Below are 142,478 nucleotides of genomic sequence, written 5' to 3' on the forward strand. Positions count from 1 at the left end.
TCTGAGCATCTCAAACAGTTCAAGAACATCTTAAGCCTTGAAGCCTCCCAGCATTTTCACATGGAAAACCTAAAGCATATGGAAATCAAGATTTGTCTTTGGATGCAGTTGTTTTGAGTGCAGGATACATCGGTATAGCAATGTCAGTGCCCAGTTACAATGCACTTCACTACACACGGATAAAAAAGGGCACAGAGGGACAGCTAGAAATAATTGCTATCATCAAGTAGGGATCTATGGCAACTTCCCAAATAGGTTGCAAAGGGTCCTGCAACACATCAAAGGTGAAGGTCATCCCACTTCCCCAACTCCATCAAACCAAGGTGTGGCATAGGGAATTCTATCTTTCGAAGATCTCAGAAAGGCAGAAAGACCAAGAAGGATTTGGGGTCATGTAGCATGAGCTGCCTTGCTCTGGGATGGGTAACTGGCAGCAATGCTGCAGCTGTTAATACCTGTGTGTTTTAACAAACAGCTGGAAGTCCTCATCAGCCAAGGTTTGGCTTGCTCATCCAGCCCGTCTCCAGCCCACCTTTTCAATGCCTTACCTAAATGGGAGTTGGTATGGCCAGAGGGTCTGCCTGACTTAGGGCAACAGTACGTAAGTATCCCTCTTGAAACAGTATTTGCATACTCATCTAAGGCAACTGGGTATATGTTAAGCATATCATGAAACTCTGACAGTCTGGGCCTGGAAACAAAGAGTGCAAGACAGCTTCTGCCTAAAGAATTTTCCTTAATTTAGGAATTGCTTTAAGCAAACATTACCTCTGCTTCCTGAGCACACACAAGGCTACTGCCCTGGAAATAATCTGCATTAGCCTTACTGGAGTGACCACGTTGCCATAGTTACTGTTGGTTTCCCTATATCTCAAGCTTGAAGTATTTATTATGATTAAATCCCATCCCATTCTTCATTGAGAAATTCTGCGTTGAAAGTGTCACAAAGTGAATTATAATGTAATCCTTCCTTTTAAACAGCTGGTTTAAGTAGAAATTCCAGGAATAATCTTAGACATTGATATTTATTAAAGATCATTAATTCCTGATTGGATTATTTTTCTTCAGACGTTGCTGCTTCTTTATTCTCAGTGATATCTGAATAGCAGAAAATCCTGATGTTGTTATATGATTTCAGGATTGTTTGGGTCATTTCTTTCACCACTACATTATGGACCATCCTGATGGATGATGTTAACACCCCAGATGCTCCACTTTGACCCCAGAGGCAGCCACACATGTTGGCACCAACCTGGCAAGAGAATCAAAATCTGTCCTATGACACAGCTTGTTCTTAGAAAATGTTGGTACTTCCTCTCCTGACACTTGTGAGGTTACAGGGAGAAGTAACCTCCATGGGGATTCATCTGTTATGAAATGGCCTGTGCTTCTCTTTTTCTGTTCATTTTCCTATTCACAGAGAGTGAGCCCTGAATGGTAAGGTCACAACCACAGTGGTCTTTGGTGAAAAGGAACACAACATCATTATCCCTGTGCTTTACAAGCATGTACTTGTCATGTAAGTTAGGAAGCTCCTTGCTTTGGGAAATTATATACCATAGTTGCACACAACAGTTCTCTTCTTGCTCCAGTGGCACCCTCTGTAGAGACCTGATATTCCTGGAGGATCATTCTCTGACATCTCTCAGTTTTCCTTGTCATCCCTTCTCCAGCCTGGTTCCAACTGTAGCCCTGGGTAGCCTTTCTTCTATGAGGCTAACCCCATGCTTGGGTATCACACAGCATCCCAGCCCCTTCCTGGATTCCCTGGCAGGGAAGGCAGCTGCATTCATTGTTCCCAGAAGGTTTCTGCTCATCCATGTGTAGCACTGGAGCAGCCCTCTGCTGCGTGCGGAGCTTGCAGCAGCATGCGGACCCCAGCAAGCTCAGCAGCTCAGGACTGTCACTTGGCTTGCAGAGTGCTTGCCATTATTCTTTCCCACTGGAGTAGTTCTGCCAAAAGCTGTGTTTCTATGCAGAGCAAGATTTAGTACCAAACTCGTGTTTTGAAGCAGCAGATAAACATCTAGTGTGAACGGTGCAGAGAGCAGCCCGCTAATGGAGAGGATTGTGGGGATTCTCTGAGGCAGACTGAGGTTTATCTCCCAACCCTTTTGTTTGATAGGTGATTAATTATGGCCAGGAAAATGCTCCATTTTCTCCTTTCTTCAGTTACAATGTCCTATTATTTTCTTGTTTTCATGCCTGCATCCGGACACCCAGGAATGAGCTCCCAGCCCTGCTCAGCCCTTTCCTCTCAGTGAAGAATCTTGCCATGTTCCCATTCTATACCAATTTGTGTTGTTTTCTATTTTCCTCTATCACAGCCACCAGCAGTTTAACAGACCTCTGATCTCTCTTCCATTTCCCCATGTCAGCTGTTTTATTCCCCACCTCCAAGAATTCCAAACACAACCTGAGCAAAGTTTTGCAGGTAAGTTAATCTTCCAGCCACCCCTCTGCATGCAGCTTTTTGACTCACTCCTGTCTGCTTTCTGCATCTATTGTACCAACTGATAACACATTGTACTGCCAGCTGGCTCATCTGTCCTGTCCCACCACTCTCAGCGCTGCAGAACTGCTTAGACCAAGCTAAATTGTGTTTCCAAGATATTTTAACACAAACCATTAAGGGTATTGGTGAGTGAAGCAAACAAAACCAGAGAGGCAGGGCCAGTGTGCTCCCAGCACTGCTGGTGGATAGACACATCTCTGGGCACAGATAGGGCACAGCGTCCTGGCTTCTGCCTCACACCTTAAGAGCTTTCTCCCCCTTGCCCCTTTTCTTCATCTCAGCTCAGCAGTTGCTGTTTTCCAGACTTCCCAGTTGTTATCCACTGAGGTGTCAACACTTCTCCGGTGATGCTTCTCTAATGCCACCCCACCTTCCTTGCTGAGACCAGGGAAGCACATCCTGCACTCGGATCCCTCCTCATCCTTTCAGCTCACCCATGGGATTACTCACAACCTCTTTCTTTCTCCGCTTATTTTCTCCTGCCCCTTTTGTGCTGACTGCACCCAACACTCCCCCTGTCAGATCCTTCATTCTTACCCTTTCTCCCCACTTGTCTTCCATTCAAATGTGCCTGGTTTGTATCCTGCACTGCTGCTTTACTGGGTGTGCTGGGGGCTCCCTGTGCCCTTCCCATCCTAGCTCACCCTTCTACTTCTGCAGCTGCTGATTTGGGGTCCCTGGTTGGCCTGTGGGTCTACAGTGGCACAAGGTGAATCCCACAGAGCAGCTTCACCAAATCCCACTTCATGCCTTGACGGTTGCTTGCTCACCTCCCAGAGAGGTTTGCTTCTGCAGACCCAGGCTGTTGGAGCAGTGCATTGCCCTGCATCATCCATGCAGCACAACCAGCTCTAGAGAACATCACTAACTCTGGCTGCTTCTGCCCCACCACAAAAGTTGATCCGTGCTCATAGGCACTGTTCCAGCACCCTTTCTGACCCTGGGGTCCCTGTGACAGCCCTCCTCACACTGTGCCCAGGCTGCTGCCCTCTGGAAAGGGTTTGAGCTCCTCAGCCCCCACAGGCATTGGGAAGGGATGGCTGCTCAGCCCTGCAGCCCCAAGCCCCAGCACTCCGCAGAGGCTGCCGCTTCCCCAGCAGCTCTTTCTTTGTCTCCCTCCTCTCTGGGTCTCTTTCTGGCTGCTGGGAATGCAGAATGCTCTTCTGTCTTGCTTGCTAGGGCTAGGTAAATTATTTGTTTAATAGGCTTGGGTTATTTTTTGTAGGCTGGCAGAATAACTGTGAATCATCAAATCTGCCTGAATTCACTCCACACAAGACACCAACAAAAGGATTCATTGTGCAGCGCAGTAATGGGAGTGTAGCTGGGGCTGGACAGAGGAAGCACACAGTGGGCTTCCCAAGAGGCTGTGCTCACAGGCATCGCCACATGGGCACTCGTATGTGCTGCTTTGAAAACTCACTGCTGACAAAAGTGCATGGATCTTTTCATGACACAGGTTCCTGACTGCTCTTTCTTGCTCAAGCAGAAAACCCCTGGAAAAGAGCCTTAAATAGTATTGCTGCTTCTGATGGAATGAACATTTTCCCTGTTTTTTCCCCTTTTTTTCCTAGTTGTTAACAAAAATGACAAATCTGCTCAAGTGCAGCCCCTCTCTCAAAACAGCTTTTGGATGGAATCAAAGCTCCCTGAACTCCTTAAGGTCAGACCCTTAGTCTGCAAAGTGGGTTTCCCTCTCGCTCCCTGGTCCTCCATGTGTCCCACCCCTATCTTGCAAGGGGCTCTGCACCAAACGTTTCTGTTCTTATTTGCAAAGCTCTGTTTCTGTAGAAATGGTGCTCACACATTTCCCCACATGTACACCCCTACTTTAGCTGCCCTGGATGCCAGCTTTCCCAGCCCAGAGAGAGGAGCGGCTGCTCCCATGGCTGCTGGGACCATCGCACCAGTGCCTGCCTGGTGTGAGGCTCCCATGACCCACCCCTCTTCACTTGGAAATGTGTACCTTTGGGCAGTGCTGTAGTCAGATGCCACTTTGGTTTGCAGTTAATTCTGCCCCCTCCAAACACGATTTTCCCCAAACAAATGTACTTCAGTGATTGACCCAGGGCCAGCATTAGTGCAGACATGGATTACAGAAGGGAGAATGAAGCGCTACCTCCACAAGCCAGCTTACAGAGGCACCACGAGGTGATGCTCTGTGTTACCCAAAGCAGGAGTTTTCCTCCTCAAAATGGCCTTTTATGTGTGTGAGGGGCCTTCTCTTGGGGCTGAAAAACCAAACCCAAACTTGTGTTTGTCACTCTGAACAACAGGGCTTGCTGTGTTTTGGGACCTGGCGCTTTCCCAATGCAATTTCAAAAGACAGCACCAGTCAAAAGATATTCCAGCTTGAGCCAAATGGCCTTTGAGTTTAATGCGTGCCATAAACCTCTCCCTTGCCACAGTACTCATGTTTATTACTGCTTTTGTGTTGATAAACCCATTGTGGCTGGATGTTGGCCTGCAGGTACAACTTAGACGTGTGGTCGTGGGGGCGAGCTGCAAGGTGTGGTGAGCACAGGGGTGCCGTGACAGTGCCCACCGGGTACCTCAGCTGTCAAATCCACCATACGAGTTAAAGGTGTTGTATCTGATACTTGAGCCTTGGAGAGCAGCTTCCAGCCCGGGGTCCTGCCGCAGCAGGGAAACGGACTCGTCTGCAGGCAGTGCGTGCCGCGGCTGCGAGAGGGCAGCTCCGGGAGGGGGGGCTGCAGAACGGGATCCCAAACCTGCCCTTTGGGAAACGGGGCGATGTGGAGGCCGCAGCGGATCCGTGCGGTGCCGGGGTGAGCGCGGCCGGGCCTCGCCACCGCGGGGAGCACCAGTACTGCTGGCGCAGGATCGTGCGCACCGGTTAACGGAGCTGCGGGAACACAGCTGCGGTACGAGCCGGGCCCCGCTGAACCGGGACCGGGATGATGGGGATGGGGATGAAGATGAGGATGGGGATGGGAGCTCCCTCCCTCCCTCCCTCCCTCGACGGAGCCTTGCGCGTCCCCTGTCCCCAGCACCGGCCCCTCCGCGAGGGGCACCGCACCCGCAGCGCTCGGAAGGGGCGCGGGGACGCGCGTCCCGCCCCGCCCCGCCCCTTACGGCGGCCCCGCCTCGCCCAGCGCGCAACCTGAGCGCGGGACCGGCGGCAGGGCCGCGCCTGGGCTGGGCTGGGAGCGGTGCTGGGGCCGTCGGTGCTGCGCTCGGAGCCCGGCACCGCCAATGAGGGCAGCGGCGGAGGGCGGCGGGGCCGCGGCCGGGTGAGCGGCGGTGCGCGGAGCGGCTGTCCCGGCGGAGCCCCCCCCCACGATGTCATCGCAGGGCAGGTTCAAGAAGGACAAAGAGATCATCGCCGACTACGAGGCGCAAGTAAAAGGTGCGGAGCACGGCCGCTGCATTGCGGGGCGGGCGGCGGGGCACGGCTGCGGTGCCCGCCTTTGTGTGCGGGGCGGGGCGGGCGGGGGCCGGCCCCGGCTGCGGGGCCTGCACCGCCCTGCGCTCCCCGGGCCGCTGGCCCCGGTGCCTTCCCTTCCGTGGGCACCTCCAGTGGCTCCCGGCTCCGCGGAGGTACCGGGCGCGGCCGCTGCCGTCGCCCTGCGGGGGGAGCTCGGCGTGCGGAGCGGCCGCTGGTTACTGACCCCCAACCGGAGCCGGTGCCCGTGAATGGGGAAGGAGGTGCGAGGCTGCGGCCGGCACCCACCTGGGCAGCGCCGGGGCTGCGGGGGGCGCGGCGGCTCGGGCCGGGAGGGAACCGCTGGTGCCGGTGTCTGCAGGGTGAGCTCTGCCCGGGCCGCCCGGTAGGAAGCACATTGATCTTGCGGGTCTTACGTAAGGAACTTCGCCGCGCATCGGGCCCAGCGACTTCAAGGGACATAATCATTATTATGCAAGTCCCAGCGTTGTTGCAGGATGAGGACCTTGGGAAGCAGGCTGCCTTGTTAATAAATATTGGAGAAGAACATCATTAGTGGTTATGTCTGCTGAGGCTGCAAGCGTCACCCACCGGGCTCCGGATTAATTCTTATGGCAGTTAGACTCATTATGGAAAAGTTGGTACTCTCTGAAACATCACAAATGTCTGCAGCCTGGTGAAAGGCCAAGTGTGTCAGAGTGTGTGGTCAGACGGGAGCGAATCAGTCTGTGTAGCCATCCGTCTGCTTTGAAAATAGGAGTTTTAGTATCGGTAGCAAACTGTATTAACTGCTATTTTTTGGTAACTTCAGTTTGCAAATCTGTTCCTCATTGCAACAATTCCTCATTCTATTAATTGATGGCAATTACTTTTCCCACTTTCAGCTGAGGGTACTTAACTGCTTACTGAATGCCTTCTCATTGAGTTGCCCCCTTCCAGTCCCTTTGCTATTACGTAAAATTGGCTCCAGTCTCCCCTTGGATGGCTGTTTTATACAGGTACCTGATCACCATTTTGTTATGTTCATGTCTCTGGTTAAGAGAGAGTTAATTAAAAGAATATGCAATAGCTTTCTTGCAAGTTAACCCTTGAGTGTGCAAACAGAGCAGGTTTCCTGCCTTCTCTAGAGGTCACTCTGCATGTTGGATCCTGAGCTTGGCTGAATGATGTCTCTTCATTTTGGAGCTGTTGAAATGCTACAGTGCAATGCCAGATGGAGGGGTTTGGGGAAGGGGCTGTCTGTTGATTTTGTGCCATTGTTTACTTTCGTGCATTTCAGTCTTTTGTAGTTGGCTTTGAAGAGTGAAGTAGCAGTCACAACATGCTCTGCTCAGTGCCAATTACCTTTCTGCTTGTGTGTAATTTGGGCAAATTGATGTTATTGCACCCTGTAGTTAAGCAGATGAAATATTCTTTTAGCCTGTGGTATTGTTCTGTTTTATGGGAGGGGATTTGCATTTATTCATAGAGCCTGCCCCACGTTTCCATCTTCTTGATGATGTGCTGGGCCACGCAGCTCCTGCTTCTTGGATGCTCGAGGCTGCAGAGGGGTAGCTGGAAGCAGGACAGGGTCTGATCTGTGCCAAAAGCTTCACTGCAGACATCGCCAATGTTTTTTCTTGTTGTTGTTTGTAACTGGAATACTCATTTGCCATGATCATTCTTGGCCTGACTTCTGTAGCCTCATGGTTTCCATATGTTAGTTAATGCTGGGGCTATGTAGAAGGGTGTTTTATTGCACCACAGCGATCACGTTTTGGGCAGCTGTAACACAGAGTTTGCTAATGGGCCAGTAATAATTTCCTTTATACTATTCTGTACCTAATTATACCTCCAGAAATGCCCAGTTTCTGGTTTTGGGTACTTGGTCTGTGTTTTCAGGTGAATAAAGGTTAATTCCTATGTGGTTGGGGTTTAACTGTGCCTGAAGCTGGGGCAAGGCAAGCAGTCAGACCCCAGTGTCTGTGCGTGCTGACTGCTCACTACCTTTGAGGTGGTGGCAGCTCCGTCCCTGAGGAGCATCAGCTCCGCCACAGGACCAAGGTGGTCTTGGGGTGACCTTGGTGAGGTGAAGGGGCTCTGGTGCTCGTGGCTGTGTCTTGACAGCTGTCACCCTCACTGTCACCTCCCTGCAGGGATCAGGGCGGCTCTGACCCTCCTGTGTTGCTGAACTGTTGGAGGACAGCTTAGCAACATCTGAGTCCAGAGGAACTGGCACAGAGGTCTCCTGTGCCCTGTGCCTTGTTGCTAAATAGGAGTGGTGAAAGAAAATGTAACTGGGCAGAAATGTTTAGTGGTAAGTGGGTGGTTGGTTGTTCTGTTGGTGGGGACCCCAGTTGGACCGGCTGCCGAGAACACTGCAGAGGGAGGGGGGCTTTTCCTTTGGTTAGTTGTGTATTGCCTGTGCAAATACAACCTGTGTGTCCTTGGTGTCAGCAAAATCCGACATGGGGAGAGTTTGTCATCATCTAGACCTTCTTCTGAGGCTGTGACAGTGACTGTAAACACCCATCTCCACTTTGCTCCCCTTCTGTGAGGCTTGATCTCTCTTGGCTTGACCTAGGGATTTCATGTAGGCCACCTCATTATCCACATACCCCATTTATTTCCTTCAGGGATTTAGTCATTATCCTATTCCTATCTAAACTCCTGCTAACCTGATGGAGGCAGATACCCAAATCTCCAGAGAAAGACTAAAATGGAAAAGAAATAGGGAGAAAGAAAAGGGGGAGCGGTGGCAAGTGGGACTAACAAAGAAACTGTTGGCAAGGAATACCTGAAGTATGAAGATGATAAAGATGAAAATGTGAAGAAGTGGTGTCTTGTTAGAGAGGGTGGGTTTGAAATCTGAATGCAGCACAGGTGTGGTCAAGAAGATAGCAGGGAGGAAGTTGGAAAACCCTGGATGTGAACTCCAGGGAACACATTGGCATGGGTAGAGGAGCAATTGACAGCAGAGGTGTGTTTCAAGTGCATTTAAAAGGTGGATGTTGGAGGTGACTGGTGCTGGCCAGCCTGACCCATGGGGCAGCTGGGGAGGTGTGAGGTGTCTGTGCCTGGGGCTCTCAGAAAGCAATGACCAATGTGCAGTGCCTGCAGTGCATAAACACCCTCAGCTGCCCAGGCATTACTAGAGAGTTACTCACAAACTACTGGGAACAATGTGATGGTGGTGGGGAGGAGAAATAAAAGTGTTGCCGACGCTGGATTTGTGGCAGGTTTTGCTGAGAGCCCTCTTGCCCAGGCTGGTGGGAATAGGGCAAAGGCCCCAAATGCTTCAGGGACAGCCTGTCAATAACTGAGCCCTGCCCCGACCTCCTGTGCTCCAGGCTGCTGCACCCTCAGTTAAAGAATCGATGAGCCCACACTTCATGGGGGGTGCATGACTGGCGTAAGTGGAGTTTAACTGGTGAGTAATCTTTGTGCACAGGGGTGATCTGTCAGCCCTAACGACTCTATCTTATTCCCTCCCTGGAGAACTGTGCCTGCTTTCCTCATGCTGGGAAGGAGTTGTGCTGGAAATGCTTTGAAGAGATAAAGGGTGTGTGCTGCGTGTGCGCAGGGCTGAGTGCTGCCGCTGCACACCCTCTTGCTGGATGGTGCAGAGGGATGGGGGGGCTGATAGCTGGGGCATAGTTACACACTGTTGGTAGTGGTGCAGGGTGCCCGAGGCTTTGGGTCGGTGCTGCTCCCAATCCGTTTCTAGGAGTGGAAATACCAAATCATTGCTGCCCATGGCTGCTGCAGGCTGGCTGTCCTTGCGGCAATCCGCAGTGTTTGCCATCTGCCCATGCACGGAGACCTCTCTCTTTCACCTCTCCTGAACACACGCGTTGCTGACAAGCACCATCCCATGGCGTGGTCTCTCCTGTCAGTTATCACACCGTGGGTCCGTCCTTGCCTTCTGCTTCTCCTCTGCATCCTTCTTCAGCTGCCCCAGAGTTGTCCCCAGGATTGCAAGCAGATGTTGCAGAAAGAAAATACTAAGGACACTTTTAGGAGGCAGGTTTTCTTATTTGTCTGTCTGAGATTTGCAGACAGGAACGGTCGCATTAAAAATAAATGGCCATAAAGATGTGGCTGCCTCTTTAAAGCTACTTGCAGAATTCAGAATACAATAGATCCTTGGATGTACGATTTAAAGTGAATGTTTTCAGACATGCAATTTTAATTGGTTTATCTGGCCAGAGAAATAAACAAACGTCTTTTCCTCATTACAGTCAGGTGCGTGATTTGATGCTTTAATGCACTGAAGCTGAGCAGTGTTAGTTACGTAGATGCAGCCATCCAAGGGTCGAGGTTGTAAATCTTGCAGAAAATTGGGCATCATGTTGGTTGGCTGTTTAATTTCATATTGCTTCCAGAAGCTTTTCTTTAGCTCTGGCAAAAGCTGGGTCATTGTATGATCTGTTTGGTTATTGTTGGCAAGAAGACTGCTGTGAGTCAATGGCATCTTTTGCTGTCAGATGGCTGGCTGGTGAGAAGCATCCCTGGTGATCCTAAAGACAGTAGTGTTTAAATGGTGCACCTGGCTGCATAGTGGTGAAGGGATGATTTCTTGCACTGCGAGGACTCTTAGTTGCTGTGTAAGTTGATAATAGAATTACAGTTTTGATGGATTTAGCATATAAAACCATTAAAAAGGCTTGCAAACCTGGGGCCACAGAAAACTAATGTGTGCTTACATTGATTTGTCATTAGTTTTTGGCTTCACTTTTTCTATTGCAGTAGCTTGATTCCTTCTTTTATGTCTGTTATCAACTCCTACCTATTCCTCTCTTTCCACTTAGCTCAGAAAATCTTGGGGTAATTCCCATAGCAAATTATTTTCCAGGATTATGGCTTGCTCAGGAGGGAAGCATGGCTCCCACTTGGAAGAGGCATCAAGGCTTGAAACTTGACAGCCCATTTAACAAAATGGTTCTGTGCAAAAGAGAAGTTCCACCCGTTGAGGAAACTGCTAAATATTAATCACAAAAATGGATGTAAAATTTCCATTGGCTTAATTGTTTTGTTTAGCAAAATGTGGGGAAGTGTGACCTGAGGGCCAGCTGGCATGTTTGGTGTAGCTGTCAGCATCAGTGGAGTCATTGGCAACAGATAGCAGATCCTGGTGAATCTGATCTAGTTTCTGCTGTGAGACTTCAGAGTAACTGCTCAGCATTGCTCCTTGTCCGCTTGATTCCCATGTTGATTTACTTGTTGTTATCTGTTGTGTTTCCTCAGTGGTGTCTGATAGTGTGGTCCTGGTTTTACATGAGACCTAACGTGCAGGGACAGCCATATGCAGGGAATAGCAGAAAGTATGTATGTGATTCATAATAAAGATGAATTGGTAGTCTCTAATGGAAACAAATTGAATCTGTTAGAGATGTTTCCTGCAGAGCTAACGTCCTGAGTGCTTGGTGGATGCTGGGATGGTTCAACCAGAGTCAGCAGGCTCCTGCATGCAGCCAACCACCAGTGATTCTGTGCAGTTGCCGGTGGGATCGACCCTCCTAAAATGCCTTGGATTTGTGCCTCCTGTGTGTGATCAATGGGAAGGAGGAGTTGCCAGCTTGAGGTGACTGATCAGAGATGTGTGTGCACATGTGCTTGGGTGCTTTGCTGTGGGTCAGACACAGCTGATGTGTGATCTGATGCTCTCAGCATCAGCTCTGTGTGGGTGCAGCACCAGGCACTGCCTCACCAGAGCCAGGCGGTTGGCCTCATGGTGCTGGTGCAGGAGGTTGAACTGGAGAGTGCCAAGGCACTGCGGTTGCTATTGCTTGTCTTTGGACACTATTTGTCAGTCTACCCTTTTCCCTGATAACAGTAAAAACCTCTTACAACACTTACTCATGGCCTGTAGCTAGTCCTGGTTCCAGGTGAAGAATTTTAAGGGCCTTAAGAGTGCAGCACCAAATGTTCTTCAGGTGCTTAACAGATATTTATAAGCCTCTACGAGGTGTAGTGTTTTAAGTTCTGTGTGCACAGTTTCATTGGAAGGATTTACTCTCTCCTCCTACTGGTCCATTGAAGGTGGGGGGAAACCTTCCCCTTGAGCTCTTAAATTTTCTCTTTGCCTGAATTTGGCTTTGTTTCAGTAGCTGTTAAGCCACCACCCATGGCAGCAACAGCAATCACCTCCTGAAATGCATTTACTGACTTTGGAGGCATCTGTACTCCTGACAGGCAGCTGGTGATGGAGCAGTTCATGCACATCATGCTTGGCATCAGGCTCAAGGCAGGAGAGGGGCACAGCCGTGGGTGCAGTTGTGTTCCTCATGCCACTTTCCAGTGATGCTGCCATGAGGTAATCTCCCTTTCTTACAACTTGGGTGGCTGTTTAATCTGGAAAGTTGATTTAATCCCATTAGACCTTTGCTGAGCTGCCAACAAACCTTCCTCTTTGGAAAGATGAGTATTTCTTACTAACAGCTATTGTGTTGTGCCCCACCTCTGTGTTTTATTGGTGTGTATCATAGCAGCAAGGGAGGACCCAGAAACAAGTGAACAGCATGAACCCACGCAGTGACAGTGGTAATAAAGGTTTGTACGTGTCACTGATGACCTCCTTAGGGCTTCCAGTCCTCTCTTGGTGTTCCTGCTTTGTGCCTGCAGTTGTTCCATGTACTTTGGGTTGTTCACATCTCCAGGAACCTGCTTGTAAGGTTTTCTCTGGAAGCCTGGCCTGAGATGACTTATTCTGGTGTCTCTGGAAGACAACTGCAGGGGTTTGGGAAGAGGCAGCTCCTGAACAGCTTATTGCAACATAGAGTTTTTAGGAGAGGAAGTGGAGTATTGACATTGAACAGAGGGAGTTTCTGTAGTTGTTTTCAGCTTCCCTGGGCAGGGGTGGAGTTGGTGTGATAGTGCTGGTGTGTTTCTCACTGCCATGATGCTGTGGGATTGCTTAATGACCGTGAGTGGTCAGCAGCTTAGTCCAGAGGTTATGTGAAAAATGGCACCATCGATAGCACAGCAGCCCTCACATGCCAGGCTGGGAATATACAGCCTTTTATTTATCCCAGTGTTGTCATTACTCATCAATGAGGAGGCAGCTGTTAGGATCCTGTCCATGGCAGGGAGGGAAGAGGTTTTAAATCATCCTCTTTGTTTTAAATCATCCCTTTTGTATTAAATCATTCTCTTGGTTTTAACTCTTCCCCTTTGTTTTACAAACAAAGATATGCACAAAGGTGTGGTGGGCTCATTCCAGAGCGGAAACTGTTCCTTCTGGCCCAACCCTGGCCTCTTCTGGAGGGTGGGTCCCCAGATTTAGCTCTGAGGGGAACAGCAGTGCCTCATGGCTTGCGCTCATGTGCTTGTTCGAACGTGGCCATGGAGTGGTGTGTACTGGTCTGAGTTCCCAGTTTGGGAACCCCTGCCCTGGGAGGGATGGGGGGGATTGGGGAGCTGGAAACTGCGTAAAAGCTGTACCTGTGAGGTTCCCTTGCTTACCCATCTTGTGCTGTTGAGCTGCCTTATACAGTGTGCCTCCCAGAATGACAGAGCTGTCTGCTAGCTTTACTGATGTCCTTTCCTGACCGGGGAAGCCCAGTTGACATTCATGGGGAGGTTCTGCAAGAAGACCTCTGGTGCTGCAGGCTGCTGGTCTGGCAGCGGGAGGGTTTGGGAAAGCTGTGGACCCCTTTGTGTCCCACAGCTCAGAGAAGAACTTGCGTTAGTGTCTATCACTCTTTTCCTTCAGAACTGAAGAATAGCTTTGAAGGGGAAGAAAAAAGGTTTTACTTTCTTTTTACACCGAGGCCTTTGGGAGGAACAGTGTTGTGGCAAGGGATTGCAGTCACTCTGATGCATCTTGCTTCTCAAAGTAGCTCTGTAAAATACTGCTCTGTCTTGTAGCAATAGCAGGTGTGCTCAGTAATCTTCTTTTGGAGTTAAATTGTCTGCAGCTTCTTGCTTGTGTCTCTGTCAGACAGGTGGAGAAAGAGGTTGCTCCTTAGCTGAGCATCCCTGAGTATTTTAGCTCTGTCCCTCCAGGTCTCTGAGCCTCAGTGCCCTGCCTGTGAGATAGAGAAGAGGGGATGCTGCTCTTTGCGCCACTGCTAACCCTGCTGCTCTTGGCAACGCTTGGGGCTATGGCTTTAGGGCAAGGATTTTATCCATATGGCTCTTGCTTTGGTTATTATGCGGATAGCAAAGCTACCTCTGGTGATTAGGTGAGACTCAGTGTGTTTCACTGTCTGCCTTGTATTGTAAGAGTGGATATTTGAAAATGAAAGCTGTAGGATACAAAGCTGTAACTGACCGGGGATCAGGAGACAGAGGTCTGGCACTGGTGATTCCCATTCAGGGAGAAGGGAGCCAGGTTTTTTCCACTGCCTTTCTCCATCTGTTGGACCAAACTCACCTCTGAACCCCAACTCTGTTGAACAGTGTCACGCACTGAAGGCCCACAGCAGAAGTCCCTGTCAGGACTTCATGAAACAGTGGCTTCCGCTTCATCAGGGGAGAGCCTCAAAGATTGTTTTTCTTTTAGATGTTATAGCATCGATTAACTTTGTTTTGTTTGGACTGTTGTCTGTGGTCCTGAAGCTGCTCTGTGGTGTGGGTAGAGCCTGAGGCCATGGTCTGCTACAGGGAACATCTGGTTTAGAGAAGATGACCTCAGGAGCAGGTTTCTTAGCTCAAGATCACCAGTTAGATAATGTTAGGTTCCTGGCCTTGTGTGTATCCAACATTTCTCTCTGTCAGATGCACTGGTTAATCAGTAATTGTTTCATGGGAGTAAAACCCCTTGCTGTGAATGAAAATGCTTCCCCACTGCCCAAGGTGACTAGAATTCCTGCTTACAACACAGTGAAAGGTGACGTACTCAGGCCAACTAAATGCTTTTCAGGAAAGCTTCTGTGTGTGGAGTCTGCAGGGGCTGCGATCTGAATGAACTCCCAGCAGTGAGTTATTCTTTATGTTGATGGTGATGTTCAAAGCTTCTGGGTCAGACAAAGCTCTGCTGTAATAGGTGGGACTTTCTGTCCAGTGTTAGTGATCTAATGGCTATAAGCAAACTAGGTTTTGGGTAGCAGTCTGCATCCCCACACTTTTCTATTTACTTCATGGAAATTAAAGTGATGCTCTAATTTAATCACAGATTACAGAAGAACTCATAAGAGAGTAAGAATTAGACATCAAACTGTATGGCAGCCTAAAGCTTTTGTGTTGGCAAAGGCTCTAGAGACAGTTCAAGGTTTTCTTTGTGTGAAAAAAGGTTAATTGATATTTGGGAAGAGCCTGAATGATGTTTCAATCAAGACCGCTTGTTAGTGTGTGACATCTTAAAGGTGCAGGCTTTGATCTGTCATTTAACAGCACTGGCAGCATGGCAGGATTAAAGCTGCAAGAGAGCTTGAAGATCAGAGTTGCAGCGTTAGGCAGTGGTGATCAGGAGGCAAAGCCTTGTGCAGCCAAGTCCGGTTTGGGAATTCAGCCATGGAGTGGGAACATCGTGTGAAACTGGGGGCTGTGTGTGGCTCAGGACATGATGGAAACAGTGCTGTTGACCTTGTTGCAAACTGCTTTGTGTCCTTAGTGGAAAGTGATACATTAAAGCTGTGTGAGAGTATCAAAAGACACTGTGTTGAGCTGCTCAGTTAGGGAAGGAAGAAATACTGTCAGCAGGATTACCCTGCCATAGGCTTTAGAAAATGTTATTGTAGGTTTTCGCTCCTCTGTTGCATGGGAAGATGTGCTGACTCCCTTGAAAGGACAGCATGCACTAAATGACCATTAAGGAGTGGGAAAGTCCTGCTCTGGCCAAAAGATAGTTTTGCTTGAAAACGAGATTCTGCTGCTGTTGAGCATGGCACTGAGGGAAGGCAGTCTTGAATGGGTGAGATCCTCCATTGACGTTGGTGTGTAGTGCTTCATGCCTCTGAGATGATGTACTGAAGTCCCTGCTTGCATGAGGAATCACACGATCTATGTTGCAAGGTTAGAAAAGAGTCACAGTGAATTCGTCACCTTGCTTTTCATACCACAGTGACTGAAGCCTGTCTGTATTCACCCCTCTGAAACCGGCAGTGGTGGGACATCTGGCAAAGGCACCTCCTTTGGTGTGTCTCTTACTGTGGATAAAAGACCTGTTGGTTGTCAGCAGTAATATAGTGTGCAAGAGGATGCTAACTACTTTGATAGGAAGTTGTTTGCACCTTATTGCTAAGTAGGGTTACACTCTATCAAGTACAGCCTGGGATATCATGATGTGTTTTTGTTTTGCAGTGTTGCCTGATGCTTGTTTCTTGTTGGAGATGGGCACATTTTCAAAAGGGCTGAGTACTTTTACAGTCAATGCTATGTACAGTTAAGCATGCTGAGGTCAGCACAATCGAATATCATGCTTCAGGGTGGAGTGTGATTGCTAGAGAGATCAGAAAACAATTTCTATCCCCATGTAGAGCATTACACAATTGGCTGGGTACATTATAGTTTCCCTTGCAGCATCAAAGCAATGTTCTGAATGCTGGGTTAAGTAACGCTGGCGTTTCTGTAAATACCCATGTAATGGTTCAGAATGTTTGAACTGATTTTGTTTTCCCAGTGTTTCCAGAGGCAGGAGCGTTCTGCCTGGTTGGCTGGCAGGGTGATGCAGAGGCATGGAGACAAGAGGGCAGTAGGTAGGAGTAGGAACAAAAGTCAAGTGCTTGAACTCTGTGTCTCACATGAAGACCAGAAACTGCTTTGGTTGGACATGTCCTCTGCACTGCCACAGCAGTTGGGTAGTGTGTATGCTGTGTGATTCCCCTCTGTCTGTTTGAAGTTTGCTTGTGTTGTGAGGTCTAAAAGGCTGTGTGATCGGCTGATCTGTGGTGATAAGTGTGGTTGAGGTCCCTGGCCACCTCCTGCCTGTTTGCTCAACTCAACTGCCGCTTCCTGTTTTCAAGTGAGGATGTCTGCTCCTCAGGGCAGGATGATGTCTTCCTCTGTCTGTGATGCAGAAATAGGTGGATCTTCACCACCATGGTACAGGTAATGCATGAGTTCACATTTTGAAGGTATGCTGTGGCTCCCAGAGAAAGCAAGATTGCATCCAGCATGGGGAGGAAAATGTGAGTTATGAGATGTTGTACAGAAATACCATAACCTGGGACAGCTGCCCTTGCTCTGTGATGGAAACCAGTTTGTTTCACAACTTAGGGGAACTGAACTGTCATGGGGCTAGGACTGGGTATGTGCATCAGCCAGAGTGAGATGGAGAAGACAAGACTTACTGCATAGGTCATTCTGCAGCAAACTGCCTGTAAGTGCACTGTGAAGGCATGAAGATGTTGAACATGCAGTGTTGCACCCAGAGGAAGCGGAAAGACTGACATCTCAGTTGGAGCTCTCTGAAATGACTGCAGCACATACAGAAACTCTGGAAGGTTAACCTCTTGCTGTGCCAGATTTTCCTTAAACCATTTGTCACTGTAGTTTCCACTAAATGCGCTAAATGGTTTGTAGGGTCCTTTGTGTTGCCATCTTCTTTTTTTACCAAGTGAATGGGACTTTAACTGTTGTAATAAATGAAACTGGAAATCAGAATCTCCACTGTAATTGTATTTTTTGGATAGTTCAAGAAGAACCTGAGGAGATATGGCAACAAACCAAGCAAAAATAAATAGCAGCATTGAACCAGTTTTAACTTGGACTATGTCAAGTGAATTGGGAAGCAAAAGGTTCTTCCAAAGCAATTTTGTTTCTTTTAATATCCTTGCATGATGTTGTACTGAGTGATTCACTTCTTAAAAGCAGTTTTTCCTGCACAGTGCTTCTGTGCTCTTGACCTACTCTTGCTAAAACCGCTAAAGAGATGGTAACTAAACATACTGTAAGTGAAAATGTCATATTATAAACCCTTGAAAATGAAACCATAACAGAAAGAGTACTCCTGTAGTCATTGTTCTTGCGGGATGGCAGTTTGAGATACACTGTTGGAATAACAATGATCTGTTTCATGTAAGAGGTCAGCTCAGAACTAAGGGTGAGTGGGAAGAAGAGGAGAAAAGAAATGCACATTGTTTGCCTCTCCTAATCATACAGCATGTTCTGGTACATCTCATGGATTGTGCTGTTGGTGTGGTTGCCTCCTGCTTTACAAACACTTCTGTTTGAATGTGGTGAGAAGACATCCGTCTCAGATGGGAGAGGAGTGTGTAGCAGATGGTGTACTTCTCCTGAGGCACTGGCTGGAAGGAGATAATTTTGCAGGTCACAAAGCCAGAGAATAACTTCTTCAGAATGAAACTTGCATTGGGGATTAAAATTGAATGTTCAAGAAGATACCTTCAGGAACCTTTCTTGGAAGCTGCTTCACAGAGCTAGATATGAACGTTTGTTTGCTGTTTCCTGTTTCCAGACCCAAACGTGCTCCCAGTCCCCTCAGAAGGTGTAACATCAGGGCTGTGACAGCTTGTGGCAAAGGTTCCTTTTTACTCTATAACCGATGCAGTGTCCAGGTGCCTCTTACTGCATCCAAACACATCGCAGCTCTAGATGCTGTGCACTGTGGAAACATGGGGAGCAGTGGGCTTGCCTGGGGTATCTCCTTGATGTTGGAGGGAGCAGCAGGGACCCAGGTCTGTAGTCCTGACTCCTGCACCAGGCTTGAGAGCGGGTTGGTACTGGGGCTTTGAGTGGTGAGGCTTCTTCATCTGGAGAATGGGGTTAATGTTGTTGTCTCTCAGTGGGTGGCACCTGAGATATTTCATAAGGAGGGATAGTGTTGTGCAGGTTCAAGGCAGTGTATTAAAGATGAGCACACCAGCAGAACTGGTTCTTTGGTCTGAATGTGGTGTAAAGGGCCCTTTGTTTATTAGCTGTAGGATGCTGTCATTGTGGAGGCAATCCAGTTGCTGTGACAGTTTGCGCAGAGCTTCAGTGATAAGCTCCACATGAGAGTGGTGGCTGGTCATGGGAACAGTCACCAGTCTTATCCTCAGGAGTTCTGCAGCTGTGAGTGAGAGGCAGACACAAACCCTGGCTATCCTCTTGGTTTCCAGCGCGTGCAGTCTCATCAGCGTGCCAAGGACTTGGGAATGCTGGTCACATTGTCACTGGTGTTTGCTGCAGTGTCCTTGTCCATCGTGTACCGCACAGTGACAACAAAATAAGACATTTATGGTCACCAGACTAACTACTGAGCTTGCAGGAATTAATGATGGCAATATGCCTTTGAAAGAAAGGAAATCACCAATGACCTCTTCCTTAGGTTTTCTGGGTGGTCTTTACCAGGCTGCATGTGTGCACAACTTGCTGGAAAGAATTCCTTGTCCGCAGTAGCATCTCTGTGTGAAGAGGGTATCAGGAAACCTGAGAGTTACTGTTCTCTGTTTGCCTGCCATCCAGAGGACTTGCCAAGGGGGAAGGACAGCTGATCCTTGCAGGTTCTGAATTGCCAAGGTGTTTGCTGTGGCTCTAGTGGCAGCTCGAATGGGCATCTGGGAGGTGGAAGAGGCACCCTGACAGTGCTGCTGGGTTGTCCCGTTCTCATAGGTGGCATCCTTAGGCCTGTCCAGGGTGAAACTGTTTGTGCAGTGTTGGTAAGACTTCCATTGCTCTCCTCTGCTTTTGCCCCTCTTCTAAAACCCCCTTCAGTGCTACACGCTGTGGGAGCTCTGTGCTCTTTAATTGTTTGTCATTGTGGGAATTACTTGTTCTAAAACCAATTACAACCTGACAAAACTGATCTGCCTTATCCACAAATACATCCATCTGGTTGAGGACTGCCTGGTATGACTGCCAGAATAATATGAAGCCTTTATTGCGGCTGCTGAGTTATTGAGGGGTTCCTGTGCTGGCATTGGCTGGAGCTGCACGGTGGCTTTCTGCATGTGTATTTTGTATACATGTTCTTTGTAGGACAGAGGGAATGAAAGTTCATAATAACAAATACTGAGTAGAACAGAGATAAAACATGTATGTGGTATCAGGCAGGGTGGAGCCTCAGAGCATGGTTGGAGTGTGTGATATGATGGAGGGTGCCAATGCAGTGGCTGCAGAGTGCTGGTTCCAAAGCAAGCTGGTGGGTGAGCTCTGAAGTGCAGGTATAGCTGCTGGTGTTGGGAGCATGCAGGAGGGAGTACAAGAGCGGGGTAGCAGAGAAACCTGAACTGTTTGGAAGGGCCGGAGGTAGATGCCCATCTGATGTATATTCCATGCCATTTGGCTGTTGCAACAGCCCTGGGAACCAGGATTGCTGGCCACCCGGGGAGGGGTCCAGCTGATTCCGAATGTTCCAGAAGATTCTTTGGTAACTGAGGTAGGACCAGATTCCTCCTTGGGAGCTGCAGTCTCCTGGTGGGTTTCATGTAGAAAACAGGCAGGAGAAGTAGGCAGGTGTCTGGGGTGCGAGACTCCTATTTCTGCTGTGTTCCTGGAACTCGATTTGAAGAGGCTCAGAAAAAGGAGGAAAACAGATGAGTGGCATCAGGACACTGGAGCTTAAACCCATCACAACTGGTAACCAGAGCTGCTTCAGACTATTTTAGTTCTTCTGTGAATGTTCAGTTGCAGCTTAAAAAAGATCTGAGACATTATGAATCAGTGCTGATTTCAGCCCCAGGCCAGCAGTTCAAAGCTGAATATAGTGACTTTTAGAAGCATTCACTAAAAGCCTCTCTATTCCTTGTTTACTACGTGTGTTATCCACAAAGGGTAGAAAGCAGAGACATACGTATGGAAACAAATTTAGCATGAAGGAAACAGAGAAGAGTTGTCCCCTACATTAAGCCATTAAAATTAGCATGACTGGGTTTTGACATATAACTGGAGGTGAATTAGTTGTTATGAATATTATAGATGAGAAATTTCAGGCCTGTTTTTGTTTGTGATTTATCTAGGGATGACCTTTAACTTTTATATTCAGAAATAATCACTCAGTTTTTGCTGGCTGGCTGAATAGCTGAAAATGCGTAAATCAGCCTGAACTGGAAGTACAGAATGCTGCAATCTGCATATGAAAACCTGTGTTGATAAGAATTTTAAGGGTTTTATTTTATTTCCCTGTTACCATAGTAACGGAACATTTTTCTGTAATGGTGAATTACTCTTGCAATGTGAGTGTGAGATAGGACACTTCACTTCCAGGGCCTGAGATGGTGGGGCAGATTGTTGGGGTGCCTGGTACCTGCTGGTCCCTTGACATGAGCTGTGACAACAGGGTGTGTGGAGTCAAAGAGGGTGTTTGGTAGCACTGTAGTGAGCTGAACCCAAATCTTCCTCATCAAGGGCTGGTGCCTGGGTTTGTCAGTGGTTAATGTTCCATCCCTGGCAGTGTTCGAGGCCAGGTTGGATGGAGTCTTGAGCAGCACGGTCTAGTGTGAGGTGTTCTTGCCCATGGCAGGGGTTGAACTGGATGATCTTAAGGTCCTTTCCAAACCAAACCATTCCATGATTCTAAAATAATCTCCAGCCAGTTAAAGGTTCATTTGAGTAAATACATCCCTGCCATTGTTTTGTGGCAGAAACGCACTGTAACATGGTCCAGGCCAGGCAGGAACATGTGTGGGATGTGTGGCTTGGCACTTGCAGCCCTGCAGTGCCACTGATTCTTCTCCTGGCATGGTGGTCCTGGTCCACTGCACTTACCAGCTTGCTTTTAAGCAGGGTGAAGTTGCTCCATGGGTCCTTAGCGGCTGTGTATCCAAAATGATGGAGAGCTGCCCCATGCTGTGAGCGTTGTGGTTCTGGCCTGCAGCAGCCTGTGGCTTGAAGTGGCCAGATTGGCAGTTTTGGTGACAGATGTTCCCCAGATGAGTGGAAACTTCTTGTGCCGTGGCAGTGGTTGGAGCAGGATGGGATGGCTGCTGTGCCTGTGCTGTGTTGCTTGCAATCCCGACAGTTGTCTTTGAACCCCTGTTTTAGCTCAGATCTTTAGTATCCCACAGATGCAGGCTTTTGGTGTTGGGCTTTTTAAAACTGGTAACTTCTGTCATCCCAAAAGTAGTGTCTGTGTTATAACCATTGGCTTCCCTGTCATTCTCAAGCAGTGCCTCTTTCCTGCTGCTGGCAGGACTGTTAACAGCTTTTTAATAAGAGTTTTTCTGAAATTCATTGGATACAAATAGAAACCCTTTGATTCTCCCCTCCTTTTCCCTCCTGTTTAACAAGCTGTGGTTTATTGATGAAAAATGCAGATAATGATGCTCCGTGGGGAAATTGTTTTGGACACAATTATTCATGTAAATACAGTTTACAGTTCAGAGTGACGGTTTGCTGGTTAGTCTGTCAGCAGGGGGATGTTCTGCAGTCCCCCAGACTCTCTTGCTCCTTTATAAAGATCAACTGAATAAGGATGTGCCACTGAGTCTAATGGATGGCTAAAAGGAGGAGGAAATGCAGAAGGAAAGCAGAATAGATACAAAAAGGAGCCCACATCATGCCTTGTAACATAAGCTTTCAGTGTGCATCAGGGCTAAGTTCTGGCCATTGCAGCTGTAAATAATGCTGTATTTTCTGTTCCTTCTCTCATATGAAATCACTGTGGCAAAAGCAGCTGTGTTCTAGGGGCAGGGTGGAAAAGGCTGTAAGGTGATGATGGAGATTCTGGCTACTGTCCTGCTTCTCTGTAGCTGATCAGCATGCCTTGGCCTCAGCTGAATCCCTGCAGCCCTGCCAATGAATGTGTCTGCTTGTGCAGCTCCTCTTAAAGCAGGCCAGAAGTGTGGAGATGCTCAAAAGGAGACTGAGATTGTACATGGGTATTGGCATGGGGGGTTGATTTTGTTCGCTAGTTTTAAATCCAAGTAGAAAATCATACTTCCACAATGAAGATATTTTCCTTACAAGATAATTACAGTCTGTATAATGTAGCTGTTCTTTATCCAGTAGTGAATAAAATATCCTAGCTGGAGGCAACTCGATGGATATAATTTATGTGTAAATGGATCTTGTGACATTTTTTGGTGGGAGAGGGGGAGTGGAATTAATCCATTAACATTTACGTTACAGTTGTTAGGATAAACCCCGTGTGTTTAAAAAAAGTTAATTTTATAATAATTATTAATGAAATCTATAGCTAAGTTTGTTTCAGTGTTTGCACATTGCTTAGTTTGGACAATAAACCAGGACTGGACAAGCTTGCTGTCTTGTTTTACTCAATTTCAGTGTTTGTTTGAGTCAAGGGCTCCTAAGCTGAGATTTTTCACTGTCTTCAAGAGTTTGGAATTAATCCCTGCTAAGATACAATCACATAACATACATCCTGACGTTGTTTCAGGGAAATATTAATATGTAACCTTCAATGAAAAGGTGGAAGTGATGGTATTTTTTTATTCATAATTTACATTTTAAAGGCTTCCAATAAAAAATATAAGTCAGTTTGGTCTGAAAATGTCTTTACCAGTGGTGTTAGAAAAATAACATTATCTGCAAGGGTCTCAGATGTTTTCTTTCAGCCCCCTCGTTGGTCTGTCCCTACCCTGCTGCCTTCCAAAGCTCCAGCATATTTTACTTAATTAGTTCCCTAAAGGCCATTATGTGTGAATTTATTTATGGTTTTATCCAAAAAGGCAATGAGCACAAGGTCATCAAAATGATAAAAGGCCCTGAGAGCTCCGGCTGCTGCTTTCTGTGCTCAGATGAATGAGGCACCTCCTGCCCCTCCTTTCAAGGGCAGCACACAACCCCTGGGAGAAGTTTCCTGTTTATTCCACTAACACAGTATGAGCTGTACCCTTTTTGTAGTGAGAACTTTAACTTCATGTGTTGTGTGGGCTGCCAAGTTAGTGGCCATCCTTGTGCTGGGAGCAAGGAGGATACTTGCACTGTCTCCTGTCTTTGTGGAAGAGTCTTTACCCCTCCTCTCTTCAAACTAACATTTTATCCATTGCCTTATTAACCTCTGTATTATTTCCCCCCAAAGTCTCTTCTCTATCTTTGGATTCTCCTGGCAGCATAGACACCTTTGACAGATGCTCATCTAATCTGTTGATAAAAGCCTGCAGTGATGGGAGGTCTGACATCCTCCCTGGTTAGTCTGTTAACTGTTTCTGATTAGACTGCTTTTGTCCCACTATTTAAGCTAAATATTGTGAAGAGAAGCTGACTTGTTTGTGTGTTTCCCTTGGTGCTTATGAAGACCAGTTGATCAGCCACCATCGCACAACTCCTCATGCAGGGGAAGGCTGTTACCATGTCTTCCTCCAGTTCTGTCTTTCCCAGCCTGAGCAACCCTTCCCTCTTGAAAGCAAGCCGTGACACCAGTGCTGAGTTTCCACCATACTTTACTTCTACCGGTTAGGTACATGGTGGATCCAAGCTAAACCTGGTTTAAACATTTCCTCTAAATCAGATTGACATCTGTACTGCCATGTGCTAAACCGAGTAGACATCCTTTGTAAAACTGAATAGTTATATAGGCTGAAGTGTTATTACTTTGCTTAGCAAAGAATTTAGAAGGTGGCATAAATCTCCTTTTATACCCATTACTGCTCTGTGAAAGAGAGAGAAATGTGGATTGCTTTTTCTGGACCTGATGAGTAAGTTTCAGCGTGATGGATGATGGGCGATGCTTTCACAACCCATCACTCATGGAAGTGCACAAATGGAAAAGCAGTGGTGCCTTGGCTCATCAGCATATTCATTTATCATATTGTTTAAGGCAGCCTCATTAGCTGCATTGGCTGTTGTGCTCTATGCTGTGGTGGCTTAGTAATAAGCAATGAGTGTCCTGGCCTCAGCAACTGGAAATTACCTTATAAAGAATAGCTATCATCTCCTAGTCTAAGCCTGAGCTTGAGCAGGAGGGGCAGCATAGGGAGCACCAAGACTCTAAGGAGAATGTTGTTTCAGAGAAATCATAAAACTCTTCTTAGCTTGAGGAAGTTGCTGTGTGTTAGGAAGTGAGAGTGGTTGATAGACCAGGTGGTTGTGCTGCTCTTAGAGGGATCCTGACTGGCTGGAGAGGTGGGCAACAGGAGTCTTGTGAGGTTCAGCAAAGGGAAGCACCAAGTCCTGCGTGTTGGGAGAGACAACCCCAGGCACCAGAACAGGCAGGGACCAACTGGCTGGAAAGCATCTCTGTAGAGAAGCATCTGAGGGTCCTGGTGGACTTGAGGTGGGACATCAGCCAGCAATGCACCCTTGTGACAAAGCAGGCCAAGAGCATCCTGGTTGTGTTAAGGTCTTCTCCATCATGGAGGATGCCTTTTAGTGCAATAAAACCAGAAGCATTAAATCTCTAAGTAAATATGCTTTAAGCTACAAAATTGGTTAAACATGTGTGTAGGAGTATAGGTGGATCTCCCTGTGTAGCAGAATGCTGTTTTTATGCCTGCCACTGATAATCAGTTGTTATTTCCTAAAGAAAATAACTGCAGATTGCAGATATAAACCACACTGAGATTGGTTTCCTGCTTGCAGGTTTAAAGCATGATTGAAATGGTGAGTGCAAATCAGTCTGCTCAGATCCAGGCTCTAACCCACATGCTTGCAGTTTTGTAGCAGAAGGTATGTTTTCGGGAGGGGATTGTGAAGTTGGAGCCCCATAGGTGGGTGGAAGCTCCAGGCAGCTTCTGAGACCTCAGGCTTAGAGAAGGTAAGTGCTGATTCTTAGGTTTTGGGAGTTGTGGGGCGAGGTTTGGGGAAGGGGGAGTGCTTATCTTCATACCTGGGTGGAAAAGAGGGAGCACCATCTAAGAGTGTTTCAACCTCTAATAAGTTTAGTAATTACTGTCTGCTTAAAAAACAACTTGTAGACAAACTTGAATCTTTCTCTATCCTGCTTCTTGCTAATGTGGTGACTGCACCACGTTTATAATTATCTTTGATAGAGATATGCATAGTCACGTCTCAATGCAAGTATGAGAGTTGTGTGTGTGGTTTTGAATTTTGTCTTTCTCCAAAAGATGGGAAAATAGCCCTTTTAGACTCATGATAGTGTGACATGCTAAACTCCTTTAAAAGCACTCCAATAAATTAGGGTGGGCTGGACTCCAACTGGATTTAAAACGTTTCACGTGATTCACTAATGTCATTCCCATTATGATGCCAGAACGTCTGCTGTGACTTTGAGGAAGGAGCAAATGCAACTTGCAGAGAATTCTGAACTATTTATTTTAGACAGGATCTTACTTCTTACTTGTGGAGCTTCCTGCTATTGCTGGGAAGGCACTTAAATGTTCTTGTGTGCCATTTAATCCAATTAGTGTGCTAGAGATGCCTCTAAATAGTGCAGTGTGAAGCTATTCAGTTTAATAAAGTTTAATGGGAATTATAGATGTTAAATGCTTGCTTAGGGGCCGGCTGTGCAGCACGGTGATGGAATGGTGTGCCCTGGAGCACAGCCTGTGGTGCCATGTTTGGTGGCACTGCCCTAGCTGATTCAAGCAGCTCCTGTTCCTGGGCACTTGCCTTGGTCCTTCAGGTACCTGTGCTCACTGTCACCGAGCTCTTTGTGATCATTGGCAAAGCAGGAAAGTTAATGACAAGTATCAGTATGAGTAAAACCTTCAATTTTGTTCCTCTTGCTGTCAATATCTCCTTTTTCTTAGCAGCATCTTTGTATTCCTCCTCTTGGTAGTATCTTCTTCCTCCTTTTGTGCCATCATGTATCTTTAATAATACAGGTTCCTGTAGGATTTTGCTGAGAGAAAATCGGCCATTGTTTGGTAAGATCATGCTTTAGACAAAAAGCAGAAGCTATCCTTCTGTCGTTCCTTGCCATACAGAGTAACTCTTTGCTGTCACAGTAAGGATGCAGCTATTCTCCCTGTTCCTTTGTCAGTGTTCAGTAGGTGTCCTTTTACTGGGGTGGGTGTCATGAGCAAGAACTGTCAGTGCTGGTAAAAGCAAAAAAAAATGTCCTATTTTGCATTTATTAGCATGCACTAATTATTCATAGGAATAATTACCCTTTACCAATTCACATTAATTTAGATCACTTTTGAAAAGCAATCAAGAGGAGCAGGGAATTATCATACATCAAAGTGAATAAAGATATGGCACAAAAGAAATATGGGGCATTTTTATGTAAGAGACCATGTCAAGTCACTGTCATTTTTTTTCCCTTCAAATTGCTGTTATTTGAACTCAGTTTGATGGCTGGTGCTAAAGGCCATCTGTTAAATGTGTCCCGTCTGCTCCCCCAAAAAGTCCAGTCATGCTCTTCTCACTTCTGTACCTCTTTAACATGGAAAAACATCATCTTATGGGGCAGAAGTATGAAAATGGACAAAGAGACATGCTAAGTCATCCTACCATTATGGAGTTGCTTGCCTGTCCCTGAACAGGTTTAAATTCTCAAGTGCTTTATTAGCAGGGTTAGGGTTAGGCGCAGCTTGGTAATACAATACATTCTTGCATACCTTTGGCTGCAGACATGGGCACTGGATTCATCTTCATTGCCATGGCCAATGTGTTTCTTCTATTGTAGGGGTGAAGGTTTTGACAGTGCAGTCAGATCTGGGTGCTGTTAAATGTTACCATCTCTAGATTACCCTTGGTCTTTCCTGACATTGAGCTAGGCAATGAAGGTGAAAATCTGGTGTCACATGAAACACAGCGCCTAAAAATACTTTCTAAGCTTCCTTGCACTGGGGTACAGTGGGTTAGATGCTGCTCTGAAAGCCAAATGTGATGTGATGAAATAAGAGTGCCTTGGTAGACAAAGATACCGAGTGAGTAATGGTTAGAGAAGGGCAAGATTCAGTTTAGGTCAGGGGACAGTGAGCAGTGGAGCATAGGGGGAGGCTTCAGTGGTCATAAGCATATTGGAAGGGAAGAATAATGACCATACACTGGTTTGGGGCTTGCTGTGCTTCAGCAGGTGAAACCTTGTGTTCTCAGTTCAGTGAGAGAAATCTCCTGGTTTTCCAATGAGTTTGAAGCTGCTCCTGTGCATGATTGCTGCCAGTGTTTGATCAGCTGGTGCTGCTCTGCAGGAACAGCCGATAGCTTCATGTGATACTGGTCAATATTGACTGTTGTAGCTAGCACAGATTTTTATTGTGAGTGCCTGAGAAAAGGAATGGTCCTTACACAAAACCCAGTGAGTTGTATTACATACAGTTCCTGGGTTATTTTGCTGACATTGACAAAATCTTGGCGTCTGAGCAGAAATCTCCATTCAGGAGTGTTTGTCAGGGTAATGCTTGCACACTTCGTGTGTGTGTGGGGGGTGTGTGTGTGTCAGTTTGATTAATCTCAGATAATGTGCTGCGTTGGTACAGGCGGAGCTGGGATGCTGCTCAGGCTGGTCTTGTGTATTCTGCTGCACATCATTAATATGCTGTAGCACACTCCGTGTTCATTACTGATGGCTAAGTGAGTGAGTCCCCCTAAGTTTATTTGTTCACTGCTTCATCTTTGTGCTGTCAAATTCCAATAAGAATACTCTGGATCTGTGCACTGTATCAGGGCTTGCTCCCACCACAAGGACTTGCGTTAAAGGAAGAACACAGTTGTATGGTGGTAGGCTTTGTTTATTCCTAGCACTGATGGCAGGATGTAAACTTAGGATCAGGAATTCACATGAGGAATGGTCACAGCAGGTTGTCACATCCATTTGTTTAAAAAAATGATATTTAAAAAAGTCTGTATCCGGCACAAGGATATGAGGGAAATAGTTTTCTACCATCATCACATGCCTAAACCAGGAAGCAAGCTGCGTGCTCCTACAGGCTGCCTGCTCTGCTGGTGTTTGATACACCACAAAGAGAATCCTGGTAGCAATGGGACAGGAGGATGGACAGTGCTTTTGGGAGAGCTTTTGGGTGGGGGCAGGTGGCATGGAACCAGAGCCATAGGAACCTTGGAAACAGTGAAAAGTCACTTTGGATGCTGTGCTGCTGCTGGTGGGTACGTGTGTTGATCCTGAGATATTGGTGTCTCTTTGCATGATGGAGATTGACAGCCTATCTCTGGCTCTCAGTAGTGGCTGGCAGCATTGAAGAGTTGCTCCTGCCTTATTCTTCCTGGTGCTGGGAGGGAATTGCTGCATTGCCAAGGATGCAGCATGGCTCATGTTTCTGGCTCTCTTGCTAGTCAGCTTCTAGTATACTGGTTGGTTGGGAGAAACCTTAGATGCATAGAAACAAGTACAAAGCAAGTGGGTTTAAAAGGGCAGGTGGCTACTGCTGGTATGGAGAAGGACTCCCAGACTTGACGATTTTGGTGTTTGGAACTGATCCTGGAGCCTGTGGTGCCTGCCTTTGCAGTAAAGCTGTAGTACCTTATAGCCAAGGGGTGACATGAAATAAAGAATTTTCTCTTCTGTGTCCTTGAGATCCCATGGCATTCAGGGATAAGAATATGCAGGAGGCATTTTATACAATAGCTATATGTTGAGTGGGGAGATGAGGAGATTTAGGTTTTAGTTTATGTCTAGCTGTTGAGTGAAGAGATGATGTTAAACATATTTCAGAATCTTGTCAGCTTGGGCAAGCTGGTGGATGGGAGAGAATGAGAATAACCTGGAGCAAAGCAAAGAAAGGATGGCCTTAGGAGGAGCCTGAAGGGCGCCCACTTCTTAAGAGAGTTAATCCAGGCGAGTGGTGATTGGTATCTTGGGGGCAGAGGTTAAAGGTTCTGCCGAATGAGCTGATGCATTTACCGTGAGAACAGGGACGATGTCTTTTGTGCTGCTGTTCACCAGGGTAAATGATGACAAAGTGATGCACAAAGGGAACTCTTCTCCAGGACAGAGAAGAGCCGTAAGGTGGAGCCTGATGGCAGTCAGCTGCTTGCTGGCCAGGGAGGAGCGTTCACAAAGAAGCTCTTGTGCTGAATTCTGCAGTTTGAAGATGGGCAAAATTGTGGTTGATGGCTTCAAAACACAGAATGGTTAGAGCAGAAAATACAACATGTGTTTGGAATGCTACCAACATACAACATATTGCGCATGTATTGTAGGCTCAGGGAATTATGTTTAAAATAGAAGAGCCTACAGGCTGCTTGGACAAAGCAAATATCAAGAACATTAAGTTGTCTGTTTTACTAAGCTTGACCTGTGCTTGCTATGAAGGTCATTTCTTTGTGTATTTTGATAACCATCAGGTACTTGTCTAACAACTTTGTACTACTTTTACTTTTAGAAGGACAACAGTTTGCCAGATTTCATCAAGCTGTCAATGAGGGGTTCGTACATGCAGGAGTGATGGATAAACACATTCCCAAGTAATTTTACTTCTCTTTCACTCTTAGGCTGACAAATCAGGAGAAGCAGCTTTTTCCTGTCAGGCAGGTCAAGTAAAGAAAGAGAATGCTGTTCAGAGGACTACAAATGTGCTGCTTTGTTAAAGGAGGCAAGAGCCTCCAATCGGTCCCTGTTGGGAGTGGACAGGGGAGGGTCCGTTCCTTGTGTTTTCAAGGCTGTTCAATGTCAAACCCTGTCCTAAAAATGCACTAGAAATTGACTGAGGATATTGACCCCAAGAGGTAATCTTGGGGCCAAGGGAAGCTCAAGACACTTGTCCACAATGTGTCAAAGCAGGGTTTTGGGAGAGCTTGAGAAAAAAAGATTCCATGTGGAATATAGGCTTATATGTAACAGAAGCACATTAAAAAATAATGGTACATGTAAGGCGTGCTGCTACACCTGTATGGTTTAATGAAGTATTAATACCCATATGTTCTAAATTATGCGTTCCTGGCAGTTTCTGAATGGGAGCTAGTCTGTTAGGCAAAGGTCTTCTCCAAGGTTTGGGAATTGTGCTCCAAAAAAGGAGTGTGGGTGTTTCATCCTGAGCAAGACTTAGTTGTTAAAGATACATATTTTTTATGATAAATACATGTTAAATATAAATATAGAGATGAATTAAAAAGTTGTATCTGTCATTCAGTTCTAATTGTCCAACCTTCGTCTCTCTTTGTAACACAGTTCTAATTGCTTTATTTGGTCTCTTTCCAATTAGCCTAAGTTGGTGTTGGCCATGTTAGCGTAGTGTGATTGGGCATCCTAAGACCAGATGAAGAGATGCGTAGGGGAGAGGGTTAAAAAGAAGCTGTCCATTAGCTCAAAATAGAGAACAGCCGCTCAGTGGCTTTTTGCATCTTTGCTCATAAATGCCCCCTGTGTCAAAGCAGGCATGTTCCGAGCTGTGTGCCCCATGTGATCTCAGCTCCCTTGCCAAACTGGCAGTGTTTCTAACAGATTTAGCAGGGTTCTGTTTCTTTGATCTTCTGAAGTGGGGAGGAGGAAAGAAAGTGCACTGCAAGGAAATACCCAATACACCCCCCTGCCATCTGCACGGAAAGAGGCAAAGGATGTCTCTATCAGTTTTGGAAGGGGAAAACATGGGTCAGAGTCCCATTTAGAGTGATAAATGTGATATTGTCAAAAGCAAATTTAGTTAAATCAGCTTCTAAATAAGCAGGGAACAGTAGTGGATCAGCAGAGAGAGGGGATATAAATACCATAGCTGATGCAGCAGCTGCAGCTGGGATTGCAGTTAGAGGAGAAGTGAGCTGGGAGGATCAGGGATGTGCTGAGAGATCTGCTGGGTATTTTGTTATAGAAGAGGTATAGATAGAACCAGAACTGGTAATTACAAGGTGCTCTCAAGATGTATGATGCAGATTGAAATGGTTGATTTCCTTAGCTCCTCTGTTACACTGATGGAAACACTGAAGTGGTGACTCAGACTGTGTACTTCAGTTGTGCAGGTGGTGGAAGGGAGCTCTAGCAGATTCATGTGGATTTTACGTGCACCAGTGCAGTGATAGTGTTGCTTTTACATCTAAATGTCCAGCATTATGGAGGGAGAGTTCATAGCAGTAAATAAGTCCTTAACTGAACAGTTTTAAACCAGAAAATATACAGTAACTAGCTATAGGTGCTGGTTTTGAGAGATGTGAAGGTTTAGGTCTGAGCATCTTCAGGATGTACTCAGCTGCACCCATGCTCACCCAGACCCTAGCACCTAATGAGTAAGGCAGCAGAGGTCAGGTAACGGGAATTGAAGAGGTGCCCACAGGGCTGTTCCCTGCTCCAAGCATAACCTGAGTAAATAAAATGGCATATGGAATCTTTTCATTATTCCTGAGAAACAGATGAGGGTAAGCGGGAGAGATGTCAGAGAGGACTGTGCTGGGTTCCAGCGAGTGTTTGTTCAACAGGATGCATGCCAGGGCAGCAGTGCTTGCAGCAGGTATTGGGAAATGGAGGAGGATGCAGGAGGGATTGCCAAACAGGGATGCAGAGGAGAGAGTGGGAAAGGCTGAACTCTGTTCTCAGAGGAAGGAAGGATGGGTTAAAGGCTTGATTCCTCAGTGCTGCCAGAGAGCAGTGACAAGGCTGCCTATGTGAATGAAGGTGGCAGGATTGAGAATGGGTTATCTGTATCATTGCTGCAAGGTTCCTATGGAAAACTGTGTTTTGGCCTTGCCTGTGGTCCCCAGTGTGTCACCTGTGTGATGGGCTGTAGCTGGGGCAGCAGTGATGGGAAACATGCATGGAAATCAAGAAGCAGCTTTAAAAAATAGGAGTAAGTACTCAAGAGATTGAGGGCAATCTTCCCAGTAAAACACAGCAAATGAGGAAGTGCACAGAACATGAGATAAATGGGAATATTTTTGTCTAATCCTTGGAATTTGTGTTTGCAGCAGCAGGGAGCAGGGGGAAAGGAAGGGAACTGTCTGGTCTCCTGGAAAAATTGACTTAAAACCAGTAATTCACAAGTTCCAAACAGCAGTAGGCTTCCTAATGCTTGCCAGGATTAGGGCAGCAGTAGGCTTCATGTTGTTTTTCCAGGGAGATCTGTGCTGGGGGAAGCCAGTGGTGTGAGGAGAGCAGTGACCACAGAGGCAGGTAGTGTTTTTCTCCCTAGTGTACTGACTGCTTTAATTTCTAAGAGCTTGCCTGAAGGAGACATTTGCCTCTCTGTTACCCTTGTTTTGCTGTAGGGCTTTTCTTCATGGGGAAGCCATCTGCACTGCTTATTCTTTTGTTGTTGTTTTTTCACCAACTAAAAGTTAAGAGTTGACAATAAATATGCTTGTCCTTGTGTATGTGTAGGCAGAGAGAGAATTCACCTGGCACTGACACAGGGCAAGGTGAGCATTGCTGGCCTGTAAGTAAGGCATGACAGTGTTCTGCTGTGGTATGGTCCTTTTGCTGTACGGATGCCCAAGCTTAGCATGAGTATTGTCAGCTTTCCCATGCATGTTAGATGGTATGTCCACCTGTGTGCCAAATCATGCGTGCATCGCGTGTATTTGCCATGACTGTGCAGTAATGAGGTTATTTAAGCATGGGACTTGGTTTACATGTGCAGTCACTCTGTATTCACTGATATACAGCACCATGCATGCTTTTTGTGTAGCAGATGTTTTGGAAATAAAAGGCCTACAGGCTTCACAGGTGAGTTTTCCCTACCTTGATGTGACAGTGAGTCTGGGGTCTGTGGGAGCATCACTGGGTTTGAATGTGAGACATTTTGATTCCCTGCAGGGCGGTGAGTAGAGGAATTGGTGGTGTTGTTGTGTTTGAAAGCAGAGTCAAAGCAGTGATGGCTGGCAGGTGTCTTGGAGCGCAGTGCTAAATGGTGGGGTGCGTTGACATTGTCACAGTCACAGTGCACAAAGATTAAAGAGAAAATACTGTTTTGATGTGCTTTTGCTATTGAAGATTTTCTGGTGATAAAGTCATGAACTGTGTTACAGGAGATGTTTATTTGCAGGGAGATTTGTTTATGTAATTGCTTCCTTTTGCTCCTTGGAGCTGACATCTGCAGCCCCATTTGTTCTTGTTTTATTCTTTAATGAATGGCAGTAACCAGGGACTGACAGGTTTGGTGCACCCCCTCTCCCCCCTCTGTTGCGAGGTTATGCCCATCAAGCCACTTCCCAGTGCTTTCCCTGCTTTTGCTTGAGTGAGGCACTGGTGTGGTTTCTTTCACTTCCTGTTAGTCTTTCAGTGCTTGGTTTAGGTAGAAATACATTGCTTTATGGGGAAGGGCCCTGGTGTGCCTCCTCCTCACTCTGTCCCCCCCATATGGAGTTCCTCCCTTTCCTCTGTGTTGTGTTGTGGGGTCCCTGATGTTTCTCTGAAGAGAAACACATCTTGAGGCCGAGGGGTGTCTGCATGGGGTGGCAGTGCATAAGGGGGTGCTAGCGGCTGGCTTCATGCCTGCCTTCTCTGAAGCTTGGGTTTCAGGTGGGCGGCAGTTCATTAGTCTGTGCAGATTGCAGCCTAAGCTTATTTTAGAAGAGCAGAAATCAGGAGCAATCTGCTCCAGAAGGAAGCTATTAAAAAAGCAGACACCAGCTCTGTCGCATGCAGAGGGCTCGGGCTCTTCACTAACTTCCAGCCAGCATATCCCCATGGCAGCGTATGGGGCTGCGTGGACATCAGTGCGGCATTTATGTGCCTGCATCTCTGCTGACAGCCAGCAGTTGAAATAAAGCAATTGCAGATGATTAATGTGGGAGCTCCTGTGCTTGGCTTTTGTTTTCTGATGTATTTTAGATGTAGGGTGCAGTCCCACAGGCTCAGCAGTGCTGTACAGGACACACAGATGTGTTTGTAGCCTGAGGTTCAAGCAAGGCTGCAAAACCCCATGAGGGGAAGAGGCTGCTCGAAGATGTCCCTCAGTGCTGCTTTACTCATGCTACTGGTGAAAGCCAAGGTGAGAATGTGGAACGTTCCAGTTCACCCTGTGTGGGAGCTTTGCACAAAGGTCAGATTCTGCTGCTGGGCAGGCAGGCAAAGAAGCAAACAAATGCAAACCTTTATTTGCTTTGGCCTGCTAGGATGATATGTTACTTCTGTGAGTGAATGCCATATCTCATTGGTACCCCAGTCAACCTGCAAACCCCACATTTTTGCCATGTGTGAAGGCATATGAAGTCAAAGAACTGATGAGTTCTGCACATATGAATGTGAGCAGAAAAGAAGGCAGGTGTTTTGTTTAATTGATGCCTTAACAGAAGGCATGCTTACATCCAGATCTTCCTTGCATGCGTGATAAAAGGCAAGTGTGACAGGAGAGCACTGCAGATATTCTGGCTATGTGCATGCCAAGGGAATAAAGGGAAGTATTTGAGGGGCTATTTTCTAGCAGTGACAGACACCTGCAGGGACAGCTGATTTTAGCCAGAGCTGTAGCTGCAGGGAGCACTTTCTGTTCAGATGGTGCTTCAGGAAAGGGATGTACATTGGCACACACTGATTGTGTTTGCCTGCTGACTTGCTTCCTCTTGTGAGCTGCCCCAGTACCTTTGTAGCGCTAATGCCCTTTCTTGTATTCTGGGTGGGAATTTCATACTCATGTACTGCAACAGGATATTCTTGTGTTTTCATTTGTATTGTTTATTTATAACCATCTGGTTCTGTGCCCACTAATAAATAAAGCCTGGGATGCTGGGGAAGATAATGAGAGGAGACAATATGCTTTATGCTGATTTCCCTTCTTTTAGAAGGGAGTAATGTGATCACTTCATACCAGAGGATGTGATGACTCTCACAGAAATGAAGCAAATGAGGGTGATTATCTCTACTTTGTGGGTGGCAGCTGCACAATCCAGTGATCCCAACGCGATGTGTATTATTAGCCTCAAGTTGAGCTGTCGGCAGCCTGAAACATGCTCCAGGCCTGAGTAGATGATGAACTCCTGATGAGGTTGTGAAGAATTTGGCTGGATCCTGTCTGGTATGGAAAGCCCTTTGGAGACTGTCTCCCCACAGCTGTTGGTTCCTCTATCGTATGTTCTTTACCTTCTGAATATCCACGCGGTCCTTCTGCAGTGCAATAGTAAGATACAGCAGGTCTGTTTTCACCCTAAAACTGAGTTCAATTAAAAATAGCATTTGGGAATGAGCACCCAAACCTGGCCCAATTTTGAGAGCAAAGCAGTCTCATAGAATATGAAACCACTCCAGAGTGCATTGCTGCAGCCCGTGCTGAATGCCCATTCTGGAGGGAATTCTTCCCTCTGTTTAAAGGGTCTGCTGGCTTGGATGAAGAAAACTCATCAGTCACCTCCTAACTGCATCTCTGTGGCAAAGACTGTGATCAGCAGGCTGTATTTGATGTGTGAGATGTCCTTTGGCTGCCCCTCACCTGAATGGCTGCCCAGAGCTGCAGGCAGGATGTGAGGGGTCTGCTTTTACATGGCAGCCAAGAGGCTTGTCCCGGATCCGGCAGGGAGAGTGCACTGCTGTCCTCTGTGCATGTGAACGTGTGATGTCCATACTGCTGGGATGAGGACTGGATGAGGTTGGGGCCCCAATCAAACCTGTATTTCATTTAGGTTTTAGAGACCCAAAACAGGTCTCTTCAATTCCTCTCTTCCCTGTGCCAGAGCTGTCTGTGGGTGTCCTGTCTGAAACTGGCTTTGCAGCCACCCGGCAGAGTTATTCTGGTTCTTGCCTCTCTGAAGCACTGAACAGTGAAATTCCTCCTTATCTTTATGCTTCCTCTCTGCAGTTCCCAAGCTGGCTGGATCCAAGCACAGACAATGTGCTTCCGTTGGTCATGGCATAGTTTTCCTTTGCTGTTCCAACGTTATGCCTTTCCAGGAAAGGAGGAGTGGAGTGTCAGCCTTGGGCTGATGTTAGGCTGGTTTCTTCTGAGGCAGAGGCTCTGGAGCAAGCAGCACCATTGATTCCCTGGCAGCAGCTGGGGCTTTCCCATCATGTGCTGGTGCGGGCAGCAGGCAGAGCACACTGTGTGTGCCCTCAGCCTGTCTCTTCCTTGCTGGAGTTGCAAATGCACAGTGGGGATAATGAATGAAGGGGACATGGAAGAGCAGTGTTTGTAGGCAATCAGGATATGCTTCCAGTGAAGCACAACCAGCCCCTGCAAATGCACAGGATCCTTTTGTCTCAAACATGGTGCTTGGTACCAGCCCATCACTGGCTCTCCCCTGGGCTCAGCAGTTACACTTCCAGGTGATTTGGTTTAGCCCTTTTCCTGACAGATACACCATTACCTTCCTTTTTAATGAGGACATGTTACAAATCCACTGATTCAGGTGTTTCACTGGGAAGTTTTACATTTTAATTGGGATTCCTGCATAGCAGAGGCTGAGTGAGATAACCACAGCCATCTCCTTTAGCTGAGGGAGCAGAGCATTGCTTTGTATTCAGTTACTGCTCTTAGCACTACTGCTCCTGCAGCCTTCAAGCACACAGGGTTGTGGCTGGAGAGCCTTGGGGAGGTCTGGGATGAGCATTGCTCCTTTTGGTGTCTCCTCCTTGATGCAGAGGGGATCCCATGCTCCAGAAGGCTCAGGACATGAACTCAGCTGATCCTGCTTGTGGCCTTCAGCCCTTCATGGGTCATGGGATGTTGAAACTTTAGATGTGGAAATGCTTTTGGTGCCCTAAGGAAAAGTTGTAATAACCTTTCTGGATCAGGATGAGCTGTGAGCTAATGCACGAGGCATCCATGCTGCCACAGACTGGAAAACAATTGGTCTCTTGTGCATCTTGGCTAGTATTTCTAAACAGCGTGTATGTGGAGTGTCCCTGTGTACTCTCATTCATTCTTTCACTTGCAATGGGAAGTTTTGGGCTGCCTTGAATATATGTGGTGTTCCACCCACTGGGAGTGAGGGATTGTATGGAGAGACGAGTACATGGCATACATAAGTTACCTTCCCACAGATTTCTTGTACCAGGAATCTGGAGTGCCCTGTTGCTCGGTTACAGTCTGACACCTTTCTCCTGGGCAGCCCTTCTCAGTCTTCTTATGCTTCAGAATTCCTTGAACCTCCCCTCTAACACTGTTTGTATGCTGACTTTCCCTGTATTTCATCTCCCTGTTTTGCAGCGCACTGTACTTCACTCAGCTTCCTGAGTGAAGTACAATGGGATCGTCGTATCCAGGCAGAGCAGCAGGACCAGGGGCTGCGTTTTGTCTGTTACGCTGCAGTGAGCTCTCCTCCTCATGCACAGATTTGAGGCTATTGTCTGTGATTGTTTTTCTTTAGAACTAATAAGCCTCTGCCCTAGAGAGCAGAAGCAGCTGATGCTGAAATGGCCCCTGAACAAATGGTGCGTGAGCTGCTGGGTGTTGTGGGGATGCCTGCAGAGAAGATGGTGTGTGCTTGCCCCAGTCAACTCTGCTGCCCTTCCTGGGGTGTAGGTGTACTCTGCAGCTGGAGGAGCTGTGCTGACTTGTGAGCTGAGCATCCTACGGATGCAGGCCAGCCCGCTGACTGCAGTGGGTATTAGCTGGGATGCGCTCACCTTGAGCACTTCCACCCTTGGGCATGAGCTCATGGCACCTCACAAGCCTTTCCTAGCTAGGATTGTCCTCTTCTTGGCTAACTTTCTCTGGGACAAGCTGGCCTTGCTTTGGTGGGGGCATTGGAAGAGGCAGGGTGGGCAGTTGTCAGAGATTGTCTGGGACGGAGGTCTCCCTCCGTGGCCATTGAAAGGAATGTGACACTCACCTCACTGCCATTGCGCTGGCAGTGCTGGTGTTGCTGGGGAGAACTGGGCACATCCATGCTGGGTGCAGTCTTCAGGGAGACTGTTGCCCATGATATTTTTAGGAATGTTAAGCAATACAAGAAATTAGGCAACTGCTGTTGTCAGACATGCTGAAATCTGCACTATCCAAAATGTGAGGCTACTCTTCTGCAGTTTGTTTTTCCTTGTCATTTTTTGTGTCCTTCTCAGATTGTGAGCAGTTTGGAAGTTCAGGCTTGGTTCTACTACAGAATGGCATGGTGGGGGACAGAACAGTGGCAGAGAAGCCTGAGGAAAGACTTTCTTTAACCTATCTGTAGAATTAGTATAGTAATCCTTCCTTCTCTTAGAGAATTTGAGGCTTAAATGATTACAGTTTAGAGGATGCTTTGAGTTGTTAGATGAAAAGTCCTTTAAGGATTTATGTGTTTGTAATGCATGTAGAGGTGTAAAGCATCAGCCTGGAAGAGAATTGGTTCAGTGGATCCATGAATGCACACATTTTTCAGGCCAGAAGGCGCTGCTTGATAATTTGATCCGACTTCTGTGTATAGTATGTTATCCTGTTACTGCTGTATAAGAGGTTGGGTAGCTCATGGGGATACCCAAGGCTAACTCATGTAACTAACTGTAAAGCTCTGCTCTCTTAATGATCTGTGAAATCTTTCCTTGTCTGGATTAAGGAATGTGAGGTGCTGGAGTGAACTGTTTAATGATCTGCTCCTTTATTCCATTTCAGTGGCTCAGGGCGTGATTCACATTCTTGTACAGCTCGCTCTTTCTCTTGAGCTTGAATACATTCTCCTTTGCATCTTAATAGCCCCAAAACACAGTGCCTCAGTTACCCTTACGTCATTTAGGGGCATTCAGCGTATCAAGATTTTCTCCATTGATCCCAGAGACACAATGCCTGGCACTGAATGCGCAGTGATTTGCTGGACACAGTGGGCAGATGAAGGCTCTTGGAGCTCATGCAGGCTGCGGTGGGAGGGCAGCCAGGAGATCTGTTTTCTTTGGGGTAAAAAAACACCATCTGTTTTTGTGAAGCTTCCTTTTGCTGCTCTTAAATCTTGAACAAGCACAACAATGGATTGGTTTGGCTCTTTCTTCTTCATGCTTTAACCACTTCTTACGGATTTCTTGCATCTTCCTTGTTTCCCTCACAAGAAAAAGGAGAGGAGGAACAAACCCAGCTAAGCCAGCTGTTTCACTTTCCCTCTTGTCCTGTTCCTGCTTAGGGAGCAGTTGGAGACAGAAGTCACTTGCTTAGAATTCTTGGCTCAGGTGCACAAAGTGGAGGCAGGGATCCCCCAAAAGACACGAACAGCAGAGGATTGAAGGAGTGTTTGGATGTTGGAGGCTTGGAATAGACCTGCTCAACGTTTGGCTTCTTTAAAATCAACGCAAAACATGGGGAAAAAAGCCCAAACCCAAACCCTTGAGCCCCAAATTCTTGTGTGGCTGTGTTTCCTCGAGCTCACTCCACCTTCAGTCATGTAAATTATCCCTCCCAGTGTTTCAGCGTAATCAATACAGGGCCATGTAGCCTGGACAACAGCCTGTATCAGGGAGTCAATGAGATTTACTGCCTTGGTGTTGCTCAGTCAGACAGAAGTGGAGACAGATGCAGCCAATTCAGCCTGTGCACAACTTAGCTGTAATTCACAGAGGATACTTGGGCTGCTGATAGATGAATACACTCTGGGCATCTGTGGGTTTTAGTGCAGAATATCCCTTGGTGTGTCAGAGAATGCTTGTTCTCTGTGAAGTAGAAAGAGCAATGTGTTTTGCTGTGGTCTGCACAGATTTCTCCTTAACGCTGGGTGCCTAAACATCACAAAATCTAGGAACAGGAGGATTAAAGGAAAGCAAATATGGAGAAATTGGGCAATTGATTTATTAAATATGGATTTATTGTGATGAATTGATTTATTAAATAAAGGAAAATCATATACGTCCCTATGTCAAGCAGGAATATCAAGAAAGGGTGTGATTGGAATGGGTCATTCTTGGTCTGGCTGATGACAGCAGGAGGGGGTTTGGTTACTGTTCTGGCTGTGTTCAAAATTTAACTGACTTGCTGTGATAAGCCATATTCTTGTCAGTTGGACTTGGTCTTTGTTGCCTGTGCTTACAGGTTACCTTATGCTGCAGCTCTGCTGACCTTGGGAGCTATGCAGGGGGGTGCCCTGTCCTTCCCTGTACCTGTGTAGGACTGTGTGGTTCCCGGTCAGATTAGTGGGACTTCTCTGCTTGTCCCCATGGACTCATGGGCCAGGAAGCTGTGGCTAGGGGCAGACACTGCATGCTGACAGGTTTGAAGACTGCAGAGTTAGGATCAGCGTCTTCTGCTGCATTGGGGTGAGAGGCTGCTCTTCATTGAGAAGGAAGTGCTGCAGTACATGGGCTTTGGCTTGATGCTTTGTCTTGAGAGCAGCTGACTTTTCTTCCTCTCGGGTGACTCTCACTGAACAATACATTCTATGCAATTGCACAATTTATCCTTCCTTTTTGCAGTAACTGTCAGTTGCAAAAGCTGGTGGCATCAGGGTTTGGTGAAGTGTATGACCCTTCTTGGGCTGCTGGAGATTGCTGCTTCTCCAAAGAGCTTCCTTGGTTTGGGTAGAGATATGGGTTGGGGTTGGAAATGGAAAAAGTAAGTCAAGGGGGTTTTATGTTTATTTCCATGCTACACCATTGTGAGAATCTCTCTTCTTTTGGGTGTTGTGGCCAGTGATGCTGTTGGAGCTGCAAAAACTCAAACCACCAAAAATCTGAACGTCCTGTTCTGAGTTCCCACCTTCATCTCTTCAATTTGGTATCAGGGGTCGAGGTCCTTGTGTTAATTTTACATAATACAATAAACTGTGAATCTGTGGCTGTGGATTTTGATCATAGAATCATAGAGTCATAGAATAGTTAGGGTTGGAAAGGACCTTAAGACCATCAAGTTCCAACCCCCCTGCCACGGGCAGAGACACCTCACACTAAACCATATCACCCAAGGCTCTGTCCAACCTGGCCTTGAACACTGCCAGGGATGGAGCATTCACAACCTCCCTGGGCAGCCCATTCCAGTGCCTCAATTTTGATGATTGTGAGCCTGTGTTTTGAGCCTGGTTTTTCAAGCCTGATTTTTCATTTAATTGCTTTCTGATTCTGCTGCTGCAGTTGAGATGGGAAAAATAAGCTTTTGGGGTTTACTGACAGTGACTCTTTAGAAATCAAATATATAGAAGAATAGAAAAATATAGTTTTATCTTTATGAAACATGTAAAAATATAGTACTGAGTGGAGACACCAATGAAATGTGGCAGGCTGACAAGCTTTTCATATCCCATTTGTTTTTCCAAAGGGCTGCAGCCTGTCTAGGGTTCTGCATCCAATTTTGGGCCTGGTTGGGAATCTGGGAGGTTCTGTGCCTGGTGGCCATGTGAAACAGAGCAGGATGCATTGGAAGCTTCCACATTTACTCCTCCTCTGGCATGCCTGACCCTGCTGGCTTTCCCATTTACCTACTTGGTTTTCATCTTCTGCTGTCTTAAAAGATCCTATGAAAGAGTCCGTAAAGAGAAAATTAAGTCTTTCTAATTGTAATGGGAAGACTTAATCTACTTAACTGCAACTGTAAATAACTTCAACAAGATTGATGCTAGAATTTCAGATTAATGATGCTAACTTTTCTTTCATTTTTAATCAGATGTCTACGTACTGTTAGTGTAGAAGAAACAGCAGTGAAGGTTTTGATGTTTGATAGCAGCTTTTCATACAGAGTGGAGTGGCTGAAGGGGAAGTCAGCAGCAAACACAATGTGGTTACGTTTTCTGTGCCCGTTCCCCCATTACAGTGCTTCTGGCGATGCCCATATGTTTTACTTTGATCCATTGTCCATAGGCTCTGGAATAGTTTCTTTAGCTCCCTTACTCATTTATTGTGGCTTTTCACGGCTGTCGTGTTTAGCTGTATCCATGCTGCCTGGCTGCAGGCAGTGCTGTCGTGGGGAGGATGTGGAGGGCATCCGTGATATTCCCATGAGGCACCTCAAATGTGGCTGTATCCCAGGGGTTATTCTATGCATCCTCTTTTGTATAGAGCTTGGAGACAGAAGAGACTGTGGCAGGCATGTGGGGTTCATGTTGTGTGGCTCTAACCTGACTGAGGGCTGTGCTGCTCCTTCTCTGCTCCCAGGCAGCAGCATTGATGTACAGCTCATCCCTAGTGGGGCTCTGCAGACACTGCTATGAATTACAAGTGGTCATGTCTCTGTTCACCAGCACACAAGAGCGTGCTGAAGGCTGGGGGGAAGAGGAGCACGAGGATGCCTTGTTCCCCTTCCTTGCACAGCCGCTCTTGCTTGGGTGGATGTTGATGTCCCTGTGTTACATGGGGCTCAAGAGGAGGAAAGTCTTGAGGCTATCGGAGGTGGGATGTGCAAGGACCAGTCTGATATGAGCTTTCCTTCAGCTGAAGCAGGCAATGGGTGAATGAAGCAAAGTGCTGGAGCAGCCATTGAGCTGCCAGAGCTCCCAGGAGGTGGACTATGGATGAGAAGACTTAATGTGCCTGTGCTTGCTGTGCTTTCCATTGCCCTGCTCTTTGCAGGCAGGCGCTTTTATTGCAGCCATGGGAGAGATCTGGGCTGAGGCTCACGAGGGCACCGCAAGTGGAACAGTGTCTGGTCATAACCTGCTTTGCTGCTGCTCTCCCAGGAATGCTAATCCTGCTTCTGGCTGGCCTTAAAAGCAGGAGAGAACAGGAAAACATGCATTTCTGCTGCCTAAATTTAGTCCCCAAAGCTTGTTTGGTCCCAGCGGCAACTCATGTGGTGAGCCACAGGTTGAAAGTGAGGGTCAGCCACATCTCCAATGTATCTCCAGCAAGGATGGGGGCAAATACTTGCTGCACAGACTCTGGCTGTGCGCATACTCCTCTCCCTGGAAAGAGGAAAAGGGAAGGGAAAAGAACCAGTTTGTGTTGATTTGTTTAGTTTCTGTTGTACAGAGTGAAATAAAACAGGCCCTGTGCTGAGTGCCAGGCAGCTCCAGGAGTTCCTCCAGGTTCTATCTGGGAAAGCTGCTCAGATAGTGCTGATAAAGAGCCTGAAGAGTGCAAAGCTCTGCTGAAAACCTGCTCTGTGCAAGCAGGTTCTGCTCTGTGGCTGCAGAGGTTTTGCTTGGCCAGAGCAGGCTCCATGGACCTGGTCCCCCTGCCCTCAAACCGGGGCTGGCCGGGTGCCTGCTGGACACACAGCGTCTGAGCTGGCCAGGGCATGGTTCCCAGCAGAGCTGCCATCCGCACAGAGCCCATGGGTTTGCTCAGCTTTAGCATGCCAGGGCTGTTTCTACTTCTCATTCGGTTCCTCCTCGCCTTTGTCCATTTCCTTTTAACCCATCACATCTCTGCTAATGTATGTGCCATGCTGCTTAGAGGCAACTGAAAAAATACGTGTATGAAGAGACTGCTTAAATGTGTTCTTGCTGCAGTTCCTTTGGGCTGGATTCTACCTTCAGTAGCACTCGGAGTAATCCTGGTGGTGGTTTTAGGTGGACAGTATCACATTTTTCCTGGCTCTAAATGTTAGAGCCTTTCTAGTTGAAGTGATTGGTAAGGGACTTGGGGAACTGAATTGCTTACATTGTGATTTTTACCTTGATTTCTGTTTTTAATGCTTTCTACCAAGTCTATCGGGTTTGTTACCTGGGTCCTGTGTTTTTTTTGCTTCAACTGTGTATCTCTGGGTTCTTCATCCACCATCATTGCCACTGTCCCTTGCACTGCTGTGAAACCAAAGGACATCTGTCATCCCCTGGAGGGGGGGTTCCAGGGCAGCGGTCCCTGCCTTGTGGACATCCTGAACCGTGTTCCGTGTGCCCTGCAGCATGCTCATGGCAGGCTGTCAGGTATGGCTGTTCTGCAGCATTGCTCACACTGGCCTTCCCTGTTATAGTGGATACACTTCACTGACAGATCTGCCAATCCACTGCCTGTGCTGATGCTGCAGATCTGGTCTCTGTGCTCTATACGAGTCCCATGTTCTGCCTTCTTATCCCATCCCTGGGAGAAAGGACTCACGCTCATGTTCTCTTCTGGTGTCCTCAACATAAAAAGGACATGGAACTGTTGGAACAAGTCCAGAGGAGGCCACGAGGATGATCAGGGACTGGAGCAGCTCCTGTATGGAGACAGGCTGAGAAAGTTGGGGCTGTTCAGCCTGGAGAAGAGAAGGCTGCATGGAGACCTCAGAGCAGCTTCCAGTATCTGAAGGGGGCCTACAGGGATGCTGGGGAGGGACTATTCATTAGGGACTATAGTGATAGGACAAGGGGTAATGGGTTCAAACTTAAACAGCAGAGGTTTAGATTGGATACAAGGAAGAAATTCTTTCCTGTGAGGGTGCTGAGGCACTGGAATGGGTTGCCCAGGGAGGTTGTGAATGCTCCATCCCTGGCAGTGTTCAAGGCCAGGTTGGATGAAGCCTTGGGTGATATGGTTTAGTGTGAGGTGTCCCTGCCCATGGCAGGGGGGTTGGAACTGGATGATCTTAAGGTCCTTTCCAACCCCAACCATTCTATGATTCTATGTTCACACTCATACATACACACACACTGATTCTCCTCTACTTCCAGTGTTACAGTCTGGTTTTGAGAGGTAGTTTCTGTGCTAGAATTTTGTTGTAAAATGCTGAGTAATTTCTGGCTGACATAGCGATTTTTGTTAAGGAAAAAGGAAAATCACTCTCCAAAAAGAATTCACTCTGAAAACCAGGATTTTTTTCTACCTGTATAATTCATGTCAGTGTTCTGACCATTTCTTTTAGGTATCACATGCTTGGCTTTTCCCTACTGTTCACAGAATCTTTGGCCAAAGCTTATTAGAAACTGAGGAGGAGCCCTTATGGTGACATTAAACTCATGTTACTATACAGATTTCAACAGCTCAGCTGCTGGAAATTGCTCTTTGAAGACTGGACCAGGAAGCAGAAGTTGTGTCCACCAGTGTTACTGACAGGTGGAAGCTGAATGTGGTGGTATTGGGATGTTGGTTTGTGGACTGCTTCCCGAGCTGGAAGTTCACATAGATATAACCTGCTCTTTCTTTGAGGGACTAGTAGAAACTCAGGATCCTGGCTTAGAACAAATCTAACTCCCAAACATTCCCAATGGGAAATTGGGATTCAGACATGTGGATTTGGCCATTCTTCCCAGCAGTCCTTCCTGAGTCATCATCCTGCCTCTGATGGAAGTGTCTGTAGTTATCTCAGTGCAGCAGGGATGTTTCTTCAGTTATTGGAAGATAGGGTATTAAATGTCCAAATTCTGCTTCATTTTTACTCTTCTCCGATAATGCTGAGCATCTTGCCAAGTGCTTTAGAAACAGTGCAGTCATCAGCACGTTGAATTCATTAGGGGTTGGCATTTGGACACTGTGTGAGAGCAGCTGATGCCCCAGGGAAAAAATTGCAATACATTTGCTTGAGGACCAGTTTTGTTTATGGATTTATCTGGGTCGTTTTTTGCCCACACTTGAATTTGTTTCTCGTGTTAGGAAAAGATATTTTGGCTCTGGAGTTCAGCTGTTTAATTTGTTTTTTAAAGAAATAATTCCCCTCTGCTAAGTTTTATAGTGAGCAGGCAATACATAAAGAGTGTTTTGTCTGTGATAATGCACAGCAGTCAGGTACTGTGAGCTATACTGCTCCTGGCACCCCTCCTGCTTTCCAGCCTGCTTCCATGGCATGGTGCCCTTTCCTCCTCTGAGTGGGGCTTTCTTCTGGAAGCAGGTTTGCCTTCTTGGCCTTGGAAAGGAAGGACCATGTCATCCTTCCACAACACCTTGTTTCACGCAGTGAGCACCACGGGAGGTGGCCACTCTCTGCTGTGGTTGGTGTTGCCAAAGAGCAGGGAAGGTGTGGCTGATGCCATAAATGCCTGTTGGTGTCTGGTCCAGGCTCTCTTGGACACCAGGCTTAAGCTTTCCATCTGGTGCGTGCATGGTTTGAAGGTCTATTTCTGTTTGTAAACTTAACATAGTCACAACACATCATTGTATTTGTTGTCAGTCAGTCTTTATTCGTGGAGAGTTTTGGGAAGTTTTGGTTGTGAGTTAAGAATAAACACTGTTTGGGTTTTCTGTTTGCTTCCCTTTCCTGTCCAAGGAGCACAGGCTGTTCTAGTAGGGCAGAGTTGTCTGAGTGTGGTGATGCTGAGTGCACATAGAAGAAAACTGGGTGCTTTGCTTCACCCAAAGCAGGTATTGTTCCCTGCTGCTGGCAGTGTCTCTTCATGAGCCAGGCTGGCCATTTCCATCTGCATCCAGCATCAGTTTTTAACAGGGAATACACTGACAGTTACTCCTGTAGCTTTGGATTGCAAAAGCTTATGACAAATGCCACCACCTCACCAGCTGAAACAGCCACCATCATGTGGATGGGTTGGAAGGAGAGGGATAGGGAGCGCATGAGGAGCAATGTGAGATCCACTGTCGCGGTGGCTCTTGGCAGCAGGGCTTTGGCACCTTGTTCTTGAGTGCTTGCCCAGCTTATTTGTAATCATTTCAAAGCTTCACTGCTGACACCTCAGCTTTGATCTTTGTTCTCAGACACCAGGAAGCTGCCCTCATCTTCCCTTGCTCTCTGTGTAAGATGGGCTGCTCAGGGGCTCCTCTGAGGAGGATCCCCCCAGGTAAACGTGGACTGAGCACCTCCAGCGCATTTCATATGGGCCTGAAAAGGTGCATCAGTCTTGCTGCTGCTGGTGGAGTGCTGTTGTGATTGGGAAATAAGTCTTGAGCCAAATGTAGTGGTTTTGTAAGCATGGTGTCTGCTCAAACTGGGACTAACTTGATTTAAGACGTTTCTCAGGGCAGAGGTTGGTGCCATGAAATTTCAGTTGGAGCAAAGTTGTCATTGCATCCATGTCATGGTTTTACTTCCTTTTGTTCACGGCACCACCAACTGATTCAAAAACCACTGATGATTACAGGTCCTGCACCGCAGCAGATGAGTGGGTAAGGCAAACCTTGTGCATGCAGAGTCTCCTGCCGTGGGAGCCTGTGCTGTCTTAGCAGTTGCATTTTGCCTTTAATCATTTTGTGGTATTAAGTTTGTTTGTCATCTAGGAAGATGACTTGATGGTGTAGAAAGATAAGTGAAATGTGGTGTATCACTTCTGGTGGGATGGAATTCCCCTCTCTGAAGTGCTGATGAATAGCAAAATGGAAATCAATGCGTTAGCTCTAACCAGAGTATCAGATGATCAGGTTTGTTCTGCAGCTGCTTTTCTCATGGCCTTGTTAACGGATGTTCTGCAAGTTTAAAAGCAAAAAAAAAAGAGATTTGGTTGCTTTATTTTTGAGATTTTATTTCTCTTTCATTTGCATTTTGAATACCAATGGGAAGGATCTGGGGGGTGGGGGAAGGGGAAATTACCAGTATTTCATTAAATGTGGCCAAACCTGTTGCCCTTGATGCAGTGGCTGCCTGAGAAGTGCTGGATGCTATAAGGTGACTGCTTCATTCAAAAGAAGAAAGGGATGAGGGAGTAGAGTTTCTCTTGTGTTTGGTGTGGAGCTGGGAGGGGCTGCTTCAGAGCAAAGCAACCATACTGGTGCTACGAGCTGGGAGAGCCACTTTGAAATGAGCCATTACTCTAAGTCTCAGGATCAGGCAGCCTGACCCACTGAGGTTCAACACAACTCCATGGAAGGTTTCTTCTCTGTTAAGTCCCATTTATGTGCTGTGTTGAGGCCTGGAGTAGCTATACGTTGTGTTACATGGCTTGAGTCATTCCTGCAGAGGGGTTATACGTTGTGCTGGTGGAGAAGAGGAGGTGGGACAAAGTCTTCTGCTCTGGCATCCACCTCCCTGTCTCCCCTCTAACCATATGGCTGCTTTTACCAGGAGTCCTAATGGCCTGGAGAGGAGGAGTAGGGAGTGAGGTGACCGTAAGCACTGCCTCGTGCTTCCTCCAGCTGGTGTTTCCCAGAGCACTGTGCTGGTATCTGCTCTGCTCTCCACAGTTTCTTGGTCTGACTCCTGCAGACTCTTGGGGAAGAGTGATGGAAGAAGAGGATGACTTGCCTGGCAGGTCTTTTTCCATGGGTGACATTTCTTGGGGTGCCACAATGCTGGACCCTTCAGCTTGTGTTGTTTTGTGGAAAGCTGCTGTGTGTTGTCCCTGTACAAAGGCACTGGCTTCTTTGTCAGGGAAGGCAGGAGCACCTTGCTGAAGCCTTCTGACCGTTGGTTACTTATGGAGCTGTAAAGCTTGTTCATACTGGGTTGAGGTGGGCTGATGCCAACCTCATGAAGCTTAACCACGACAAGTACAAGATCCTACACCTGGGTCAGAGCAATCCCAGGCACAGCTGCAGGTTGGGCAAAAAAGAAATTCAGGGCAGCCCAAGGAGAAGGACTTGGGGGTGTTGGTCAATGAGAAAATGAGCATGAGCCAGCTGCAGTGTGTGCTCAAAGCCCAGAAAGCAACCGTATCCTGGGCTGCATCAGAAGGAGTGTGACCAGCAGGTCAAAGGAGGTGATCCTGCCCCTCTGCTCTGCTCTCGTGAGACCTCACCTGCAGCATTGTGTGCAGGTCTGGTGTCCTCAACATAAAAAGGACATGGAAGTGTTGGAACAAGTCCAGAGGAGGCCACGAGGATGATCAGGGACTGGAGCAGCTCCTGTATGGAGACAGGCTGAGAAAGTTGTGGCTGTTCAGCCTGGAGAAGAGAAGCTGCGTGGAGACCTCAGAGCAGCCTTCCAGTATCTGAAGGGGGCCTACAGGGATGCTGGGGAGGGACTCTTCATTAAGGACTGTAGTGATAGAACAAGGGGTAATGGGTTGAAACTTAAACAGGGGAAGTTTAGACTGGATATAAGGAAGAAATTCTTTCCTGTGAGGGTGCTGAGGCACTGGAATGGGTTGCCCAGGGAGGTTGTGAATGCTCCATCCCTGGCAGTGTTCAAGGCCAGGTTGGATGAAGCCTTGGGTGATGTGGTTTAGTGTGAGGTGTCCCTGCTCATGACAGGGGGGTTGGAACTGGATGATCTTGAGGTCCTTTCCAACCCTAACTATTCTATGATTCTATGTGGGAGCCAGCAGATTCTGTGAAGAGAGTACCGCTTAGAATCACAGAATCAAAGCATCAACTAGGTTGGGAAAGACCTTTAAGTTCATCATGTCCAACCAATTTGCTGCCCTTGCCTCAGATTTTGTGTGTTTGGCTGAGTTTCCAGGGGTCAGGAGGCTCCTGGTACCAGGACACCAGGACACTGTTTCAGGAATGCAGTGCAGTAGATGGGATTTGCACTCCCTGAAAATGGCTGGAAAGCCATTATATAAACCCGTTTTTACCCACACTCCACTTTGTGTCTCAAAAGGGATGAAAGCAGACATCATTCTTGTAGCCAGTGCTATGATGGGCTGACCACAGTATTAAAAAGTTAATGGAAGAAGCCTAATGAACTAGACAGTGCACCCAGATGCACTTGTTCACCCTATGGTCTGTGTGTGCCTGTCTTGACCAGGGCTGCTGTGCCCAGGGAACAGGGCCAGCAGAAAGCAGCTGAACCCAGTTAGTTACTTGCTCACTCTTCTGTGGGTTTCAGGGGATTCCTGTTAGAAACCCAATCTGTTGGAGGGAGCAGGAGAGAAGAATGGGCTGTGAGCAGTAGTTAGCGTGTTCCTGTTGCGTTGCTGCCAAAGTCAGCAGGAGAAGGCTGTGACCTCCTGCCTGGCTGCTGTGCTGCTGGGAGGAGATGCTGCCAGGGTTTCTCTTGTCTTCGCCATGTGGCAGTGGCATGGCTACTCAGGAAGCTGTTGGGATGGGATGGGAGGTGTTCAGGGGCTAGAACACGGCACCAATGTGACTTTGGGCACCCACCCTCTGGTATATCCGTGCCCTGCTCTGGGTACCAGCACAGTCGGTTCATTTCTATCATGCTTTGGTTGGAGTTAATTTGAAGGAAAGGATGGCTTGTGTAAAACTGCTTATGCAAATGTCCCTATAGAAGGGGAATTTTCTTCATGGCTTGGCCACTCTCTTCGTGCAGGTTGGCAGGGAGCCCCTTGTGCACCAGGGTGTTTGGTCCAAGCTTGCAGGAAACCCAGGACCTGGCTGTGCCCCTTGCCAGGAGTGACAGTGAGCAAGGAGGAGCTTGGGCAGGTCCAGAAACCAGCTTGATTCACAGCAAAACAGAGGGGGTGATCTCCCTGCGGTGGTACTTGGGGCTTCCATAATCCCATGTCCTTGTGTCTCCTCCTGGGGGATGCTGCTCCCAAGCCCATTGTTCTCCCTCCAGAGAAGGGGCTTTCCTGGGAGGGAGAAGATCTGTTTTCTGATGCTTTCACTTCCTGTTGTAGTGGTTATGAAACCAGAGGTTATCTTACAGCCCAGTGAGTCATGGTATGGGGGCACAAAGGCAGAACCAGAGCTGTTGGGTGGAAATGCCTCTGGTTTGGTGCTGTGTCCGGGAGCTGGCTGGGTCCTGATGCAGTCCCTGCGACTGGGGATTAAAGACACACGTGAAAAAAACTGTATGGAAAATGTGAATGCCACATGGATTGTTTTCAGGCTTGGGAAGTGTTTTCTTCCCTTCTAAATCCGAAACTTCTAGTTTTGGATAAAAGACTTGTCTCACTCTGTTGTACTGAGAGCCAAATCTCTTGTCTTTTCCTAGGCAGGGTTGTTAACAGTGACATGTAAGAGATGGGGGAGGCTTGCTTTGAGCTGTTTTCTTGCTTTGTCTCCTGTGCTGTTTGCTCTGTGCCTTCCCTGAAGCTTTATGTATTCACCACGAGAGCACTGTCAGGCTGGCAGGTTGGAGCTCTGTGTGGCAGGGAGAAGCGTGACTGGCAGCTTGTGTTCCAGGTCCTTGTCCCTCCTTGGCTGCTTAAGCTGAGCAGTGTCACCATTGGGACCTGCTGTGAAGCCTTGCCCTGGATTCAGCCATCACAAGGTGGATGTTCCTCTGGCAGCACTATCCCTTGGATCCCTCTGCTGCTGAACCACACTGGTGGAGCTGGTCATGGAGTGAGGTGAGACAGGTGGATGAGAAGGATGGTGCTGGGGAACAGGAGTGTGTCTTCAAACACACACAGCAGTCCATGGAGTTTGACTGCAGGTTCCCAAGCACCACACCATGGGGTGTTCTGGGCACTCTCTGGGCCTGGAACAAGTGGTTTTGGTTGGTGCAAGAGCCTGCTTGGTGTTTTAATCATGAATCCAGGCTAGTGGTGCATTAGGAGTGTGTTTCTCCCAAGGGAAATAGTGCGTACTGTTGAAAAACAGGATGACATAACACTAGAAAATACATAAGAGGTAATTCTGGGGTGAAGAGGGCTCGGCTTTTAGTGAAGACAGCACATGAATAGGCTGAAGCAGGGAGTAATAGAAATTGGATCTCAAATGGCCTTAGTGCATTCCATATTTGTAGAAGAATTGGATTCTCCTCCGAGTCCAACTTACCATGCTATATTTGCAATAAACTATTGGGTCTAATCCCAGTTGTGAGAAAAATAATGGCTTTTGTTGCCAAGCATATTTTCTCACTTGTCACAAATCAGTGGGGTGAAACATATGTTGGAGCAGCGGCTGTCCCAGGCTGCCCGTGTGGAGGATCAGCCAGCAGCACTGTTCTGGACAGATAATTCAGCATCACCAGGCAGGGCTGGTGGCTGGGCCTGAGCTGACAGCAGGGCTTGGTCCTGCTCTCCCGGCTCATGGGAGCATGCAGTGCTGCTGGAGGAGGTCTCTGGAAGCTTTCATCCCAGCCAGCCTGTTGCTAGAGAAACCTCTGCTTTTGTCTGTCCGTGTCTGGGCAGCCAGAGCCTGGCCCTGGGGGCTGTGAGGGGGGCAGCGTGCCAAAACCAGCATCTCCTTGAGGAGGAGGGTGCTGGCTGCAGGGGGCTGGCTGTGGGATGCAGCTGGTGGGGCTGGGGTGTGCGGGGCTCCCAGCTGCTGGCTCTGCCGGCTGGAGCATCTCTGCATCCCCACGGCTTCAGGCTTTCCTGCATGCTGGAGCGCACTTGGCTTCTATAGGCTTTTGCATTTCAGTTCAGGCTGTGCACCTCTTAACTAACTGTGTTTTTCCACTGCGTGTTTCTCATTGTTTTTTGCCCATGTAGAATTTGGTATATTTAATAAGGCCATCCTGATTTTCCCATGTGTTGCCCGTATGTGAACTTTATAAGTCCAGGGGCTGGTCCTGGCTCCCATGGAGAGTCTTGCCTCTTCTGACAATGGGCTCTGCTGAGACCCAACTTTAGTTTCTGGTACTGGAGTAACTGTGTGAGTTGTTAAAAGGCCATGGTGTTGGGCTGTGAGCATTGTGTTGAAGGTGCAGCAGCAAAAAGTGCCACTGTTCATCTCATGTGGCACTTTGACCTAAGATGGGACAAGCACAAGTAAATGTAACTGTAAACCATTGTACCTTCTGCTTGCTTTACTGTTTGTGAAGAAAGTAATTTCTAGGGTAGCAGTACACCAAGGATCAGCCAATGTACTTCTGTGTTGGTGTTGGTTTCCACTGTGGTTGATGCCAGTGAAGGAGCATGGCCCCTATCAGCACTGAATTAAGAAGTATTGGAGCCAGAGGTTACTGGAAGAAGGGGAGGCTTGCAACATAACTGCCGGAGAACAAGATTGTCTCACTTGTTCCATTTGCTTCCAAAGGATGAAATCCTCGCTCCGTTGAAACTGGTGGGAGTTTTGCCACAGTCTCAGCTGGGGCTAGGATTTCAACATGGTATTTGTTGAAACTCGGAGCTTCTGCTGCCCAGGAGAATGTGAACTGTGTGAAAACACAAGGAATAAGTGAATAATGATACTGAAAAGCACTCGTTAGAGGTAGCATTGATCTAATGTCATTCAGCTAGAGTTTGTTATATGTAAGAAATGAGACCATATGGAAAATATCCTTCAGCAAAGCTGAGGGTGGGACCAGCTGAAGCAGTGGCATGTTACTAATGAACTGGAGCTGAGTGTGTTGTCTTCATCTTGACCTCTTCACATAAGCATGGTAATTCTAATGTGAGCACTCAAATTGGCCACAGTTTGTCCCAAATAATTTTGTTCTTTGTAAAACACTGCATCACCAGTGTTGTCAGAGGTATGCTATTTGGATGTGTGTAATTGTTCTCGGGCTCTGTGCGTGCCTGCCAACAGTGTCCTCCCTCGAGAACGGATGGAGTGAACAGCCTAGGAAAGTTAAAAATGAGACTTTACCCTGACCTGCTGGCCAAGATGTTAACATCGACCCAAACACCACTTCTGAAGTCTTGAAGAGGTTTGGGGGTTTGCCTTTGCTTTGCTCTTTCACCAGCACACTGATGAGTATCAGTTTCCAACCCAAATGCAGAGCTCCCTCAAGGTGCAAGAGTTGCTCTTGCTATGTGATGGTGATCATATGAACTCCAGCATTTCTGAAGGTCTGTGTTTCCTGAGGTTCAACGTAAGTGCCCCTGGGAATCAGCTCATCTCAGGACCCTGTGTGAGCTGCTGTTGGTGATGCACTGTGTGCTGTAAGCCTGGGGTGCTCATTGTTCAACACCCCTGAGCCCTGAGGAACAGAGCTCAGTGCAGCCGGTGGGCACGTGGGGCTGGGCACAGCATTGCTGTCTTCCACTGGTGCAGAGAGCTGCGGATGTCTGGGGCTGGAGAAGAGTCTTACATTAAGAAAGCAACAAAGACACACCTCTCCATGGAGACGTTTCTGGTGCTTTGTGCAACAGCCTACTCTGTTGACATCAAACATTGCCTTCATGTGCTGATGCCGCAGGGGCTGATGCCTGATAGAAAATGATACCTGGGTAAGTCTTGTATTGAAGGAGGAGCAGCCTGACATTACAAAACCCACGTGGAAAGGATTGCTTCCTCTGTGTAGCTGTTTGCTGCAGAAGCACATTGTGCTGCTGCAAACTACACACACAGAATCTCATGCAGGCTCAGTGTTGTAGTTGGGTTGTAGTGACCATAATGTCAAAACATGCCACCCCTAAGCCCCTTGCCCACCACAGGCTAGCAGAGCCATCGGGGACTGGCTGCCCAGCCATCCCACCCAGCCGCTGGCCATAAGCATCACTGTGTTATGTTCAGGGTGTTGGCCTGAGCTGGCTTTTGAATAGCTCTGTCAAGTTTCTGGGTGGGGTTTTGTGTTGTGCATTTTGTTAATGTTGCCATTCATTTACAGTCCTGCCCAAGGCTGGATGTGAGATGTTTTTCTTGTCTCTATGCTTGTCCCTAACACTCCTGTACCACTTGGCTGCTGACAGTGGGGCTGGTTGCAGTGGGTTGAGCATTCTTGGGGCACTTTGACTGATGAGGGACTTGTGCCTCCTCTGGGATCCTGGCAGTCTGTGTTGATGGTGGGGCTCAGTGCTGGGCCATGTTAAACATGGTCCTGGAGGCAGTGGTGGCTGGCATCCTGCCCTGCTGGGCCTCGGGGCTGGAACAAGTCTGATTGCTGCTGACATCCCACATGGTTTAATGAACAGCCATTGGCTGTGATACGGTCCAGTTGACTTGAAAATACTTGCGAAAGCCAAATCCCCAGATTTTCTGATTCCGGATGCTCCCTCTCCCGCTGGATCAGTGGTCCCACAGCCTGTCTTGAGCATTGCTGCTGGCCTTGGTTTGCCAAGGAATTTTGTTTTCTCCAACATCCCTGCTGTTGTGTTCCAGAAGAGCAGAGGAAATCATATTTCTTACATTTGCAACCTCTGATTCTGCATTTCAAACAACAGGACTGCTCACACTGGAAACTCCTTTCTCATAATGAGAACCAAACAAACTGGGAGGAAGACAGCAGCAAATCTTGGAAGCCAGCTGGCCAGCAGAGCTCAAGGGGACTCAGAGGTTTTAGCATCCTTGTTTGCAGAATGGCTGCCTCTCTTCTCCCTTGGTGCTGTTTGTGGTTTCCTATATTGTGATGTAAATCGTGGGAGCACTTTGGACAAACTACTGTTGGAAACGTGACCAGCGATGCAATTATATTTAATGTTCTGCTTTCTGGCAAATCCTTTCAGTTCTTCCTAAAGCAGTTTGGGAGTTTTCTGTTTATTGGTTTCTGCTAAAAGTTCCTATAAATTCCAAGTTGGGAAATGCAGATTACAAGGTGGCTGTTTTCTGTTCACATCCTAATGGTGCTGTGCGGAAACCAGAGCTGGAGAGTTTTCCTGGTGAGGTTTGCTCTTCATGGAAAGAAGCTTAAGTTGAATCTAGCAAGGACAGCTCTGAACATGGGATATTAAAAACCCCCACATGTGCTAGTTGAACCAAGAAAGGGGCTGAGCCAGTTTGGGTCATTCTTTGAGAAGCCTTTAGCTTTCACAGAATAACTTGTTAGTGATGCTCTCTGAGGTATCCTGTTTCCTTTCAGTTTGCCTGTTTGTTTTTATTCATTGTAAATAAGGACCCACCACCATTATGTGAATTCCAGTTCTGTACATGTTTCTTCAGCTGTGAGTAGGAGCAGTTCTATTGCTGCAATTTCATAGGAACCATTCTGTAGGAGCGTGCAACTGGGAAGGTGAGGCTGACCACAGATTCCTGCAGCTGAAGAGCAGGAATGAAGGGGTTAATCCCCTAGTAATGGTGGGCACCCCTCAGAGTTTTAACACTTAAGCTCTTTCCTTGTAGATGTTACTGTGGCCCAAAGGAACATGAACTTTCCTGTGCCCAACTGCCTGTGCTCTGGGCTTGTCTCATCCGCTCACTTGTAAAGGCCAGTTTCCATGATGTACATCAGTTGAGTGCCTGGAGGCAATTCTCCTCGCTCTGGTTCCAGGAGCATCTCTTCCCATGAGCATCCTCTGCTTTCTAGCTCTGACTTCCAGAGTTTTAAGGTGTTGGGGTCAGACACTGAAAAGTTCCTTGTCTAACATGGAAAACATAATTGGCCCTCAGTTGAAGGTTATTATTAAAGCCTGTTAATCCCCCCCTAATGGACAGGGCTGATGCAGCTCACGATGCTGCTGGCCAGAAAACTGCTTGCAAACAGCACTGGTAAAGCCGGTGTGGGTTTTGGTTGGGACTGTTGGCTGGCACCCATCAGGGTATCTGTCACCTTGGATGTCAGTAAGAGGCCCAAGGGGTTTGGGTTTGCTGGGGATCCGCTTTCCCTGTCCCCGCTGTGTGAGCGGGAGGCCAGGTTAGAGGGGAGGGATGGAGGGTGTCAGGATCAAACAGCAAGTGATGGCTGCTCTGTCGGTGGGGCTGCTCCCCAGCTCTGTGCAGGCAGGAGAAAATGCATGTCCCCTGCGTGCTCCTGCCCGTTCCCTAGGCAGCAGGCGTGAAGGGTGGAAAAAGGCTTTTCTGTCTGCCTGCTTTTCCTTCTTCATGATTATCTGAAAAGGCCACTTAGGAGCAAGTTCATTTTAATTGAATGGAGGGCGCCTCTTAAATGCAGCAGCAAAGTAATGGTGGAAGCAGGGGAGCGACAATGCAGGCACTGTCGGGGGCCGTGTTTGTGAGTGGCTGACTCAGAGACCTCCAGAGCACTGAAGAATGTTGTTTTCTGTGTTAGTGCTTCTGTCTTTGCATTACTGGTGCCAGCAGCCCTCACTTTTGTTTTCTACTTCAAACCTGTTCCATTTAACATGCAGCAAGAGCTCCTGGGGTCGGTGGCTGCCTCCTTGTGTTTGTGAGACTGCTCATAACTCAGTGGCTTTGGGGTCATGGGTAGCAGGTTCTCCATGTCTGGAGAGACTGCCCTTTGCATTCTTAGATGGTGCTGGCCTGGCAGAACTTCTGCAGGGAAACTTGAAAGTGTGAAAGCAACACATTGCAGGAGTGCACAAGACAAAGGAGCTCTGTTGACTAAGGTCAAAACGTGCTTTGCTGATGCTGGGATGCCCAAAAGCATCCTTGCCTGCTGGTGGGACTGGTGTGTCACTGTTGAGTCCTTGGTGCCAGGACTCTGGGGTGAGCCGGTGCACATGGGATGATGAAGGAGAGGGAGCTGAGTCCTGCCTGCTCACTGGTGTGGTGATCCTCACTGAGCCTGTGGGTCTGATGGGCACAAACTGCACGTTCCTGTTATTCGGAGCAGGGGGTGGTGAAAGCTACAAGAGCCTCAGTGAGTCTCTGTATGTGTTGCTGCTGTCTGAATTGCCTTGAATGACCCTGTAAGAGTCAAGGAGAAATCTTCGTGCAGATACAAAGATCAGATAAGCAGCAGTTGCTCAGATTCAGGAAAAAAATGGGAGTAGATAGGAAATGGAAAAGATTGGATAAGCATTACAGATAATTCCTTGTATTTCTGTGCATTGTCAGGGTTATTAAGAGCTGTTGTGGAGACCACTTCAGGTTGTAATCCACTATGAAAAGAGTGAGCTAAAGATGAAATCTCTGTGGCTTTAAATAAAAATGTATATTGAACTTGCTCAGGAAAGCAGAGTTCCATAAAGCAAGTCCTGTGTTGGCACCAGCAGGAGTAGGAATGTAAAATCCATATGGGATGTAATGAAATTTCCACTGACCTTGTGTGGGAAGGAAACTTGTTGGCAGGGGAATGTGAACATTTCAAAAAGGTTTTGTTATGAAACCGGTACCTTTGTATCCTGTAGGAACACAGCAGTGGGTTTCTAAGGCTCAATTCAAAGGCGGTTTCTCTTTTCTACCCTCAGCCCTGGTGAGCCCCATCGCTGACTGCAGCAGCTGTGTAAGGGGAATGTGCCTTCAGAAGGGGTGCATGTGGAACAGCGCTGTAACGTGGCATGCATGCTGTATCCCGGGAGCCGAGCTCAGCACCAGCTGCTCCCGCACCCGGGCTCTGCTCGGGTGGAAAGTGAAGGAGCTGTCACAAGCCGTGGCTGTGTAGGTGGCCGTCTCCTGTTGATCTCATAAGGCATCGCTGCTCCCATACACACAGTGCCTCAAGAGCAATCTTCCCTCATGGAACTGAAGCTGCAGTGCTGTGTATGTGTGATCTCTCTGTAAAGCCATAGCTGGACTGGACCAGCTTTCAGGTGTGGTGATTGAGGACTGCTTTCTGGAAGTTCACTCAGCTCCTCCTGGCATTCCTGTAGCATCTCTGTAGCAAACCCAGGCTAAATGGTGCTGTGTGGCATTAAAGCATCCTTCCTCTCTCTCGCTAGAGAAAGTGCCATAGCAAGGGGAGTGGATCTATTTTCTGCGTATGGGCACAAATGTGAACAACGGGATGGAGAAGCAGCATTGTCTGTGGGTGTGAGGTGTGCAGCTCTGTTTTGGCATGGTGCTGGATATCACAGGGATAGGATACCGCTTATTTTGATGCAAGAGTAAAGACCAAGACACTCTGACACCAGTCATCACTGCAGGGATGGTCACACAGTTCTTCAGGCATATTAAGGAATGGAAAATGGCTTTGCTAGTGGCTCAGTGCAATGTGTCGAGTCTCTTGCCAAGACTGTCTATGAGCCTCAGATGCATCTTTATGAACAGTTGTGCTATCCTCTCATAAAGTATCAAGAACATAAAGGAAGTGCTGTAAAAGCAGTGCCCATGGAGGATCCCACATAAAGTGACTGATTAACTTAGAAGATTTCAGCATTTGTTATTTCCAAGGAGCTTTTGTTTTTTAGGTGACCTTCACGCAGCCTGCAGCCTCCGGTCCCATTACTGCCATTGTTAAATTACCCAGTAATGAGATTGCTGCAGGTCCCTTTGAACTCTTTGGAGTTCACTTTTCAGGCTGCGAGTGGCTCAGTCTCACATGCAAGTTGTTATATGAAGAAATGTTGGAAAATACCAGACTTGCACGTTCCTATAATGACAATTTTAACGTCCTCCACGTGGGATCTCACAAATTTAGAGAGCTTGGAATTGCCCATAAATCTTCTGTGATTTCAGTCAGTGCTTTGCATCTTCATTACTTAATAATTTATTAATTCAGCATCCAATATAGAGAAACGACTCTGGACAGGAGCTCACAAAGTTGTGGGACAGCTTGATGCTGGCAGGGAACTGGTAGGGCTAGTCTGCCTTGTGTGCATAATACATTTGTATATGTATGCTGAAGATTATGTCAGTGACTGGAATGACACCACTATATTGTCTTGGTTAGGTCATTCAGCTTCCCAGTTACAGTGCAGTGATTTCAGGCGCATGTGCTCAGGCAGTACAGATACTTCTAGTTTGCTGTGGCTCTTGTGGGTAAGTTACTGTTTGTCATCTCACTATGCTGAGTTTGCAGAAGGAGCCAAGGGTGAGGTGTAGTCCTCTAGCAACTTTAGGACTTTCTTCTTGGTACAGGCTGAGTCCTGCTGCCACACAGACCATGACAGTTCATGTTTGCAGTCCGCTCCTGGTAATCCTTGTGGGTGGCCAAGCACCCCTCACAATGTGGGAGGCAGGTGAGGGCTCTGCTGCTCTTGCAGGACATGCCCATGGTCCGACAGTGCCCAGCATTCCAGGAACCTGGAGCCTGCTATTCTATACGGTCAAACCCTGGGCTGTATGGAGAAGCCTTTGAGCTGAACAGGCACAAACAAATGCCTGGCATCCTCCTTCCTCTTGTTGTGTCCTTGCTCTCCTTGGCTGGTCATCAAGCCTGAGATATACTGGGAAAGAGAACTTGGGGCTGCCCAGTTCAGTGAGCCCTGACGTGCAGCTTCTCCACAGGCTGTGTTACTCCTGTGTGCATGGTGGTGTGCTTGTGCTTCATCTTATTTGGTGATGCACTGAGGTTGGAGTTAACTGTTAGTGTGTTGTAAGCTCATAAGATGATAGAGGGACAGCTGGGGTTTGGGTACTGTCTGAGCTGGGGGTGATGCTAATTGAAATACTAAGCTTTGGTGCCACCAAAATAGTGTTCTTTCCCGTCTTGTTTCTGCTTTTGTCCTCTGTTGGCATTTACAGTGCCAGCTTCCTTCAGGTCATTGTCAGCTGTTTGGTAGGTATTCAAGTGTTCATGTATCAAGGAAAGATGTATTTATCTGTAACAAATACAGGACTTCAGGTAGTACTAGATAAATTGAAGTATCATTTTCTAGTTTCGAAGAGGCAATTGAAAAGCTCTGAGGGTTGGTCTCTGTGTACTTACACAGCACTTTATTTTAACAAAGAACAAGGTTTGAATACAAGACTGGTGAATGACACTCTTCAGCTCTCGCTTGGAAAGAAATCTGTTGGCTTTATCAAGCCTTGACTTAAACCCGAGGCTTGCAGAGCGTGTGCGATCGCTCTGAGACAGGAAATACAATCCCCTTGGCCAGTGCTTGTTGCTGACGTTGCATTTTGTCCCCCTCCTCTCTTGTGTCCTACAGAAATCCGAACTCAGCTGGTGGAGCAGTTCAAATGCCTGGAGCAGCAGTCAGAGTCGCGCCTGCAGCTGCTGCAGGACCTGCAGGAGTTCTTCCGCAGGAAGGCTGAGATCGAGCTGGAGTACTCCAGGAGCCTGGAGAAGCTGGCCGAGCGCTTCTCCTCCAAGATACGCAGCTCCAGAGAGCACCAGTTCAAGTAAGCAGGTGGTGCCGGGGGCACAGTGGGACTGGGACTGCCTCGAGCGCTAGATGGATGCTTGCTTGCAGCTGCACAGTCTGAAGGAGCAGTAAGATAAATACCATTGGTGACCTTGTCTGTCTTCACTGTGCAGGGGTCACAAAAGGAACTAGAAATGCCTTTTCCCAAGACTTTCAGCACAGCATTGCTGACCTGTGCTGCCTGAATAGACCTACTGTGCACTTCTTTGGGTATAATACAATAAATACAATGCAATAAAAACAGAAATGAAGGACTAGGAAGGAGTCAAGCCCCATGATATTTTTTTAAAGAGCATTGAATTCAGTCACTGATTTGATGGTGCAAATAATGGTAGGCCCATTTTATAAACCCTGGTTTCTCTACGTAGTCTAATCCTTAGAGTGCTTCACATTGCACAGACCTGTTCACAGGCTCAGACTTGGAAGCAGTTTCTGGAAATCTGATTTATTTCAGTGTGTAAAAATGAAGTACGTATGTTTTCTGTGCACACACCCGTACAGTGTTGAAGCGAGGCACATCCACAGTGGATATGTTTTGAAACAAAGCTTTGAAATAGGAAGCATGAACTGGATGCTGGAATTGTGTGAAACTCGAACTGATGATGAGAATGTGTGAATATGTGCAAGTGTTCAAAAGCGGCATCTTTTCAGTTTAACCACACACTCGAGAATGGCAGGAACAAAAAAGATCCAAAAAACCAACCCCAAACTGAAGGCAGGATTGAAGTCTGGAGATGGCTGTGCTGTGTGGTGTGGGTACGTACATAGCATGTGCTGCTAGGTGGGATGGCTGGTGGCTTGACCTCAAGGCTCCTGTGAATGCTGCTGTCCTGTTGCTGGCACTTGAGCTGGTCCATGCATGTCAGCTCAAGCTCCCCACCTTTACCTCTTTGTCTCGGTCATCTTCTGACAGCAGTGTGAATGAAATAGTCTCTCAACTGGGGTTATACCCTTCGCTCAAGATGAAACTAGTGTCATTCAATTCAATGCCAAAGACTACAGCCACTGTTCAGCTCCTTTCTCAGAATATGGAGGGGTTTGCTGGTCTGATGCACTTAGCCTTGATAGCCACTGGCTCTTCACAGTCTTTTCCTTCTCTAACCCCTTGTGGGTTTGTTTTTTCCTGGTTCTGCTGCAAGAGCAGCAATTTCTGCTGTTACGTTACTAAATCCTATTTATTCCATATTGCTAAATCCCATTTAATCTGTTTACTTGGTCTCTCTAGTGAGCAAAGCTTTACTGTTGTCTTACGGAGAGTGCTGAAAAGGAATTGCCATTCCAATGCTATCTATTATTTTTGCATCTGACTGTTGCCTGTCAGTTGTGTGGTGCCAGGCTGGTGCTGCTGTACCATGGCATCAGGGATAACTGTCCTGGGGGAGGAATTGCCCAGTATGGGTTGTTCAGAGGCAGAGCCCATGGATGATCAGGCTGTGTATGTGTGTGCCTCTCCCATCAGCTGAGAGCACTACTACGGCCCTGACATTGCTTATTGTACGTACAATACTGGGAGGATGCAGTTGTGCTGTACCTACAGGTGATCTTTACCTGGGCACAAGCGCTCGTGGTTTGTGATGGTATTGATGGTGCTAATAGAGTCAGCTTGATTTCAATGCTCACTTCTGCAGCGTCCTCACAGTCTCACTCTGTGTTGACTCCCTTAATATGTTTTCCTTCTGGATGGCTTTCTACCTGCCCCTTGTCAGGTTCATCTGCACTGCTTCCCCAGCTTGCTCATGAATGTCATTATTCTGATGAGGCTTTTGGTGCTCTTAAGAAATACAGTACCTTCAGCTCTTCCTTTGTCCCTGTGTAGCCATGTGCATCAGGCTGTGGCCTAGCCTTTAATAGCAGTAATTGCTGCAGTGCTCCTGCTGGGCTGTTCGTAGGGGTTCCAGAAGGTTGGCAGACTCATTCATGCTTTATATGTGGTTGTTTTGTCTGTACGAGCACACAGAGATTTGCTGGAGTTCCTCTCCACTCTTCAGCAGTGAAGTGGTCTGCACCAGCCCCAGTACCATGGGTGAGAACATCCTGGTTGAGGAGGAGTATGTGTGTGAAGGCTTTGGCTGCCCATTGTAGCTGTAGCAAGCATGGGCTGGCTTTCTGGTTGCAGGACTTCTTGGGAAGGACACTCTTGTTTGAACACAGGGGGTCTGAGGCCCATCTCCATCATGGCCACGTTGCCAGTGCTGTTGATGCACACAGACTGCTGAACCTGGGTGTGCAACAGACCTGTGTCCCAGTGGGAGATGTAGTGGGTTCTCCCAGAGAGCTTGCATGTGTTGTTAGGTGCTGGGGAGGGAGAAGCCTCTGAGGCTGGAATACATACATTGGGTATGGCTGTTGGCACGTAGGGATGGTGGCACGGGAGATCTCTGCCAGAAGGGGCCAAATCTCTGGAACCAGCACATCTTGTAGGGAGTGTTGGTTTAACCAGAGAAAATGGTGTAGGTGAAACATTTGGAACATATCACTTGGCTGCCTCATTTAGAGGATTTATCTCAAAGTTTCTCATCTGGATGATGTGAAATGTTCTGTTTCAGTTGTATCATTTATGGAGATTTTGATTAGCTTGCCTTCAGTACTAAACACAGCGCATGGGGAGCAGTGCAGGTTTCTCAGTGTTGAGATGGAAAGCGTCAGAATGAGTTAATATCTAATCAAGTGTGAAATGTTTACTGAAATTTCCTTCAAGAGAGGTTTTCTGATGCCTGCTAGCTTCCAGATGAGTTAGGGTCTGGGGATGCCCCTCTTCAGGGTCTCATCCAGCAGAGCTGAGTGCAGATGATCTTGCTCTGAGGATGTTGCCTGGCTCCTGGGGGCTCTCTGGGTTGCCTGCCCTGATGCCTACTCCATCTCACAGCAGTCTCTGCTGTCTGCAACATGACTTGGATTAAGAGCATCGTAAATATTCAGCAACCATGAATGTATTCATGTTGTGCACAGACACTTCATGGTAATGTTGAATGCAAAACATTTTCCCCAGCACTGTTTAGTGGACTAAATGCAGTACAACAGATTATGTGGCAAGCGAGCCTCTCCTGAAAAGGAAGTGACAGCTGTATTAATAGTGCAAAGTGGAAAAAAGAAGCATTCCCTTGGAAAGCATTGAAGATCTTAAAGGTCTTTTCCAACCTAGTTGATTCTATTCTATTCTGTTCTATGAAGGAGTTGCCAGGGGTGTTTCCTCTTCTGTACCATCTTCCAGCACTCAGTTTGGAAAGGGTTTAGTTGGGATCAGATTTGTGCTCAAGTGCCACCAGACTTCCCTGTAGGAAACACAGAAAGGAGCTCTGGGAGAGGCTCCTGGAAACTGGAGCAGGACCACAGATGGGATCCCTGCCCAGTGGGGCAGGGGACCAGCTCTCCTGTTGTCTCCGGCTGATGTGTTCAGGTCCCTCAAAGCTGTAGCCTGGGATATCTGCACTATATTTCTGTAATATTGCTGACTGACCTTTTTAAAGCGTAGGCATGGAGCAGCAGACCAGAGAGTGCACTGAGTGCTTCCAAAAGTTGAGTTAGGGCAGGCAAAACAAGCTGTAGGGCAGATTATATATGAAGATCCATATATACCCCATCCCTAGCAGTGTTCAAGGCCAGGCTGGATGGGGCTTTGAGCAGCCTGGTCTAGTGGAAGGTGTCCCTGCCCATAGCAGCAGGGTTAGAACTGGATGAGGTTTAAGGTTCCTTCCAACACAAACCAGTCTGTGATTTTGTTATATATGTGTGTTGAGTGAAACAAAGGGCTGTGCATGGGACAGCATTAGAGCTTCCATCTCCCCTGCACAGAAAGCCTCTGTCATACCACCACCAGCTGTGGGAGGCTGGTAAATAAGGATGAAGGTGTGGGAGAGAACATCCTGGCGCAATGAATGGGAAGTCCTTGGCCTCACTGAAACCCTCGTATGTAATATTTAGCCTGGGAGCTTCTGTGTTGGCAGAGAGATATTTAAGCACCTTGGTTGCATTGAAGAGGAGGTACCACTGTGTCAGCTGGTGGGCAGGCAGCCGTGTGTCTGAGCATGGGCTGTCTGCCCAGTCACATTCCTGGCTGGGCAGCAGCTCTGGTCCGGCACCCAGACCTGTTCCAATGACCCTGCGGTGTGTGCCACAAGGGCATGGCTCTGTGCTGGTAGAGAGCCCATAGTGTATGGTTTGTGGGATGGGAGGCAGCCCAGAGGAGCTCACACACGTTTCTTTGGGGACACAACGGGTTCTAGGGGATGTGGGTTTTGAAGGAAGGCAATGTTAGTTTGTTGTCAGCATTCATTTGAAGATTGTGCTTTTTTGACTCATTCACTTGGCCTTTTTGATTTGTTTTTTTCCCCAATTCCCTAGGAAAGATCAGCACCTCCTTTCCCCTGTGAACTGCTGGTACCTGGTTCTGACACAGACCCGGCGGGAGAGCAGAGATCACGCCACCCTCAATGACATCTTCATGAACAATGTCATCGTTCGGCTGTCACAGATCAGTGAGGATGTCATCAGGCTCTTTAAAAAGGTAACCAAAGCAGTGATGGAGACTTAGAATAGAATCATAGAACAGTTTGGGTTGGAAAGGACCTCAAGATCATCCAGTTCCAACCCCCCTGGCATGGGCAGGGACACCTCACACTAAACCATGGCACCCAAGGCTTTGTCCAACCTGGCCTTGAGTTCTGCTCAGTGAGGATCCATCCTTGCATTTTGGTCAAAAATAGAAGCTTATTGTGGAATTCTACACACCTGTGCCCTCCCAAAAGTCTAAAGAGGTACAAAAAGGCCAAGATTAAAAAGCAGAGAAAAGTAATAGGTCTTTCTACGAAGCACATGCAACATCTTAATGAGAAAACTGGAGAGGAGTTTGGCAGTGAAAATGTAAAACCATATTAAGGCAGGCCAAGTAAAATTCTGAGAGACAATTCACTAAAGACACAGAGCTAACAAAAATTCCTCCAGATCACAAGAAAGAAGCCTGCTGCAGGATGTGAAGAGGAATACATGGTGAGATGAAAAAACACTCTGTGGTAACAGCCAAAGGCCAACTGGCTTCTTTTCATTTGGTACTAGTTATGGAAAAGCTTAGACTAGAGATTTTCTGGGGAAGTGCTGCTGTTAACCAACCTCAGGAGCCTTATCCAACTGAATTGTCAGTAGATGTTGCAGAGCAAATCTATAAAAGGAGCTATTGCTTATAAGTCTTTCCAGGTAATATTTATCCAAGTGTATTAAATGAACTGAGATATAAAACTGTCTAGTGGCTAGTAGTGAAGTGTGACCTGATTCTTAAACTGGTGTCAGTGTCAGAGACCAGATCAGCAACGTGAATTTAAGAACAGACTTGTTGAGTGAAGCTTTAGTGAAGAGCAGAATGACAGGCTTGTGGGCAGATAGAGAGGAGTCAGCATGGCTTTCAGAGGAGTCACCCCTCAGAAATCTGGTGGAGGTATTTCTAGGAGCCAGTGATCTGCTGGCACAGTCCCTTCAGTGTCTTACAGGCTCCAGGAAAGGTCTCTTGGTGAAGTTCTTGGAGAAAAGAAGTTGTTGAAGAATACGGAGTGGTGGTTTCCTGCATTAATGACTGGTTAAAAGAGAGCAAAAGGAAGGAGGATTTCAGTGGAGTTCCTAATAAGTTATTTGGAAAAAGAGATGAATGGGAAGATGACAAAGTCTGCTGATGATACAGAATTATTAATGATAAGCAAATTAAGAATGAGCATCAGACTTGCAGGAATCACAGTCAGGTGGAGCAGAACTCTTCAGCTGAAAATGAGGGCAGAGTGTGTAATGTGGTAAGAGTGTGAAGACTCACAGCAGTTTGTAGTGAGTAGGAATGAGAACTTTGTTGTGCCTGCTTCCATAAGCCAAGGGAGGTCAGCAGGCACCAGGCAGAAAGAGAAGGTAAAAAGGAAAGGCTTTTTAACATCATTAGTACTATATATGGTTTATTATACTTACAATAGGAGGGCAGTGGTACGTGTTTGTGTAACCTGTGTCCTCAGGTAGTCGGACAGATGTGGAGGGGTGTTCCCCAGCAGCAACTGCTGGCAGAGCTTTGGGATTGGGAATCATGGCCCTGCAGCTCATCACATGGTGAATGTACTTGGTGGCATCACTGGACCTTTTCTTCCGCTTCTGGGCATTTGTGGATGGCCATCCTTAGGGATGCTGTGCTGGGTAGACACAGCTTTTGCCTGGCTCTATGGCTTTTATGTTTTTCCTCAATTTTTATTGCTTGTTTTCAACAGGGGTAGCTGCAGAACTGTGGTTAGTGAGCAGGGTGAGTGCGCTGGGCTGTCTGCCTCTCCAAACAGCAGAGGGGCTCTCAAATCACTGCTTATCTTGACAGTTTAGCCTGGCCAGGGAGTAAATTTAATGTAATGTTTTTATGACCAGTTTCCTTCAGTTTATAGAGGTAACCTAGAAGTTAAACCACAAGGTCAGGTTTGGATTTGCTGATCTAATGCGGAATATCACCCCTTTTCCTGTTCTTCTGGCCTTCAGAAATGGGACGGGTTTGGGATATATTGGTTAGGTCAGTTCTAAATCTGTCTCAAAATGTACTTCCAGTTTGCACTTTACTCTGAACCCGTTTTTTGAGATGTAAATGAAGACTGTGCTTTTTATTTGTCCTGCTTTTGAGTATGATTGTGTGGCTGCCCCATCCCTGGCAGTGCTCGAGGCCAGGTTGGATGGGGCTTGGAGCCACTTGGTCTAGTGGAAGGTGTCCCTGCCCATGGTAGGAGGTTGGAACCAGATGAGCTTTCAGGCCCCTTCCAACCCAAGGCGTTCTGTGATTCTATGATGAGTAAAGTGCTTGTGGCATTCCTCCTGGGGAGATGGTACTATAGAGGACCACTGGGCAAATAATCCAACTCCAGAAGGGTCAAAGGCATCTGCAGTTGTGGTTCAGCTGCTTGGTTTTGTTGTAGATTGCTCTTTGATGGTAAATTAGGGTAACGTTTTTTTCCCAGAGATGTCAGTTTTAATTTCTCCTATCTAGAATTCATTAATGGGTTGTGACATGCTGGGGGCACATGGAGGAACTGGAAGGCTTTATGTTTTGTGTGTTAATTATGTCAATGTAAACAGTCTCAGCAAAAAAGCAGGGACATAATATCAGGGGTACGAGGATGTGTATAAATAAGAAGCAATCGATCAGTGTGGTGGGAAGATGCTGGGTGCTGAGCTGCTTCTCCCCTCAGTTTCCCAGCAGTGAGGTTGTTCATCAGTAAATTGGAGTGCTGTGTTTTGTTCATCTCCACTGAAGTGTTTTGTCCTCCCTCTGACCGGCAGTGTATAGTCCCTGGTGTTCAGATGTGCATCACTCAGGAGTGCCAGGGCTTACCCAAACCAAAGAGGGGGAAAGTAGGAACCAGTGGGGACTGAGATGGCAGTGTTTGAGTTGGAGACATTTAACTCCAGGTCTGACCTCATCTCACCTAGAGTCAGGGTGGCTTGCACTGGACTTACCAGCAGGGCTTACAAGAAGTAGAAGTTGATTATTAGAGATGAAGGAGAAACTAGATTACATTTGTTGAATCATTGGCCAGTCTGGTTTTGTAGACTGGGGTTCTGGCTGTGGCTGTGTTCAGGACAGCTTTGCAGGGTGCTGGTGAGCTGCAGGATACCTTGAGGCTTGTGGTTATGCTCCCAGGGAAGCTACAGTCTTGGCATCGCTGGTGTTCAAGTCCAGTGATTGATGTCAGCTGAGCAATCCACAGCCCTCTTGTTGGCCTTTCAGATACTTCTGAACTGCGTCCAAAGGAATACCAATTGTAGCTGTAAAAACTTGCCTCCTTCTTGAAGACCTGCAGAAAAAAGGTACTGAACTGTAGGGTTCATGCAAAGGTGGTCTCAAGGCAGAGTGTAGAGATGCTTGTAGTTGATGTTTGTTAAGGCAGGAACCATTTGCAAAATGTGAGTCCAGTCTGGATTTAGACTGATAGCTCTTTTGTCACAAAATATGTGGTTGCTCCTGTCCAGTGTTTTTTCTTTCTTCCCGTTCCTCTTTTCCCCTTCCCAGATGTGGAATATAGGAATTCCTGTCTCTGGTGACCTGGCTTCCTGAGGGTGTGATTTGGCTTGCCCTCTGAACTCGGTTTGTTCAGCTGAAGCCCTTCACACTGAAGCTGTGTAATTTTACACAGTCAGAATCCAACTCTCCACTTACATTTTTACCCCAGCAGTTGAACAAACTGTGCAATCCTGGCAATGCTTCAGAATGCACTATTTAACTTACTGCTATAATGGAGATCTTTAGCTGCATCCTATCAGTGTGGGTGATGAGGGCAGGAATAGCAGTGTAGACTGGGGGTTCTCCTGACACCTGGCCCTGTTTCTGTGACCCTCTAATCTGAAGCTGTGATAGATATAGACAGATATAGATGGTAGTTTCCATAGTGAGTGTTTGCTGGAGCCTAGAGACCCAAGACCAACATCTTTCCTTGGCGCTAGTGAGACTGAAGGCTCTGCTCCTGATGTCTGTCACAGTGAAGGAGGAGCCCATGGGGATATTAGACATGTCCTAACATTTTTGTTAAAAGGCCCACTAATGATACCATTTACTTGTTGCACTGACTGGTTATGGTGGCAGTGATGAAGGACACTTGTTCTCTAGTGGGTATGGCTTCTTGTTGCATGATAGTTGGTGCCTGAGATGTTTTACATCAGAAAAGCATCCTTGAGTGCTGGGACTGGCAGACCAAGCCAGAGGAGGCTTTCTGAGCTCGGACTGCTGTGGAGAGCCCAAGGGCTGAATGCAGATCAGAGCAGCTCTGGGTGGTTTTGTTTTGGTGGTGGCTCAGCCCGCAGCTTCTCCTTGCAGTCTCTTCTGGTGTCATGGCTGCAGTGGGGACCTCAAGATGGGTCAGGCGGTGTAGAGGACAAGCATCCTGTGTCTCAGCATCCCTGGCCTGAAGCTTAGCCAGTGCAGTTGGAATGAACAGGCAGCCTTCCAGCCTGCTCCAGCACACAGGCAAGCCCTGCTAATGAGGAAAATAGAAGAAAACTCAATTGGGCAGATTTCCCTGGAGTTTCCAGCATGAATCACGTTCCTGGTGCAGGAGGAGGTTATCAAGGCAAGTGTGTCAATGTTGCTGATAGGCAGGCAATAAATGGAGATGCTAAGACATATCAGTGCAGAGATCTGTCTTGATCTATTGTTGGAGAGAGTCTCCATCACCATGAAATCCCACAGCACACCCTCCTGGCAAAGGCAAACCCTGGGTGAGGGTCGCACTGCTGGTGTTTTCTGCCTTTTCCTCTCCTGCCAAGGCTGCAGGAACAAAGTTTGCTGCTTCTTCTAAGTATGGATTACAGGAAATTATACATTTGAGACAGAGCATTGCTATGTCCGAAATAACCAGGCTGCATTATTCCCCAGTGTGAGATTTAATGATGTTCCGTGACAGTGAATTTAATTATGCTCTATACTGCAGTGTCCTGGATGGAGATTTAATGAAGAAGTGGTGTCTGTCTGGGAGGGTGTTGTTTTCTTTGTCTAAAATAGGCATTCTTCCTTGCCAGTAGTCTGGGTTGCTGCTTCCCCTTACTTCGTCTGCAGCTGCAGGCATCTTAATAAACCACCTAACTGAAGCCATTGCTACCCCAGCAAGCAACACTGGTTTTCGGTAGGAATGGAAGGCATAAAGCAAGTGTCTAAATTGGAGCTGAGTATTGCAGATGGTACCAGGGAACTGGAATGACGTTTTGGCGTAGTCTTCCATAAACACACAAATGTAATTTCTCTGTTGTAAAAGGGGAGGCAGAAAGCTCAGAGGAGAGGCGAGTCCTTCAGCTTCATTCCTGCCTGTGTCTGGAAGAGGCTTCAGCATCCCGAGGCTGGACACCACCCGCTTGGATGCTGGGAGGCTTGTGATGATGCCAGAGACCGCTTTGGTCTTCAGGAACAGAATGCAGGATGTAAGCAAATGGGTGTTTAAATGTAGTAGCCACGTGTGGTCCCCCCTCAGATGGAATGGCACACTGCTGACTACTGAGCCAGTTTTTGGTGCTCTATTTAGGAGTCTAAAATTAGGTTTGAAAATTACAGCTTTGTGGACTTCCCCTTTACCACAGAGGAAGTCTGGGGCAGAGGAAAGAACTGCATCTGACCTGGGGACAGTGCTCCTACCGCAAGTCTCTCCTCCTCCCTTTGCTTTGGGAATGCTTTGACTCCTACAGCAGGGTCAGCCAGAAGGGTTATGTGTGATGCTGGACTCCTGCAGGCTTGGGGCCTATGGGTTCCAGAACCCCTGTTTGTAGACCCTGACTTTAGTATCTGGGAGGAGTCCATGCTTTTAATAGCTCTGGTGCTTCTTAGCTAGCCACAGTGAGATTTCTGGGAGCAGCCAGTGGCTGCTGGTGTTGGCAGGGAGAGAAGAGGCACTGGGGTTTCCAGCAGAAGAGTTTTCCACAGAGTATTTATCACCCCCATGGTACCTTATGCATATAAGGAAGCACACTGACATGGTGCACATGTAAGTGTGCATCAGTTGTGCTTCTGAGGATGAGACTTCTAATATCGTGATGTTAATTCACAGAAAAGACTACAATTATTGGATATTCCCTGAATGCAGAGGGCTTTTACTCTATGTATTCCTCACTTCCCTCTCTGTATTCAATTCTAACTTTTAATCACCTAAGGTTAAACTTCTCAAGTCTGTAGGATGTCCAGTCAGCTTTAGTTAGACCTCTCTGTGCCATGGGATTCTTTAGCCACCCAGCCAAGAAGCTGACGGGATGTTGTTTTCCCTGACAGCATGCACAAAAATGGAGTTATTTGAGGAAATCTGAAAGAAACTGCCTGTTGTTTTGATTCATTTTTTGTCTGGGGGAAGGAGGGTGTCTATACTTAGTTTAAATACATCTCCAAGCTATAATAAATGTTTCCTAGCCAAAAAGATTCCACAGAGAGATCTGGGGTGTAATTACAGGGCGGGCAGGGAAGCAGTGCATGAGCATCTCCAGGAGCATCCAACCGCTGGCTTTCTGAGTAGGAGTTGACTTGATCTGCAGCCAAGCAGTTCTGCGGCTCCCCAGGTTGTGCCCTCTCGTGTGAAATGCTGTGTTGATGCTGCAGGAGATCCGTGACTGGATCTGCTTCATCCTGCTTGGCGAGAGCAGTGAAAATACAAACTGATAATAGGATTTCAGCAGATGAAGGTGGAGGGAGGAAGATGTTGGGAGTTCTTATACTCTGTGAGCTTTGTCCTGAGCTTGCTGAACTCCAGTTGTGAAATTGGGAGCTTTATTATGTAACTGTGGTGTAGCTATTTCATAATAATATGTCCTTTTTGAGAGATATTTTGGTTCACTCGGGTCAGAATAGTGAAAATGAGCCACTGAAGACAAATGGGGAGGGTGGTCAAAGTAAAATCTGAAATGCCTGGGCTAGGAAGCCGTGATAATCTCCATTATGAAGTTCTGCCTGATTAGAAATTGCAAGTCCAGCAGCAGGTGTCATTAATGAATCTATCAAATCAATGTCAAAGATTGACAGATAATACTGTATGACTGGAGAATGTGTATCTAAGCGATTTGTGTACCCACAAATGCTTATTGTGTAATTTAAGTTACACAGGGGAGTTAATGTAGCCCTAACACAGCTCAGTGCGGAGAACGCAACAGCCACTTACCCACACCCAGTAATGCAGGTTTGGTTGAAGAACAGGCAAAGTCAAGCTGTAAGACACTTCTGCCGCACAGCTTTTGTGCCCTCTGCCAGTCTTAATGTGAAACAAGTGCACAAAATGAGGGAGGGTGTTATGTGTTATATCCATGCAGTGATTTGACTGTGGGCTGGAGGCAGATGCTGCCAGTGGAAGGACAAAGCGATATGGTCTGTAGTTCCAGATTCACCCTGTTTATTCATCCTGTTTGTTTGCAGGATAAATAAATTGTGTGATGGTCTCTGAAACCCTGGTTGAATGATCCATGGGCAAGCATCATCCTCAAATGGGAATGCAGCAATTCTGAAATAGCACGAGGGTTTGCTGTACTGTGTGTTCATGTTTACAGTCACACATTTCATTTTGTTAAAGATTTGTAGAAAATGTAAAGAAATTGAAATACCAGTTTACTTTTAAACCCACTGCTGCAGGTCAATTGGAAGAGGAGGTCATCTGTATTCGGGCTTTAATGTTCAGAAATGGAAAAAAACCCAAGCCCAGATGTGGATTGGCAGCCCTGTTGATGATGTCCTCTCATCTCCTGGAGCAAGAAGGATGTTAGACAGGGTTTCTGAAGTGGTGTGAATACAGCCCCTGGTGCATTTCTCATGCTGCCAGGGCTGGTTTGTTTTCTAAAACAGTATCTAGACTTAAAAGGTGCATGGCTTTAACTCCACTAGAGCACAAAACACATCAAGTCTTGTGTTTGGTGGGGCAGAGGGCAGATCTCCAGGGGAGCAGAAGGTATTTAAGATAAGAGCATCACCAGAAGCCAGTTGTGCTGCCAAGGTCCACCTGCCCCATTGTCAGCTGAGAGGAGGACATTAAAACCCTACAGGCACGAGAGGGGTTTCTGTAGTGTTGTTGTCTGTGGGATGGGTGTGAAGGCCTTTGCTGGGGACCCAATAGGGTCTGCTTGGACACAGGGGTGGAAGGGCTGTGAAGAAGTACTGCCTTCATCAGGAATCAGGTTGGTCACTTGCTTTACAAAAAGAGGAGAACAATTCACTGCATCCCTGTCCTACTAGCTCAGCAGCATCCCAGACATTGTTGTTCCTGCTGGTGCCATGGTGTCCTGTATTGATACTCCAGCAGCGCTGGAGACCCTCAGTGTACCTTTGATCAGATAGGAAAAAAACCGTCACCTCATTTCCTCTTCCTGAGTTTGAACTGGGCATTTGTAGGGATCCCATTCCCCCTTCCCATGCCTCCTCTCTGTCTCTGGAGTGTGACATGGAACTGTGGTGTGCTGGAGCGTTCAGAGCGAGGGCTGAGTGTCTGTTTGCTGCTCTTGACACTTAACCTGTGCAGGGCCTTAAGGGCAATGCGCTTCTGCTGCTGACCATAGCTGAGGATGTGCCACAGTACTGTCCACAGCATGGGCAGACAGCTCCGGTGAATGCAGCTTGCGGGTAGGATGAAGATGCATACACACAGAGTATTTGGAAGTCATACAATTTTACTCTTCCCTCCAAAATGAATTTTCCTTTCAGAAATGCATATTGTGAGCATAACAGTGTCAACTCTTCTTTCTGTCTTCTAGAGTAAAGAGATTGGCTTACAGATGCATGAAGAACTCCTGAAAGTCACCAACGAGCTCTACACGGTGAGTAATGAGCTGCCCCTACCCATGCCTACCCTGTGCTGCAAGGGGAGCACAGGCAATGTGATTTGTTAGAGCAGAATGTCTGCTCAGTGTTTCAGTGGCTTGAGGAGCCACCCCCCTGCCGTACAGCCCATCAGTTCCTCTTGCCGTTGTTAGGAGTGTTTCACTCCTCACTGGTTTTGATGGCTGCAGAGGAGGATTTCCCACCGGTCCTCCCGTGAAGTGCTTCTGCAGGTGCATCAGGCAGCGGATCATGCCATCTAACTGCTTCACTTAAGCATAAATGGAGATGTTGTAGGCAAGATCCAGTGTGGTCCCTGGTGTCTGTACTGCTATCACCTGCCAGGACTTCTACACCGTGTTGTTGCCTTTAGGCCCCTTTCAGGTTTCACTGGGTTGGTGGTTTCTGCTAGGTACTAATGGCTCAGCAGTTGCCAGTGCTGGCTTGTGGCTGAGAGCTGCCCTACTCATCCAGGTCTCATGGCCTGTGGATGATGCCTGATCATGGCCTTCTGCTGAGAACACTTCAGACTTGTGTGTGTTCAGCTGCATCTCCCAGCTGCCAGCAGCACTTAGGTTGTGGAACTGTCCCTGTGCCTCCAGGTGGAATTGTACGTTGTTATTCAGGACATTGCTCTTCAAGCAGGTTTTCATAATAGGGCAGTGGAAATCTTTGTGTTGCTTCTGTCTCTTGCCCTGTGGCAGTTGGTTTTGTTTGTTTTATTTATTTTATTTGTGGTTTAGGATCAACAAAGCAATATTAAGTCTGTCTTGTGTTGGAAAATTGAGATGATGTATTTGCTTTCTTTGGTTGTATCTGTTACTGGTACATAAATAACACTGCAGTAGGTTTATTCCCAAACAATCATTTTATTCCATCTTTTTGAAAAATAGGCCTAAACAACAGAGCACAAATGGCATTATTTGAAATTTCTGCCATAAATCTTCTCTAAACAGGTTTGTTTCTGCATTGGTGGTTGTAGGATTCAGTTTTTCTGAGACCTGCAGTGTGGGTGGACAGCCAGATTGGATCCAAAAGCCTGTGTGAGATTTGGGAGTGCGTTGTTGACGGTTGAATGTCACAAGCTGTGGTGGTGATCAATTAAGATTAATTACAAGTGCAGCGTGACTGTTGTAATTAAACAGATGCAAAACAAGGAAAGGCTAAGGTTGGGCTGACCTGAATACCTGTGGACCAGCGTACTCAGAACCCAAACATGGGATAGAGCATCACCTGAGGGACACGGTTAGGTCAGCTTCAGGTCAGGAGTGCACTGAGGTCCAGAGTGTGTGCAGTTGTTTAAGGAAGAGCATAGAGAATAGTTGTGCTCCCACTGAATCTGTGGCAAATTTCATCTTTGCTGGAGCTGAGATTTCTGCACCCCCCCCCTTCACTGCTTTACTCCCACATGCTGAGCATGAATGGTGAAACAGGCTGGAACAGCTGGAAGAGCTTTGTGTTTTCTTTGACCTGACCTTGCTGCTGAGATAACAAACGGATTGTGTCATCTGGCTGGGAAGGAGCAGGGCAGAGACACGCTTATTTCAGAAACTATGATGAAACGTGAAGAAAAAGCAGGCTGTGTTGGGCAAGATCATGTTAAACCTGCTCAATGCAGAGCAGCTCCCCTCCAGTCAGTAGTTTCCTGTCCTTGAGATATCAGGTGAAACAGGCTTGGTCTGCAGGTTGGTCCGGCATGCTGGGGGTGTTCTTCAGGACTGGCATGATGGTGATGTGTTCATTGCAACACACTGGCTACCCAAGAGCAGCATGCTCAGGAGCAGTGGCTGCTGACGAAATCAGGTCCAGAATAAGGGTCCCTGGCTTAAAGGACACAAAGCTGCTGCTTGTAAAATGTCATTTGTCTGCTGTCAATGCAAGGAAGTCATTCGTCTTGCCTGTGGCCAAGCCTTGTGGCCCTAGTACATCTGTGCTCTGGCTAGGCTGCTTTTTAAGCCTTTCAGAGGGAAATTCTGTGCACTGTATGGAAATGATACATTTTTACAGCCTTCTCAGGCATTTGCTGTCTCAAACCAAAATAACTAAATTGACTTTAATCCAGCCTTGTCGCTGTTCTGATGCAAGTCACCCTGTGGACTCTGGGTGGAAAAAACTAGACCCAAAAGCCATGCTGATTTTAATTAAAAAGGAAGTAGATGACTTTCATTCTGAAGTGGGAGTTGCTTGTGAACAGCTTTACACAGAAATAATTCAGCTGTGAGCTAAAGCCAGCCTCATTCTTTTGATTCCTGCTTACTGACTCCAGCAGACAGATATCAAGTTGAAGTCCATAGAGGCTGAAGGTTCTTTGTTCCTCTGCTCACGTGTCCCTTTTCTTATTGTAGGCATTCCTACCTAAAGAAGTCAGGCCAGAACTAGGGTAAGGTAAACAGTAACCCCAGAGCAGTGTTCTGGTAGTATTTTCTGTAGGCTCAGGGGATGATGTACCATTTGGGCTATGGCACTAGCCATGGGTTACTTGATGTACGGGCTTTGTTTGCTATAATGCAGGGACATGGCTATAGCTGAAGGCAGAAGCATGCTGAAGTCCTTAGAAGTACTGTCACGTGAACCGGTGTGATTCTTTGTCACAAGGTGTTATGGAAGAGGAGTAATAACTGTGAAATGAATTGTATTAATTAGAATAAGATCTACAGATACATTGCCCACATTAAAAGTAATAAATAAGAGTCATCATTCCCTGTGTAGGTGGTCATGACTTGGAAGCTTTCCCTTTCCATTGGGAATGCAACGATGGGGAAGGCAATACCTTCATGGCTTACTGATGTTTTCTGTCAGTGTCATGCTGTAGAAATCATTGGCTGTATGGCATGGTGGAAATGTGCTCTGTGTCACACCATAGAAATCCTATAAAAGGGACATGTTTGCTCCCATTTTTCCTAGGGAGAGGGAGGTCAGTGTGCATTGGTCTGATGGATTTCTCCATTTCTTAGACCTTATGCCCTAAATGTCCCTGAGGTTGTGCCATAGGCTCCCATCCGAAGAAGGGGCTTGGGTCTTTGGCAGGCTTCCACCTATGGCCGTGCTCATCTCTGCTTCACCCTATGTGCTGAGTTTGTGTTTTGGTTTCCTTGACTGCAGGAAGGCCTGAGCCTGGGTTTACACAGATCACCCTGTTTCAGATCTGGCTCCTCTGCTGGGTCAGAACCTTAATCACCAGCTCTGTAGAAATACAAAGCACTGAAGACAGCAAACAGTGCCATTTGTGGCTGGCATTTTGGCAATGGCCTTTACCCAGAACATGTTATTAATGTTGGAAAACACAACTTATGTTGTTAAATAACCAATGAGCATTGGAACATATTTTTCTCCCTCCACTGCAGCTAATTAACTTATTTGCAGAGAAGATCCCAGGGACGCAGCTGTGGCAGTTCTTCTCTATGGCACAATAGTGTAAGACACGGACAGAGTAACTTGATTGCAAGTGATGAGAAGGCACGAGGGAATTGCGGATCAAAGGGCTGATTGCTGCAGTACAGGTACTCCCCATTGGAAATTAAGGCAGATATTAAAACAGGAGTATCCCTCAAATTTCTAAGTGTGAGCTGGATGGCCTAACAGTTGATGAGAATGGTTGGCACAGTGAGCTGTTTAAGGCATCTGTTTTCAGCCACATGGATGCTGAAGTCTGGGGGAAGTACTTTAATGGCTATTAGGTTCTTTTGCACTTTGTTAAAGAGACTTCTGCAGGACTTTTAAACCTGGGTCTTGTGTTACCTTTCCAGGTTTAAGCAGGGAGAAAACATGGAGAAGGAGAAAAAGGACCTTTGTTAAGGAAGGTTTCTCCGGTCATTAGCAAATAGATCAATCAGAACCTGTGCAAAGGTACCAGATAGCAGTGGGGCTCGAATCCCCCTTGCACAATGGAGTCCTGCCTTGCACCCCGGCTTCCAACATTCCTCTTGCACTCCCAAGAGCCACTGAAGTCCATGGGAAGAGAGGTTACAGCAGTGTGTCCTGAGGTCTGCAGCAGTGGTGTAGCCCTGGGAGAGCAGAGACCACTGGTGACTTGTGCTCAAGTTTTTCAGGTTAGGTTTCAGTCTCATACCCTTTAGATTTCACAAACCCTATGCAATCTGGACCACTAATTGTGCTTTCTGTTGCATTGCTTTGGGCATCTCTGGCTGCTGGAGAAACCTCTTTCATGACTGCCCAGCTGTGCTGAAGGGCAGGACTTTTCTTTCTCCCCTTCTTCCGAGTTTTTCACAGAAGGATGGAGGCAGCAAAGATGGGGATGGCTCAGTGAAGCCTTCTAGCCTTCTCCTTAGGAAGCCCCCAGAAACCATCTGGTTTGTGTGTGTCCTGTGACATTCACTGCGGAGACTGCAGTTTGGGTCTGGAATTTGAAGGATTTTGGAATAAAGCAGCTCAGAAACAGGGGGCACACCTTGGCTTACGATTCCTTGCAGTTGCCTAAAATTATAACTGCCAGTGATGGCACATTTGTGCAGGCTTCGATGCGGCATTTGGAGCTCATTTGCAGCTGACGTTTGTGCTTGGCAAGAGGAGACATCATATGTTTCAGTGCAGCCTCATCCAAGTTAAACACTGCTGGTTCCTGCTGACAACCGCAGCTGAGGAAAACTCTGTATTTTCTTCATTAAGGCTTGTGCAAAGATACTCTGCTTTTGTGGGTTCCTGCTCCTTTTTGCTTCATGGACCTCGGCCAGCCTGTCCCAGTGCCACTGCCAGTGGTGCCCAGGCCCTGTGTGAGGCTCATCTTCAGCAGGAAGTCAGGCATCTCAAGCCTTGTCAAGGCAATGTGAAATAAAACATCCAAATCCTGAGGGGAGATGATAAAAGGGGACAACGTGACTAAAGGCATAAAGAGAGAAGAGCAGATGTGTTCCTCTTGCCAGCTCCATTAATATGATCTCAATGTGGCCTTTGGGCTTTTGTATCTGAAAGAAAAGGCTGTGGTAGCAGTTTTGCCTGCAGGAGTTTTCTTGGCAGTAGATCAGCGTGTCTATCCAGAGACACTGATGGTGATCTTGAATTTAAAGGACTAGGTGTTGCTGCAGTCCACACTGGCACTAACTCTGCTTCCTGGAGAGTTAAGTGGTGATAAGAGACAAACTCCATTTCTGCTTGGAAACTGTAGCTTCAAGATGGGACCTGCTGTTAGGATGGTAGAGCAGGGGTTATGTCGATGGATTGGCTTAGCAAGTTCAAGTGGAGGAACAGAGGGGTTGGGTCGAAAGTGACTTCAGGTTGACTTTGGTCTCCTTACAGTCTCTTGTCATGGAGACCCTTTATCTCAGCTACAAAGCACTGGATGTCATTTCTAATTTCCCTGTAGGTAGATGCACATTACTCTTTGAATTCTGGTATGTGCAAGAGGCACATCTCAGCCTGGTCCTGCAATGGTGACTGAGCAGGGATAGTGGTTCTTACACCAGCCCTCTGCCATTTTGAAATAAGGCTAGTTATGGGGTTCATTTTGTGTGTTTCCTTCCCACCTTATTGTTTCTTAATGCCACAGTGGCCACAGACAGCCCAGGGCTGTTCCCTGCTGCCCATGGCTGTCATCCTCTCTTGCACTGATGCTTCGGGTGCCTGTTGGGCAGGTGACTCTCAGACTTCTGTTTCCTCAGGTGATGAAGACCTACCACATGTATCATGCAGAAAGCATCAGCGCTGAGAGCAAGCTGAAGGAGGCAGAGAAGCAGGAGGAGAAGCAGTTCAACAAGTCCGGGGACATCAGCGTGAACCTGCTGCGGCACGAGGACCGGCCCCAGCGCCGGAGCTCCGTCAAGAAGATTGAGAAGATGAAGGAGAAGGTGGGTGAGAGGCAAGGGTGGGGGAGCCAGGCTGGGGCAGGGCTCCTGGTAGGCAGGGGGCTTGGCTCCAGCCCTATCCGTTTCCATGCACCCATTCCAGTGTCTGTATGAAGGGTTAGGGGGAATGTCGACCATGTGTCAAAGGTTAAGGTGTTTGTGCATGGCTGGTACCCAGGGGGCTGTGTGGAAGACTAAGGACAGCAGCACACTGGTGTGTCTGGTTGGGCACAGTGATGCTTTCAGAGCTGGACACAGCACCCTGCAATGAGGGGCTATGGTTTGTTCATGACTTGCTTTGTAAAAGAAGCACTTTTAACAGTGGACAACAGCTGTCCCAGGGTTCCTGCAGTCAGAGACTTGTGGCAGGCAGAAAAAGGGTCAGATATAGAGAATATCAGGGTTTCTTCCTCTGCAGACTGTCTGGGAGTTTAAGTGCAATATTCAGTTGGCTGCGCTAGTCAAAACACTGAACTCCATTCTGGCTTCAGCAAATCCCCCCAGGTCTCGGGATCTCCAAAACTGAAATTTTTCTACCAGTTTTGGAGGAAAAAGCAGTACCTTCTCCGTTTAGGATGAGTTTGCTCACACTGACCCCACACTGAGACATTGTCTAGCAGCGCTTCTTTGAAAGGTTGATCTTTTGTTCTAAACCTTCCAACGAGCGATGTGCCTGAGTGAATGCCCCGCTCTGGAGCACATCTGCTGTCCTACAGTGCTGAATTCTGGGTCCTGTTCTAAATTCTGTAGCTTGGGCCTCTGGGCCAGATTCCGCTTTGATACAGCTGCATGAATGGAGCAAGTCCAGATGTATGTCAGTGTTTCTGGGAGGGAGATTTGGCCCTCTGATTTTGATTGATGCCAAAACCTCCATAAATGCACAGCTGAAGGAGGAGCAGCTGTGCTCAGGATGCGCTGGGTGCAGCTGGGCAGAAAGCACTCGTTGTGCATTGGCTGACGGTACTGGGGATGTTCAGATGTGATCTCCTCCATCCTGGAAAGGGTGCCTGTTTTCATAGCTGATAACAAATTAACACATCACACCCAGGCTGCAGGGTGCTCTGGGGCCCTGCAGCAAGAGAAGCTGTGAAAGTAGCATCCTATTTGTGCTCTGACAGTGCATTTTGCTTTTCCAGAGACAAGCCAAATACTCTGAAAACAAGCTGAAGTGTACTAAAGCCAGGAACGACTACCTGCTGAACCTGGCAGCCACCAACGCTGCTGTCAGTAAATACTACATCCACGATGTCTCTGACCTCATTGATGTAAGTGCTTCCTCCCCCTGCAATGCATCCTGCCCTTTTTCTACTGATAAATGCACAGCTGAATCTTTGGGTCCTTAAATGAGCTCTCATGTGGGGTAATGAAGAGGGTGATTGTTAGGGCTTTAAAATGTGCTTAACTGGGGCCTGAAAATGTGCTTTAAAGTTGGATTTCTTTTGTTTTTCTCTGTGATGGTGTGTTTTCCTCCCTGCTGAACACAGACATTCTACTTTCCCCTCCGTTGATGTAGGCACATATGAGCAGAGCCAGAATTGCCATGAAATGGGAGTCCCAGAATCATAGATGGATTTGGGTTGGAAGGGACCTTAAAGCTCATCCCATTCCAACCCCTGCCAGGGCAGGGACCCCTTCCACTGGAGCAGCTGCTCCAAGCCCCTGTGTCCAACCTGGCCTTGAGCACTGCCAGGGATGGGGCAGCCACAGCTGCTCTGGGCACCACTCATAGTCAGCCTCCTCTGAACTTTATGGCCACATGATCACGCAGCAGAGTAATTGATTCATATTCATGCTACACACAACTGCTTTCATCAATGACTGGAAAAAAGGTGGAGGTTCTCAGTGTAACTGCAGGGTATTGAACAAGCCTGAGCCAAACACTTTGCTGAGTGCATAGGCAGGGAAGTCTGGATTGAGCTTCGTGGTTCAGGCAACCTCCTTTACAAACCTGATATTGCGTGCGTATTTTCTGCACCTTCCATGTTGTATTATGAGCATGTTGAGGTCCTATTACCGGTATATTTGGTTCTGCTCTCAGAACCGTGCAGACATGGAGGGACCACGTTAATTCCTTCATCTGCTGGTTCCCACAGAGCAGGGTGTCCTGCAGCTGGAGCTTCTCAAAGTCCAGAGCCTTGAAGGAGAGTTTGCCTTGGGGCAAGCCAGGTGGGCCTGAGGTTTCCTCCTGGCCCATCAATTAGTCTGCATTTGAAACAGATAAACTGTTATGAAGATCAGATACATCCTTGGTTTTGTTGTTGAAACAGAATGTCTTCTCTCTACCACATGCATCTGCAGTTTCCATGAGGACGAGCGGGCACGTAGCTCTCCTCAACTTTGGTGGCATCAGGCACACGCAGGCAGTTAAACACATGTGGAGATGCTTTTCTAGCTAGGGAGGAGCTTGTATCTGAAGTGCTCTTTGCACAAAATAGCCTCAAGGCAGGAGCTGCTGAAAGCAGGTTTCTAGTGGCGGTAGGAATTGTTTCTGTATCAGTGACTCCTATGAGCTGCTCTTAAATGACTTGAGAGAAGGGGTTTCCATTTCTTCCTTTAATAGGCATCTTCATAGTGGCATAGAGTGCGTGATGCAGTTTCTTCCTGCTAGAGTCGCTTCAATGAGCACATAAATAACTGATCTGTAAGTACTGAGTCTGCTGGTTTCACTGTTACCCAAATGTATAATTTAAAATGTGCTGGAGTGTTTATCTCATTCCCTAACTCAGTTACATTATTCTTCTAAGCATTAATTAAAGTAAATCTGATACAAAACCCCTGATGACTTCAACATTTTGAGATAAAATATTCTTAGCATATTCTTTGTTCTCTTTAAGGTGTATTTAGCCATATAAAAAAACTACTGACTTGATCATAGGGATGTTTGAACAGCAAGGTATGCTAATACCTTGATCAGTCTGTGGAGCTTCTGCTTTTATGTTCTCTTTCTCATTTATTTTTTAAGCTAGAATGACTTTTATTAATGGAGTTTTGGGGACTTGGACTTGTTGGAGAGCTGCCGAGTTCCATTTTAGTCCTGGCTGTTTGTATTACTCCTCCCAACTTGATTTCCTTGCTGACACTTCCACTGGAGTCAGCAGATGGCTCTTCTTCCGCACTCCAGGAATCCCTTCAGGGGACTTTAACTATAGCATCTTCAACTCTGTGCAGTTAAATTCCCCATGTTATATACATTCTGTTCACCAAAGAAAACAAAATCTTGGCTGTGGGAGCTGCTCACAGGTGTCCTAATTTCAGATCCTCAAAGGAAGAGCAGATTATTTGAGCAGACTTTTGTACAGATTCAATGTATTGTGCACGTGCATGGCAGGGAGGGTTTCGGCACAGATTCTGTTCCCTGTATCCCACTAGTACTGAAAGTGGTTGAAAGAAAAGGCAGCCATCAGATCCAGCAGCATTGGGCTTCCTATAGGTTTGTAATCCACATAAAGGAAAATAAAGGAAAGAGATTGTTTTGAAATGAAGAAAACAAATATTTTTAGATGTAGTTTTAGAGTTAGAATTTTAATCTTAGTATGTTTAACCATGATACGAAGATGGTGCCATTTGCAAGCACCAGGTCTGTACCATGGTGATATGCAGGATACAGGTCCCCTGCCCCTTGGGGCAGCCCTGCTGTTTAATAGCTCACAGCAGAGGGGCTCTGAGCACAGAAGGTGAATTTTGCCATTGATCAAGAGCCAGCAGAGCCCTTGGCTGCAGCAGTGTGAGCAGAGTGAGCAATGCAGGGCCCTCTGTGTGTGTGCAGGGGGAGTGTGTCTGCAGGACATGAGTGTGGATGGGCTCCATGGTAGGAACAGAGTTCTGGTTTAGCTCAGAACCTGGCTGACTGTGCTTTGATGGGATCCTGCCAGTGCCCGTGTGCTGCAGTTATGGAAGTGCTGTGTCACCAAGCGGGATGACTAATGATGTAGCAGGCAGTCTGTCCAGGACACAGGAGGGGTGATGGTGCTCTCACACACCCTTCATATCAAGCACAAATTGCCATGTGCAAGTTTTGATTTGTAGGCAAATCTGAACCGTCAGGATGCTGGAGCAGCCAATTTAGCACCATTTCCTCCAAATCCCACCTGGCTCAGTGTCACCCATTAGGCACAGCCTTGACATATCTTGTGCCCTCGGCATCACTGCAGCACAGTGACTTCTATAACAAAGCCATTCTGCTAACCTCCTGCTCTGTGGAGAAAGGAGGTCCCAGCTGCTCCGGGAAAGGGTGGAGAGTCCTCCTGGGGCTGTGGTTTTAATGAGAAATGTAAAACTGGCTCAGAGGAGCCGTGAAGTGGCACAGAGCGTGTCTGCCCTCCCTCCGTCTCCAGTGGCCTTTGTTTTGTCCTTCAGAGAGGAAGAGAAGAATGCAGAGACAGATCCAATTAGACTTGGACCCAAAGAGCTGTGCCTCTTCCCTTGAAAGAAGCCTGTGTTTATATTAAAACGCCTGGGTTCATCTCTCATTTCTGTCATTAGCTATGTGACCAAGTTAATCTCTTTGGCCCCATGTGTGAAGTGGAGATAAAGCTGCTTATCCATCCCACTGGAGTTCTCTGTGAAATGGCTGTGAAATATTTTGAACTGGTCACATGAAAGATGTCACTAGATTTAGTGGAGTAAAACGTAAGGGTCGGTGTCAATGCGTCCTGAGCCACCAGAACTTGTTCAGCCTCCTGTAAATCCTTTTAAACCAGCAGCTTGCTTCTCTATGGATTAGTGTGTTTGGCATATCTGAGGCAAACAAGCAAGTAAAAGGGGGGAACTGTGAGCAATTTAATATTGTTACTGCCAAACGGCTCAGTCCCTAGGAAACTGAGCTGATGGCATTGTCGTTTTTCACATGGTCAAGTGATGCTTATTGAAGTTATGAAACAGAAATGGCAGTCAAAGTTGTTCTGCCAGAAATCTTCAGTTGGCTTTACTTACTGCACAGTAAACTCTGGGTTTTGCAGCAGTGTCAAGAGAGCAGAGGCCAGGAAATATATGTATAAGTGTATAATATATCTTTAAAGAAGGACTAAATTAAAAAGGAGGAAGAAAGGGAACAGAGCAGAGCAAATAAGAGCTATTTGTTTCCAGCTAGCACTGGGTACTGTGCAGGACTAGGAGTTAAGCTGCTGTTACCTGGTAAGTAGGGTGATCGATGGCAGACTAGCTGGGATGCTCAGGTTTTAATCTGGGACTTGCCACTTGCACCAGTGAGGCACAGGGTCCAGCTCTGTGCCAACAGCCTTGGCAGTGGGACTGGCTGAGCTGGGCTGTCAGACACCACGGCTGTATTCCACGTGTGGGGCTCAGCCTGCCAGATAAGAGGGAGACTCAAAGGTGCAGAAGCCACACACCACTTTATTAGGATCTATTTTTAGGCTTCTCCTGCAGCTCATGTCAGGGTTGTTTCTATCAGTGGCTAATGCCTGGGCCTGTCTGTGCCTGCAGAGCTTTGCTTTGTGCAGCACTTTCCCTGTGTGACTGCACAGGGATGTTTCCCTGGTCTGAGCAGCTCTGCGTGATGCCACTTGCCTTAATGAAGAGATACTGATTTATACAAGCAGAGGGTCTCTTCTGGGGCTTTACTCTCTTGTTTGAAGGGATTTTTTTCCAGCATAAAGAGCTTTCCGGTTCCACAAAGGCACAGAGGTTCCTCCCACCCTGTCCTTCGGCTGGGCTCTCTGCCAGACACCAGGCTCCTGCCAGCCCCAAGAGCCAGGTATGTTTTATCATGGAGACTCCATGCAGAGCATCACAGTCACCACACTGTCATGCAGGGCAGCATCTGTAACTGAAAACTTGAGCTCTCCCAGGAGGAGTGCTTGTACAGCAGCTTACCACGTGTGCAGCTGCAGCTAGGAGACTTGGCTGCAGGGTATTTCAAATAAACTCAACAGTGCAGCAATAAAAAGAATAAACGGCTTCCACCAGGAGGAATTAGGCTGTCTCAAGAGGCTCAGTGCCCTTTACTGCACGGCTCCTGTGTCCCTCTTACCCGGTTTACTGCAGGGGCAGCAGTTTGGGAATGCCACCACAGCCCACAGCTGTCCCTGTGGCCAGGGAGGGAGCGCTGGAAGACAGAAAATAGGTGTTTTTAGGAGGTGCTGTCAGTGACTTTGCAGAGAGCAGTGAGATGGGGAACAACTACAGACACATGAGTGCTAGCGCTTCCCAATGGGAGGCTACAGTGGATGGCAGTGACTGTCCATGACTGCACAGGCAGGGGATGCTGTGCTGCCCTGGGGGTGGAGAACAAAGCCCTCAGCTGCTGTGGCTGCAGAGCTAACCCTTGAGCTTTAACAGAGGGGCAACAAAACACACCTGAGCTTACAGGGAGCCCCAGGCAGTAGTCCTGGTGTGTGAATTGCCTGGGCAAGGCAGAGGTTGTCAGTGGAAATGGGTGATAAAACCAGAACACTCCATATGCCTTTAAATGCTTTATACATTTCAAGAGAATTAATGGAGTAAAAAGGGTTAGATATGTATGACTTCTTCCAACACAGAGCTGCTGCGGATGAAGGAGAGGAGAGGAAGGAGCTGCATTTATTTACTTGGTTTCCTTTCAGGAATTCCATAGGATCATAGAATTTGACATAAAATTTGACCTAATTTTTTCATTTACCACTCTCCCAGTTTCGTAAACTTCCATTACTCTTCTGTATGCAGCTAATAATTAATAATAGCTCCCTGTTTGTAAGCAGGGTCCATAAATCATCATATTCTAATAACTAAGCTGTTCTCGCAGTACTATATTAAACTGCAATAGAAGCAATACCCACTTCTTAAATTTTGCCAGTCCTGGCTTTGATAATATGACAAACCTACGTTTTTTTGCCAAAGTTTGCATGTAGCAAACAGTTTATTCCTCACGGGATACCACAGACATTGGACGTGGCTTGCTGAGTTAATTAAGCCCATGTGCTGATTGTTTTAGAAGTGTCAAGCAGACTGTACATTTTGCTGCCTGAAGACTATGATTGGTCTTTGTCTGACAGACCTTGGTAGCCTGGTACAGAATAGCAACAGTACTTTCCTTTAGAGAGCAGAATTTCTTCTTGATGCTTCGGGCTGCTTTTCCCAGTGGCTTGAAAGAATGGCCTTGAGGTCTTAATGCCCTGAAGAGGTCAATGTACCAATGCATTCATCTTAAAAACAAAACCAAAACACCACCACCCCAAACTCAAACAAGCAAAAACCCTGGTCCCCAGAATCCAACCCACCAAACGCCACAAACACCATTGGAAAGCCTGCAGAAAATCCACATGGGAGAGGGTGTAGGTTAAAAACCCTCCAGAAAGAAGCCTGCTCCAGGGACCATAGAGTTAATTAACAATAGCTGGATTCAAAAAGGACTACGTAATATTTGGCTCTGTAATACTTACAGTTAAGGAACCTTTGATTAGAGATAATCAAATCTCATGCTTCAGGGCGCAAGTTGATTACTGCAAGGGTCAGGGAGGATCCTGTCCTTCCCTTGCCATACCCACACATCATTCCCTGTTTGGCTAAAAATAAATCAGTTGTTCAGGAGTTTTTATGTCTTGGTTGCTGCCTCAGGGAAAACACTGAACCTGATGGACTGTTCCTCTGGAAGGGATTTATGACAACTGTCAAACACTGCAAGCCAGGCCATGGCATGCATGGGGGACCCTTCACTCAGTTCAGGAAACACCTTAAAAACATGTACTTGTCACTTGGGTATAGGAGAAAGCCTTCCTGGCAGCGTACATCACATCCACCTAGTGTTATGGCATGGGCTTCCCTGTTGCTGGCCTCAGACCACAGAAACCTAATAGCTCCCTGTTAATGTGTTACGACAGCTGATGTACTGTGTTGTGATACAGGCATGGTTTTGTTGTAAGTCAGAAATACAGGAACTCATGGTGGCAATCCAGGGTGGTTTGGTCCCGTGCTGTGCCAGATGTGCAGGTCACACCTTCACCCCATGTACCTGATGTCTGGGGTGTGAGCTGCATCCGAGCCCCTCCATGTAGGTGGTGTCTGGGGGGTGATGCCAGCATTGGCATTTTGTGGGCAGGGGAAGGGTTTTGCCAGGTGGTGCTGGGCTGCAGCACACCTCTGCATGGTGAAGGGATCTGCCTACAGGTTGGCTTCAGGATCTTTCAGCACCCTCTTTGCCAGAGGAGCTGCTATTAGGTTTGGATAGGCCTCAAATTGCTAAAACTTGAAAGAACGGGTCTTTCATTGCCTCTCTCTTTAAGAAATGCACTTTCTAGGGATGCACCCACTTCCCTATGCTGAAAAGTTCAGCAGCCCTTGAACCCCCTTTCACAGTGTGGTAAGAGCCTCCATCACTGCATCTCCTCTCCTTGGCACTGCCATGCACTTCAGCATCCCCAACAGTGGCATCAAACCTGCAGGGGAATGCATGTTAGGGGTGATATTCATCAAAGGGAGAAAACCCTTGCATTTGCTTGCTTCTTCACATCTTTTCTGAGCAATTAATTGTGGCTGCTGATGCGTCTCAGCCCTTTCTGCCTTCTGTTGTGGTTTAATTTCCTTTGCTGTCTGGATGCATCTTATAGCACAGCGTGTTTGGTGTGGTTCAGCATTGCTTTTTCACAACCATTTCTCATACCTTGGCTGCAATACCTTTTGTAGCAGGGTTTGTTTCGATGCTGCTCTGCTTTGAGGGAAGTGCAGTGATTGCAGGCTGCAGAGGTGTGACTGTTTTCTGCTTATTTCACACCTAGCAAATAAATGTTCTACATAAAAGTGAATGAGAACAGCCTGTTTGTGTTCTCTTTGAACATTCTTCCTAAGATCTGAAGATGGAGGTGGGAGTTAGGCTCTCACATAGTCCCCAGCATTGTCATGGCCAAGCACAAACATCATGCTGGTAAAACATTATTTCATGTTTGTGACAGACACACCAAATATCTTTTAATTACTTAACCAGCAAGGAACCTTTTAGTGTTTCTATTTCCTCTCCTATGTCTAAAATGGAGTTACTGGCACTGGGATTCACAGCCAGTAGTGGTCTTCTGCAGCCCCTGGCACCAGCTCTGGTGCAGCTCCAAGGTGAGCAGTGGGACACACACACACATTTGGCTGCTTCCACAGTGTTTTGGCCCAAAGCAGCTTGCTTGAGCTCTGGGGTGTCAGTTTATTTCTCAAGTTGAACACTGTAATATTTCCACCCCTTGCAGGGGTGTTACCAGACTTAATGAATTAATACACTTAGAGCTTTGAGCTCTCCAGATGAAAGGCGCTGCAGAAGGGCTAAGGATTATTATTTGTGGTTCTGATTTATTTTCCATCAAAGGGATGAGAGGGGTGAGAAAATGCCATTTGTTCTGGAGCTGGGAGCAGGAGTTTGAAGTCTTTTTAGTCTTTCTTTTTCTTTTCCCCTCCCCTTTGTGTGTTTCTCTGGGAATTTCATGGAAGGCCCTGAGCTGTCTTTTCTTCTCTGGGCACCAGTGTGTGAAGCAGCCGGCACAGTGTTAATCACCAGGGACTTCAAGGGCTGTAGCATGTTAGGGAACTGCCTGCCCTGGTTCTCAGTAGCAACTGATTTCCGGGCATTGCAAATAGCTGCTAGCTTCAGCATGAGTTCAGCACCAAAGTAAAGGGAAGATTTCACATGGAATTCTTTCTCTAAAGCATCTGGCAACACCCCGAGCCCCATCTCCTTGTGTTCTGTGGCGCTCAGTGATTTTCCTTTGTAACAGCTCAGTTTCGTATGCTTAGGCAGTTCCCACCCTCAAACAGAGGCAGATATATTTTCCTGATATTATTTTCTTTCTGTCAATCAGCAATAATTTTCAGGGGATGGGAGAATGACAGCAAAGGGATGGGAGATGCACTGGGAAATGTGCGCAATCCTGTTTTCAGGATGCAGAACTGCAGTCAGCTGGTCACGGAGGGAGAGCAGGATCTTCTCCAGCATTGACATGGGGGTCTCAGCCTCAAACAGGCTGTGGGGCCAGGTCCATGCTCATGCTCCAGACAGAGCTCACCTCTCATCTCCTGTGGCTCTGTGCCTGCAGGGTGCTGAGGACAGCAGGGCAGCTGGGGTGCTGTATTCCCTGGACTCATCGGTTTCTGTGTGCAACCCTGGAGCGCTCGTACAGACATTCATGCTAAGGTTATTTCCTGGAGAGACTCGTGAGGTTTTGCCCCAAGTGGTGAAGGGAAATTTGTCCTGTTTTCTTGGGTTTTATGTTGGTTGGTGATTTATTAAGGCAGAGCTGTACCAGTGCTTAACTGCTTGTGATTTCAACTAATAAGATTAGAAGCTAAATAGAAGCAGGATAAGTGATGGATTATGACCATTTGATAGCTCCTGTAAAAATCCTCATTATTGGATGTGTGGTTTCACTGCTTTAGAAGACTAGATGGGGGTAGGCAGGCTGTTGTCCTGCGTCTGTGAGCAGGAATCAGCCCACTGTGGTTTTACTGCCGCTTTAGCACAGACTAAATCAAATACAGCTCTGCCTATGACTTGATTTGAGCTGAGGGTTGTCTCATCGGATCGGCAGAAAGCACAAGACGACTTCTTTGTGCTTGTGGCACCAGCTGAGTTTTCATATTTGACTTTTTGAGCTTATCAATACTGATGTTCTGATGCAGAATCAATTTTTGTGCCTTTCTGCACCGGTTCAGTTAATGCCTGTGGATGCTGTAAAGCTGGAGAAGGTGCCTCTGAACTGACAGCTCCCAGCTGTGGAAAACTTGGTCTTGTTCTGAGTCCTCATGGCTGTGGTTTTGGTGGGGATACATGGGAGTTGAAGCCACTCACTGTAGGCCTGCTAATGCTGTGCTGGGGTGGTTTTGTTATAGCTCAGACAGTGAGAACTTCCTACTCATTCCTTAATCTGTGTAGCAGATTATTATTCTGCTGTATAAATTGTCCTGTGATAGTTTTCATGTAGTAAGATGTTGCTGGCCATGGTTAGTTTGGTGCTACACACCATGGAAGGTGTTTCTCATGGCTTCCCTGTTTCTCATGGCTTCCCTGTTTCTCTCATGGAGGTGCCTGGGCACATCTCTGCAGACCACAGTGTTTGTGTGTGGAGGTACCTGAACAGCCTCAGACCATGAGTGTGCCACAGCTGAACCTGTGCTGTGCCAGGAGACAGAAAGGAATGCACTGGGGATGTATGATTAAGAAATGCCTCGCAGAGGATATAGCCATAATTATCTAACTTTATGTCCTCTATCAGGAACTCTGACCCTCTGTTGCATCCCAGAAGTACATCTGCTTCAGTTTTGAACTGCAGCCCTTCTGTTCCACTGTGCTCTCTTACAGCTGCAGAGCATGGCTGAGGCTGATGTGTTGCACTCCTCCTGCTTCCAGCATCCTGTCTTGCCTTTTCCTGCAGAACAACATCTGATAACCTCTGGATGTCGGGTGTTGCTTTGGTGTTTATCCTTGTCCCCTCACTCAGGACAGAGCCAGCTGGTCAGACCACAGCCCTACAGAGGTTTGCTCTGTCAAGGCTCCCATCAGGGATGGGAGGAGGATTGCTGAAAGTTGCTTTGTGCTCAGCTGTGATTGAGCGTTCGTAGCAGCAAATCCCTATGCTGTTGCTATACTTAACACGCCAAACTCAATTATATTGAGAAGAGAGTTTAAAAACAGGCTTTTGTCTAATGTACAGTAGTTTGGCAGCAATTAGCTCCGAGTTTTATCATTTTCCACAAGGTGAACATGAGAATGATCAGTTATGCAGAAAAAGCTGCTCCATCATGAGAGAGGAAGGCAACTTCCTAGCTAGGATAAAAGGGTTTGCACATACTGCAGGGCATGTTTCTCAGGGCCACCTTGCTCGAATGTCCATCTGTGTCTGATAACTTTGAGAAATGGTTTCTTTGTGTAAAAAGTGCTTTCAGGGCAGTTCACAAGGCGAGAGGGGAAGCCCTGGGGGGAGGCAGTGACACAGGACCTCTGGGACACTTCTTTCCTGGGCATCTCTAGGGTACAGAGCTTGCCTTCAGTGGGGCCTCTCTGGTCACACTGGCCCTGGGGCTGAGCCAGCAGCCAGGGAGAGCTGTGCTTTTGGATGACTATTTTCCTCTGTCCTGTCTGAAAAGATCCCGTGTCCCAGTGAAGTGAAGGGTACGAAACCATGGTGTGTTGTCAAGGTCCAGTGCGGGGTCACTGTGCTGTCTGGCTGTTTCCTCCTGGTCTCTCTTCTCCTTCAGTCCTTTTTCCTTCTTGCTTTTTCATATGGTATTGAGTACACTGTTAGAAGTGCCCCATTGCAACAGGGCTGGCGTTTCTCTGGGACACAGAGTACTTCTGTGGGTGTTCACTGTACACATGTCCCTCCAGAACAAGGGTGGGAATGTGTGTGACCAGACCTTTCCTTGGTGTTTCAGTGCTGTGATCTGGGATTCCACGCCAGCCTCGCGCGGACCTTCAGGACATACCTGTCTGCTGAGTACAACCTGGAAACCTCCCGCCACGAGGGCCTGGACATCATTGAGAACGCTGTGGACAACCTGGATGCACGGAGCGACAAGCACACCATCATGGACATGTGCAACCAAGTCTTCTGCCCTCCGCTGAAGTTTGAGTTCCAGCCTCACATGGGGGATGAGGTATTGTACTCACCCAAGGGGCTGCAGAGCCCTCACAGCCTGGCTTGAGCTCGGTTCCTCTTCTTAACCATCACTGTTATTTCTGACTCCTTACCCCTCTGTGCTGTCTTCACGCACTGCTATTCCTGTTTCCTTTCCTAATGAGACACTTTGCTCATTAGGGCTCCTCCTTTCAATCTGCCTCTTGCTCTATGTCTCTGCCAATTAGAATGCCTGTGGTTTGATTCTCAGCTGAACTGCCCAACAGATTTGTAAAGCAGAGCTTTGCTTTACCTGCTGTAATTGGAACATTTCAGAGGGCTGCTTTCAAGTGCTGGGTAGAAAATACTTTGTGCTGGCCCAGGTCCAGGGCACTGTTGATGAGAAACTGGGTGATATAGCCTCTGTGGAGGCAGTGAGAAGCTTGTGGGTGCTGGAGGGAATCATTTGGGTATTTAAATGTGTATGTTTGGTCAATGCATAACCCACTGAATGCTCTCCTGTCTCAGGTGTGTCAGGTCAGTGCCCAGCAGCCTGTGCAGACTGAGTTGCTGATGCGGTACCACCAGCTGCAGTCGCGACTGGCCACCCTCAAGATAGAGAATGAGGAGGTAAGGAGTTGCTCTGGGTCTTGTGTTGGCCTCGTGGGCAGCATTGAGCCTTTTGCCTGTTACGCAGGGGGTTTCTTAGGGTGCTGAGGTGTGGAGTCTGTCCAACAATGATGCTGAGAGTGCCCATTGACTGCAGTGAGTGCAAGCACAAGCGTGGTGCTTAGGAGCTATGTGTTGGCCATTTGTTTTGGCTCAGAATATGTCACTTTCCCAGTCTGCTCCAAAACCCTGCTTCTTTTTCTGATAGGTACGAAAAACTCTGGATGCCACAATGCAGACTTTGCAGGACATGCTGACAGTGGAAGATTTTGATGTTTCAGATGCCTTCCAGCATAGTCGCTCCACTGAGTCAGTCAAATCGGCTGCATCAGAGACCTACATGAGCAAAATAAACATTGCCAAGAGGAGAGCCAACCAGCAGGAAACCGAAATGTTCTATTTTACAGTGAGTCTCATCTCATGCGATAGAAGACACAAAGCATTAATTGCTGGAGCTGAGTGCAATTTAAGTGCTCATTAGGAAAGAGCAAGAACCAATTCAGTCTCTTTAAGTATTTGTCTTCTGTCTGATTTGGGTTTGGAATGCATTTTTCAGTGGCAGGGCAATGCACAGGGAATGATGATCCAGGGTCTGCCTTGTTCTATTTGAAGGAACAGCCGGAGCAACCGGTTGTGACCAACAACTGACAGATCTCAGTGCAGGGCAGCGGGCTCCAGCAGCCTCTCACTGTGTCACCATTCAGTGCCTGCTCCTGGAAGCCTTTACAGTTTTGAACCATCAGTGAAGCCCTTCCTTTTCTGGCTCACACAGCTAAAATTTGCCCTTGATCCATGGGGCGAACTGAAGTATTTGCATCTGATGCAGGGTGTTGGAGGCTTTGTGACAGCCTGGCTTTGTGTGCACTGAGTAGAGGCAGATCTAGGGTTCTGTGTTACAGTGCTTGAAATACAAGTAGTAAGCCATTAGTTCAGCAGAAATAGCCCTAATTTAAGCATGGTTAATAGGCTAAAGGTAATAGCATCTTGTGACATATTACATATGCACAGAAAAGCTTCTACTTTCTCTTAACAGTATTGTTATTATTCCAATTTGGGGGAAAGAAAATTGCAATTTTTGTTAGAGTTGTGCTTTGTTGTTTTTTTTTATGCTTTTTGTAAGAATTTGATCTTTCCCATTCTCATTCCTTTTCTATCTCCTTCTCTCTCATTCCTCTGATCTGTAAAATTACTTCTCTTGAGTGTTCCTGGGTGTCAAACAGTCTCACAATGAGATGAGAAGTTGTGCTGCACAGTTAGTGTTGCCCAGCACATAAAGCGCCTGACCTGGGAAGGTCTCATGCACTGGGAGTTCTCGCTCTGCAGCACTTGTGTGCACAAAGGCAGTGGAGGGAAAGCCTCTTTTGATTTCCCAGGCCATTCCCAGAAGCCTGACAAAAGAAAGCTTGCTTTGAACTCCTTGGACCTCCTTGCGTTCCTAGGCAGGAGGTGCAGCACCAAGGAGACCAGGCTAATAAGATCATCAGGACTGTGGCTGGAGCACTGAGAAGTGATTAGAGCCCTGCGGCGCATCTGATGTCTGGGTTGTTAGAGCCTGTGAGCCTCGACGAGCCCCCTGCAGCAGCCCCCTGGGCAAACATCAGTGTACATCAGTGACAGGCTGGTTTTGCCAAGAGTCTTTACCTTGTTTGTTTTATTTCTAATTCCAGAAATTTAAAGAGTATTTGAATGGCAGTAACCTTATCACAAAGCTCCAGGCTAAACACGACTTGCTGAAGCAGACTCTTGGAGAAGGTGAGTCGCGGGGTTAGGTCCAGGGAGGAGCCTTCTCACCACCCAAGACAGTTTTAAACCAGGCGTCATCTTTGTGTTACCTGTGTCTGTGTTTCCCTGAGTGACTGATGGCTTCTGCCGTTGGCTGCTACTAAGTTTAACTGGTGCCATGCTAAAATCATTATTTCCTTGGAATATTGCTCTTTTCCCACCTTCGGGAGTGCACTTACAGAGATTTGTTTGAATCTTTGTGTCCCAAAGTGCTGTGTTACTTCTCCAGCAGCAGGGAGATTTCCCACCCACTCCAGCCCTCTGCTTTTTCTTTCTCTCCCCCTTTTCTCCCCACTCTTAGTGCAACCCTGAACATGTCCATTTTCTTCTCCTTGATGCTGTGTTTCTGTGTTACAGATTTGCCAGCAGGAAATGTCCCCCTTGAATACAGGTTTTTGACTTGCTCTAAACTAGAACTGCAAAATCATCCTTGTTTTTAAACTAGTTTTTTCCACAGAAGGCTTTTATTACCCACATTATTGCATACACACAAACAGGCTTCATAAAACAGGGGTAGTACCTCCTGGGGGAGGCAGGAGCAAATGGCTCCAGGTGGGTTAAACTGCTGCTGGGGTAGTGATGTGCAGCCATATCCCTGGGAGAAGCTGTTAACGCTTTCAAAGGACTTTAAAAGATTGCATAATTTCCAGTGTAAAGAAGACAGATGTGAGTTGTGTCCCGATGCTCCAACAGGAGAGAATGTATTTAAATTAAGATACACAAATGGTCCATGGTCTTGTTTTAATGATACAGAAATTAGACTCCTCATTGCAGAGTTAATAAAAGAAAAAGAAGGAATAGCTTTTTTTGAGGGGTGTTTTGCCAAACGTTCTCTCTGCCAAGTTTATTTTGCCTTAAAATCCATCTTCTAGTTAGATCCTGCGGTATGTTCCACTCAGTGAACACTGAGCCAAGTCAAGGCACAGTATGTAAACACAAGGCAGGCTGCAGGGGTAGACACTAACACGCTTTCCCCAGGAGTCTCAGAACTCCACATAACACCTTAGCCCCTCATCACCCTGCAGCAGCAGGTCAGTGCCAGCCCTTCTGCATCCTGCTGAGCGTGGGTCTGAGTTCAGGCTTTGACTTCAGCAAGGGGGATGCAGCATGTGCTGCACAGAGATTGGACCCATCTGAACTCTCCCTCAGGATCCCAGATCTTGGTGCAGAAAAGAGCTGTTGGTGGGCAACAGTGCCAAGACTCCCGTGGATTGGTGCAGATGAATCTGTTGAAGGTCAATCTGATCACCATCCTGCTCTCGCACACAAGAGCCACACTATTGCCATACTTAGGAGGAAGAGTGAAGGGTCAGGTGTTTGAATTCTCTAGAGTAGTGCAAAAAGCCCCTCTGGAAGACTTCCCCATGAAAGCTGTCTGAATTTCTCCCAGGCCATGGGATCATCTTGCCGTGTAGGCTTTCAGCAAATATTTAGCCCAGAAATACCAAATGCTGCATTTCAGCATGAGCTGATTCTCATTAAGAAGTCTGGATTTGCAAAATACTTGTGTGGAATTCTTTGCTTTTTCAGTGAGGAATTGGCTGCAAGTTTGCTTTCCGCAGGTGCCAAGGGAGAGCAGGAAGGAGGCATGTGCAGCCAAATGCTTCCTTTTATGTGTGTCGAAAGAAGAAGAATAAATCAGCTTTCCTGGCCTTGGGAGAAAGGCACAAATGGAATGTGAAACTAGTTCAGATTTTTTTCAGTGGATTGACAAATATGCTTAAAAATGAACAGATTTTATCAGTGGTGATAGCTGCCATTTACTTGAGATCCAAGCACTAAAAATACACGAAGGGAATGAGAATATTGACAGCCGGAATAGAGTCTGCCTGATCGTGATTAGATGGGCTGTTATCTCACAGGGAAAGCTGGGGAATTGAATACTCTGCTGCATCCAGGTGCTATTAGTGGTCCTCTATGAGGCAGTTGGATAATCCCAGGGGCCTCCCTGGGGGCTTCAGCCCTTATCAGACTACCCCTTTTCCATTTGGCTTGGCTGATCCCCAGCTGGTGTAGCTGAGCACTTATTGCAGAGGACCTGCAGTGCATCTGGTTATTTACAAGATGAGCTTCCTATTGCAAATAAACCTTTAATATCAGTGGGATTTGAAGACATTTTCCCTCTCTTGTGGCTGAATCCTGAATTTCCAACATGTCCTTTAGTGGTGGGGGTTGTAGAGCAGCCAGCTCAGCGTCTCCCCAGCCTGTGGGGCATGTTCAGCTGCTTCTTGCCAGAAGCCTTTAACCTAGGGTTCACAGAACCAGGAGTGAGTGAGTGTGTGATGTGTTTTAGCAGTCATTTGGTGGTGACTGATGTGGAGACATGACAGAGACTTGTGTTTCTTACAGGTGAAAGAGCTGAATGCGGAACAACCAGGTGAGCGGTTCCTTCCACTTCATCTGCTGCTGGGTAGGGCTCGCTCTGGCAGGAGGAGGGTGGCTGTGGGAAGGGTTGTTTGCTTCGCTACCGACGCAGCTTGGCAGGGCTCACATTTAACCAGGTGCCCTGGGCTGGCAGGCTGGAGGACAGGCAATCCCAGGCTCCCTACACTGCCCTGCTCCTCAGCTGCATTGCCTGGAGTGGATTAATTAGGGTGATGACAAACAGGCCCTTGTTTTTGCTGCAGTGTCATTTCTAGCTGCCTGGTTCTGAAGTGCTTGGAAGCTCTGGGTCAGCACGGTGCAGTGCCTTGTAGCGTAGCTGAGTTGTGTTCAGATAGTGAGACACTGGGTGCCTACCTGCTCCCTGCCACCCCTGTTCTTTTGAGGACTTCGATAGTCTCTATAAGCCTTTCCCAGCTCTTGCTTCCTGGCCTAGTAGTGCAGTGTATGCCTGTATTCAGACTTTCATCCCTGCAGCAGGAGGTAGTGTTGGGGGTGGATATAACAGGGAAGAGACTTTGATCTGTGTCCAGTCCATAAAGCATCTCCACAGCTTGCCATGAGTTTTCTGACAATAAGACATGGGCCACCAAAGCTTCCAAGCATCTCCCCAGAACATGTACAATCTCTCTGTGTTATCATCTTACAACCCTATTTCAGTTTTTAATAAAATGCCATACCAGCAAACCTCCCCAAAAACCAACATTCCATGTCAGAAATGCTGCAGCAGATGGCAAAGCCTGGGCTGCTTTTCCAGGCAGGAAAGAGGCTGCCCTAGCACAGGGCAGCAGGACAGCAGGATGCCTTCCGGCCGGAGGGTACGGTACTGCCGGCGCCAGGCTGAGAGTGGCGTCAACACTGGGCACCCACTGGGGTGGCAGAGCAGGGCAGCAAGGTACTGTGAGGACAAAGAAGGGCCTTTCCTGCCTCACACAGGCAGTGTATCGCTGCGCTGATGGGCTCCAAGGAGATGCCCTTGACTGTGCTCCCAGGTCCCCTTTGCACCAGCACCCCTGCTGCATCCTTTCCCTGCGGGTCCCAGTGCTGCTCTGCAGCACCCTGATGTCCTCGGTGCCCCTGGTGTTGTGTTTGCAAGCACAGGGCTGGTGGGGCTACACAGCCTGGGAGGTGAGCACCTTGGGGTGTGCCAGGAGGGCTCTGCAGAGCTGGGTGAGGAAAGCACAGCCATACGCTGGGTAAGCTTACAGGGGGAATTTGCTCTGGAGTTCTTTGTTTATCAGGAGTGGGTACCCATGGGGTAGTGGTGTCGCAGGCCAAAGCAATCAAAGGAATGAATAGCAGCCTCCTACTTGAGGGATGATGGCACAACTCCCTGCTGCTTCTGTTTGCTTGTGCTTCAGCAGTTGTTTTTCCTTCACAAAGGAAAACAAATGAGACAATCTCCATGTGTGAGGCAGTGCTGCAAGTGTAGGCAGAACAGTCTTCCCACCAGATAGAGCCTGAGGCCAGGCTGCCCTGGCCACCTTGCACCAGGACATCACCCAGGAGAGGAGATTACACAGCAGCAAACCACGCTGGGGCTCTTGTCTGCAGCACAGGCCTGCTCAGGTGATGGGCACTGTAAGGGACAGTGGTCATTTCTACTCCTCAGTTACCAGTTGGAGGAGTGGTTGGAAGCTATAGGAGCACTGAGTCCAATTTCTTAATTAGAGGCATCTGATTAAGGACCCATCAGATCACAGCTGTCACCTTTGCATCATAGCTCTGTGTAAATCGTACATGCCCATTCGACTTTGCTCTGTGAGAACTTTTGCATGAAGGCTCCTAGCACTCATTTTGTTTGCATTTGCAGTCGTGATCTCTCCTCTACAGACATCAATACACCCTGGGGGTATAGGACAGAGCAGAAATTGGTTGGAGATAGAGATTTTATGCTGTTTTTCTCCCTTTATTAGATCCAGGCACTTCAGTTTTAATGTCCTTCATTATCAAAAGAAGAACTAAAAATGCAAATAGCATTAATGAAAGCAGCCCTCATCACTTCACTAAAATAAGTTACAAGTTTCCATGGCCTCATTTGCAGAAGCAGTAGGTGTCTGCTACCCTTGCTGAAGTCAACAGGGTCTTCAAGGTCTGTTCTGCACTGATGAGCACTCTCAGTCACTAGCTATTAGGAGCAGGATCACACCACTTCCTAGTGCTCATGCCTGCCTTTTCTGTTCTCATAGAGGTGCTGGTGGGATTGCTTATCTGTGGTGACTGGATTCACCTTTTTGTTTGGTGGCTTTCATCTTGGGAATGCCTGCCGGAAAGATGAAAACCCATTCACATCCCTGTGAATCCCAAACAGAAGTTAGCTACAGGGAGATTGAGATGTTCCCACTTTCCTATTTCTGGCTGTGTATTCCATTTAGGAGACCTCATAGCAGCCTTCCAGTATCTGAAGGGGGCCTACAGGGATGCTGGGGAGGGACTCTTCATTAGGGACTGTAGTGATAGGACAAGGGGTAATGGGTTGAAACTTAAACAGCAGAGGTTTAGACTGGATATAAGGAAGAAATTCTTTACTGTGAGGGTGCTGAGGCACTGGAATGGGTTGCCCAGGGAGGTTGTGAATGCTCCATCCCTGGCAGTGTTCAAGGCCAGGTTGGATGAAGCCTTGGGTGATATGGTTTAGTGTGAGGTGTCCCTGCCCATGGCAGGGGGGTTGGAGCTTGATCTTAAGGCCCTTTCCAACCCTAACTATTCTATGATTCTATAAACAGAATACCCTAGAGTTTTCCAGGGATAGCTCTGGTTTATTTTGGATATATCAAGGAATATATATGAACTCTTCAGCTGCTCTTGGTGCTTTTTCAGGCTGATGGAGCACTGAACTGGTGGAGGTAGGAGGCAGGTGTTAACAATCCTGCTGAACACCAGAGCCTTCCTTTTACAATGACATTTTACAGTGTCATCCCTGGCACTAGCACAAGCTCTGAGCAGCAGTTTTGATACTTGGCATCTCAGAGAGAGAGAATTGGAGCTGCAGATTGTGGGTACCAAAGACAGTTAGGACCAGCTGTGTTTAGCAGCTTTATTACTCTCTGGCTTGAATGAAGCAAGTCCTATATGAAGAGTGTTCCTGGCCCCCGTTGTTCATTCAGGCTGTGGTTCCTTGTACTCTGTCACTGTCTTCTGGAGACAACTGTTTTCCACCATAGGAACTAGGACTCCAGGAAGCCCGCAGCAACAGCTAGTTAGATTGCTGTATGTGGCTGCAGCTCAAGTGTGTCTGACATGGAAATACCGGAACATTATGTGGATGGAAAGTGGTTGGATGGATAGTAGTTTGGCTTATTGCTGTTAGGTGCTTCTATTATCAAGATTAACTTGAATTTATTACTTAAACAAAGGCTGCGGTCTTGACCTTGACTTCAAACAGTGAACAGCTCTGATTTTGCACCAGGCAGCCTACAGGTTGGCTCTGCTGCTCTTCAGATACCTGCCATCTGCACCCAGGTTCAGCCTCACCTTTGAGACCTGCAGAAGTGAGGCCATCATGGCATGGGCTCCAAAATGAGTTAGCTAAGTTAGTGCTTGAGTAGCCCTGTGTGATGTGGCTGTGTGGAGCCCAATGCTTTGCAGGCTCCCTGGTCCCGGTGGAGCCATGTCCATGCTGGAGATGCTGAAGATGCTGAAGTGTGAGCAGCTGCAGAGTGCACAGAGCCACATGTTGAGTCCTCACAGAGGGATTTTTCTGTTTGATTTATTTCTTATTCTCAGTCATAACCTTTGAGATCTCACCCTGTCATTGCATTTATGTTGGTGTTTTGTTGATTTATTTTGTTCCATTTTCTCCCAGGCCCCCATGTCTTCCCCCTAAGCCACAGAAAATGAGGAGACCTAGGCCTCTCTCAGTCTATAATCATAAACTCTTTAACGGCAATATGGAAACGTTCATTAAGGTACTTGCTGGCTGACAGTAAGAGTTTATGAACGCTCTGAATGTAATGGTGGCTTTCCTGTCCTAACTGCTGGCTGCTTTCCTTCCTCAGTGGTGTCTCTGGTCTGCCCTGCACCCAGTTGACGTGGCCAGCACAAGCTTTGCCTCAGTGACAATTTCTCTCCATAGCTATCCTCATTTATTCCTTGCATTTCTCATCCTGTCACCAGCGCGAGGCAAGGTAGCAGTGAGGACCCTTGTGGCTGGTGGCTGTTGGCCATGCTGGCAGGCTGTGTAGCACAAAGCATCATCCTGTGCTGCTTCCACCCATCCTGGAAAGGAAGATCAGACAACAAGGACTGCCCCTCAAAGGATCAACAGTGCCTCCTACCTTCCCCTTTTCCACCCATTTTTCGTGGTCTTTTCCCCTGTAGCTGAGGAAGACAAAATGACTCAAGCTCCCAGAAAGTGCTTCCTGGTTGTAAGCCTTGAATTGGAATACTACGCATATGGCTGGCTGTGTGGGAGGGTAGACATGCTATCCTCATCCTTAAACAAAATACATTAATAATAACCAGCCCAGCTGGCTCATCTCTGTGCCAGTGGCTGATGCCATCTCGTACAGCTCGGCACTTACTGGGAGTCTGAAGGCTCCTTCCTGCAGCCCCAACAGGAGGGATAACCGGCAGTGAGGGCAGGTGAGAGCCATGTCAATGTGGAGCTGTTCGCTGCTCCCATGGGAGCTCTGAAAGCACCAGGAGAGGTGACACTGCAGCTTGCACTGTGATCCATGCTGGCACTCGGCTGGGGCCTCAGGCTCAGCTTCCAGTGCTGGAGCAAAGCGATTCCTAAGCGGCTGTGAGTCGTCTCCAAACCATCACTGATAATGTGCAGCCTTCACAGATGTGGGCCAGAGTATTTTCTTCATTTAAGCTGGGATGAACCCAGATGAACTCAATTAATATCAGTGCAGTCCCAGTGGAAGAGACCCTGCCTGTCCCAGGAAATTACCCAGAAGAAGTGATTTGAGGAGAAAAATGAAGAGCTGTGGATGTGGGATTTGTCCCAAAGGACATCTCCTGCTATCTAGCTGCTAATCCTCCAAAATACAGCACTTTGCTATTGCTTGGCTGCTGGAAAGATTTCCAAAGGAAGCAATGCAGTTCCAGTTGCTTAAGAGTGCTTAAATCCTGTGCTGAAGAAAGCTTTAGTGAAAACACTGTAGGAAGCAGTCATGACAAACTGCTGGATTAGGTAAACTAATGGGCATTGTACATCTGAGATTTATTCTCTTAGGCTCTTTTAGTGCAACCATAAGCCTAAGGGCGATGTTTATAAACAGTGCACAGTCACAAGTAATATACAGACCCGACTGACAAAGCCAGTAATCCCTTTAATACTTGTAATTATTCCTTCCTTAAACTGATTTTTACGTCCAGCCTGTCCAGGGCTGTGGAGGAGGAATTATCTGCAATGGAAATTCATCTGAGCAGGCGGGTGTCCTGTGCCAGCACAGGCTTCTTACTGACAGTGCTGTGCTGCTGGGGTTGTCCTCGAGTCTGGGGTCCCCGTGGGACACAGGGTCCCCCCACACCAGAGTAGCTCTCCCCAGAGCTTTGCCTGCAGCCCAAGCAGGGGCTGGCAGCATCCCTGGGCTCTGAGAGTGCCACAGCATCAGGGAGGGAAGGAATCCAGGAGGCTGTTTCTGCAGGTCGCTGAGGCTCGGGTGCAGTGTGCCAAATGGGGTTTGGATGGGAGGGTGCACAGCCTGAAGCCTCGGGTTGGACTTTGCTAAGCTGCCATTGCATTTGAGCGTTCATGGCCTCCGAAAGAGATGCTCACCTCTAACTGAACTTATCCTTGCTTAATCTTTTCTTTTTCTCCCGCTCTGCTGCTTTTTTGTGTTCTCAGAGGAAGGAGGAATGCGCGAACAAGAAATCAGGTATTTACCGGAGGTCCGTCTGCGAGACGGAGTAAATTAACCAGAGAGATGCAACCGTCCTCTAATGGAAAAAACAGCCAAACGAAGCCCCTGAGGAAAATAAACATCCACTTAGGCAGTCAGACATGGCTCACGTTTCTCCTTGAGCTCCTTCCACAAGGGGCCTGGAGAGAAGCAGCTTTGAAACACAAGCCAAAACTCACCATGGGTTCAGATACCAGCAGTTCATTTCATGCCCTGTGGTGTTTTGGTGTTTGGGTTTCTTTAGCATCTGCTGACAATGGCTTTTTAGGTGAAAATACTGTTATAAACTCTGTTATCAGAAGCCTGTTTCATCAGATATAGCACAAGTTTTATTTCAGCTCAGCATTACACCTTTGAAATTCAGTAGCTGTGATCCCGTTGCATCGGTCCCTGATCTCCACCAGATAGTGAGCAGCAGCCTTTCACACACCTTGATGAAAGCTTTTTTAGTGCATAGCTGACTGCACATAGTATACTCCGCACTTTTTGATGGCTTAATGTGCATAACGCCTCCTTTTCTTACCTGTCCTCTTACTAAACTCCATGACACTGATTTTCACATCTCTGGTTTTGCAATCCTTAATGCATTTCCCATGTTTTGTCATCAATAAACAAGTAACTTTTAACTTTCTCCTTTCCTCTCATGAAGGATTCAGGACAGGCTATCCCACTTGTAGTAGAAAGCTGCATTCGTTACATCAATTTGTATGGTAAGTTGATTCAGTGATTCCAACAAACTTTCTGCAAAGGAAATTAAGTATTTGTAGTTAGCAGTGAAATACATTAGAGATGCCTACAGCTCTTGGTATGGGCTCACATAATAATTACAGTGCCATTACCTGTGATGTAACATTGATGGCTGGCAAATATTTAGGTGTTGTTAGCACTTACTCAGGTTAAATGATTTGCTCAGACCCCAAGCCAGTGAGAGCCCTTTCAACACTTTGATCTGAGGGCCCATGAGTGGAGAATACAAGCAGAAATGAATTGTAACAGGCGTTCTTGCTCTGAGCTTTTTGAGGTGCATGAACTCATGGTTTCTGCTGTTCTGTACCAGAAAGTACCATGTACACAGTTACAGAAATCCCATCTAAACCATTGTTCTTTTCCAGGCCTTCAGCAGCAGGGCATTTTCAGAGTCCCTGGCTCCCAGGTGGAAGTCAATGACATCAAGAATTCATTTGAGAGAGGTGTGTTACCAGGGGGTGCAGCTGCAGCTGGGATGCTCTGCTGGGAGCAGAGATGGTTGGGGAGTTTCAGTGTGTGGTGGGTGCATTAGACATTGTGTAAAGCCTGTGCTGAAGGCTTTTCTGCTGAGACACAAGGAGCTTTTGTCCCCTTCTAGGTATCTCAGTGTTGTACCTCCAGCAATAGTGAAGAATCACTTAGGGAAAGAATATGAGAAGTATGAGTAGGTGCAGAGATCTTTTCCACTGTCATTAATGAGGAGCATGAGAGCCATAAAATGTATTGTTGGGATCCATTTTCCTCCTTCCTGCAGTGGTTTGTCAAGGGAGGAGCAGCATCGCTGTGTGTACCTGGGAACAGTGTTGGTTATGGAGTTGCAGTGATTCTGTTGAGAAAATCACATCGAAGGTGCGAGGCAACATAGGGCAGAGCAGTCCTACTGTCAGCAAGCGAAGGTGGAGCTGTGAAAGGGACAGTCTAGATGTGAGAATTGGCCTCCATGGCATTAATCTTTGAGAGCATTGAAAGGCTCAGGGTGAGGATGGCCAGGAATAAGGCAGTGGTGGGGTTCTCAAAGGCTGGAGGATTTTCACATCCCATTTAAGAGGAATCAGTATCCAAATCCTTTAGGCATTGAAAGCCTTTTATAGATTTAAGTCAGTACAATGCTATCCAGCACCGTTCAGTCTGTTCCAGAGGCATAATTGCATCCTCCAGTTAAGCCTGTCTTCTCGGGCTTTCACTCACCATCATTTAGATCTGCTCAGCTCTCTGTGCTATTGCTTTAAATGCAAAAATGCACTGGGCTGGAAACTGTGAAGGAAAACTGATTAAGAACATCTTCAACTTAAGGAAAGGTTCAAAATACCCACGATAAGCAGGTTTTTAGTAGGTAGGGCTATCGCATGTCTCAGCAGGCTGCTGTGTAACAGAGTACCTTATTAAGCTCTTCTCTTGCATTACCACACAGAGGAGGGTTTTCTGGTCTGTGGGAAAGTCTCCTCTAAGCTAGCTAAAAACCACATATCAAGTCCCACTCAATAGTAATGATGGAAATGGAAACTCTTCTCTGGGCAGGTGAAGATCCCCTTGCTGATGATCAGAATGAGCGGGACATTAATTCAGTGGCTGGAGTCTTGAAGCTGTATTTCCGAGGACTGGAAAACCCCCTCTTTCCTAAGGAAAGGTTTCAAGATTTGATATCTACTATAAGTAAGTACATGTGACAGCTCCTGGGAGAAGGAGTACAAGTAAATGGGGGTCATTGATTGCTTGAACAGGGTCAGCTGTGGTCCTGCCTGCACAGATCTGTGGGTAACAATGGTTCCTGTGCCTGCCCATCACACAGCTGTGGCTCCTGGGACCCAAAGGAGTTCTGCTGCTTTAGCTCAGTGTCTTCTACTAAACATAGCAAAGATGAGTAACTCCTGGCTACTCACAAACCTTCTCCAGCCCTTGGATCTACAGAGTTGGTTTCAACCTCACTCCATCAGCTGTTCTCCAAGTGTTTGCTATGTGCATTCCCCATACCAAAGGGAGCCAGAAAGTGCTCTGAGATGTGAGGGTTTTTAGTCACAAAGGTCTGGGATTCCTGTCAGGGAGAGCCTGGTTGCTTCTTGTCCTGTCCTGAATTCTCCTTCCAGCTCCACTTGTTCTGCTGCAACTGAAGAAACAGATATCCCAGCTGGGGTTTATTTCTCTCAGTACCTTGTAGTGATGACATATATTTATTGGCAAGTCATGGAAATTACTCCCTGGGGGAAAAGAAGAAAGCAGAATGAATCTGATGTTTCAGAGATGATGGGGGAGAGTGTTGCATGCTTTGGCTACAGGATGACTTTATTTTGCAAGCATCAGGGTTGTCTGGGGGTTCAAGTGTCTCAGTACATGGGTAGCTTCAGGGGGAATGACTGGCGAACATGTACTGATGTCCTGCATTTGGCTTTCACTGCTCATGGCTCCTTCCCCCTTTCTTAATGTGCATTAGTGCTAGAGATTTAGTGATGTCAAGACAGACAGATGATATCTAGAGGGGAATGATGCAGGGATGGGCTTGTTCCAGAAGGAGAAGAATGTGCTTTTTCTTTGTCAAGAACAGTTGTTTTGTACATTAGCTTCAGGAAATTCACTGTTGCCTTTCAGTTTTATGTGTAAGACAGGCAGCACACCTGTAACACGGCAAAAGGAGCTGTTCCTACACCGGTTTCATGCCCCAGACAGGGATTTTTAGCCTGGCTTGCAGTGCTTGTCCCAGCTGCCCTCCCCAAGGGGCTTGCAGCAGCAGAGCAGGGAGCCTGAGAGGGCACAGCCTGCAAAGATCCCCTTCAGTGCTAGGAAACGTGCTTGGTGATGTGATCTGTGCTTGCAGATAGGCTTGTGCTTTGGAACCATCCCTAATTAATGCCAGATCACACAGTTTATTAAGCTTTTGGGGTTTTTTTTGTTGCAAACATCATCTGTTAATTTTCCTCTTTTCTGTTTTTTTTCTCACCTTAACAAGAATTTTCCTTTTTCTCATCTTTCTTTTCCTGCTGCTGTCGCTACCTTGCAATTAAGGATGGAGTTTAAATGAATTAAAGTGCCTTGTTCCCATTAAAAATCTGACCTTAAGCACATCTGTATTTCTGCCACATAAATACAGGCTGTGTAATTGGTGTCACAATCCAAACAGATTGAGGAAGCCTTCCTTCTTTGAGAGCCACTGCTCAGTAAAATGCCACCCTCGCTGTAAGAGGTTCTGCCTCATTTCGTCATTATGGTGGGAAGGTTAAATGCAGCTGTGTGGTTTGGGCTCCCCAGTACAGTGCAGTACAGAGCCACCCTGACTCCCTGGGCTCCTGCTAAGGTTATTCTGAGTGAGCTTTTTGCAGCAAGTGCTGCTGCATAAGTCTGAGGGCTTCTGAGTGTCCCTGGAAGCTGCCACGCTGCATCATTCCCAGCTGATGTGATGGGGAAGCCAGGCTTGCTGGTGCCAGAGGAAAGGCTGGTTTTCCTTTTGCTTATGAGGGACTGAGAGTTTGTATGAATGCATTTCTCAAATGCACATGAGAAATAGATGGATAGAACAGGCACTTAGTTTGCAAAGGTTCATTCAGAGGTGCGCCAGTGTGGTGCAGTGATTGATGATTACTGTAGTTCCTATGAATTCCAGGCAGTTGAAACATTTTGCTAAGTGACAAAGGTGAGTGCTTCGAGATAATGTGTTCCTCTGGCTTTCAGAACAGATATCTATTGCTGCAGCTTTCTATCCAGTTTCTATTTGTTTGATTGTTTTTTTTAACACGTGTCCTTATAAGTAAGAGCAAGCTGAAGAAGTACAGAGCCCAGCAAGCAATAACAGGGGATAAATGCATTCCTCAAAAGGAAGAATTGCCAAAATGAAATACTATAAAGTTTCCCATCTTTATACTGAAGCCAAATTTCGCTCAGAATTTTGAACAAATGGCAACCCAGCTACATGCTGTCAGTGGATTTTGTTATGGTTAGTGAATGTCAAAGTCTGAGCCAGCACAGTGAAGTAAGCATCTCTTCCACACATCTGAGGCTGACAGCTCTCAGAAAGCTTTGGTACTGTTTGTCTGCCTTCTGTACAATAAAAGCCAAAGGATCGATTAACTACATAATACACTAAAGCAGCTTAAAAAAGCAGTACCTTGGGGGCTGAAATGAGCTGCCAGCTGCTGCAGGATGGCACTGAGCCCCCTCAGTGGGTTGGTGCTGGAACTCTGCAGGTGAAGGAGGCTCCTGAGCAGGGGCGTCAGCATCCTCCTGATGTGGGGCTTCAGGATGATGAGGGTACAGCACTGGGGTCCCAGGTGAGCGAGCTGGTGGTACTGGGAACAAGATGACTCTAGGTCACCTTCCTTCCTGCAGGAAGAAGCTGGTCTGTGGTAGCAGCTATGGGCTTCATGCATTGCTGTGGGGAGACGTGAATCTTGAAGTGCTGACACAGAATCAGTTCCGATTAAATTCCTACTGGGAATTTAATCAATGGGAGACTGGAGCAGAAAGGTTCAGAAGGACCTGATGCCTAACCTGTGAGAGCAACATGAATAAAACCCTCATTTAAAGATCTGCACTAGAAATGCAGTGCTCCGTTTTCCAGTGCTGTGGTGACTCAGGCTTTTGAGGAACAGAGTAGTTGTTGAGGAATGAACTAAATAATTCATAACATTTTAAAAGTGAAACTGTGGAGATGTCTTTATTTGCTGTTAAACTGAATCTGAACGTGTGTGTGAATCCACCCATGGAAGAGTGCTGTGCCTGATTCTCTGCTTGCACCTTAGTGCCAAACCAGTGGATGGAATCCGGAAACAGGCTCTTTTCCTTGCATAGTGGGCTACTAGACCTGGAACAAGTCCCTGTGATGCTGTATTGCCTGGTCCTGAGAAGGTTTAAAGATGTGTTTTCTATCCATGTGTTCCAGAAATCGAGAACCCCACTGAGAGAGTGCACCAGATCCAGCAAATCCTCATCACTCTGCCTCGGGCTGTCATCGTTGTCATGAGATATCTTTTTGCTTTCCTTAATCAGTGAGTTTGGGTTTTGTTTTCCTCTTTCACTGAGTTTCTCCTTGCCCTCCCTTTTTTGAGGGCTCCCCTTTCCTTGTTGCTCAAGTTCTTCCTGGTATTGCCTTGGCGAGTTGCATTTTGCTTCTCCTTGGGCCTTGCCTAGCTGTAGCTGTATGTCTGGGGAAGGGGAACAGCTCAGTGATGATCACTTTCTTGGTGGGGGGGGGTTAGTGGTGGTGGTGGGAGGTTATTCTGAGGGTACAGAGGAAGTCAGCACCGTGTCTCCCTAACGCTTGTGCTTGCAGCTTGTCACAGTACAGCGATGAGAACATGATGGATCCCTACAACCTGGCCATCTGCTTTGGGCCCACTCTGATGCACATTCCAGATGGGCAGGATCCGGTGTCCTGCCAAGCCCATGTCAATGAGGTCATCAAAACCATCATCATCAACCACGAGGGCATCTTCCCCAGCCACAGAGAACTGGAAGGACCTGTCTATGAGAAGTGCATGACTGGAGGGGAGGAATACTGGTAAGGAGTGGGGACAGGACTTCGTTGTTTGGAGAACTTAGAGCCAGATCTCCTGTTAGGGTTATCTTCTGGCGCTGTACCTCAAGAGTGAGACTGTGACAAAATGCAGAGCTTTGGCTTGATTCCTGACAGACAGTTGACCCCAGCTCACATGAGTGTAGGAGAAGGGATCTCGGGAGCAGATCCCTAAGAGGATGGGGTGCGAGGAGAGCTTTGGGGAAATTTAGACTTAGTCTTCAGGGCAGCCCTCACAGTGCTGGGGTGAATTTGCCCCTCTGCAGGAGGGGCATGCCTTTTTGCATTTATTCCTGTTAATGTTATGAATTAGGGGTGCATATTTGATATGCTTGTGCAGTTTTACACTGGTTAAGAATCTTACTCCATACAAGGCTGTCTGCATGGTTCATAGTTATAACTCCCTTCATTAAAACTAATGAGGGTTTTGCATACCTGACCAGTTAGTCTCTGCTTAGATGTATCAGTTTTACTTTTGATGTTACCTTTGCTGGTTAAAACAGAGTAGGCAGTTTCAATGAGTATTTCTCTTTTTCTCATGCTGACTCAGGAGAAACTCCCTAAACGAACTCTCACATTAGAAGTGGTTAATGTGGTATTAAGTTATCAACGATGATTTTAACATTGATATTACACAGTTGTCTGGAGGATGCTGGAATTCCAAACTGAGTTTTAACAAACCTGTATTTATAACAGACTTGAACTGATTTGTGTACAAGTTTTACCTATTTCTGAGACCTAATCTTCCCTGACACCAATCACCTACCACCATCCCTACTGATGCAAGCTGAGAATAAAATGCTAAAACCCATTGTGAATGAGTGAATGGAACATTTTAACTTGGTATCACTTTCTGTTTGTTTTGCCAAATATGAGTAAGATGCTTGAGCGACAGAATGTGGTGTTCTGGGCCTGAAGATTGTGGTGCGAGTGTCTGCTGTTCTTAAAGCAATTTCGGAGATCTACTGTGATTTACAATGACCATCAGTCCTATGAAAACTAAAGCCATAACTCTCTCAAGTATCGCTGTGGCCAGAATTTCCCTCAACAGTTTGCTTTCATTAAGTGCCTTAGGAACAGAATCTCCTTCTGTCTTTGAAAGCCCGGTGTATTTCATTTCAGTGACAGCCCGCACAGCGAGCCGGGCACTATCGATGAGGTTGACCATGACAACGGCACGGAGCCACACACCAGTGATGATGGTGAGTACAAATGTGAGCAGCAGAAAACTGGGTCTGTGCTAGGAGAGCTGTGCCTGCAGGAGGGCAGTGTGCGCTTCAGTCCTGATCGGAATAGAGGCTGGAAGAGTGCCTCCACTTTGGTGGGAGACAGCGGTTTTGTGTGCTTAAGTAATGAATACGAATATTAAAAGAAGTTGCATATAGGTTTTCACTGCAGGACGCACATGGACCTTTGCAGTGGTCTGCTTCCATGGTGGGGTACAGGGAATAGTTTTCTGGAGCTGTTCAATGAGATTCCATTAATCTGCTGTTTCCTGCCCTGACAAAACACTGACAGTTTCCAAGGCTGGCAGGGTGGTGGATGGCTTGCTGGATGCAGGAAGGAGGGGAAGGACACAGCTGGGGCCGGACAGCTCAGGACCTGCTTGCACCTACAGACAGGAGACAACAGGACTAAATGATGAAGGCGAGCAAGCTGCCACTTAGTCTATTTTATGCTTGCATGGTCTCATTAATATCTGTGATTGGAGTTTCTGGGTGATTAACTGTGGTGCAGATGTAGAGAAGAGGAGCAGCTTTATTTTGTGAATTTACATATTCTTTCTTCCCCTCTCTCTTGCCCCACACACCTTTCCTGATGGGAAACTCAACGTTTCCTCAGGGCTGTGAGAGCCCTCCTGGCTGCTTCCCCTGTACGTTTCCTTCAGGGCATTCCCCATTGATCCCAAACACCTTGCCACTCCTATTGATGTAGATGTGTATTTTAAGCTGGTGAAAATCAGTCTGCTGAAGTGACCTCTCCTATCTCACATGAGGTGGGGAATGAGGCAGGGGTCTCATGCAGCATCTCCCATGTCCTCCTCCATTGTCTCCTCCTCTGTGTGGGTTTTGTTGCTGAGTAGAGTGACAGATCACATCCTGACTGCTGCTGATGCCAAGCCTGTGGTTAGTGATAACACAGACAGCGCTGAGCAAGGGTCCATACTTTAATGAGAACATGACAGATCATGAGGGACTGGTGGGTTTGCCCTATTTTAGCTTTTTCATTGCCTGTCTGCCTGTCTCCAGGTGGAGTTTAAAATGATCTGGAGTCTCAAATAATCAAGGTACATTAACTGCTTGCTTGCTGGTTCCAATAGGGGTAGCTAGAGGAAGCTGGGTGGTAGCAGCCTGCTTTTTCACCCTTGTCTTGGAGCAAGATGAGACAGTGCAGGACAGGGACTTCTGCCAATGCAGAGAGAAACACTGCCACTGCCTTGTGATTGCAGCAGTGCTTTCTGTGGGATCCAGTGCTCCCAGCTGGAAACAGACTTGCAGAAGAGCTGGGCTCCTCCACAGGTTTCCAAATACCAACAGGCTCCTCTCTGGATGCACCACAAGCTCCCACTGTGATGCCCATGGCCAGGGGCTCAGAGGTTCCTGGTGTGCTCACGACCTCCCATAGTGAAGTCCTGCTGCAGCCCACTTGAATTTCAGGCCCTGAACTGACAGTTTGTGAATCCCTGGTGTTTGGTAGAGTTTCGGTTGGAAGAAGTGGAGAAGTGGTGAGGTAGAATGCTGGAAGGTCTGCAGATGTACTGGAGTGATGCAGAGCAGCTGCCCAGCCAGAGCCGGTATCGTCTTTTCTATGGGCAACCCCAAAGGGGGATTTGTTACTCATCAATAATTCAGGTCGAACTGTCTCCAGGATTAGGAAAGGAAGAGAAGGTAGGTGGGGCTTTGATCACAGTGTCTGACAGAGCTTGACAGGATCCCAGTCTGGAGGATAATGGGGTTCTGTAACTAAAGAAATCACTTTATAGGTAGAAAATGGGAATGTGGGTGGTGATGCCATATGCACACAGGGAAATTTCAACTACTCCCCATCTGGTTTGTAGCTTTTTGTAATTGCTGGTAGTTTGTGAGTCTGTGAGAAATCCCAGGAAGGCTGGAAGAACACAAAGACTTGATCAATGTAAAAATTAGCCGGTTTGTACTCATTGAAAGATGCTCTTGGGAAGCTAGGGCAGGAGCATTACTGCCATGCTGGTGAGATGTCTCTAGATTTATTGTGCTCTGGGGACTGTTGAATTAAGTTCTTCTCTGTCTGTGCTTCTTTCCTTGGCAGAAGTGGAGCAGATTGAAGCCATAGCAAAGTTTGACTACATTGGAAGATCTCCACGAGAGCTCTCCTTTAAGAAAGGGGCCTCGCTCCTCCTGTACCATCGGGCATCAGAAGACTGGTGGGAAGGAAGACACAATGGTGTGGATGGCCTCATACCCCACCAGTACATTGTGGTACAAGACATGTGAGTACAGTGGCATGTGTTGATCCGGGGTGTTAAAATCTCGTGTCTTCACAAGGTTCACTTTAGCCACCTGAAATAGGTGGTCAGATTTCCTGAGGTTTAATGGCTTTGGTGAGAATTCTGGATCTGTGAGAAATCTGTTTCCTCAAGCGGATAAACCAAGCACTAAATACTGTACTTCAGTGTGCCTGAACCCCATCTGTCATTGACCCCAAGCTTAATAGCGGCCTTGCCCCCTGTGTACATTGATCTGGCACTGTTCAGTGTCCACCTGGCCTGTAGGCACATCCTAGGGTCCTTCACGGATCCTGCTCCTATTACAAGTACTGTACCTGGATACATTCAAGTGGCAACAACAGCGCAGGGGGATATGGGGACATGATGCTTGCTCTTTCCAAGCTCTGCATGCTGTCTGAAGTGGTGGCCTTGGTCCTGACCTTTGTTAACAATCCCTAGAGCTGCTGGAGTGGTGATGTTCAGGTCTGTGTTGTGGCTGGGCCCTCGCCTGTCTCCTGGGGCAGAGCCCTGTTACTGATGGAGGTCTCCTTCTCCTAGGGATGACGCATTCTCCGACAGCCTGAGCCAGAAGGCAGACAGCGAGGCAAGCAGTGGACCGCTGCTAGATGATAAAGCCTCCTCCAAGAACGACATCCAGTCTCCAACAGATCATATTGTGGACTATGGCTTTGGGGGAGTCATGGGCAGGTAGGGAAGCTATGAATACAGATGTGGTTACTGTTGTGTGGGGAGAGTCAGTATGTGGTGCAGGGCAAGACAGAAGGGAAGGCTCCAGTAAGCACTGCAGAATAATGCAAGCATGGAGGGGTTTTTTATGTGCATGGCTAATGTAGTTCTTAACAGGTAAAGGTACAATGCTGCCCCTTTCTTGGCACTGGCTAAAATGTCTGTCTTTCCTCTTGCCTCAGTCTTCTAGAGCTGAAAGGTTGGAGTTTGTTTTGGTCTGAGCTCTCAGAGCTGAGCGATTGTCTTACAGCATGCAACCAAATGCTTTTGATCTGATGGACGGTGACCTTAGTCTTGTGATGGATTCTTTGCAGAGTGAGATTGAGGTCTGACGGTGCAGCTATCCCTCGCCGTCGAAGCGGGGGGGACACCCACAGCCCTCCCCGAGGGATGGGTCCTGGCATAGACACTCCTCCTCGAGCAGCCGCCTGCCCTAGCAGCCCCCACAAAATCCCTCTAAACAGGGGCAGGATTGACAGTCCCGAAAAGCGCAGGATGGCGACATTCGGCAGTGCAGGCAGCATCAATTTCCCAGACAGGAAGGCCTTGTCTGATGGGCACCCGCTGAGATCGACCTGTGGATCAACTAGACACAGTAGTCTCGGAGATCAGAAATCTCTAGAAGCAGAAGCGCTTGCTGAGGTAAGAGGGTTGTGAAGTGGTGCCCAGGGATCGAGAGGTTAAAGTCACCGGGGTAGTGCCGCAGAGCCCCAACACACTCCAGTTACAGTGCTGTGGAGGCTGCAGTGGGTTAAAGAGGAGCAGCTGACAGCTTGCCTGCTTTTCCAGCTCTGTTGGTTGGTTAATAAAGGACGCTGCCTCATTCCACAAACCTTGTTTGTTCAAAGCAATAGGCAGAAACATTCAATCCACCACTGAAATGCTCTGGCAGCTCTTACCTCCCGCAGGGAAGGAAGCGCATTATCTTCATCTGGCGCTCCATAAGGAGCTTTAAGAGGAGAAAACTGGATTTGCCAAATCAGAATTTGACTGATTTTGGAGAATTTGACAGAATTTGGAGAAAAGGTTTCAGGTTTGTTATGGGCTGTTGTAGCTAGGACCTCAGAATTGTTAGACTGATCCCAACATGATGCCTCCAGCCACGTAAAATCATTGGTGTCATGTTAAGCCATCAGTTCCACAATGCCCATTAAATACATGTTACCTTCAGCATAGCCTGCAGGCTTCCTCTCTAGCACCAGCAGGAGACCCCCAGCCAGCTATGGGTTATACCAAACCTGTTAACATCTTGGAGGATGGTCCTTTCAGGGAGCAGGTTTCAGAACTCCCAGCCTCTCAGGGACCACCTAGTCCAGGCACAGTCCCCACCAGTGTGTGTGTCAGGGCCCTGGGTGCTGGCAGTGCTGTGGATGAGCTGTTCAGTGTCCCCAGTTTCAGCAGTTTGCTTCACGCCATCCTTGGGCAGGAGCAGCAGCAGCTGTGGGATGGTCACTGATGCAGCAGTTTGTGTGCCGTAGGGTTAGGCAGGCTGTTGTGTGTAGAATCAGCTGCTTTCAGTGGGATAAGTAATGATGGTTGTAGAGATGAAGCACTCTGACTGTCCTGTTTGCCTTTCCGCCAGCCACGCTCCTTGTTTTCTTGCTCTGCAGCACACTATCCAGCTTTTCTGACCATCAGGAGCTTGCGTTTGGTGTGATCCATTTACAAGTTATGGTCGTAGTGCAGTATGTGCCCTGAAGAATGGCTCAGCTGGGGACCATGTCCACCTTGGGATGGGATAGCAGCACCCATGAAAGTCCCAGCAGCCCCAGATGGGCACCCCAGCAGTGCAGGGCTGTGGAGCCTCCAGAGGGATGGGTGAATGCTGAAGATGGAGTGCAATAGGCACAATTTTCTTGGCTTTTGGGGGTTGTTTTTAAGCCTTGTGGAAGATTCTCACTCAGCTGATGTAAATGAATACTTACCTTGAGTCTGCAGGACTGCTGGACTTGGTAGTCCTGTGGCTTAGCTCTGGGAGGATATTTTCACTTGTTACCTGACCAGCCTAAGAGAGTTAATTGGAGCTAACTTGATCATTATTTCCTTTCTGCTGATCCTCTGAATGCGCTCCGAGGCTCACCAAGCATTTTGTGTGCATTGTAAAATTAAAGGGCTTCTCTATCCTAGGACAGTGAAAAGAGTTAACTACACCTACTTTTTAAACACTTGGTTCAGTTGCCTTAAATCACTTTCAGATGGTCTCTCTCTGAGTCAGTAGCCTTAACTCAGTTAAGGCAGATTTAAGTGAAGCCAAACTAGAGCCTCTGTTTCTGAATGAGACCATCAGTACTGCATTCATAGGCAGTTAAGCTGATGTACTTTAAAGGGACACTTCTAGCTGAACCGGATTCACCTTCTGGAGGGTCTCTGTGGACAGACCCATGGATGCAGTGCCCTGGAGACATGATGAGGGGCTGGGGCTGGTCTCACCCTGCTGCCTCCCTGCATGCAGGGAGAATTCTTACTCTTCTATTTAGGGCAAGCTGCCATCATGCTGCTTACTCCACATCTGTCCCCATGTGTTCCTGCCCCACATATGCCATTGCCCTGTAGGCACAGGGGCAGCAGAGGTCCTGTACATCTGATGAAGGCTGCAGGGCCTTCTTTTTGGCAGGGAAAAACCAGCCTCAGTGCTGTGGGGGAGTGTAGAGGTGCCTTGTCTTGTTGAGAGATGTGGAGGGGCTGGTGTTCACCCCATCACTCGTGGTGCTTGGGGTTTGCTGCCTTTGTGCTGGCAGTGAAACTCCTCCTGTCTTGGGAGATATGGGACACCTTTGTGCAGCCAGAGATGGGGCTTTACATCTTGTCCCAAGGTTCCTGCTTTGCCTGGAGGCTCTTAGGTCAGAGACACCCATACAGACACATATGCCATGATGGGGGGGGCCTCTCCACAGAGTGGGATGAAGGAAAGTGGGGTGGTGCTGTGGCTTGGTGCTGACATCCCTTTGTCGATGGCGTTCTCAGGACATCGAGAAGACCATGAGCACAGCCCTGAACGAGCTGCGGGAGCTGGAGAGGCAGAACACAGCCAAGCAGGCTCCTGATGTGGTCCTGGACACACTGGAGCCCATGAAGAACCCCCCGATGGGCGCTGCCAACTCGGAGCCCGCCAGCCCCCTGCACACCATCCTGATCCGGGACCCCGATGCCGCCATGCGGCGCAGCAGCAGCTCCACCACGGAGATGATGACCACCTTCAAGCCCGCGCTGTCAGCCCGGCTGGCCGGGGCTCAGCTGCGGCCCCCACCGATGCGGCCGGTGCGGCCGGTGGTGCAGCACCGCTCCAGCAGCAGCAGCAGCTCTGGGGTGGGCAGCCCTGCTGTCACCCCCACCGAGAAGCTGTTCCCCAGCAGCTCGGCAGATAAATCAGGCACCATGTAGGCTGGGGCCCGGAATGCCAGCGCCTGGAGGGTTGGAGCAGGGCCGGCAGCTCGGCAAAGCCTCGCTCTGCCGAGCGGGAAGTCAGATCCGTGCTCAAGGGGAACCTCTCCTGAATGGGAGCAAGTGCGTAGCCTAGGCCTGGTGGCTGATTGTACATATGTGTGTGTGTATGTACATATGTGTGCACACACACCTCCCCATCCATACAGAAACACTTCCCAAGCTTGCAGCCCGCTGGCAGGAGGAGGCGGTGGGTGTACGTGTTGGCACTGGAGAACACACGCTCTATGTAGAAGTATATATTAAAAAACAAAGTGTACAGAATTCAGTGACTTTTAAAAAAAAGTAGATTTACCTCAGAAACTGGCTCTGAAATGTCCTCTCTCGAGATGCTGGGTTGAGTTTTCCCCAGGCTATCGTGTGCGTGTGTGTGCGTGGAGATGCGTAGCAGCTGTGCATCGAGCAATACAAGGCCAATCCTGGAGTTTACTTTCTGCATCTCTTAGCATTTACAAAAAGGGGAGGGTGGGGGGGAAATACAGTGGATGCTGTTCATTGGTGGCCTATGGAGAAGAGCTGGAAGTTCACAATTGACAGTGTGTGTCAGGCCGGCTGGAGTGTCTGCTCAAGCGGGGTCCTGAGACACCGTCGTGTGCGCCGTGATGCCCTGGCCGGGAGCAGGGACACAAAGTGAGGTGTGCTCCATTGCTTCACACAGGGAGGAGGATGCTGCTGCTGCACTGGGGTACGGTGCTGCCCTGCCTGCACAGCAGGGTACACGGGACTCTGGATTTCCGAATGAACAAGGACTAGTGACAAACCTGTGGTAAAGCAGAGTCGCTTACATGGTTTTGAGATGCTTCATTTCCCTTTCCCCACACATTTGTTTCTTTATTTTTAAATCTAATGGTATCTCAACAGATGGGACTAAGTGGGCAAGAGGAGGCTTTGGTACAATAACGTTCCTTTATTTGAAGTTGCACAGCAGCACATGAGGGTCTTGATTCAGATTGCATCTTCTTGCATGAAAAGCATGAGCCATATTTGACCATATCAGATGCAGAACTGATCTGATGGGGTGGTATTTTGCACTTTCTGTACTGTACTATATAATACAACAGTTTGAGTTTATGCAAAAGAATCTACATTTTGTTTTCCATCTGAACATTTAACCCAGAGAAACAAAATATGCAGAAAGAGCTGGGGGTTGCATGGTACTTTGATAATCAAGTCTCCTGTAAGTGCTGAATTCAAGACGCTCTGTGCTTCTCCTGCAGTTATTTCTTCTACAGATTTCCATGCAATGACCCATGGTTTATTCGGTCACTTCCACATGACCATGTACTAACCAGCTCCTCCATGTCCATCCTTTCTTCCTGCTATCCCTGATTTCTGCTGTTGTCTGGTGCCTGGGCAAAGCAGCTAGTGAGCCTCATCCAGCAGGCCCTGCCCATGGTGGGTTTTTGTTCCCCCCTTCATCTTGCTCTTCTCTCCTGCACCACTGCAGTGCCCAGCTTGCCCATGGCCAGAGGAGCAGCCTGGCTTCAGCAAGGCAGTGATGGCTGAGCCCATGGGTCCTGCTGCATCTCGTGTCTCAGCTGAGAGCTCACCCTATGTTCCTCCATGTGCCAGACCCATCACAACCCCGGCGGGACCAGCCCAGTGTTGTTCCCATGCCAGTGCACAAGCATGTGTCCCTTCCGCCCTGCCCGGCTCTGTATATATTGCTGTACTTGCTTAAATGCTGGAAAGTAACTGTTAACATGTAAACTGTACAAAAAATAGGCTAAGATTAGATGAAAGCCACTCACCAAATCTTTGCACTTAGTAGGTAGCTCAATGTAAAAATAAAACCCAGTAATAATAATAATGGTAATAATAAAAAGAAGTGAAAAACAAAGCCGTAAAGCTAACCTTTCAGTGTACAGTGGGGGAGAAGTACTGTATGTAGTGATTCTGTCATTGTTCCTCCGTATAATGCTGTGAGGGGAAATGGTGTTTATGTACTTGTCTATTAACATTGTTGACATTTGTAATTACCACAATTGGTTCGTACTGATGTTTATTTTTTCCTCATGATTTTCCCCCTTCTCCTGACTTAGGCTAACCCGGAGGTTACCGCCTCTGTCGTTTCGGGCAGCAGATGTTCAAACAGGCTGTCAGTCTGGTCTGGTAATGAACCAGCAAATGTGCTTCTAGGGGGTGGGAAGAAACCCATTTGGCACGAGAGCTGTCTGTTCGTTGCCAGCGATTCTATTTCTTTCTTTTCCATTTAGTTCCTGGAGAACATTCACTTTGCCAGTGTTCTGGTGTTTTTATATACTTTGAAAGATGACTTGATAGCAAAACCATGTTTATGAGGTTGGGGTTTTTGTTTCCTCCCTTCTTACTTTTGAAGATGCGGTACGAGTTCCAGTGTCTTTCTATTAAATTATTGCCTTTCGTTTTCCTTTGATTTGTTTCGTTGTGGGTTTTTAATACAGTTGTTTTCTTATCTTTAAGTGCCTTTTTGAGCACCAGAACAAATGCTTGGAGTTTAACGTCCTAGGAGCTGTACACATAAAGATTTCCTTTGTACAGTTGCGTTGTGCTGGGGTGATTGCTATTAGAGTCCTTTTTTATTTGATTTGATTTCTTTTTAAAGACAAGAAAACCAGGACGTTTTGTTGGAGAATAAACTACCCCTTTTTAACACGCTATTCCAATTGTAGTTTTAACTACTGTAAATTTAAGGGAAGAAATGTATTTTTCTGTAAGCTAACTTGGCACAAAATTGAAACACGTTACCTTGTAGGAGTATCATAACTGGAACCTGCTCATGTTCTATGAGTGACTGTACCCCGATCCTCGATACCTCTCTAAAGGTGTACAGACTGTAGGCTTCAGAGAGCTCACAGAGCTTTCACTGTGACAACCTCCGGCCGTGCCGCTGCCGGGAGCGGGTGGTGGGATCCGGGGCAACCAAGAGCAGAGTGTTCATGGAGCAGCTGTTTCTCTGCTGTGCAGAGCAAGTGCTGGCCTCCGGCTCGGCTCCCACAAACCTTCCCCATCCCATGCCGAGGGGCTCCTTGGTGCTTGCCCACCCTCCCTGGGGCTCAGCATCACCTTCGATGGTGCTGACTCGAGAGCAGTGGCACCCACGGCAGCCTCTCCTGTGTACAGACTCTTCAGCAGCGCGTGCAAGTGTGTCGGTCCCCGGGTGGTGGTGACAGTGCACTTTCTTCCTTCGGCTGAAGTACCCTTGGTAGGTCCTTTTTGTAAACCCTGGGCTGTGTTATTTAACTAGCAGTGTTGTGGTTTTCACGGGGCAGCAGTAGATGTCCCGAGCCTGGTCTGCTTCCAAGTGGCTGGGCTGTGAAGTCTGATGAGGATGGGTTTGGTTCTGCTGGGAAGCCATAAGAAACTGCTGGCTGGCTGCCCTTCGTAATGGTCGTCCTCCTCCTCTGGTGTTGTCCCTGTAATGTATGGTGAGATGCCGTTCAGCTAGAGTGTCTGAGTGGGTCCTCTGTCATGTATGCTGATGATGCCATGTAGATGAAGCCACTGGTTGAGTGTGGACTCATACTGTTGAATAAAACTGCTTAACTTTTCTCAAAAACACTGGCTGTGGTTTCAGAGTATTTGCTGCCTCTGGGAGCACTTGTGCCTGTACTTGTGCTTGTGGCTTCCCCATCCCTCATCCCTTGATCCAGCACCCTCGGTGAGAGGTGGCCAGGGTCCTGCTCCAGAGCCATTCCAGCACCTTCCCCCATAGCCATGAGTGGTGGCTCACCACTGCTGACAGCATGTGCTCAATGGCATCTGTTCAGATGAACCACTGAGCACAGATGGGCTCCTTCCTCCCAGCCCTGGGCATACGGTGAAAATACACAGGGCAGAGAGATGTGAGCCAATAAAAAAACCACCCCATTGCTTCCAAGGGGTTGTAAGCTTGCCCGTTTCCCTTGGTGTGGAGGAGCTGTGCTGAGCTGCACCAGCCAAGATGTACCCCAAGTTTCAGAGGGACCATTGCTTCGTTTAAATCTTATCTAAAGTCCGTTTAGGTAATGAAATCCCTTCACAAGCCTCCTGCTGGTTGAGGGCACCTGTGGGTGCATTATCGCCCACAGAGCAGGCTGTTGGCTGGGGAAGGGGTAGGTGAGGATGGCAGCCAGGGAGCTGTACCCTACACCTGCTATGGAGGGACCTCACCATCACCTCTGCCTACTTCAGCTCCCCAGGACCTCGGTGTGTCTGTGCCTTAGGGGGAGCATCAGCTGGATGAGGCCGGGGTGACACTGAAGAGGCAGGGGGACCAGACCGCCCGTCTCGGCAGCTCATCACATCAGTGCTCTCCTGCGCAGGAGTGTGAGGTTAGTGCTGCTCTCAGAATGCAGAGGGCAGCTTTGGCAGTGAAGTGTTGCCAGAGCAGGCTTGCTTTCTGAGAGCTGATTACACAGATGTTAATTACCACGGGACAGGGGGACCACAACACAGCACTCGTGTCCCTCCAGCAGCTCACCCCTCGAGCCTGTTAGTGCCCATAGGCTCTCCAGGGATGGGGGTTTGTGGCAGGTCCCTTACTCTCATGTCAAGTGTGGGTTTCTGTTAGAGGCTGTTCCTCTCCTCCATCACTGGTCCCCAAGCAGCTCTGCCTGTACCTGCTGCCCCCCCCGCCTGATCCCTGGTGCAGCCCCTCAGGACCAGAGGCTCTGTGCCTCCATCCTCTGCCCACTGCCAATGACAACTGCCCCCTCTCCATAAATACCTGCTGAGCTGCCAGAGCTGCTTCCCCTGGACAAGAGGCAAGAGCAATTATCTCCTTCCAAAGGGAAGGGGAGAGAGGGCTTAGGGGGCTGCTTGACCCAAAGGCCATTCCTGCAGGGCAGCAGATCCCTGTTGGCACCATGTCCCATGGTCTGGCCCCATTTGCTTCTAAAGAACCAGCAGAGCCAGCTAAGTGGATGTGAAAACCATGGTGAGTGCAGGAGGTCATTGTCCATCACAGCCCACACCATGCAGCCAACATCCAGCCCTGGAGGTGTCCATGTGGCACAGCCTCATGCTCCCTGCCAGCTCCCAGCAATGGCACCACCTCGCCAGTGGTCCCCACTACACCGCGTCACTTCTCACCCAGCACTGTGCACTGGTGGCTTTAACCCATGAGATTTATTACCAGATAAAGCAACTTGATTAAACAGTTTCCTAATGCACATGCACTGCTGGTTTCATCAAAGGTCTGTCCTGCATCCAGATTGTTCTTCCTCTGGCATCTCCTCGAGCTGAGGTCCCCACAGTGATGCAGGTACTTAATGAGCCAAATGAAGCCTTGGTCTGAGAGTAAATGTCAGCATTATCAGTAAATTGATGATTGATTTCCAATTAAAACTTCCTGTTGCCCAGGACTCCTAACTGATACAGGCTCATGTTAAGCTAATTATCATTTCTTCTCCTGACAGCAAGGCTTTTAGTGCCAGAACTGGGATATCTATTGAATGGGCATTGGGAACGTTTAAGGTTGGGGCATAGTACCTGTGCTGAGGTGCAGGCAGCTCTATAAACTTACGTTCATTAAGGCTGGTTTGGAGTTCCAAAGCTGCTGCTACAGCAGCCCACAGGAGGATGTTACCCAGGGCTGCTGGTGTGGTGCTGGAAGCCAGTGTTGCCTCCTGGTTGCTTCCCACTGAGCAGTCCTGGGTGCAATGCCTCAGCCCCATGCTGTTGTGAGGAGCATCCAGCTGTGACGGTGTTACACCAGGACCAGGAGAGCTGGGAGTCGTTCAGCCAGCCAGTGGATTGCAGTGCGCATATGGCTCATGTGGCCCCACTCAAGCATGCTGCAGAGGGGAGATGACTTGAGTGATGAGTGGCTATTAATATTTAATTTCATCCCATCTGGGTACCTTCTTAATTCAGTCCTTGTTATAATTCTTCCTGATTGATTGCCACTCTGCTGACCGCTGCCTTGCACGCTGCTGCACACATTCATTTTCAGCCATCATCAGTGATCTCAGTGAGAAGACCATCTCACTGCAGGGTGGGGAGGAGTCACCCCAAAGCAGGCAATGGGGAGCCTGGGGACATGGGGGACCCTCAGCCCTGTCCCTCCCCATAGCCCCTCCAGGGTTCCCATTGCAGACTGTGGAGGTGCAAAGCATTGCTATGGTGCACCCTTCCCTGCCCTGTGCACTAACAAATGTCTCCTGCCCTGGGAATGCCGGCACTCTGGGCAATGTTTCTAGCTGCTGAACGGATAAAACCTTCCACACCTAAATAAGCAGCCTCAGTGAAGTGAGGGTATGTTTCACACCTGAGCTGACAAGAGCTGGTGCTTTGCTCAGAGCCTGCATTGTTTCTTCTCATTGTTTTTTGCTTCCCTTTCCTCCCAGGCCTGGCAGTGCAGAGGAGAATGGACTTCCCTGATTTCTTCCTGGTGCATGGCAGCTGTAGGAACAGCTGGCACCGATTTAGCAGTGGTTTGTGCGGGCCGTTAACAGCGAGTGGTCTGGTTCAGGGACAGGTGCTGCTGGAGCTCCATCTCCTGAAGGAGTTTGCCTGCTTGGCCATTCTGACAGCTTTGGGCACAGCCCAGGAAGGTGAGCTCAGGGCTGGCTCCAGGCTGGAGCTGCTCACCACCATGCTCCAGCTCCCCAGGCATCCAGAGCAATGGTAAGTACCTGGGTCCAGTGCTGGCCCAGCCTGGCACTCGCTGCCAGGCATCCTGAGCTGGGGGAGGCTCCTGGGCACCTTCCTAGGAAATAAACCCCGTGGGGTTTTGATGGGTCCGTGTGCTGTGGCTGGGCTCTTGTGAGGGTCAAGCTCGTGTTAAGGCACATCCCTAAGTAACAAGTGATAGGACAAGAGGTAACAGCCTCAAGCTGCACCAGGAGAGGCTCGAATTGGATATTAGGAGGAATTTCTTCACCAAAAGGGTAGTCAGGCATTGGAATAGGGCAGTGGTGGAGTCACCACCCCTGGAAGTGTCCAAAGCCCGTATAGATGAGCACCTTTAGTGGCGGCTCGGCAGTGCGGGTTAACCGTTGGACTTGATGGTCATCGAGGTCTCTCCCAGCCCGGTTGACGCCAATTCCACTCACGCTCAGCGGCCGCAGCTGCGGGAGCGGAGCCACTCTGACCAGCAGAGGGCGCCCGGCGACCGCGTACCGGGCTGGAGGCCGGCAGGGCCCGCGGCCTGTGTCCTGCGGCGCCGCTGCCCCGCTCCGAGCCGGGATCAGCAGGGATGCTCCAGGGGCTCCTTGCGCCCGGCTTCTGCTGCTGGAGGGGACGGCTGTGGAGCGGTCCGCGGTCGGGAGGTGTCCGTAACCAAATACCAGCCATTGACGGGTGTGTGATGCTGCTGAGTGTGACGGTTCTGTACAGAACACCTGCAGGCGGTCTCCTTGATCGTACCCGTGCGATGCTCTGTGTTCCGTGGGTAACGTGCTGCTCTGCTGAGGAACAGGCTCTCTTCTGGCTGGGGATCGTGAGATGCCCCGCGGTTCTACCTGAGCATCTTTCTGCTCAACTGATAGTTAAGACCCAAGTAATTTCTCCCAATAGGGCTGGTTCCCTGGCTGAAGTGGAAACCTGAAGTTACTAATCATTAACTTCAAGTACAAACAATCGAGGGCATTCATTTCTATGGGCCTAATGTAGCATTTGCATTTAAATAACTTTCCACACTACTGCACTCAAACATACGTGATAACTTCCCTCTAAAGCTAGAAATACACACGAATATATGTAAGTACTTTCCAGCCTGGTGTATCAGAGCAAATACTGAACAGAGCTGCTTCCCACAACATGGAAGTGAAACCCATCAGAACAGGGTGGGGTTTGGGTCACCAGGAGGCCATGGCTTGAAGATGCCAGTCGCGCCCTGGGTGCTTGCTGGGGAGGTGAAGTTAAAATCGGCTTCTGAAAGATGGGTACTTTTGTCTGTATTGTAGAGCCATTCAAAGGTTCCCATTACTGAGATCTGTACAAAAGTGCTAAGAGATTATTCTCACCAATATTTCTGAAAAGGGGGAGGAAACTGGAGGCAAGCTCACCATTTGGGTGTTAAATGCCACTTGACTCTTGGTATTTAGAGCCCCATTGTGCCTTTATCTTGGTTTACTACCTCCCTCCTTACCAAAAAGGACATTAAAATGTATATTTATGACCCACGCATTGTGCTGTAATTATCTGCCAGGTCCACCTGAGCGCTGCCTCGTGAATCTAATGGTATATGCAAGTGCAAGGAGAGTTATTTGCATGATGACCTGCATGTGCAGGAACCATTGTCTCCCCTGAGACCAGACTTCCAACCCAGCACTCCCCATGGCACTGGTGAGCTTCAGGAGCAGCGGGCCACATCTTGGCCTTGGGTCCGTGAGGGCTGGGGTGTGTGCAGGCACAGCGCCAGAGGAGCTCTCCTGCTGTGCCCGGGAGCAGGGCGATGCCTTGTACCCAGTGCCTGAGCTTTTACGTACAGAATAATTGTGGTTTAAAACAAATACCTATTTGGGCTGTTTCCGAGTATTTTGCAGTGTGTTTTTGTCCTGATGCCAGGGACAGTTACTGCATTACGCAAGAACTAAGATTTCTCCAGGACTTTTTTTTCTCAGTGTGATTTGGGTATTTTATTAGAAGGGAAAATCAGCAAAGATCTGAAAAGCATAATAGCAAAAAAACGATTTCTAAATAGTCTGTTCTCAAGCTCGACTCTAAATCTTGTGCAGGACACTTATGACAGCTGAAACTCGCTGTACTTGTCCTTAAGATTAGAAGTATGATGTATTTTCAGTGGAACTAACTCCAATGGTAGTGTCAATAGAGGGATGAAGTTGATCTGTAGTCTAAGGGGGAGCTTATTGTATTTTTTCTTTCTTGCATAGGTTGCTCTAACTGGAGCAGCCCGTTTCTGTGAAGCACACATCACAGCATTTCATCTCTGCTGTGGTGTTTTTATCATAGGATACTTGATGACAACATTACTCTTGAGCAATGATGTGAAGAGGGGCCAGGGATTGTTGCTTGGCTGAGCAGGAACAAATGCCGTATTTCATGGAGCACATGTGGCAGCAGCTTTGATTTGCAGCAGGACCCATTTGTTTTTCAGACAGTATTGACTGGGAAAGCAGCTCCCATTGATTCCTCCTAGAGGACTCTTTTGTTTTCTTCTTTTCAATAAATGGTGCTTCCTTGTAAAGAGCTGATTTTTCCCAGATAAAGCAGACTTGCCTGAGGTGCCAAAAGGCAGGACGAATGAAGGCGTCTCTATCTGAGGCTAACAAAGTGTTGCACATGGACGTGGTGCACATGCTGCTGGGTCAGGGTCCAGTGTTATCATCCCACTTGCTGACAGAGCCCAGCAGCGCTGTGCAGGTGCCAAGGGGCATTTCTCCTTGTCATGAGGCATCCTGTGATTGAGAGATACAAGGTGTTAGAGGTTTCACCATGTGGTTTTATGTGCAGGTTCCAAAGCCCAGACTGCCTGACTCACAGTCTGTGTCCGGGATGGGACAACAACAACTCCCGGTTGTGCTGAAAGGGTCTGGGGACATAGGTGCATCCAAGGGTGTTGGAAGACACCTATCTTCTGTCAGACCAACTGACATGCAAGCAAGCAGTTGGATGTGTGAGTAGGTGCGGAAACAGAGACATTAATCCACTACTTGCTGGTGGTACTGCTCTTAAAGCTTGACCCCCCCCCCCTGCTGCAGCAGAACAGGGACCTCTGACCCTCCAGAGCTTCAGACCCAGCAGGGCTGCACAAACCCCAAGTGCCAGTGAGTGGCTGAGAGTGGAGCCATGTGCACATTCAGTACAATTTTGTCAAGGAATGAGGCCTTAATGGTCCTAATTACATTTACATGTAATGAGTATGAGTGCATCATTACCGTTTTTAAGGCACTGGGTTGTCCCAGGCAGGCCGGGAGGAACAGGATGGTTACAAAGCCTGCCAGGCTGCAGGACAGGCAGGGCAGCCAGGTTGTCTTGTGCTTGGTTCTGTTCTCCCATTTTACTTTCATTTACGCCTACCCCATTATTATATCCTTACCTTTTATGATAGAGTCATCCATGGTAAAGAACAAAGTTGTTTATAGGTATGATGAAAGGAACAGGAGACTTCAATTACACAATAAATGTGGAAGAATTTGTGCCCAGGAACATGTTTTTTTACCCTTTTTCCAGTTGTTCCTGCAATTGACGCTGTTTGCTTTCTGCTACTTCTAGCATTTACCCCCCACCATCCTAATGTGTGACTCCCAGGCCCCTTTTCCAGCAAGGCCTGGGCTTGGTGTTGGAAGAGGCTGCCTGGAGCCAGTGGGATCTGCCACTGCTGAGATGTGCCCAGCACAGCCCCTAGCACTCTCCAATTTGCCTAGGAGGCGGATTACCAGATACCAGGCTACAAACCAGTGCTCACCACACTGAATTAACAGCACACATACAATAATAGCATGAGAGCAATTTGCAAGGGGATGTGGATAATATCTTGCCTTTGAAGCACTCAGGTGTGCAGCGGAGCAGGAGCTTGCAGCATCTGCAGCTGCTCCTCAAAAGCCAAATCTTGGTGTCCTCCCTGCTAATTGAAGTCTTTGGATGGGGTGGGCTGTGAGTGCCCTCTGCCCACTGGGTCTGTGGTAACCCCCAGGTGTTTCTGAGCCAGTCTTGCTTTGGGAAAACCAAGGTAAAAATCTCTTTTTCCCCTTCTCTGGGCTTGAGCATGTCCATCTCCATGGCTTACAGCTCGGAATGCTGCCAGGGCACTGCAGGAGCCAGGCTTGGCTGTCGCTGAGCGATGCTCCTTAGCAGGGCCCTGCTCCATGGGAAATGCTGCTGCGACGCACAAGTTGGGGGTCCCGATGGCACCGCAGCCCCATCTCACACTGAGAGGTGAATGCACTCCATCCTTCCCCTATCCTGCCTCTTTATGGGCTGAGGGCAGATAGTTTTTCCAATTAAATACTGTTTAAGTGCAAACCCAGAAGATGACAAAGATGTCTGGGTGGAAAGCACTGAGCTGGCCGGCCCTGCTCCTCACTGGTGAAGGGAAGTAGCACAGCACTTATTTTTAACACTGCAAATGTTTCTGGAAAGGGTATGCTGGTGCTGGGTGCCCTGGCTTTGTGTCTGAGCCCTACCAGGGACCTGAGGGTTTAACACAAGACTGCTGTGAAGTGCTGAAGTGAAACCTTGGCATTCTCCAATCATCTTTTGGGTAATTAATTGTCAAGAAATGCTCAGAGGGTAATTCACCTTTTATTTAGGTGGCTCCAATAATTCAGTACTTAGATGGATCCAATAACCATTCACTGTATGTGCTTTAAAGGTGCACCTAAGGGCAGCCTGTCACTTGTCACGCTCATAGCTAATGAATGAAAAAGTGACATAGAAATTAAATGTAAAGGAAATGGTGGCAGAATTTTGAGTGATTAATGCTTTGAACCTGGGCTTGAAGCGCAGAGAGTGCTTTCAGTCTTGCTGACTGAATTAAATAACTCAAATTAGTAATACATTTTATTTTCTTTTCCCCTGTGTAAAGACATTAAAGTGCTTTTAGCAAATGAGGTAAAGATTTTCCATCCATGTTTAGCACGAAAATTGAGCACTGTGCTGTGGTGTGCCCAAAGCTTGCAGCAAGCTCTTGGCATGGGCCGTGCGTGGCCATCCCATCCCCTACACAGACACTACTGTACTGCCCATGGGTCTGACTGCCCTGGTAACAGCTGTGTTGGTGCTGCTGGTGACAGCAGAGATCTGCACACAGCCATGGGTTGCACTGAGGAGGCAGTATCAGATCTGGGATGCCTGTCCATCCCTTGGAGAGAGGAGCATCCCCTCCTGGTGAGAGCCAGGGCCCCATGGGATGGTCTGACCATCCGGGGGAAAGGTGGCTCACCCTGAGCATCCCACTTCAGGGGGATTTTACAGACCCTGTTGCTGCCTGCAGCTTGGGCACAATTGTGGGTCCCTTTGGGCAGCACTGAGCTAAAGGTCTGTGCTCTGACCTGCCTGGAGCTGCCCTGTCTTGCTTGCAGTTGACAGATGCTGTATTGCATTGGCTGTGTCGCTAAGGGTATATGCTACTTGTTAAGGGTCTATATTAATTCTGCCGTTATCACTTGTATCTGGACTTCATCTGCCTTGTGCTGCTTGGTGCATATTTTCCTCCCTGATGCCCTCTATCCATGGTGTCCAGGGATGCCCAATAGCTACAGCCTTCCAGGGGCTTGCTGCTGTAAGGCAGAGCAAACACAGCCCGAGTTGCATGGCGGAGATTTTCCTGAATGGATGCATATGTGCTGATGCTGAGTTAAATTAGTATTTCACTGTATAATTGATATCAAATTAAATTAGTATTTCACTGAATATAGAGACTTAGACATAAGCAGGGCTACATGGATTCGTAAACTATAATTTAACTGTGTATAGAGGACATAGAAATAAGGAAGGCATGCAACAAAGAGGACCAGATATCTTCTCTCAAACCAATGTAGGTTCCTTCTGTAGATAAGGCCTGAGAAATAGGTAAATGGCTGCAAAACAAAACAACTCAAGGAGCCTCTCAGGGTTGTAAATTAGACCAAATTATAACGAGTATGTCTATAATGAAGATATGTAAGCAGTAAACTCTGTCTTCTCAGTGCGCGATAGGTGGCACGATCCCCCACGCACCCGGTACTGTAATAAAGTAATGTTGGTTTCTAACCTGTCATTCTGGTCAGAGAGTTTATTTCCCGGATTTCAGTGACAGTGAGTTGGAAACTTTCCCTGTGAGCATATGTTTAATTTCCTATGGAAAGGAGAAAGGAATTGCCAGATGAGATTGATTCTTGAAACTGGCAAAGCATTTTTACTAAGTAAAGTGCCTCTGGTCTGCCTGGAGATACCCACTCAGCATGGGGAAACCGGCCCCAGGTAGCACCACTGTGGTGTGTGCTTGGTTTCAGCACCTTCATGGTTTAGTTTTAATCGTAGTACTTGCTTTTAATGTCTTCCTTCTCCAGCATGTAACCAGAACAACATCCCCCATCTCTCTGGAGCTGCAGCTCCACTGGGGAAGCTGTTATGTACCCTCTGCCTCTGCTGGCTGCTGTAGCAGAGGGAAAAATCAGAATATATCCTCAACTTTGGTTAACATTTTTCCCTTAATAAACACCTACAGGCTCGCTCTTGATAGAAACATTGGAAACCAGATTTTAGCAGGCCTTAGGGACTGCAGCATTATCCATCTTCTGTAAACACTGCAGAGCCGTGTGGAGCTGGAAACCTTTTTATGATTGCAGCTCGGCTGAAAAACAGCTCTGTGTTCCTGGTGTGCTTCAGGATCACTTCATTGTCAGCTGGATGGAAGGCAACAGCTGTTGGAGCGTTTTGGTTTAAGTGTTTCTTGAGAGCCAAGTGCGGGAGATGGAATTCAATGAATTTTAAACGTATCTCATGTATAGTAAGCGTTGCAGGCAAATGGGTGTTGTGCTGTACCATAGACACTTCTTCCCTCAGTCTTAGGCTGGGAGTTCTTGACTGGACACTGGAGGTTTGTGTCTTGGAAATGAAGCTTCAGCACTGGAGGTTTGTGTCTTGGAAATGAAGCTTCAGCACTGGAGCAAAGCTTATCCCTTTAAATCTAATAATGCCTGTTGTCAGCATTCAAAGGCCAGACACCTTCTTGACAGCTCCTAATTCCACTCTGAGTGGCCATCGGTATGAATAGGACACATCTCTGTGAACATGTATATGTGTCTGGTTCCATTAAACAAAGATAAATACCTTAATGAAGGTAAGGTACAGCCTGGGGGATGTTACACAAGCTGAGCTGCACATTGAGAGCTTGGAGCAGATACTTTGGCTGCTCTTGCAGAGAACTCGTGCAGTCTTCACGACCGTGACAGGATGCAGTTCTGCAGCCCAGTGCTACCCGAGATGCTCTGTGGTGAAGGGGTGTCACTGCCGCTGGCCACCAGCCCAGGCCTTTGTACACTGGCTCAAAGCAAGCGTGCCCAGTTCCCATACTGATCTGTCCAGGCCAGCAAGCAATAAATGCTCTTGACAGAGCAGCTTTAAGCATCCTCTGACGTGCTGCTGGTGAAGGCTGACGAAATTCATGATGAATTTCTGTCTTCAAGCTGTTGTCGCATCCAGTTTTTCATCCCTTTCCTAAAAGCCTTTTAAAAGATTATGTTTTTAATCATGACTAGGCAAGTGCTGAAGCCACCAGAGCCCTGGCATGGAGCTGGGGCTCACAAGGGAATGTGGCAGCCACATTGCTGCTGTGGAGATGCTCAAAGGCAGGAACCAAACAATGGAGACCATGGGCCGGTGGCTGAGCCTGCACAGAGCCCTGCTGGGGCAAGTGGTACTGATGAAACGAAACGCTTGCAGAGCTTAACTAACTAACAGGATAGACATCATCTGGTTTGTTATTGGCTTCTGGGTGCTCCCTGGGGCTTGTAAAGATGAGTGGGTTGGGCTCTTGGGGCAGCAGTAGCCTGTCCCAGGAGGACACTTTGTCTTGGTGCTTCTCCAGAGTTTCTCTGGAGTGTTTTTGTATGGGAAGTGTGAGCTGGCTCTGGGCTGAGCTAGCTAGTGCTTGGCCTGGGCTGCTGCAGGAGCCACAGAGGAAAGCCTCCAGTCTGTGCCTCCATGTAGAAGGTAGCCAGTGACAGGCATGGACCTCCTGGTTTCTCACTGATGCTGAAGGGAGGAGAACGGAAGAGAGTGTGGGCTGTTGGTTAGTGGGTGTGCTTCAGCGCATGCTGTGTTGGGACTGAGGCGATGGCTGGGGTCGGAATGCAGTGCTAAATGCAGGGAATGTGCCACAAGAGAGAAAGTAACAGCAGGAACATGGAGGCAAGGATTGCTATTTCACATTGGAGCAGGAACACATCCTAGCAGCAGTGGCCACTGGGACACACAGCCCCAGCCTGGGCTCGGTGTGCTGGGGTGGTCCTGTGCTGTCAGCAAAGATATGCTGACGTGTGCCCGTGTGGACATCACCTTCACTTTGCTGTCGTCAGCACTGTGAAACGTGAAGCTGTTTTGTGCAGTGTAGCTGGGGCACATTGTGGGAGCCCCGGTGGGGTGCTGTGTACCTCTGAACATGTCCCTCACCTCCGGAGCCCAAACCACTGCAGCCGCTGGCTCATCCACAGAGCGTGCCTTGAAGGGGAGAGGCTCATGTGGGTACCTGGAGCAGAGTGTGCTCAGTTGTTGAAACACGGGCTTGCGTTCCCTGGCTGTGATTTGAATGCTCTGCACCTTCCCTCCATAGCAGCTCACTGTGCTACCCAGCAAAGGAATCTGAATTAGTCCATGCAGGAGCAGAGCCCCAGCCTAGCAGCTTTCTCTGCAATCCCAAGACCTCCTGGCTGCCTCACCACTGAAATGACCAAGTGCCAGGAGGCTCTCGGGAAGTCTCCAGGGTGAAATGCAGCCTTTTTAAGAAAAAGAAACTGGAAAAAAAAGTCTTACATAAGTCAAAACATCTGTGGTGCATGACTAATGCCTTCCCTCCTCCCTCCTCCCCTGGCGCAGTAACAGAAGTTCACAGGAATTATATAAATGATTGTTTCCTGTAAAAGATTATACATTGTTCATAAGTCTTCTGGGGACAAACCTTGCTTTCAGCCATCCATTACCTTGTGATGTTTACTCATAGCTTTGGACCCACTACATTTCTGAAATGAACCCACGACAGCAAAGTCCAAACCTATTGTTCCAGCCTGGCTAGTGCGAGGGTGGCTTTATTCCTGCCAGAGACAACTGAACTGGGACAGTTATCTCTGTTTTAAACCAGAGGTTACTGATGTGCAGGGCTGATGGCTGAATCAAGCAGGCTCCAGGTGATGGTGCTGGGGTGTGTGCAGTGTGGTACCCACTGATGTCCTGGTGCGGCAGTCTTGGGTGCACCAGCCACGCCATCCCAGACACAGAGGTGTTGATGCCTTCCCCAGGGAAGCGCTGACGAGAAGCAAGTGCAATGGCAAAGCCCAGGATTTGCATCTTTTTGGGTTAGGGATGTGTATTGGCACGTGCTGGGAAAATTATGTTATGGTCGGTTTGTCTTGTGGGAAGGACAAAGAAATGTTTCAAAGCCCTGACAGCTAAACCAGCCTCAAGACATTATTTCATTCAAGCTTTCCCATTCTGGCAGCGCTCCTCTGAAATATCTTTATAACTTCTTTGCTCACTTGCTTGTCGCTTGCTGGTTTAAACTTTTGATGGGTCCAGCTGGCTGATGTAGTAGGGAGGGAATAAGGTGCTCCCTTCCCATCTCTTCCTGCTGCTCTGCAGTGGGAAACCCACAAAGACTCATGTGGGCTGGAGCCCTCTGCACAGGCAAAGGCTTCTACCTCCTCTGTGTCCCAGCAGAAACACTGCTACTGTGGTCTGCTCAGTACCACCCAGTGGGTAACTGGGATAAATCACTTCTATGCTGGATTTATAATGATCAGTCTTGCTTGAGGTTTGTCCTTGTTTTCCCACATGGGTCTCACAATTCTGCATATTTTGAGTCTGTGTCTCTGTTTAGGCTAGTGTGAGCTCACTGTCCATGGCAGAAAGGCTCAGGGTACCAACTCTGGTCCCTCAGTCTGAGGTTCCAGGGTGTTTTCCTGAAAATGAGCTTCTTGGCACAAAAAACTGAAGCAGGAGTGTGTATGCACTGACCATTGAGCTTCTTTCAGAGACAGTGACCCCACAAACCTGTGTGCAGCCGGGTGGGGGATCTGACAGCACATTCACATCAGACCTTCCTGCCTGCCCCAGCACATGGCACTACACTGGCACCACTGTTCCCCATGGTGCTGGCCACGGTGCCTCCTGGGAGGAGCAGCAGTGCTGGGTCCAGCAGGGATGGGTGCTTCTGGCAGCAGGAGCCAGTGCCTGGAGCTCCCGTTGTCCAGGATGATGTCTGGGGCTGCCTCTGTAGGGCTGGGGAAACAGGGTTGGTTTGTTTCCTGCAGCCGATGCCTTTCTCCACAGCACTTCTCTTCCCTCGGCCATGGCTGAAGCAGCTGAATGGACACAGAGTTTGTCTCAGCTTTCCAAATATTGCACTGCTCTGGGATTCTGCTTTTCTGTGTTCTGGAGGTAAACCGCTGCTAGCATTACTAATGGACTTCTGCTTTTAGCCTGAGTGCTGCAGGCAGCTGTACCAAGGTGGAAATCGTGGAGTCAATTAAGTAATTACCTGGTGTTCCAGTTCCCAACATATGAGGCTTTTTGGGTTTTATCACTGGCGTCAAACACTACCTGCATCTTACCCCAGACTCATCAGCAATGATTTGTCCAAACCACTTTGCCCTGTGTTTTCAGGTGGACGTGAGGGAGCCAGGCACCCTCCTGCCCTTTGGAACTCACCATCTCCCTGGGTTTGAGAAGTGGTCATGGATGCCCAGACCCTGTCCTGGCACCCCCTGACTGATGCCCAGTAAGACTCAGCACAGTCAGGGCTGTGCTCACTGCTGGCATGGAGTGTGTTCCTTTGGCCAGCAGAGCTGTGTGGTTGTGCTGGCCAGGAGAATTTAATGCGTCAACTTCTGGACTTTGCAGAAGAATGGGCTCTAAACCCTGAGTATTTCATCACTGTAACAGGCTTCAGCTCATCACAGTGCAGGGCTGACAGAGCCACCCATCACAGCTCATGTGAACATCAGGTGTGAGTCCTGAGGCTGCTGATGCTTTGGCACATTCCCAACAGGACAAAGATCACTGCAGAGCTGTGCTGTGGGTGCCTTTGTGCTGCATTGGCCAGGAGGAGAAGCAGCCCCAAAGCAGATGTCGGAGTGGATTCTGGCTGTCTGTGGCTGGGTTTGCACTCTCTGCCATGCAGAGCAGTGCAAGTGGATTCCAGGTGGTAGATGCTGCTTTGGGAGCATCAGTCAGGGCCTGTTTTCTAGAGTCTGTAGCTCTGGCTGAAAGCCCTGTGGCATTTCACCATGTGCAGGACCTGCCTCTGCTGTGAGAGCATCAGCGTCCCAGCCACCATCCCAGTCCTGAGCAAGGAAGCCTCTGTATAAATGTGATACCCAGCAGTCATACAGGAGATACGGGCCTGTAGTCTGATCTACAGGAAAGAACTGAATGGTTTCTCGGAGGCTGGAACAGCTGTCTGTTGTGGGGTAATCACAGGAATAGCTTTGCCATTTAGTGAGCAGCTCTGAGCAACACACAGAAAGCTGGCTGAAGTGAAAAATGCAATACTTCTTACCCCATATTCACACAGAGAAGGAAGCGCCATTTAGCAGGTGCAAGTTTATGGTAAGATTACTTAGAGAACAAAACCACTTGGGCACGGCCTCTGTGACCATCTGCCACACTGAACCTCCACTGATTTGTGCTTCCAGTGGATTTTTAATTAATACCATTGTTATCTTTCTCTTGTTCTGCAGTAATTAGAAGCAGAGCATCAACTGGCAGTGAGTACTGCAGTGCCACGACTGCAGGAGGAGCCACGCAGCCCCACGAATACACCCTAGGGTGGGGAGCAAAAAGGCAGTGTAGGGTTAGGGATGAGAAGGTAAGAATGTGGAAAGAAATGATACAGAAGGGTAATAATGAGAAAGAAAGAATGGAAGAGTTAGCTATGCTTAATGGCTGGGGATGACAGCAAGCTCCTTTTGCCTGTTACATGATTTCTGGGAGTCACACAGAACATGAGACTGTAGGAGAAAACAGATGATTCTGGGTGTTGGAATTGTACTGGGGGACCTAATGTAAAATGATCTGGGTAGCGTTTGATGGGACAAGTGATGACAAAGGCTCTTGTTCATCCAGTTGCCCAGAAGATGCACGAATAATAGGGAATGAGCACCTGTTTATAGTGCCATGAAAACTTTTAGTCTCTTTGCTAAAGCCTGTGAGGAATGAGGCAATTCTCATCACTTGTGCCTCTGACAGGACTGGTGTCAAGCAGAGACACTGGGACAGGAACGTGGTCTGGAAGAGCAGCTGCCAAGGAAAAGGAAGCTTTGAGCCCAGCTGTGTGGGTGCTGGGTGTCTGCAGGGAGCTCTGCCTGTGCTTGCTGCCAGATCCCTTCTCACATGTGTGTGTCTGTGTCTGGGAAAGGGTGCTGAATGTGCCATGTTGGGATTTGCAATGGGAGGTACAATGGGAGATCATAGCCCCTCTATCCACCCAGGTGGCAGAATGACTCCAAAACCACCGGCTGTAGCTGCATACACAGCAGCTGCTTTAAAGATGACTTAAAAATCACTTCTATTTCTTTCATCTTCTCTGTTTAGAGAAGAGCAGAAACACCAGGGCCACCCAGGACCAACAGGTACCACATTTAACAGTGTACGGAAGAGGTTTTTCCTGCAGTGACATAGCAGTACATAAAAGCCAGGGGACATTGACATTAATAACAGTGCTTCACTGTTAGGTCATATGTTAGTGTATGAATATATTTGGCCCTGCTTGTTCATAGATGATTAATTAGCCGAGATGTCTGATTAAATTGCAAATTAAAAGCTGGGAATGTCATATGAGTTCAAGTGTTCTGATTTTGCAGATAAAGCTGACTGACAATTCTCAGTGAAATTCTGGTGGGGAAGCACGTATTAAATACCTATTATGTTTGGTAGAAAAAGGACTCGCTCTCATGGGACACTGAATTAGAAAAACAGTTAATTTTGAGTTTATCACAATGAAATATCCTCACTGTTTGTTTCAAAAGTCATTACTTGGAAGACTGAATTACAAGAAAGGAAAAAGGCAAATCAGAAGCAGCAGTGGTAGAAGTGCTCTAAATTATTGTGGCAATGTCTGGTTAACCTTGACCCAACCCTTTTCACAAATTGTACATTTCCCTCCCCTACTTGTACATTTCAGTCCCATTAAATTTGGGTCTGGAAAATGCCTCAGAATCTCAGCTTTACTGTGGGTAGGAGAAGAGTTTTCTTTACAGGCTGAGTTATGGATATCTATTTATCACCATCCAGCAATCAGGCTCACTTGTGCACTGCAAGTACCACGAAATGGCTGGAGCTGTTTTTTCTGCAGCTCCTCTGGTTATGAATTGCTTTTTCTTTCCCTGTTTATTTTCACTGCTAATACATAAATCCAGGCGTAAAAAGGCTAAGTTGACTTGGAGCTGAAATTGCTGTTCATAGTTCTCTTGTTCGAGCTATTTTACAACCTGTTTATTGAGGAGCAGCAGTTAACCCAGTGCAGTGATGAGATAAATGCATCGCAGGTGACAAACACAGCAGCATGAGGAGCAGCAAGTCTTTGCTGAGGGACAGTAAGTGAAGCCAAGACCCAGGGAGATGTATCTGCAGCGGCTGCTGGAGACTCATCCGCAACCTGGTGAGGCGGTGCTGAAAGTGTTGGGACAAACTGCCCTGTGGCAGCCAGGGCTGGTGGGAAGGGCAGGATCACAGTATGGTTTGGGTTGGAAATTCCATGAGCAGCTGTAGGGCTTGATGGCAAGAATTATAATCCTAAATAAACCAAAGCTGGAAAACAGTGGCCAGAGCCCAGTGAAAAGATCTTCACCCCCTCTTACATTACTGAGTGATAAATGGTGGAAAAACAAATGTGTTCTGGAGCAGTAGCAGGTTTGGGGAATGATGCTTTATTCAAAGTGGCCTTGCTGTCAGCACCTTCCTACTGCTTGACTCCTTTAACTGCCTCCCTGTGTTCTTCGGGCTGCCATCAGGGAAATATAAGCCAAGAAAAGCTAGAGCAGCTTGTAAAGATTTATGCACAATAATGTGTGGACATGGGAGGACCTCCTGACTTTCAGTGCCTGATTGCAGAGCTGGGCATGTTGCTGCCATTATTTGAGCCCTTTGTAGGTTTACTGAGTGATGAGCATGGCCAGAGCTTGAGAGAATGGTGCCCTGGAAGATTACAAGGCAAATCTTTAGAAACCAAAACCAGATGATCAATTTGCTTTACTACATTCCTAAACAAGAGGTTTAGTGCTAACACAAGGACCTCTTGATGAGGGTGAAGAGATTTCTGGCTTATGTGGGGAAATGGCAAAAGAACTGTTTCTCCACTGCCATAGCAAAGCAAGCTGTTCAGAGCTGCTGTGGTTAAACAGCCCACAATGATGTAGCACAGAATGTTGCCTTTTAAAATCATTATTGAAACAACTCTTTCGGGGAACTTGACCTTTCCTTAATTCCACAAATGCCTACTTAGCAGAAGAGACTGGGGCTAGAGGTCTGTTTAGATTTAATTTCAAGGCTTTTCCTTTCAAAGTCATGTATTTTATTTCACGTATCTTTTGATGATTTGGAATTGCATTAGAAAGTTGATTGCTTGGGCACTGAGGGAAGCCAGGACACAGCTACAAACCTCATGACCTTTAGCAAGTCAGTGGAACTAAAGGAGCCTCATCCCACACCCCTTCTCCAGCTCTGTATCCCAGCAGCAATGTCTTGCTCCCAGAATGGTGGCTCAGGGATGGTTTCCATGCTGAGCATGTCTTGGCTGTGGTGCTGAGGCATGGGGTGCTGTGAGCCACCAGTCATTTTGGTTCATGAAAAAGCAGGTGATGGGAAGGTGAGATCACACCTGGGGCTCTTCAATGCCAGTGCAGGGATCCACTGATCCCTCTGTCTCTATTAAACAAGTGCATTTTCAATTACCCAAGTTGTTCTTTCTTCCTAGAGAAGCTCTTTTTTCAGCAGCTGCCGGTGATGCTGCTGCACCTGCATCCCTGGGTATTAGCTCTGCAGCCCTTTATCTGCTCCCTTCACAGACAGAATTACACAAAGCCAGCACCTTCAGCAGAGCATAAATCCCAGCTTTTGCTGAGGTCAAGTGCTCCCCCTCTGAGATGTTCGCCCACTATGTTCACAGCATTTTAGACATTGTCTTGTCTTCCTCCAGAGCATCTTATTTCAGCACCATAAGGCTGCACTAAATCAAACGCTGCTCTGCTCTGATACTTGCTGAGTTTCCGAGGCAGAAGGGATGTTCTTGTGGTTGCTGTATCTAAGAAGTGGCTGCATGGCAGAGATTGATTTCCATGGATTCTTACCTTAGGGATTTACAGGATCTTCAGAAAATCTGACCCTTGGGCTCAGTTCTTCCCTCCCAGTTACAGCATAATACCCCACTGCATTTGCTGTCTGCCCCTGCCTGACACTGCTCTTGGAGTCAGCATGGGATACATGCCTGACTGGAAAGCAGACCCCTAGGTTTGGGAGGGAGCAAATGGGAGCTGTGTACACCAGCACTGCAAAGGCTGAGACCTGGGTAATGTTCACGAAGAGGGGAAGGTGCCAGTGAAATGATAAATTACAGCAGCAGAATAAACTAAACGTACTCTCTAGCAAAATAAAAAAGTCCCAGTGATGAGTGTTTTGGCAGCAAATCAGGAGATATATGGCACAAGAGGCGAGGAACAACTTGTATCCAAATCTGCTCCCAAGTCCTTCAGCTGAGAAAGGCTAAGTCTGTGTAGAAGAGCTCAAATTTCAACTAGGAAACACTTCAGTTAATGTATTGACATTTTTGTCTTCATGTTTCACCTATTTTACCCATTCTTCCTCTGCATGGGAATGCAAAATATTGTTTCTTATTTGATAGATACTGTCTGTTACATTAATTGCAGCCCTTGCTGGGGGCGAATACAGAGCATTGCATGTTGTCCATGCCCTAAGACAGAGAATAACTGCATGGGAAATCACCAAAAGAAATTTAGCACTGGAAAGTAAAGTGATCTTGTGCTGAGAAAGAAAGCGTTTGCCTTTCCTGGTGCTTGGATGCTAACGATGGGCTCTTTTTGCTGGTACTGTCCCAAGAGCACACAGCATCCTTGTTTTTCTGTAAGCAGATGAATTCATTTTGTTTAGCTTTTTCTTTTTGGGGGGGTAAGGGGTAAGGAATTACACCCAGGCTGAAACCAAAAGGCTGGCAAAAGAATAAGCTGTCACGAATGATCAAATAGAATGGAAAGTATTACAGACCTACCAAAGCCTCTAACTGTGCACAGCTTATCAGTTCGATAGTTTTTATATTGGAATAACTCAGAGCTAGTTAGATTACTCATGATTTTCATCACATTTATTGGATCAGCATCAGTGTTCAAATAGGAGGTATCTGCATGTGCTAGAACAACGTCTCTCTAACGTCAACAAACATCTGCTGTGGCAGAAGACCAAAATCAGCAAAGGCTAATCCATCAATGGCTTATTATTTGAATTTGTGTCCCTGTCTTGAGTCAGGGTTGTGATGGGTTCATCTGCTGCCTCCTCTCCCCAAGCTGCCTTTTAAGCAGTTGCTGGCATTTCGTGCTGCCCTTAGGTCAGGTCCAACTCGATCAGCATCGGTTTATTATGAAATGCCCAGAGTGATTTTACTCATCGTGTCTATCTCAAAACAGTTCAAGAGAAAGTTTAAATATTATTCCTGGCTCCTTCAGCTGCCAACTCCAACAGCTTTTTCATGAAGTTTCCATGCTGCTCTGTGAAATGGGAAGAGTTCTTTTCCACTGATTTACATTGGCCTAAAACCATTGAAGTAGGCTAAAAAAAAGAAGAAAGGTTCTGTTTGTGCTTTCAAGGCATTTCTGTATGAAACACAGACTCTCATGGACCTGTGGCACAGCTAAATAGCAGCAGAATGGAGCTGACTGCAGCTGAGCGCAGTGTTACCTGCCAGCATAAGCCGCACCACGGGTGATAAATATGTTTCAGCACACAGGCTGTGAACATTTTGATTAGTCAAAGGTTATTAGCATCTACCTGTTGCCTTTTGGTCTTGGAAGGCAGCAAACCCAGGCTTCCTTGTTTCATCAAAGCCAAGGTAGGCTGCAAACACCAGAGCCTCATTTTTTACAGTGCATTTAATTCCCACTGGGTAGGGGATGTTTGGCCTGATGAAGTTCAGAGCAGTCTGATGCTGTGCTCAGGTGAGCAGGATTTGCTTACCCGGTTCGAGGAGCAGAACCCAGGGTGAGGGTTTTGTGTTGAGGGCAGCCTGGGGCAGGAAGAGGTCATGGTAGCCCAGCAGGACATGGTGCCAAAAGAGGGTCCTGCTACTCACAGCCAGCTCAGACTGCCAACCACACAGCTTTCACGCCTTCATCTTGCCCTCTCAACACATCCAAACCATTGCATGCCCTTCTGCCACGTGCCAAGGGCCTTTTCAGCAGCATGTTTACACAAGGACGGATCCTGATGGTGTTTACAATGGCATTGGGCAGATTGGTTCCCCACAGCAGTTGAAGGAAAACCTTCAACTGTGGAAAAAGCTGCAAGCCCAGCAAGGCAGCACATGGATCGCTGTGGCTCCTGACCTTTTCAAAGCCCTGTTGCAGAGGGCTGCTCCCCTCTCTGACCAAATAAGACAGCACAGTGAGGTCAGCCTGAACACACTGCTCAATCCTACTTGGCGTGGGCTGGAAAAGAGAGAATATGTCATTGCATTATGATTGTCTGTTTGTCCTGTAAAGAAAAGGTGAGGTATAATTAAGAAGTCCTAAATTGTGGACCCTTGTGTCCTACGCAGAGAAAGGTTTCTGTAGGAGTGGACAATGGTAAGTATCATAATCCAAGTATATAATTTGCTCCATATCTCAACTTTGAAGATCACTTTTTTGACCTCTCAAAGAGAGGCTACAGCAGCACAATTTTATTCCTTTTGAAAATGAAAAACACACATCAGGAGAAATTTTCATGGGAGGGCAATGTATGAAATGTATAATGCAGTAGTTTTGTTCTGCTTGCAGGTTCAGGCATGGGAAAAGTGGTAATATAAACTGTAAACACAGAAGCAGGCATTCACATTCACAGCTGTGGATCTTAAAAGCTTCACAGCAGTCAGGTGAAGCCCGATCAGCCTAACAGATAAGGAAAATGAGGCACAGGGGTGGTCCTTGCCTGAAGCTGAACAAGAGGGTTTGAAGCTGGGAATAGACCCAAACTCTCCAGAGAGCCAACACTGCACAGAGCCACTGCTGTTACCTGCTAAGGAACCAGGAGCTGAGTAATAAACACCAGTAGTGATGCTTCAGCAGCTTCAGGTGTGTGCTTTGGGTTGAGCATCCTGTGCATCGGAATACTGATGGGAAGCAGAAGGTGTTGGCAGATGGAGCTGGGATGCCCTGTGCTGCCAGCACTGGGATGGGCCAGGAGATATTAATGTACCGGCACATCGGTACCTGTCCCATTTGCAGCTCCAACACCAGAGCAGTGTCACTGCTGCCAAAGGCTGCACAGAAACCCCGAGGAAAGAAAAGAGGCTGCAGAGTGCATGAGTGTCTTACAGGGCCCCAGTTTCAGCTGTTCATCAATTTGTAAACTGCCTCTAAAGATGAACTGCCATTTAAATTGGATTTTGTAAAAGCAGCTATAAAACATCTTGCCAAGCAATGCCACCTCCTTTATAGAGTGCCTTGTGCAAAATGCTCCCCATGCTCTGTTGTTCAGACAAGGAGGTGTGGATCATTGCTATGTGGTGATTCAGATTGCCTGCGATGCTCTAACTTGCACAGTTCACAGCCTTCCAAGAAAATGATGGGAATGATGGGAACTCAGAATAAAATGCCCTGGTGTCAGGGGCTGCCTGGGCTCCAGTTGTGCAGTTCTCCAAGGGTGAAGCACACAGAACACAGTGAATTTTGGCCAGGTTAGTGCACTGAACCAAACTGCATCAAAGAGGCAGGACACAAGTATTTCATGACAGCCACTGCAAGGAAACAAATAAGTTGTACAAAGTTT

At 47.6% G+C, this 142,478-nt stretch overlaps 1 protein-coding gene across 2 annotated transcripts; it reads left to right on the top strand.

The window, feature by feature from the left end:
* Positions 1-5,685: 5,685 nt before the first annotated feature.
* On the top strand, positions 5,686-120,423 carry SRGAP3 (SLIT-ROBO Rho GTPase activating protein 3). Of its 2 annotated transcripts, XM_034065991.1 has the most exons (22): positions 5,819-5,885; positions 60,504-60,696; positions 65,061-65,223; positions 73,917-73,979; positions 79,596-79,781; positions 80,915-81,043; positions 92,118-92,339; positions 92,828-92,929; positions 93,177-93,374; positions 94,636-94,720; positions 97,100-97,127; positions 100,938-101,040; positions 103,634-103,694; positions 104,097-104,174; positions 105,250-105,384; positions 108,599-108,704; positions 108,989-109,216; positions 110,354-110,433; positions 112,520-112,700; positions 113,256-113,405; positions 113,759-114,086; positions 116,409-120,423. In XM_034065991.1, the coding sequence occupies exons 1-22, from the start codon at positions 5,819-5,821 to the stop codon at positions 116,823-116,825; spliced, it is 3,303 nt and encodes a 1,100-aa protein (XP_033921882.1). In that variant the 3' UTR covers positions 116,826-120,423. The 2 variants fall into 2 exon arrangements, with proteins under 2 accessions (XP_033921883.1, XP_033921882.1); XM_034065992.1 differs by lacking the exon at positions 113,759-114,086 and having other exon boundaries at positions 5,686-5,885; positions 116,409-116,619.
* Positions 120,424-142,478: the final 22,055 nt, after the last annotated feature.

This window comes from Melopsittacus undulatus, chromosome 9 (assembly GCF_012275295.1).
Source record: "Melopsittacus undulatus isolate bMelUnd1 chromosome 9, bMelUnd1.mat.Z, whole genome shotgun sequence".
NCBI classification, from domain to species: domain Eukaryota; kingdom Metazoa; phylum Chordata; class Aves; order Psittaciformes; family Psittaculidae; genus Melopsittacus; species Melopsittacus undulatus.

Excerpts from the sequence above, each read along its gene's own strand:
- SRGAP3 (XM_034065991.1), top strand. The coding sequence starts at position 5,819 with ATGTCATCGCAGGGCAGGTTCAAGAAGGACAAAGAGATCATCGCCGAC. Across the intron at positions 79,782-80,914 it reads TTGAGAAGATGAAGGAGAAG|AGACAAGCCAAATACTCTGA; the intron begins GTGGGTGAGAGG and ends TTGCTTTTCCAG. Across the intron at positions 92,930-93,176 it reads TCAAGATAGAGAATGAGGAG|GTACGAAAAACTCTGGATGC; the intron begins GTAAGGAGTTGC and ends TTTTTCTGATAG.